Source organism: Poecilia reticulata, chromosome 12, assembly GCF_904066995.2.
Source record: "Poecilia reticulata chromosome 12, P_reticulata-male-v2, whole genome shotgun sequence".
Lineage (NCBI taxonomy): Eukaryota > Metazoa > Chordata > Actinopteri > Cyprinodontiformes > Poeciliidae > Poecilia > Poecilia reticulata.
Window position 1 is genome coordinate 27,951,041 of NC_088841.1, and position 104,811 is coordinate 28,055,851.

The 104,811-nt window shown below is 51.2% G+C and overlaps 11 protein-coding genes across 20 annotated transcripts; 9 read left to right on the top strand and 2 right to left on the bottom strand.

Annotated features, from left to right (window-relative positions):
- Window positions 1-485: 485 nt before the first annotated feature.
- On the top strand, window positions 486-3,365 carry slc25a46 (solute carrier family 25 member 46). Of its 2 annotated transcripts, none has more exons than XM_008402622.3 (8): window positions 486-830; window positions 1,002-1,044; window positions 1,628-1,685; window positions 1,751-1,828; window positions 1,900-2,000; window positions 2,077-2,133; window positions 2,387-2,444; window positions 2,545-3,365. In XM_008402622.3, exons 1-8 carry the CDS (start codon window positions 578-580, stop codon window positions 3,136-3,138), a joined length of 1,242 nt encoding a protein of 413 aa, XP_008400844.2. In that variant the 5' UTR covers window positions 486-577; the 3' UTR covers window positions 3,139-3,365. The 2 variants fall into 2 exon arrangements, with proteins under 2 accessions (XP_008400844.2, XP_081469545.1); XM_081613419.1 differs by having other exon boundaries at window positions 678-830; window positions 1,007-1,044.
- A 2,300-nt stretch (window positions 3,366-5,665) lies between these two features.
- On the top strand, window positions 5,666-16,134 carry wdr36 (WD repeat domain 36). The gene is made up of 22 exons (XM_008402605.3): window positions 5,666-6,351; window positions 6,527-6,554; window positions 6,636-6,736; window positions 6,813-6,930; window positions 7,003-7,135; window positions 7,214-7,268; window positions 7,469-7,601; window positions 8,004-8,179; window positions 8,248-8,368; window positions 8,435-8,500; window positions 8,590-8,679; window positions 13,741-13,883; window positions 13,961-14,078; window positions 14,146-14,311; window positions 14,384-14,492; window positions 14,577-14,656; window positions 14,732-14,839; window positions 14,914-15,145; window positions 15,216-15,335; window positions 15,421-15,502; window positions 15,642-15,829; window positions 15,912-16,134. The coding sequence occupies exons 1-22, from the start codon at window positions 6,205-6,207 to the stop codon at window positions 16,059-16,061; spliced, it is 2,664 nt and encodes an 887-aa protein (XP_008400827.2). The 5' UTR covers window positions 5,666-6,204; the 3' UTR covers window positions 16,062-16,134.
- A 2,915-nt stretch (window positions 16,135-19,049) lies between these two features.
- Window positions 19,050-35,222, top strand: man2a1 (mannosidase, alpha, class 2A, member 1). 3 transcript variants are annotated; one of them, XM_081613572.1, is made up of 25 exons: window positions 19,050-19,138; window positions 19,235-19,288; window positions 19,983-20,125; window positions 20,196-20,414; window positions 20,509-20,653; window positions 20,725-20,812; window positions 22,612-22,695; window positions 23,412-23,539; window positions 23,605-23,778; window positions 23,850-24,036; window positions 24,277-24,454; window positions 25,347-25,537; window positions 25,620-25,817; window positions 27,601-27,715; window positions 31,576-31,643; window positions 31,712-31,880; window positions 31,942-32,178; window positions 32,257-32,379; window positions 32,455-32,569; window positions 32,649-32,782; window positions 33,613-33,754; window positions 33,823-33,953; window positions 34,069-34,263; window positions 34,575-34,685; window positions 34,757-35,222. In XM_081613572.1, the coding sequence occupies exons 3-25, from the start codon at window positions 19,985-19,987 to the stop codon at window positions 34,910-34,912; spliced, it is 3,429 nt and encodes a 1,142-aa protein (XP_081469698.1). In that variant the 5' UTR covers window positions 19,050-19,138; window positions 19,235-19,288; window positions 19,983-19,984; the 3' UTR covers window positions 34,913-35,222. The 3 variants fall into 3 exon arrangements, with proteins under 3 accessions (XP_081469698.1, XP_081469699.1, XP_081469700.1); XM_081613573.1 differs by having other exon boundaries at window positions 19,088-19,288; window positions 19,983-20,116; XM_081613574.1 differs by lacking the exon at window positions 22,612-22,695 and having other exon boundaries at window positions 19,088-19,288.
- A 477-nt stretch (window positions 35,223-35,699) lies between these two features.
- LOC103460456 (single-strand DNA endonuclease ASTE1-like) lies at window positions 35,700-46,502 on the top strand. Its single transcript, XM_081613910.1, has 4 exons — window positions 35,700-37,415; window positions 43,094-43,292; window positions 45,659-45,902; window positions 45,965-46,502. The coding sequence occupies exons 1-4, from the start codon at window positions 36,171-36,173 to the stop codon at window positions 46,500-46,502; spliced, it is 2,226 nt and encodes a 741-aa protein (XP_081470036.1). The 5' UTR covers window positions 35,700-36,170.
- A 777-nt stretch (window positions 46,503-47,279) lies between these two features.
- On the top strand, window positions 47,280-49,026 carry mocs2 (molybdenum cofactor synthesis 2). Its single transcript, XM_008402612.3, has 3 exons — window positions 47,280-47,778; window positions 48,693-48,817; window positions 48,889-49,026. The coding sequence occupies exons 1-3, from the start codon at window positions 47,767-47,769 to the stop codon at window positions 49,013-49,015; spliced, it is 264 nt and encodes an 87-aa protein (XP_008400834.1). The 5' UTR covers window positions 47,280-47,766; the 3' UTR covers window positions 49,016-49,026.
- A 4-nt stretch (window positions 49,027-49,030) lies between these two features.
- Window positions 49,031-50,088, top strand: LOC103460443 (molybdopterin synthase catalytic subunit). The gene is made up of 4 exons (XM_008402611.3): window positions 49,031-49,164; window positions 49,316-49,472; window positions 49,541-49,664; window positions 49,746-50,088. The coding sequence occupies exons 1-4, from the start codon at window positions 49,053-49,055 to the stop codon at window positions 49,824-49,826; spliced, it is 474 nt and encodes a 157-aa protein (XP_008400833.1). The 5' UTR covers window positions 49,031-49,052; the 3' UTR covers window positions 49,827-50,088.
- A 1,199-nt stretch (window positions 50,089-51,287) lies between these two features.
- ugcg (UDP-glucose ceramide glucosyltransferase) lies at window positions 51,288-59,349 on the top strand. Its single transcript, XM_008402613.3, has 10 exons — window positions 51,288-51,710; window positions 53,052-53,196; window positions 53,427-53,529; window positions 56,140-56,241; window positions 56,409-56,521; window positions 56,597-56,775; window positions 57,851-57,937; window positions 58,007-58,114; window positions 58,189-58,267; window positions 58,333-59,349. The coding sequence occupies exons 1-10, from the start codon at window positions 51,613-51,615 to the stop codon at window positions 58,501-58,503; spliced, it is 1,185 nt and encodes a 394-aa protein (XP_008400835.1). The 5' UTR covers window positions 51,288-51,612; the 3' UTR covers window positions 58,504-59,349.
- Window positions 59,269-68,443, bottom strand: LOC103460447 (polypyrimidine tract-binding protein 3). 3 transcript variants are annotated; one of them, XM_081613240.1, is made up of 14 exons: window positions 68,268-68,443; window positions 67,455-67,518; window positions 67,201-67,367; window positions 64,028-64,171; window positions 63,788-63,940; window positions 63,598-63,708; window positions 63,351-63,519; window positions 63,187-63,246; window positions 62,954-63,057; window positions 62,843-62,876; window positions 62,680-62,772; window positions 62,366-62,588; window positions 60,386-60,463; window positions 59,269-60,317 (listed from the first exon to the last, which is right to left on the bottom strand). In XM_081613240.1, exons 1-14 carry the CDS (start codon window positions 68,403-68,405, stop codon window positions 60,185-60,187), a joined length of 1,671 nt encoding a protein of 556 aa, XP_081469366.1. In that variant the 5' UTR covers window positions 68,406-68,443; the 3' UTR covers window positions 59,269-60,184. The 3 variants fall into 3 exon arrangements, with proteins under 3 accessions (XP_081469366.1, XP_081469367.1, XP_081469365.1); XM_081613241.1 differs by having other exon boundaries at window positions 63,788-63,937; window positions 68,268-68,440; XM_081613239.1 differs by having other exon boundaries at window positions 63,788-64,171; window positions 68,268-68,442.
- Window positions 68,444-71,865: 3,422 nt separating this feature from the next.
- Window positions 71,866-79,281, top strand: hsdl2 (hydroxysteroid dehydrogenase like 2). The gene is made up of 12 exons (XM_081613242.1): window positions 71,866-72,562; window positions 73,481-73,644; window positions 73,715-73,813; window positions 73,888-74,002; window positions 75,990-76,093; window positions 76,194-76,292; window positions 76,368-76,562; window positions 76,636-76,707; window positions 78,415-78,558; window positions 78,637-78,765; window positions 78,842-79,018; window positions 79,079-79,281. Exons 1-11 carry the CDS (start codon window positions 72,546-72,548, stop codon window positions 78,955-78,957), a joined length of 1,254 nt encoding a protein of 417 aa, XP_081469368.1. The 5' UTR covers window positions 71,866-72,545; the 3' UTR covers window positions 78,958-79,018; window positions 79,079-79,281.
- Window positions 79,282-81,515: 2,234 nt separating this feature from the next.
- LOC103460457 (uncharacterized) lies at window positions 81,516-88,662 on the top strand. Its single transcript, XM_081613687.1, has 11 exons — window positions 81,516-82,079; window positions 82,476-82,677; window positions 82,743-82,944; window positions 83,014-83,182; window positions 84,978-85,071; window positions 85,156-85,194; window positions 85,287-85,340; window positions 86,487-86,614; window positions 86,746-86,881; window positions 86,955-87,025; window positions 88,128-88,662. Exons 1-11 carry the CDS (start codon window positions 81,885-81,887, stop codon window positions 88,356-88,358), a joined length of 1,521 nt encoding a protein of 506 aa, XP_081469813.1. The 5' UTR covers window positions 81,516-81,884; the 3' UTR covers window positions 88,359-88,662.
- A 5,285-nt stretch (window positions 88,663-93,947) lies between these two features.
- LOC103460448 (uncharacterized) lies at window positions 93,948-103,824 on the bottom strand. Of its 5 annotated transcripts, none has more exons than XM_081613470.1 (11): window positions 102,812-103,824; window positions 100,974-101,177; window positions 99,403-99,589; window positions 99,163-99,331; window positions 98,631-98,724; window positions 98,522-98,554; window positions 96,730-96,780; window positions 95,050-95,177; window positions 94,819-94,930; window positions 94,608-94,678; window positions 93,948-94,423 (listed from the first exon to the last, which is right to left on the bottom strand). In XM_081613470.1, the coding sequence occupies exons 2-11, from the start codon at window positions 101,170-101,172 to the stop codon at window positions 94,205-94,207; spliced, it is 1,263 nt and encodes a 420-aa protein (XP_081469596.1). In that variant the 5' UTR covers window positions 101,173-101,177; window positions 102,812-103,824; the 3' UTR covers window positions 93,948-94,204. The 5 variants fall into 5 exon arrangements, with proteins under 5 accessions (XP_081469596.1, XP_017158800.2, XP_017158798.2 ...); XM_017303311.2 differs by lacking the exon at window positions 102,812-103,824 and adding an exon at window positions 101,852-102,803; XM_017303309.2 differs by lacking the exon at window positions 102,812-103,824 and adding an exon at window positions 101,355-101,839.
- Window positions 103,825-104,811: the final 987 nt, after the last annotated feature.

Sequence of the window (104,811 nt, forward strand, 5' to 3'; positions counted from 1 at the left end):
CAGCTACAGGAGATCCTTCCTGCAGACAGCACTAACGCTGAAGAGTCGAATTAAAAACGTTTAATTTCCCTTTGGGATTAATAAAGTATTATTTATTTAAACTTAAATTCAGGTCGACTCCCAGGAGACACGACTGGAAGAAGATCAAGTTCTGGAAAATATTTACTTTTTAACATTAATTTTAATGTTAAAAACAAGTGTTTGAAAATAAACATAATATCAGATATTAATTATAAGCATCCAGATGCACTGCAGGCCGGATGTGATGTAGCATTATGTGCGCATGCGCATTCCCACAGGGTAGGACGGATCGACGGGCAGCAGCGCTGGACACCTCGGGTTAAATCCCTGTTCCGGACAGCAGGGGGCAGCAGCCGTCCCTCGGTCCTCCAGCTGCCGGAAGTGCAACGGCAGCGAGTGTTTCCGGTGGTAGGAGTGTGTTTTGCAGCGGGTCAGCTCGGTTCGGTCCATCAGGTCGTTCAGGTTCGAGTCCAGCCTCCCCCCCCCCGGCCCTCGGTCCCGGTCCATGCCCGCCTCTGCGCTCTGATCCGCGGTTCTCTCTCGGTCCTTGTTCCTCATGGCCTCCAGAAGGCCGGACAGTTTCGACGGGTACGGGTTCCGGAGCGACCAGCACGGAGCCGGATACCCGGCCCGGAGCTCCGGGACCACCACCGGGCTCTCCGGGGAGCTGCAGCACCACCAGTGGGTCACCAGCCCGCCGGACATCCCGGGCAGCCGGAACCTCCACCCCGGGGAGCGGACGCCGCTGTACGAGGAGGCCGAGCCGGGGTCCCGCTGGGAGGTCCCGCATGCCGCGGGCGTTCCTCCAGGTAGGTCGGTGTTCTGGCCGGAGGGTCCGTGAAGGCATCATCGCATGAATGTAGTGAGCCACAGTGAATCGGGTTGCCATGGCAACTGAAGGTTCCGAGAGGTTCCGCTTAGAAACGGTGTGATCTGTGATGTCATCGCGGTTACGTCATGTCGGGTCTCCTCTCTTTCAGAGCAGCTGAACCGGTTCGCTGGGTTCGGGATCGGATTGGTCAGGTCAGAGTTCATCTGCTTCCACTGGTCGCTGTTTTTAGTCCAGAGTGAGAGTCCTGTCCGTAGACCAGCTGCGGTGGCCCACAGGTTCTGGTTCTGATGGTTCTGTAGGTCCATCAGAACATTCAGTCTGTATTTACCCGGACCCCTCAGATCTGGTTCTGGACCAGAACCAGATTCTGGTTCTGAGAACCAGGGTCTGGTTCTGGACCAGACTCTGGTTCTGGACCAGAACCGGACCCAGACCCGAGGAGCTGGACCCCTGACCCGGTGTGTCTGTGTCTCAGCAGTCTGGTTCTGATCCAGAACCGGACTCTGGTTCTGGATCAGACCCAGACCCGAGGAGCTGGACCCCTGACCCGGTGTGTCTGTCTCAGCAGTCTGGTTCTGGATCAGAACCGGACCCTGGTTCTGGACCAGAACCGGACCCTCAGATCTGGACCCCTGACCCGGTGTGTCTGTGTCTCAGCAGTCTGGTTCTGATCCAGAACCGGACTCTGGTTCTGGATCAGAACCGGACTCTGGTTCTGGACCAGACCCAGACCCTCAGATCTGGACCCCTGACCCGGTGTGTCTGTCTCAGCAGTCTGTTCACGGAGAACGTCTTGGCCCACCCCTGCATCGTGTTCCGGCGCCAGTGCCAGGTACGTCAGCAGCACCTCAGGTCACATGGTGTCCGTGCTTAGCTCTGATTGGCTGTCTGCCTCAGGTCAACTACCACGGCCGCTGCTACCACCTGACCCCGTTCAGCGCCGTCGGCGTCATGTACGCCATCACCAAGGCCCAGGTGAGCTGATCTGCGTCCTGATTGGTGGCTGAGGGATCATGTGACCAATCAGAGGCCTGCTCTGTCTGCAGGGGCTGAAGGCTCTGTGGAAGGGCATGGGCAGCACCTTCATCGTCCACGGCATCGCCCTGGGCGCGGAGGGCGTCATCAGCGAGTTCACGCCGTTACCACGGTAACCACCCCGCCGCCACGCGCTGCTGAGGCTCTGCTGAGGTTCTGGTTCTGATTCTGCTGCTCTGTTCCTGCAGGGAGCTTCCTCACAGCTGGAGCTGGAAGCAGCTGGCCGGACACCTGCTGCTCAAAGGGTCGGTACTGCCGGGCCGGGTCGGGTCGGGAGGTTCTGCTGGGCCAGACTAAAAGTCCTGTAGCAGTCTGTGTTACTGCCACTTGGACTGGGCCTCTGACTGAAGGCGCAGAAGCTCGTCTTTCACTGTAACACGAATTGGTCAGCGTTCGGTTCAGATCTGGTCCCGGTTCTGACCCGGCCCGTTTCCCGGGTCCAGCCTGCTTCAGAAGTTTTCACCAGTTTCACTGAGCTAGCATGTCTGTGTCCTGCAGGCTAACCGCTGTGGTGGCGCTGCCGTTCTACTGCGCTAGCCTCATCGAGACCGTCCAGGTGAGTCCTCACCTGACCCCAACCTTCACTTCCTGTAGCAGGTGACGGGTGGTTCAGGGCCCGACCTGACCTCTGACCCCATCCTGACCTCTGTCCCCAGAGTGAGATCGTCCGGGACGAGTCGTCGTCCGGCCTGCTGGACTGCGTCCGCGAGGGTCTGACGCGGCTGCTGGGCGTCGGCGCCCCTCACAGCCGCCGCCTGCTTCCTCTCAGCTACCTGCTGCTTCCTGTGGCCGCCCACGCCGTCCTGCGCTACGCGGTGGCGGCCTCCGTCCAGCGGGCGGTGCTGTGGCTGCAGCAGCGCGGCGAGAAGCGGCGCCCGATCCCGTCCGACCCGCTGGACGCCTACTTCCCGGAGCTGGCGGCGGCGTGGGCGGGGTCTCTGGCGGCGGACGTGCTGCTGTTCCCCCTGGAGACGGTGCTGCACCGCCTCGGCCTGCAGGGGACGCGCACCATCATCGACGCCACGGACGGGGCGGCGGCGGCGAGCGGCGGCAGCCCGCTGGTGCTGCCGGTCAACACGCAGTACGACGGCCTGGCGGACTGCCTGCACGCCATCCGGAGGAAGGAAGGCGCCGCCGGCTTCTACCGCGGCTTCGGCGCGCTGCTGGCGCAGTACTCGCTGCACGGCGCGCTGCTGGCCGCCGCCAGGACGCTGCTCAGGGTGGTGCTGCTGGACGCCAAGGCCTGCTGAGGCGTCGCCATGGAGACCACAGGACTGGCTGGTAATTAATCTGCACACTGGAGGTTGATCATCCTCTCCTCTGATCACCATGGAAACCATTTGTTGTCTTCCTATTGGCTGCTGGGAAACACACCTGATGTATAAAAGTGTAAAAATGAGATGTTGTCTGTGAAAATGTGGATTCAGATTAAATTATTTGTGATTCGTTGATGAATAAATACAGAATTTAAAATAAATCGGTTGTCAGGTGTTGACCTGCGAAACAAACACATACGTACAGTGGAGCATTCTGGGTAATTACCCAGTCAGATTGCTTAGTAAGCTGACTGGATGGGGGAGGAGCCGTCAGGAGTCTGATCGACCAATCAGGAGAGTCCGCTCCTCCTCCAGGTGTTTCCTTGGTGCCGGTTTGTTCTCCGGAGCCCAGAGAGCCGCAGGTTGGCGGTCCGGCGGCGTGGGCGGGCCGTGAGGGTCGTGACCCGCCCACAGAGTCACCGCGGCCCCCCGACTGGAAGCTGTTGTTGTTTTTACCTCGGTGGAAAACGAACCGTTTAGCTTCCGCACTTCCCAGATCTTCCCAGATCTTCCCAGATCTCCGTCGTTCCAGCTGTTAAAACTGCTCAACACGTCGTAACCTGGTTTTCCGAGCCGCCTTCAAACGCAACGCGAACGCTGAGACGCTCGGAGAGCAGCTGCTGGGCGGAGCTGCTCAGGTGTGATCTGATCAAGCTGGTTCGGTTTCTGAGAGTTTCAGCCAATCACATTCAGACAGTCAGTAAGATTCACCCTAATTGGCTGAATCTTAAACTGAAAGCACCAAATCAGATTTAGTTTTGTATAATATGAGGGTGACATCGTGGTCCACACCGAGACCAGCTGGTGGCGGCGGCGTGACAGCGGTTTGGAGCAAAATGGGGGCGGCTGGTGACGTCATCGGCCAACATTATAACTTCTCATATCTCATAAGGGGAAGCTGCACTAACGGAGCAGAGGTCGGGGGACGCTGACCTCTGGATGACCTAAAGAATCATTTTTAATATCTCGGAAACAAACGGAGCTCTAACCATGGACCTGGGTGTGGAGTCACAGCTGTAGGAGCCGCTGATCCTTCCTGGTGTTTGTCGCCACCAGGGGGCGTGTTTAGTGTCCATCCATCCATTTTCTTACACCTGGTCCCTCAGTGGGTCAGGAGGGGTGCTGGTTCCTCTCCAGCTGGCGTGCCGGGTGAGAGGCGGGGTCACCCTGGACAGGTCACCCTGGACAGGTCACCTGGACGGGTCACCAGTCTGTCGCAGGGCAACACAGAGACACACAACCATGCACACACACACTCACACCTAGGGACAATTTAGACAGACCAGTTAACCTGACAGTCATGTTTTGGACTGTGGGAGGAAACCGGAGTACCTGGAGAAAACCCACCATGCAGGGAGAACATGGAGACTCCATGCAGAAAGACCGGGAATCGAACCCAGAACCTTCTTGCTGCAAGGCAGCAGCTCTACCACTTCACCACTGTGCAGCCCTGCGTGTTTAGTGTCTGACGGGTTATTTGGGGTCAACCTGTTCAGGTGTTGATAGGTCAGGTTTTCTACTGGGCTTGGTTTGGAATACTTTATGTGGATCTACATCAGGGGCCCCAAACCTTTTCCTGAGGGCCCCATAACGTTTCCCTTCTCAGCTGGGGGCCGAGTCAGTTTGTACCAGAACAACTGAGACGACTGCAGGAGAGCCTGGATGGAAAAATGTGTTGTTTTCCAGAAAACACAGCCAAATAATCCTCTCTGGGTTCTTCACAGAAAAAATCCAGGAAGGATTATAATCCATATTTTCTGGACTATAAGCCACAACAACAAAGTTTTTATTTAAAACCAGTAAACATATAAGCCTCAGATTTCTCTGCAGCTCCAGGTTTTCCACACGATGCAGCAGCAGCAGAGGGGAACGAACAGCAACATCTGAGTCACTACAGGTCGACTGAATATCACATTTATTACAGTGAAAAAGAAAAAGTTTCCAAGTTTAGATTTAACTGAACTGATTAGTTTCTGAACCGTAACAAAGTTCTGATCCTTCGTGTTGCTACTAGCTAAATGTGCTAAATGAAAATGGGCGCTTTCTTCTTCTTCTTCTTCTTTAGATTTCAACAGCAGCTTGCATCCATTATTGTTGCTCTACTGCCACCTACTGGATCCTAATATCTACACCTCAGATTCTCATAATGATCCCAGGATTATTTAAAAAGCTGTTAATGCTATTTAACTGATCTACAACATTCTCAAATTTCAATTCCCTATTAAAACCTAATTCCGTTTTAATGGCCGCTTTCTACTTTTATTTCCAATTCACTTCCTGGTAAAGCGAATCATTGGAAAAATCCACATATAGTCCAGAAAATACGGTAAATGAAAAAAACAATCTGTATTGTTCAGGGGGCCGGACCAAATGTGGAGGCGGGCCGGATCCGGCCCGCGGGCCGTAGTTTGGGGACCACTGATCTAAATGGAAACAGTGAGACAATGGACATTGTTCTGACAATAAATGACTTTATTTTATGTCAAACGGAAGATCGGCATCATGAATTCAGCCTTTCAAGAACAACCACCAGTAAAATACCGGATGTTAGCAGTAAAATACCGGATGTTAGCAGTAAAATACCGGATGTTAGCAGCTACAGCAGCAAAACGCAAAGGATTTTTCACAGTTTTTCCCCAAACTAACCGACTGAGGTGAGTTAAACTGTTGGCTGTCAGCTAATGTTGGCTAAAAGGTGCCTAGCTAATACCTGAAGCTTGTTAGCCATAGCTGTACCGCCGCCTCTCATTGTTTATAGTCATATAATTTACTGATTTTATTCATCACCGTGACAGACGCCATTTTTATCATCAAAAGGGACGGAAGCGTGTCTCACCGAAATGTTTCCCCCTCGGGGCGGAACCCGTGTTCTGTCCCGCTGTGTTTCCAGTCGGACAGAGTTCCTCGGCGCTCCTCCATGTGTGAGCTGGGCTCGCGCTCCGCTCTCGGTTCTTCCCGGTTCTGTTTGTTTGTTTGTTGTTTCTTAGCGGGACTGAGAACATGCCGCGCGCCGGAAGCGCCCTGTTCTCCGGGTTCCGGGTTCTGGGTCTCTACTCCAACCACGTGCCGCACGCGCTCCGGTACCACCAGAAGCACCGGGAGTTCTACGTGGTGACGTCAGTGGGGAAAAGCTTCCACACGTTTAACGTAAGATAAAAGTGATCGATGCTGATTATTGGAGTTTAATCTGATGGTGATCCGTAACTATTGGCAACCAAGCAGGGGAGAGGGGTGACGTCACAGTGGGAGGATGGATGGGGGTTGTATGTTTGTCAGATGGCTAGTGATGATGTCACAGCTCACCTGTCCTGGTTTCCTGCAGGTGAGCCGCCTGGGGATCGTTTGTGTCAGTGAGTATCGGAACTTTGCTCTGATGATGCGGCGGATCGATTCCCTCTGATTGGCTGTGGTGTAACACTGTGGTCGCCTAGGTAACAGCCTGCCCGATGACATCACGTGTCTGGCGGCTGACCGGATGCTGGTGTTCGCCGCCAGCGGAACGACGGTCTGCGCCTTCGCCAGGAGCAAAGAGGCAGGAGGAACTTCCTGTTGCTGCTGCCGCGTCACTTCGCGGCTGCGCATAAAGCTCTGTTTGAATCTCCGCCCAGGTGGTGATGCGTTACCATGGACACAAACAGGAAGTGCGGCTGCTGCTGCCGCTGGGCGACCACCTGGTCTCCGCCGACAGCAGTGGTGACGTCATCGTGTGGGACGTACAGGGAGGAGGTGAGCAAAGGGGGCGGGGCTTCAGCACTCACCTGAGCTAGCTTCCATCACGGTCTGCTTTGTGGCCCGCAGACATCTACCTGCAGCTGAACTTTGACCCGGCGACCTTCGACGTGTCGGCCATGATGCACCCGAGCACGTACCTGAACAAGGTGCTGCTGGGCAGCCGCCAGGGGGCGCTGCAGCTGTGGAACATCAGGACCAGGTGGGGGGGGGGGGCCGCCGTCACCACTCTGCTCTGTGTTGCCATGGCGATGCTCACCGGCCTCCTTTTCCTCCTCAGTAAGCTGCTGTTCACGTTTCCCGGCTGGTCGGCGGCGGTCACCGTCCTGCAGCAGGTCAGAGGTCGGCTGCTTGATCCTGATTGGTCGGTGGTCTGTGGGGGCGGGGCTTGCTTTGGTTCTACTGAATGTAATGAGTTACTGTGGCTAACGTGAAGCTCAGCGCTGTTCGCGTTCCTGACATTGAGTGAATTGAGTTTTCTGGAGAGGTAACCCTAGCAACCGTTGTCATGTCCATCTGCTCCCCCCCCCCCCAGAGTCCAGCAGTGGATGTGGTGGGCGTCGGCACGGCAACCGGACGCATCATCATCCACAACATCCGCCTGGATGAGACGCTGATGAGCTTCACCCAGGACTGGGGACCAATCAGCACGCTGGCTTTCAGGACAGGTAGGCTCACCTGAGCGGGTCCAGTAGCTGGTCCGTTAGCATCCGTTAGCGGGTCTGTTGGCTAACAGACACGGAACAGCTAACGCTAGCATCCGTTAGCGGGTCTGTTGGCTAACAGACACGGAACAGCTAACGCTAGCATCCGTTAGCGGGTCTGTTAGCTAACAGACACGGAACAGCTAACGCTAGCATCCGTTAGCGGGTCTGTTAGCTAACAGTCACGGAACAGCTAACGCTAGCATCCGTTAGCAGGTCTGTTAGCCTCCAACATTTAGTGTCTGTTAGCGGGTCGGTTAGCGTCTGTTAGCATTAGTGGGTCTGTTAGCACGTCCATTAGCACATGCTAGCGCGTCTGTTAGCGTTATCGGGTCCAGGCATTCCAGGTGTTCTGCTCTCCCCCAGACGGGCCTCCCATCATGGCGTCTGGCAGTCCGCAGGGACACATTGCATTGTGGGACTTGGAGCGTCAGCAGTTGGTCGCCCAGCAGAGACACGCCCACCGAACTGCTGTTGCCGCGGCGACGTTCCTTCATGGAGAGCCGCTGCTGGTCACCAACGGAGCCGACAACGCTATCAAGGTAAGCGACCTGAAGTGACCAGTCGCTCTGTTTTGGATGCTGTGACCTTTAACCTTTGTCTTCATCAGGTCTGGATATTTGACCAGGAGGGCGGCGGGGCCAGACTGCTCCGGTGCCGACAGGGCCACAGCGCTCCGCCCACCACCATCCATCACCACGGCAACGATGGGAAGAACATCCTGAGCGCAGGTAAGAGAACCAGCTGGTTCCCAGTCGGGTTCCCAGTCTCACCAGAGCCTCTGCTGCCCCCCGCAGGTCAGGACGGCTCCCTGCAGTCCTTCTCCACCGTCCACGAGCGTTTCAACAAGAACCTGGGTCACGGTCAGTCCAGCACCAGGAGCCGCTCCGGGGTCACCTGGTTGCCATGGCTACAGTCCGCTGGGTCTACAGCAAATGCTTTTCTGTTTCAGGATCCATCAGCAAGAAGAAAGAGAAGAAGAAGAAAAAAGGGTTGACTTACGAAGAGCTGCGGCTTCCTGCTGTCACAGCGCTGGCCTCAGGTGGGATTTACCTGGCAGCTAATGAGGCTAATGGTGGCTAATGGCAGCTATTTTTGGCTAATGGCGACTAATGATGGCTAATGATTGCTAGTGGCGGCTAATGGTGGCTAATAGCAGCTAATAGTGGCTAATGGCAGCTATTTTTGGCTAATGGCGACTAATGATGGCTAATGATTGCTAGTGGCGGCTAATGGTGGCCAATAGCAGCTAATAGTGGCTAATGGCAGCTATTTTTGGCTAGTGGCGGCTAATGGTGGCCAATAGCAGCTATTGGTGGCTAATGATGGCTAATGATTGCTAGTGGCGGCTAATGATGGCTATTAAGGGCTAATGGTGGCTAATAGAGCCTAACGGTGGCTAATGGTGGCTAATAGAGCCTAACGGTGGCTAATGGCGGCTAATAGATGTAGCACTATTTAAAGTGTAAAAGGACTGGATGGAAGAAATCAGAAGACTAGAATTCGTCTACTGGAGCTGTTGTCAGTAATCAATAAAACCAATGCAAAAGAACTGCTTTCAATACCATGTATTTTTAAAAGAAAATTAAAGTGAACAGCACAAGACAAACATACATAGAACCCCAAATTAAATATACACAGTACTGCAGTAGATCTTTCATTAAGTTGTGCACAACTGGTTTAAATTTCCCCACTGGTCAGCACAGTGTCTGACCTACACACATTCAAAAAGTCCATGGTTGAATTGTCCAGATATTTGAGATGACAATGTCCTAGCGCAAGTCGTTTCAGATGAAGAGATGAATAGTGGATTGTGTGTCCGAATGGTGAGATGGAGGGGGAAATGATACAGACCAGCCTCCTACCAGACCAGTATGGAGTGATTCTCAAGTTCTCCTGGCCCCAGCCAGTTTTCAGAAGCTCGCCATCCTTTTACCCTACAAAGGGATCACCTGGCCTGTATTAAAATAAACAGGAACAGTAAATTTCCAGCCTGCTAGTTAACTAGACTCTTTTCAGTTATACATAGAGATAAATGCAATAGATCTAATCTGTCAGACCAAATAACGTAATATTTATCTCATTTTCTTAAACATGTTAAATTTAAGACATTAGATCATACAACAATTAGCATTGGCTACCACCAACATGCTAAAACAACAAAACAACATTGTGTCCACTACTCACCAATTCCATTAACAGTAGAGAGCATGGCAGCTTCAGGGCTCCAAACTCACTGGATCTTTTCAGATCTACATGATTTTATATTGTAAGGTTAAAAAAAGTGCATAACAAACAAAGAGGTAACCGATTGTTTGGAAACACCAACCTGTAGCTCCTTTGTCTCCAGCTCCCCCCCCTCACACCTGACTGGGGAAAGCTGGAGCCTAATAATTACATCAGGTGTGTCAATTGGCTGCATGCACTGTGTGACTGACTGTCACTCTTAACCAATGGGGCAGCAAGGCGGGACTAAGGGCAGTTTTTTCACCCCGGGTTACATAGAGCCTAACGGTGGCTAATGGCGGCTAATAGAGCCTAACGGTGGCTAATGGCGGCTAATAGAGCCTAACGGTGGCTAATGGCGGCTAATAGAGCCTAACGGTGGCTAATGGCGGCTAATAGAGCCTAACGGTGGCTAATGGCGGCTAATAGAGCCTAACGGTGGCTAATGGCGGCTAATAGAGCCTAACGGTGGCTAATGGCGGCTAATAGAGCCTAACGGTGGCTAATGGCGGCTAGTGGCTGTTAACGGCGGCTAATGGCGGCTAATAGAGCCTAATGGCGGCTAATAGCGGCTAACGGTGGCTAATGGCGGCTAATAGAGCCTAACGGTGGCTAATGGCGGCTAATGGCTGTTAACGGTGGCTAATGGCGGCTAGTGGCTGTTAACGGTGGCTAATGGTGGCTAATAGAGCCTAACGGTGGCTAATGGTGGCTAGTGGCTGTTAACGGCGGCTAATGGCGGCTAATAGAGCCTAACGGTGGCTAATGGCGGCTAGTGGCTGTTAACGGCGGCTAATGGCGGCTAATAGAGCCTAACGGTGGCTAATGGTGGCTAATAGAGCCTAACGGTGGCTAATGGCGGCTAGTGGCGGTTAACGGTGGCTAATGGCGGCTAATAGAGCCTAACGGTGGCTAATGGCGGCTAATAGAGCCTAACGGTGGCTAATGGCGGCTAATAGAGCCTAACGGTGGCTAATGGCGGCTAATAGAGCCTAACGGTGGCTAGTGGCGGCTAATAGAGCCTAACGGTGGCTAATGGCGGCTAATAGAGCCTAACGGTGGCTAATGGCGGCTAATAGAGCCTAACGGTGGCTAGTGGCGGCTAATAGAGCCTAACGGTGGCTAGTGGCGGCTAATAGAGCCTAACGGTGGCTAATGGCGGCTAATAGAGCCTAACGGTGGCTAATGGCGGCTAATAGAGCCTAACGGTGGCTAATGGCGGCTAATAGAGCCTAACGGTGGCTAATGGCGGCTAATAGAGCCTAACGGTGGCTAATGGCGGCTAATAGAGCCTAACGGTGGCTAATGGCGGCTAATAGAGCCTAACGGTGGCTAATGGCGGCTAGTGGCTGTTAACGGTGGCTAATGGCGGCTAATAGAGCCTAACGGCGGCTAATAGAGCCTAACGGTGGCTAATGGCGGCTAATAGAGCCTAACGGTGGCTAATGGCGGCTAATAGAGCCTAACGGTGGCTAGTGGCGGCTAGTGGCTGTTAACGGCGGCTAATGGCGGCTAATAGAGCCTAACGGTGGCTAGTGGCGGCTAGTGGCTGTTAACGGCGGCTAATGGCGGCTAATAGAGCCTAACGGTGGCTAGTGGCGGCTAGTGGCTGTTAACGGCGGCTAATGGCGGCTAATAGAGCCTAACGGTGGCTAATGGCGGCTAATAGAGCCTAACGGTGGCTAATGGCGGCTAATAGAGCCTAACGGTGGCTAATGGCGGCTAGTGGCTGTTAACGGTGGCTAATGGCGGCTAATAGAGCCTAACGGTGGCTAATGGCGGCTAATAGAGCCTAACGGTGGCTAATGGCGGCTAATAGAGCCTAACGGTGGCTAAAGGCGGCTAATAGAGCCTAACGGTGGCTAATGGCGGCTAATAGAGCCTAACGGTGGCTAATGGCGGCTAATAGAGCCTAACGGTGGCTAATGGCGGCTAATAGAGCCTAACGGTGGCTAGTGGTGGCTAATAGAGCCTAACGGTGGCTAATGGCGGCTAATAGAGCCTAACGGTGGCTAATGGCGGCTAATAGAGCCTAACGGTGGCTAATGGCGGCTAATAGAGCCTAACGGTGGCTAATGGCGGCTAATAGAGCCTAACGGTGGCTAATGGCGGCTAATAGAGCCTAACGGTGGCTAATGGCGGCTAATAGAGCCTAACGGTGGCTAATGGCGGCTAATAGAGCCTAACGGTGGCTAATGGCGGCTAGTGGCTGTTAACGGTGGCTAATGGCGGCTAATAGAGCCTAACGGCGGCTAATAGAGCCTAACGGTGGCTAATGGCGGCTAATAGAGCCTAACGGTGGCTAATGGCGGCTAATAGAGCCTAACGGTGGCTAATGGCGGCTAGTGGCTGTTAACGGCGGCTAATGGCGGCTAATAGAGCCTAACGGTGGCTAATGGCGGCTAATAGAGCCTAACGGTGGCTAATGGCGGCTAATAGAGCCTAACGGTGGCTAATGGCGGCTAGTGGCTGTTAACGGCGGCTAATGGCGGCTAATAGAGCCTAACGGCGGCTAATAGAGCCTAACGGTGGCTAATGGCGGCTAATAGAGCCTAACGGTGGCTAATGGCGGCTAATAGAGCCTAACGGTGGCTAATGGCGGCTAGTGGCTGTTAACGGTGGCTAATGGCGGCTAATAGAGCCTAACGGTGGCTAATGGCGGCTAATAGAGCCTAACGGTGGCTAATGGCGGCTAATAGAGCCTAACGGTGGCTAATGGCGGCTAGTGGCTGTTAACGGCGGCTAATGGCGGCTAATAGAGCCTAACGGTGGCTAATGGCGGCTAATAGAGCCTAACGGTGGCTAATGGCGGCTAATAGAGCCTAACGGTGGCTAATGGCGGCTAATGGCTGTTAACGGTGGCTAATGGCGGCTAGTGGCTGTTAACGGTGGCTAATGGTGGCTAATAGAGCCTAACGGTGGCTAATGGCGGCTAATAGAGCCTAACGGTGGCTAATGGCGGCTAATAGAGCCTAACGGTGGCTAATGGCGGCTAATAGAGCCTAACGGTGGCTAATGGCGGCTAATAGAGCCTAATGGCGGCTAATAGAGCCTAACGGTGGCTAATGGCGGCTAATAGAGCCTAACGGTGGCTAATGGTGGCTAATAGAGCCTAACGGTGGCTAATGGCGGCTAATAGAGCCTAACGGTGGCTAATGGCGGCTAATAGAGCCTAACGGCGGCTAATGGCGGCTAATAGAGCCTAACGGTGGCTAATGGCGGCTAATAGAGCCTAACGGTGGCTAATGGTGGCTAATAGAGCCTAACGGTGGCTAATGGTGGCTAATAGAGCCTAACGGTGGCTAATGGTGGCTAATAGAGCCTAACGGTGGCTAATGGCGGCTAATAGAGCCTAACGGTGGCTAATGGTGGCTAATAGAGCCTAACGGTGGCTAATGGCGGCTAATAGAGCCTAACGGTGGCTAATGGCGGCTAATAGAGCCTAACGGTGGCTAATGGCGGCTAATAGAGCCTAACGGTGGCTAATGGCGGCTAATAGAGCCTAACGGTGGCTAATGGCGGCTAATAGAGCCTAACGGTGGCTAATGGCGGCTAATAGAGCCTAACGGTGGCTAATGGCGGCTAATAGAGCCTAACGGTGGCTAATGGCGGCTAATAGAGCCTAACGGTGGCTAATGGTGGCTAATGGCGGCTCGCTGTTGGGCTGCAGCAGCACAGAAATAGTCGCCAAATTTTTCACTAGTTGTTTCGATCTCTGAAAAGCAAAATGTTGACGGTGTGGATAAATTGAAACATGGCTTCTTTCCTCCTGATAACCCCGCCCCCCGTGACTCTTGGCCCCGCCCAGTTTTTTTTAGTTAGTTACAATAATTCCATTTATCCTCCCTCTCTCTCTCTCGCTCGCCCCCCTCTCCAGCCGTCGCTCGCCAGTCGGACTGGGACGGCATCGTGGCGCTCCACCGCGGCCGCCTCGCCGCTTCCACCTGGAGCTACCACAGGTGCACCATGGGAGCTCATCACCTGAAGCCTCCTGCTGTCAGGAAGAATGCTGTTGCCACGGTAACGGTGTGACATCGACGCTTGTGCGTTTAAGCCCCGCCCCTGTTGGTTTACCCAATGACTTCCTGTCTTTCCAGGCTGTTGACATCACTTCCTGCGGGAACTTCGCTGTGATTGGCTCGTCCTGTGGACGTGTGGACGTCTACAACCTGCAGTCTGGTCTGCACCGTGGTTGCTACGGTGACGAGGAGAAAGGTGAGCCTGGTCCGTCTGATTGGTCGGCAAAATGCCTGTCCCTTTAACCCCGCCCCCTGTCCTGCAGCGCACAGCGGCGTGGTGCGAGGCGTCGCCACGGATACGCTGAACCAGCTGACTGTCAGCTGCGGCTCTGATTGGCTGCTGAAGTTCTGGCGCTTTAAGACGAGGAAGCAGGAAGTGGTTCTGAGGCTGGGCGCCGCGCCGGCCGGCCTGAGGCTTCACAGAGACAGGTCAGACACGAACTGAGCATGCTCAGTGCGCGCCTCCGCGGCCGCTCACTCACCCGCCCCCTGCTTCCCCAGTGGGATGGTCGCCATGGCGATGGACGACTTCACGCTGGTGGTGGTGGACGTGGAGACCAGACGGATCGTCAGGAAGTTCGCAGGTCACCATGGCAACGTCACTGACATGGTGGGCAGCTGCTGATCACTGATTGGTTCTGGTTGGTTCTGACCCGTTCTGACTCGCTGTCCTCCATCTTGGTTTCCTCCTAAGACCTTCAGCCCAGATGGCCGCTGGCTAGTTACCACGGCGATGGACTGCACCGTCAGGACCTGGGACCTCCCCTCTGGCAGGTGAGCTGTGACATCATCGACTAGAAGCAGGAAGTCCCGCCCTCTCGTTAACTGATGGTCTTCCTCTCTCCTCAGTCTGGTCGACTGCTTCCTGGTTGCCATGGCGCCGGTCGGCGTTTCCATGTCGCCGACCGGAGACTTCCTGGCGACGGCGCATGTGGACAGTCTGGGCGTTTACCTCTGGTGTGGACCAATCACAGAGCAGCGTCTGGTTGGGTCTTGTTTCAGCCAATCACAGTCCAGCTCTTCTTCTCCAGGACCAATAGGAGCCTGTGTGGGCCGGTGGGGCTCCGCCCCCTCCCAGCTGACTACCAACCGGAGGAGGAGACGCTGCCCAGCGCCGCCGCCGCCCTGACTGAACAGGAAGTGACCTCAGAGGAGCCTGATGATGCGTTCCAGTCAGCTGAGCAGCTGGGGGCGGAGCTTGTGACGCTGTCACTGATGCCCGAGTCTCGGTGGAAAAGTCTGCTGCACCTGGATGCCATCAAGGTGAGCTGGGTGGCGACGGCTGCAGGTGAGACCAGCTGACCCCTCCCTCACCTGTTGCTGCTGCTTACAGAGGAGGAACAGACCGCTGGCGCCCCCTGCTGCTCCGCCCACCGCCCCCTTCTTCCTGCCAACACGTCCTGGTCTGACGCCTCAGTTCGCGTTGCCCTCGACAACCAAGGAGGACTCACAGGTAAGCCAATCAGAGGCCAGCCCCTCCCCAGCCTGTTTCTGTCACCTGAGCCGGGGTGTCTAAACATGGCCGTGTTTCCTGTCAGTCCAAGGTGCTGCCCTGGGGTTCGCTGGCGCAGAGGTCAGAGTTCGCAGCGGCTCTGGAGTCGGCTCTGGACACCGGATCATGTGAGTCTATCTTTACCCTTCAAAATAAAAGCATCATTCTAACTAACTCCAATTTGAGGTTTATTTGAATTAGAAAGATGTTTCAGTTAGACTTTTATTTTGATAATCTGTGGTGAACTTCCTGTATCCGTGGTTCTAGTCGATCGGCCGCTGAGGCTCCTGAAGGATTGTGGGCCGGCGGGCGTTTCCGTGGAGCTCACCTGTCTGACGTCAGCAGGGGGCGGAGCCAACAGCCTCCTGCTCGCCTTCATCCAGATGGTGGACGGCATGCTGGCCGGTGGGCGGGACTTCGACCTGGCTCACGCTTACCTGGCTCTGTTCCTGAAGGTGAGCCAGTCGGAGCACAGCTTTTATTGTGAAGGAGCCCCCCCAGCTTCCTGTTTACCGGCAGCCTTGTTTTTGTTTTCAGCTCCATCTGCGCACGTTGTCGCAGGACGCTGTTGCCATGGAGACGCTGCTCCGCCTTTCCTCCAGACTGGAGTCTGGGTGGGCGGAGCTTCAAGCATCGTTCGACCAATCACTGTGTCTGCTGTCGTACACAAAGAGCGCACTGCTGTGACACGCACACACACACACACACACACACACACACACACACACACAGTTTGTACCTGAATAAAGTGTTTCCTGTTTCTGCTGGTTGTTGCTCTGTGATCGATTGATCTGGGCTGATGAAGCTCGTCTGCAGAGGTCAGAGGTTATATAAGTGATGTCATGAAACAGAGACCATCATCATCATCATCATCATCATCAGCAGCTTCCTGCCTGGAAGGGAAGCAGAAACTGATTCCTTTCTTTTGTGGTTTGGGGATAAATGTAATGTTTTTCCTCTGGGTCAAAGGTCACCTCCTGGCGATCAGGGCTGGTTTCCATCTGAGGGAAGCCGCAGTATGAATGCAGCTTGTTCATGTTTATTTATCGGATAGAAATAAGTTAATCAGAGCCGTAAATACGACAGGAAACTGATCAGAAAGCCAATAATCGATCGTAACAGCTGGATTTCTAACATTTCTACCTGCTCTGAAAAGGTGTGACCTTTGACCTGTGAGCGCCCGTCTCAGGTCGAGTCAGGAGCCACAGGCCGGTTGCCCCTGGTAACAGGAAGCCCTGAGGTTATTGATCATCTGGTAGAAATGATTTCTGTAATCAGAACCAAATGATATAAATATTTTTATAAATTAACTCTTTATTCGCCTCATTGTTGAGTTTTCAGTCTTCATGTCGTGATTCTGCTGCGTTTTTACCTCTAAAACCTGACGGATTACATCATCTGCCCAGGTGGGAAGTTGGCTTTGAATGATTAACTGGTTAAAATCCTGGATTAAAAATTCTCAACTGTTTTGGTTGTTTTTAACACAACAGGTGGTTTAAAACTTGGAGCTGATTTCAGTGTGCATAAGATGCTGCATGTGCACAACGACTCCGTCATACGGAGCAACAGCATCGACACAAATCCTTCATTTACAAACACTGGATGGAGAAGAACATCTGGTCTGTTATTCACTTAACGTAGCGGTTCTCAACGTGGGCGGTACCGCCCCCCAGGGGCCGTTCAGAGGACGGCAGGGGGCGCTGGCGGACATTTTTACAAAGGGGGGCGCTGGGATGCCTCTGGGGGGCGTTTGGTCGAAGGTAAACTTTACACCTTAAATCCACAACAACACCAGTTTAGACTTTGAGCAACTTGGTAAAACTGTATTGTGAAACATAAAATCATGCTTGGCTGCAACTGTATCGATGGCAGCTCTTCTTCTATTCAGTGTCTGTTAGCTTCTGTTAGCTTCTTGGCGCAGCTCCGGCTAGTAGCTTCACCGCATCAGTTCAGCGTTTCACCGGCTGATGACGCTGCTGTGATTCACTTTGTCTGGTATTTATGTAGCTACATATGTTTTGGCAGTTCTGTGATCATGTCAAAGCAGCAACTTATATTAAAAAGTGTTTTATTTCCGTTTGAAAGCTGCCCGCTACCATGGAAGGACAGCAGAAAATCGCTCTTATAAACATGTAATTACTAAAATCACGATACCCTCACTTTGTATCCCTCTGAAAAATGAACCCATTTAAATAAAGAAATCCCTCCATGGGTGATACCTCGATAGAGAGCGTTCATTTTATAGCGTTAACACGGAGCTGTAAGTGGTCCGGTATGAAACGGGGTGATAGAACAACACAGCACTTTTAAATTTCAATAATCAGAATGCAGAAATTGTTTCCGTTGTTTTAAAAGGTTTATGTCAGTCTGCCTTTTCCCCATCGATACGCTTCCCCACCGCCCTGCACCTTAGGGGTTAAAAAAAGACGTTCACATTGCGCTAAACTCTGAAACAGGAGAAACGGGACATAAAACGGAGCGACGAACTAGATGTGAATTATGGCATAAAAACAGAGAATCTGATGCTGAACAGTGAAAAAATCAACACATGATGTGAAACACATGACGATTGGGCGGCGCAGCAGGTGATGAGTGAAGATTACTGATGGTCAATAAATGATAAAATAAATGTAGCAACAGGAAAGAAACTAAAGTGAACATAGCAATAAACCAAGAGAGGATAAAACTAATCAAAGGAAACTAAATGGAAATGAATGAAGAACAAAATGAAAGAATAAACTAAGAAACTAAAGTAAATACAGAGGAATAAACTGGTATGGCAAGACCTTTAGAGCAATAATTAATACAGAGACTGTATGGCAAGAATAAACAGACACTATTTCCAGATAAAAGGGGTGAAACTACACATTATTCAGGTGGATGCGAAAACATCCCCCCCCCCACGAATCGGTGCGCAGATTCAAAACATCTACAATAGTGATAATAACATTAATAATAAAATAAGTAGCCTGTAGATTCTTTGGTGGGGGGCGGGGGGGGACCTGGATAAAGGCTGGGGGGGCGCTGGGCCGAAACAGGTTGAGAAACACTGATCTAATGAATGTTAATGGTTGGATGTTAAACTACGAACAATTCTGTGCAAAATATCAATTCTTTCCCCCACAAGTTGAGTTTATGAAAGTATATAATGCCAAAACAATTTATTAATCAGTTTAAAGATATAATGACGTACAAACCCAATTTATTAATGAATGGAATATCACTCCATATTCAATAACCACACAATTAGAAACTGTTTAAATGACTTTATTCCCTGGGAAAACAAATCAAATAACATTCTTAGTTGATAAAATAACAATTGAAAGGTTGAGAACTCTTTATATTAAACTCCATTTTAAATTTATCCCTCAGAAGAAGAATTCGCTTCAACATGGATGACAATAGAAGCTCATTTTGTGAAAGTGATGCTGAAGCAATAGAGCATATATAGAGAATTCCTGTTTAGAAAAGTGGGTCAAACAGACGTGGTGACCTGTGACCTGTGACCTGTGGAGGAAAACCAAACAATGTAGAAACTTAATATTCATTCATGAACAAAGTGCTGAGATCATCTCCACTTTTTAAACCGTTTTATCTAAATTCCAGTTAAATCTCTGAAATTATTCATGGAAATATTTAAAAAAAAAAAGTTTCCGCCCAGGCAGTGACGTCAGCGCTGCGCTGAGTCAGCGCGTGCAAACCGGAAACAAAACAGAGCGCAGCGCGCAGCCGCAGTAGCAGGCTGGGCTCGTGACGTCCTGCGGGTGAAACTTCTCAAACTTTTGTTTTAATTTGGAAAAACTTTAGTTCCCCCCGTTTCCTGTCTTCATGATCAGTTAACCTATTCTGACGTCACACAGGTGAAGGAGCGCGAGGGCTGCTGCCGACTGGACCAAACCGGAAGTGAGCTGCAGGTAAAGTTTGGAAACCAAATTCCATCCCATAATTAAGGAGGAGCTGGCGGCGTTATTACTAACTTCACTATGAGCGGAAACACCTGGTACCTGCGGTACCACAGCCTGGACCCGCCAGAACCAGAACCAGAACCAGAACCGGCTTCCAGCTCCAGGAATCCTCACGTTTCCAGCCGCAGTGCAGATCTAGAAACCTAGATCTGCAGCTCAGGACTGACTGAGGCGCAGTGTGACGTCATAGCGTCACACTATACGTCATCACCCGCACGATGACATCACAGGCAGAAAACCAGACCAAATCCTCTGGAACACCGGAATGGAGAGTTCTGCATGGTTCTGGTTCTAACTGGTTCTGGTTCTGGTTCTAACTGGTTCTGGTTCTAACTGGTTCTGGTTCTGGTTCTAACTGGTTCTGGTTCTAACTGGTTCTGGTTCTAACTGGTTCTGGTTCTGGTTCTAACTGGTTCTGGTTCTAACTGGTTCTGGTTCTAACTGGTTCTGGTTCTGGTTCTAACTGGTTCTGGTTCTGGTTCTAACTGGTTCTGGTTCCTGAACCTGCAGTTCTAGTGTTTTACACATTCCAGCCCCTGAAGTTCTGATCAGAACCAGAACCGGTCCTCAGCTGTCGAGTTCTTCTCCTGCCTACGTTTCCCATCATGCACCTGCCCATTCTAACCTCTCTTGGTTGCCATAGCAATGAAGAGGGGCCGGGTGCTGCCGGTCCTAGTGGGCGGAGTCTTCTGCCTGGCTGTGATGTCACTGTACCGCATGCTGGAGCTGATGCAGGGGGCGGAGCCTGACCGCGGCGGGGGCTCACCTGTCCACCAGGTGGAGGAAGTAGGTTCTTGGTTCTGTGACGGTCTGGGCGGGTCACGACTCAGTCAGCCAATCAGGTGTCTGTGTGCAGGATTTGTCCCGCCTCCAGCTGAAAATCGACAGGTTGGAGCGCCTCCTGGTGGACAACAACCGGCTGGTCGCTCGGATGCGGGACTCGCTGCTGGTCAGAGAGTCACCTGAGGGAAGGGGCGGGGCCAACGTCAGCTCAAACTCCGCCCACAGCCGAGCCGCTGCGCCTCCAGGCTGCCGGAAGGCCGAAGAGCTGAAGGACGGCGCCGATGGAGTGCAGGTGATCTGAGCGTGCTCAGAGCTGTTTATGACCTGGATGTGTGATCTGATTGGCCGGTTGCTGATCCAATCAGATCTGTCTCTTTGCTCCTCAGCTGCTGGACGTCTACGACCTCCTGCCCTTCGACAACCCCGACGGCGGCGCCTGGAAGCAGGGCTTCGAGATCAGTTACCGTGGAGACGAGTGGGCGGAGCAGCCGCTGGAGCTCTTCCTGGTTCCCCACTCCCACAACGACCCAGGTGAGTGGGCGGAGCCTGACCTCCAGGTGGAGCCTGAGGTGTGTGAAGTGACCCACTGCTGTGGGTTTCAGGCTGGGTGAAGACGTTTGACGGCTACTACCAGGACCAGACCAGACACATACTGGACAACATGCTGGTCAAACTGGGAGAGGACAGCAGGTAGGCCACTGGGCCAGACTGGTCCAGAACTGACCGGCAATGGTCGCTAAGCTAGCGGCAATGGTCGCTAAGCTAGCGGTGTCAGCCTATCACTGATCAGATCAGTATTGTCTGAATGGAAGTAGCCTCTGCTGGGTGAGCGCTAACAGATGCCATGCTAACGACGCTAACAGCTGCCATGCTAACGATGCTAACAGCTGCCATGCTAACGATGCTAACAGCTGCCATGCTAACGATGCTAACAGCTGCCATGCTAACGATGCTAACAGCTGCCATGCTAACGACGCTAACAGCTGCCATGCTAACGATGCTAACAGCTGCCATGCTAACGATGCTAACAGCTGCCATGCTAACGACGCTAACAGCTGCCATGCTAACGACGCTAACAGCTGCCATGCTAACGACGCTAACAGCTGCCATGCTAACGGCGCTAACAGCTGCCATGCTAACGACGCTAACAGCTGCCATGCTAACGGCGGTAACAGCTGCCATGCTAACGGCGGTAACAGCTGCCATGCTAACGATGCTAACAGCTGCCATGCTAACGATGCTAACAGCTGCCATGCTAACGGCGCTAACAGCTGCCATGCTAACGACACTAACAGCTGCCTTGCTAACGATGCTAACAGCTGCCTTGCTAACGACGCTAACAGCTGCCATGCTAACGGCGCTAACAGCTGCCATGCTAACGACGCTAACAGCTGCCATGCTAACGATGCTAACAGCTGCCATGCTAACGATGCTAACAGCTGCCATGCTAACGACGCTAACAGCTGCCATGCTAACGACGCTAACAGCTGCCATGCTAACGACGCTAACAGCTGCCATGCTAACGACGCTAACAGCTGCCTTGCTAACGACGCTAACAGCTGCCATGCTAACGGCGCTAACAGCTGCCATGCTAACGGCGCTAACAGCTGCCATGCTAACGATGCTAACAGCTGCCATGCTAACGATGCTAACAGCTGCCATGCTAACGGCGGTAACAGCTGCCATGCTAACGACGCTAACAGCTGCCATGCTAACGACGCTAACAGCTGCCATGCTAACGACGCTAACAGCTGCCATGCTAACGACGCTAACAGCTGCCATGCTAACGACGCTAACAGCTGCCATGCTAACGGCGCTAACAGCTGCCATGCTAACGGCGCTAACAGCTGCCATGCTAACGACGCTAACAGCTGCCATGCTAACGATGCTAACAGCTGCCATGCTAACGACGCTAACAGCTGCCATGCTAACGATGCTAACAGCTGCCATGCTAACGACGCTAACAGCTGCCATGCTAACGATGCTAACAGCTGCCATGCTAACGGCGCTAACAGCTGCCATGCTAACGACGCTAACAGCTGCCATGCTAACGATGCTAACAGCTGCCATGCTAACGACGCTAACAGCTGCCATGCTAACGATGCTAACAGCTGCCATGCTAACGATGCTAACAGCTGCCATGCTAACGACGCTAACAGCTGCCATGCTAACGACGCTAACAGCTGCCATGCTAACGACGCTAACAGCTGCCATGCTAACGATGCTAACAGCTGCCATGCTAACGGCGCTAACAGCTGCCATGCTAACGATGCTAACAGCTGCCATGCTAACGATGCTAACAGCTGCCATGCTAACGATGCTAACAGCTGCCATGCTAACGACGCTAACAGCTGCCATGCTAACGACGCTAACAGCTGCCATGCTAACGGCGCTAACAGCTGCCATGCTAACGATGCTAACAGCTGCCATGCTAACGATGCTAACAGCTGCCATGCTAACGATGCGCTCTGCTGGTGTGTTGGTCCCAGGAGGAAGATGATCTGGGCTGAGATCAGCTATTTCTCCCAGTGGTGGAACGACATCGACGACCAGAAGAGGGCGCTGGTCAGACGGTAACCTATCAATGCTTTAGGCTGTGGTCACATGTTTCCTGTCTGCTCTGATTGGTCGGCCTGTGGTCACGTGTTTCATGTCTGCTCTGTGATTGGCCGACTGTGGTCACGTGTTTCCTGTCTGCTCTGATTGGTCGGACTGTGGTCACGTGTTTCATGTCTGCTCTGTGATTGGCCGACTGTGGTCACGTGTTTCCTGTCTGCTCTGTGATTGGCTGACTGTGGTCACGTGTTTCCTGTCTGCTCTGATTGGTCGACCTGTGGTCACATGTTTCCTGTCTGCTCTGTGATTGGCTGACTGTGGTCACGTGTTTCCTGTCTGCTCTGTGATTGGTCGACCTGTGGTCACATGTTTCCTGTCTGCTCTGTGATTGGCTGACTGTGGTCACGTGTTTCCTGTCTGCTGTTTCCTGTCTGCTCTGTGATTGGCTGACTGTGGTCACGTGTTTCCTGTCTGCTCTGTGATTGGCTGACTGTGGTCACGTGTTTCCTGTCTGCTCTGTGATTGGCCAGCCTGTGGTCACGTGTTTCCTGTCTGCTCTGTGATTGGCTGACTGTGGTCACGTGTTTCCTGTCTGCTCTGTGATTGGCTGACTGTGGTCACGTGTTTCCTGTCTGCTCTGTGATTGGCCAGCCTGTGGTCACGTGTTTCCTGTCTGCTCTGTGATTGGCCAGCCTGTGGTCACGTGTTTCCTGTCTGCTCTGTGATTGGCCAGCCTGGTGGGGGCGGGCCAGCTGGAGCTGGTGACCGGCGGTTGGGTCATGGCGGATGAAGCGAACTCTCACTACTTTGCGATGCTGGACCAGCTGATGGAGGGCCACCAGTGGCTGCAGACTCACCTGGGTAAGGCTCACCTGGCTGCCCGGCTGAGGCTCCGCCCCCCCGTCGCTGACGCTGTCTGTCTGTAGGCGTGAAGCCGAGCAGCGGCTGGGCCGTCGATCCCTTTGGCCACTCCCCCTCCATGACGTACCTGCTGAAGGGGGCGGGGCTTAGCAACATGCTGATCCAGAGGGTGCACTACTCCATCAAGAAGCACTTCTCCCAGCAACGGACGCTGGAGTTTCTATGGCGACAGAGCTGGGGTGAGAGAGGGCGAGGGACTCTGAGCGCGCTGATGTACAGGTTCTGACTCCGCCCACTTCTTGTGTTCCAGACTCCTCCCCCCGCAGTGACATCACATGTCACATGATGCCATTCTACAGCTACGACGTCCCACACACCTGCGGCCCGAACCCGGCCGTCTGCTGCCAGTTTGACTTCCACCGCCTGCCCGGGGGGCGGGTCTTCTGTCCCTGGAGGATCCCGCCGCAGCCAATCACAGAGCAGAACATCAAGGAGAGGTGAGCAGGGGGCGGGGCCTCAGCCACACACCTCATTACCTTACGTACCTCATGTTTAATACCTGGCAAGGTCAGGAGGAATGTTAATGGAACCAGGCTTTTATTTTGAAAGGCCAACATCCTCTCTAGTCACCTCAGAGTTGTTGGCCGTGCAGCCGTGGCTCTTACTGAGCATGCTCAGAAGGGTGATGCCCCGCCTCCAGGAAGGAGGCTGAACACCACACTTCCTCTTCCTCCCAGAGCTCTGCTCCTATTGGACCAGTACCGGCAGAAGTCCCGCCTCTTCCGCTCCTCGGTGCTGCTGGTTCCTCTGGGAGACGACTTCCGCTTCGTGGAGTCAGAGGAGTGGGACGCACAGTTCAGCAACTATCAGAAGCTGTTCGACTACTTCGACCAGCATCCCGAGCTACACATCAAGGTGAGGGCTCACCTGGCTGGGGGCGGGGCTTAGGGCTGAGTCCGGCTGGGGGCGGAGCTTAGGGCTGAGCCTGGCTGTGGGCGGAGCTTAGGGCTGAGCCTGGCTGTGGGCGGAGCTAAGGCTTGAGTCTGGCTGGGGGCGGAGCTTAGGGCTGAGCCTGGCTGTGGGCGGAGCTAAGGCCTGAGCCTGGCTGGGGGCGGAGCTTAGGGCTGAGCCTGGCTGTGGGCGGAGCTTAGGGCTGAGCCTGGCTGGGGGCGGAGCTAAGGCCTGAGCCTGGCTGTGGGCGGAGCTTAGGGCTGAGCCTGGCTGTGGGTGGAGCTAAGGCCTGAGATTGGCTGTGGGTGGAGCTAAGGCCTGAGCCTGTCGGTGGGTGGAGCTAAGGGCTGAGCCTGGCTGTGGGTGGAGCTTAGGGCTGAGCCTGTCGGTGGGTGGAGCTTAGGGCTGAGCCTGTCGGTGGGTGGAGCTAAGGCCTGAGCCTGGCTGTGGGTGGAGCTAAGGGCTGAGCCTGGCGGGGGGCGGAGCTAAGGCTTGAGTCTGGCTGGGGGCGGAGCTTAGGGCTGAGCCTGGCTGTGGGCGGAGCTAAGGGCTGAGCCTGGCTGTGGGCGGAGCTTAGGGCTGAGCCTGGCTGTGGGCGGAGCTTAGGGCTGAGCCTGGCTGGGGGCGGAGCTAAGGGCTGAGCCTGGCTGTGGGCGGAGCTTAGGGCTGAGCCTGGCTGTGGGCGGAGCTTAGGGCTGAGCCTGGCTGTGGGCGGAGCTTAGGGCTGAGCCTGGCTGTGGGCGGAGCTTAGGGCTGAGCCTGGCTGTGGGCGGAGCTTAGGGCTGAGCCTGGCTGTGGGCGGAGCTTAGGGCTGAGCCTGGCTGGGGGTGAATCTTATGGTTGAGTCTGGTACCAGGCCCGGTTTGGGACGCTGTCGGACTACTTTGCTGCGCTGCACCGGCGGCTGGCGGAGGCGAGAACAGCGTTGCCCACGCTGCGTGGAGACTTCTTCACCTACGCTGACCGGGACGACCACTACTGGAGCGGATACTTCACCTCGCGGCCGTTCTACAAGCGGCTGGACCGGACCCTGGAGTCCACGCTCAGGTGGGCGTGTCCTGATGGGTCGAGGGGCCACGGCGCCCTCTGCCGGTCAATCTCACCGCTTCTCACCTGCTTCCCTTCTCAGAGCCACAGAAATCTTTTACACTCTCACGCTGGCTGAAATGCGTCGTTTCCGTGACGACGGTCGTCTGGTCGAAGGGTTTCCGGCACGCGAACATTACCAGCGGCTGACAGAGGGGAGACAGAGCCTGGGGCTGTTCCAGCACCATGACGCCGTCGCGGGAACAGCACGGGAACATGTGGTGATCGACTACGGAACCAGGTGACCACTTCCTGTTTCAACATGGAGGCTCTTTGTTTAGATAATCACAGTAAAACTTTATCAGTGGGGTAAATGAAACCAGCTGCTAAGGTCAGGCTCAACAAATCCAATCCTCCATTTAATGAGATGTTCTTGAGCTACGCTAGCAGCTACACTAGCAGCTATGCTAGCAGCTACCGTAGCAGCTACGCTAGCAGCTATGCTAGTAGCTATGCTAGCAGCTACAGTAGCAGCTATGCTAGCAGCTACCGTAGCAGCTATGCTAGCAGCTACCGTAGCAGCTATGCTAGCAGCTACACTAGCAGCTATGCTAGCAGCTACCGTAGCAGCTATGCTAGCAGCTATGATAGCAGCTATGCTAGCAGCTACGCTAGCAGCTATGCTAGCAGCTACTCTAGCAGCTATGCTAGCAGCTACTCTAGCAGCTATGCTAGCAGCTACCGTAGCAGCTATGCTAGCAGCTACCGTAGCAGCTATGCTAGCAGCTACTCTAGCAGCTATGCTAGCAGCTACTCTAGCAGCTATGCTAGCAGCTACTCTAGCAGCTACGCTAGCAGCTACGCTAGCAGCTACGCTAGCAGCTACGCCTACTTCTGCCAGCATTTCACTCATGCAGCTGCTTAAACCAACGATTAGAACAAAACAACTTGTAATTTGTATGCGCTGCCACATTTTACGACAGAAATAATTTCTACGTTCTTTTCTACTTATGCAATTCAATCCAAATCGATTTAGAATAAAGTATTACTTCGTTGGTGTACTCTCACAGACTCTTTGTGGCTAACTCTTGCTTGTCAGTCATATTTTAAAGTTGAAATATTAAGTGAAGAATTAAAAACACTATTTACCAAAATAATAATTTTTATTTAAAATGTATTACTATTCTGTTCTAAATTAAAATGAAACATAGTCTATGAATAAGGCTGGTAACAGTCCTGTCTTAACATCATATATCTACATTTTTGATGTATTTATTCTCGTGATGAAAACCTTGTAGCTTATTTTCGCTTTAGCCTGTTTGTGTCTTATTTTTCCCTCCAAACTCTCTGTTGAAGATGCTGTCAACATGGAAAATGCTAAGAGGTAACTTCCTGTTCGACGTCAGCAGATAGCTTTTAGTATTAACATCACATCCCTTCAGTTAGCGTTAGCTTTCAGAATTAACTCCCATTATTATTAGCATTTTATCGAGCTTGTTCACTTGGTTCATGTTGTTTCCATGCAGATTATTTCACTGACATTAACATGCTAGTGGCCTTGTACTACTTTCACAGCCAGTTCTTAGCCCCGTTACCTTGTTAGGTTATTAGCATGTTTGCATGTTATCACTTTGTTAGCCTGTTGTTACATCTTAGTTTTTTTTATGGCTGCTGCTACTATTATCGTCTGGTTATTCTGTTGCTATAATGCCTGTTTTAATTTAATATTAGGAAGTTGTTAGCATATCATCACCTTAGTAGCCTGATTTTAACATCTAAGCCGTTTGTGACCTTGTTAGCCAGCTATTAGCATGTTGATACACTCTTAGTGTTATCTGGTTAGCCTTTTGTTGTTAGCATGTCACTCTGTTGTTGCTCCGCTGTCAACCTTTGTCAATGTGTTGCCAACCTGCTCTAAAGATGATGTAGCATGCTGAGTCTGTTGTTGGTCTGTGTGTGACCTGTTCTTATTATCCTGTGGTGACGTTGCTAGCTTGTTGTTTTTATCATGGGACCTGAATCGTTAGTCTGCCGTATTTATTCTGTGGAATGAAAGAAAAGATGACAGCAGGTTTGTTTTACAGGTTGTTTCAGGCCATCCTGAATCTGCGCCAGGTGCTGCTGAGCTCCGCCCACTGGCTAATCCTGTTGGACAAGAGCCAGTACCACGAAGACCAATCAAAACCCTTCTTACAAATGGTGACTGAACCGCTACCTCACCTGATTGATCTATAAGGACTGGATTAATAATGACAACACCTGAAACTTAATCATTATTTTGAAGTCTAATTTTTACATGACTGCTGCTCTGGTTGCACACCTGAACTCACCTGAACTCACCTGAATTCACCTGAATTCACCTGAACTCACCTGAACTCACCTGAACTCACCTGAACTCACCTGAACTCACCTGAACTCACCTGAACTCACCTGAACTCACCTGAACTCACCTGAACTCACCTGAACTCACCTGAACTCACCTGAACTCACCTGAACTCACCTGAACTCACCTGAACACACCTGAATTCACCTGAACTCACCTGAACTCACCTGAACTCACCTGAACTCACCTGAACTCACCTGAACTCACCTGAACTCACCTGAACTCACCTGAACTCAGCTGATCTCACCTGAACTCACCTAAACTCACCTGAACTCACCTGAACTCCCCTGAACTCACCTGAACTCACCTGAACTCACCTGATCTCACCTGAACTCACCTGAACTCACCTGAACTCACCTGAACTCACCTGAACTCACCTGAACTCACCTGAATTCACCTGAACTCACCTGAACACACCTGAACTCACCTGATCTCACCTGAACTCACCTGAACTCACCTGAACACACCTGAACACACCTGAACTCACCTGAACACACCTGAACTCACCTGAACACACCTGAACTCACCTGATCTCACCTGAACTCACCTGAACACACCTGAACTCACCTGAACTCACCTGAACTCACCTGAACTCACCTGAACTCACCTGAACTCACCTGAACTCACCTGAACTCACCTGAACTCACCTGAACTCACCTGAACTCACCTGAACTCACCTGAACACACCTGAACTCACCTGATCTCACCTGAACTCACCTGAACACACCTGAATTCACCTGAACTCACCTGAATTCACCTGAACTCACCTGAACACACCTGAACTCACCTGAACACACCTGAACTCACCTGATCTCACCTGAACTCACCTGAACACACCTGAACTCACCTGAACTCACCTGAACTCACCTGAACTCACCTGAACTCACCTGATCTCACCTGAACTCACCTGAACTCACCTGAACTCACCTGAACTCACCTGAACTCACCTGAACTCACCTGAACTCACCTGAACTCACCTGAACTCACCTGAACTCACCTGAACTCACCTGAACTCACCTGAACTCACCTGAACTCACCTGAATTCACCTGAACTCACCTGATCTCACCTGAACTCACCTGAACTCACCTGAACTCACCTGATCTCACCTGAACTCACCTGAACTCACCTGAACTCACCTGAACTCACCTGATCTCACCTGAACTCACCTGATCTCACCTGAACTCACCTGAACTCACCTGAACTCACCTGAACTCACCTGAACACACCTGAACTCACCTGAACTCACCTGAACTCACCTGAACTCACCTGAACTCACCTGAACTCACCTGAATTCACCTGAACTCACCTGAACTCACCTGAACTCACCTGAACTCACCTGAACTCACCTGAACACACCTGAACTCACCTGATCTCACCTGAACACACCTGAACACACCTGAACACACCTGAACTCACCTGATCTCACCTGAACTCACCTGAACACACCTGAACTCACCTGAACTCACCTGAACTCACCTGAACTCACCTGAACTCACCTGAACTCACCTGAACTCACCTGAACTCACCTGAACTCACCTGAACTCACCTGAACTCACCTGAACTCACCTGAACTCACCTGAACTCACCTGAACTCACCTGAACTCACCTGAATTCACCTGAACTCACCTGAACTCACCTGAACTCACCTGAACTCACCTGAACTCACCTGAACTCACCTGAACTCACCTGAACTCACCTGAACTCACCTGAATTCACCTGAACTCACCTGAACTCACCTGAACTCACCTGAACTCACCTGAACTCACCTGAACTCACCTGAATTCACCTGAACTCACCTGAACTCACCTGAACTCACCTGAACTCACCTGAACTCACCTGAACTCACCTGAACTCACCTGAACTCACCTGAACTCACCTGAACTCACCTGAACACACCTGAACTCACCTGATCTCACCTGAACACACCTGAACTCCCCTGAATTCACCTAAACTCACATGAACACACCTGAACTCACCTGAATTTACCTGAACTCACCTGAACTCACCTGAACTCACCTGAACTCACCTGAACACACCTGAACTCACCTGAACTCACCTGAATTCACCTGAACACACCTGATCTCACCTGAACACACCTGAACACACCTGAACACACCTGATCTCACCTGAACACACCTGAACACACCTGAACTCACCTGATCTCACCTGAACACACCTGAACACACCTGAACTCACCTGAACACACCTGAACACACCTGAACACACCTGAATTCACCTGAACTCACCTGAACTCACCTGAATTCACCTGAACTCACCTGAACACACCTGATCTCACCTGAACACACCTGAACACACCTGAACACACCTGAACTCACCTGAACTCACCTGAACACACCTGAACACACCTGAACTCACCTGAACTCACCTGAACTCACCTGAACACACCTGAACTCACCTGAACACACCTGAACTCACCTGAACTCACCTGAACTCACCTGAACTCACCTGAATTCACCTGAACTCACCTGAACTCACCTGAACTCACCTGAACTCACCTGAACTCACCTGAACTCACCTGAACTCACCTGAATTCACCTGAACTCACCTGAACTCACCTGAACTCACCTGAACTCACCTGAACTCACCTGAACTCACCTGAACTCACCTGAACTCACCTGAACTCACCTGAACTCACCTGAACTCACCTGAACTCACCTGAACTCACCTGAACTCACCTGAACTCACCTGAACACACCTGAACTCACCTGATCTCACCTGAACACACCTGAACACACCTGAACTCACCTGAACTCACCTGAACACACCTGAACACACCTGAACTCACCTGAACTCACCTGAACTCACCTGAACACACCTGAACACACCTGAACTCACCTGAACTCACCTGAACTCACCTGATCTCACCTGAACACACCTGAACACACCTGAACACACCTGAACTCACCTGAACACACCTGAACACACCTGAACTCACCTGAACACACCTGAATTCACCTGAACTCACCTGAACTCAGCTGAACTCACCTGAACTCACCTGAACACACCTGAACTCACCTGAATTCACCTGAACACACCTGAACTCACCTGAACTCACCTGAACACACCTGAACTCACCTGAACTCACCTGAACTCACCTGAACACACCTGAACTCACCTGAACTCACCTGAACTCACCTGAACTCACCTGAACACACCTGAATTCACCTGAACTCACCTGAACTCACCTGAACACACCTGAACTCACCTGAACTCACCTGAACTCACCTGAACTCAGCTGAACTCACCTGAACTCACCTGAACTCACCTGAACTCACCTGAATTCACCTGAACTCACCTGAACTCACCTGAACTCACCTGAACTCACCTGAACTCACCTGAACTCACCTGAACTCACCTGAACTCACCTGAACTCACCTGAACTCACCTGAACTCACCTGAACTCACCTGAATTCACCTGAACTCACCTGAACTCACCTGAACTCACCTGAACTCACCTGAACTCACCTGAACTCACCTGAATTCACCTGAACTCACCTGAACTCACCTGAACTCACCTGAACTCACCTGAACTCACCTGAACTCACCTGAACTCACCTGAACTCACCTGAACTCACCTGAACTCACCTGAATTCACCTGAACTCACCTGAACTCACCTGAACTCACCTGAACTCACCTGCAATGTGTTTTTTCAGGATGAGGTGATTTCGGCGCAGGACGCTTTGCCTCAGAAGACGACGTTGGCGCTTGGCGATGAGCCCAGGTGAGGATGTGTGCCGCTGTGTGAGGGTTCAGGTATATATAGATATTGATTATTGGTGATTGCTGCAGGTCGTTGATCGTGTTGAACCCGACGGAGCAGCTCCGTACGTCTGTCGTCACGCTGGCGGTGGATTCTCCAGACGCTCGCGTCGTCGATGCAGCAACTGGTCGACCAATGGCAGTGCAGGTCTCTGCTGTGTGGGCGGAGCCTAGTAAAGTGTCTGCAGAAACCTTCCAGGTGAGGGATTGATTGATTATTGATCACAGCAGCAGCAGCTCTCTGACCTCCTTTCCTCCAGCTCTCCTTCGCCGCTGAACTTCCTCCTCTGTCGCTCACCGTGTATCATGTGATCAAAGCTCCGGCTGGCTCCGCCCCCCGGGCGCGCTATGTCGTTCATCGCCATGGCGACCCACCAACCGTCCACTCTGAGCACTTCCAGGTGTCCCGGCTCCAAGGAGCTGAAGCCGACTTGCCTCTGTCGCTTAGCAACAAGCACCTTCGGATATGGAGCTCCCCGGAAACTGGCCTGCTGCAGGTCTGGCCCTTCAAAGTAAAAGCCCAATCAACGAGGAAAATGAAATAAAATGAAATGTTTGTTTTCATTCTGGAGCAGAAGGTGCAGCTGCAGTCCGGTCCGGTCCGACAGGTCCAGGTCCGCTTCCTGTGGTACGGAACCAGAACCTCAGGGGATCGCAGTGGAGCGTACCTGTTCCTGCCGGGAGGGGAGGGGCCTCAGGTGAGTCAGGACAACAGGTCTCTCTCCACCTTTCCCTCGCTCTCTCTCTCATGGTGTCTCTCTCGCCCCCTGCAGGCCTACTCGTCCTCTGAACCCCCCCTGATCCGGGTCACTAGGGGCCCCATCTTCTCTGACATCACTTCCTGTTTCCCACACTTCACACACACCGTGCGGCTCTACCACCTGGACGGTATTCGTGTTTCTGCCCAGACAGGAACTTCCTGTTCTGTTTCAGGATTTTCACAATAAGAGGTTCCTGTGTGCTGCAGGGCATGCTGGGAAATCCATGGAGATCTCCAACATGGTGGACATCAGGTCGGAGACCAACAAGGAGCTGGTCATGCGGCTCGTCACTGATGTCGCCAGCGGCAACCGTTTCTATACCGACCTCAATGGCTTCCAGGTTCTAGCTCTTCCTTTATTGATCACCTTTTATTTTGAAGGTTTAGTCAGGCAACCAATCAGGAGTTTCCTTACTGACAGCTGAGTAGTTGCTGGTTGGCTGTTGGATAGCTGGTTGGTTGCTGACAGGTTGCTGACGTGTTGCTGGTTGGTTCCTGTGTTGCTGGTTGCTTGCTGTGTTGCTGAATGGTTGCTGAGTTGCTGGTTGGTTGCTGTGTTGCTGAATGGTTGCTGTGTTGCTGGTTGGTTGCTGTGTTGCTGAATGGTTGCTGTGTTGCTGAATGGTTGCTGAGTTGCTGAATGGTTGCTGTGTTGCTGACTGGTTGCTGTGTTGCTGAATGGTTGCTGAGTTGCTGAATGGTTGCTGTGTTGCTGAATGGTTGCTGTGTTGCTGGTTGGTTGCTGTGTTGCTGAATGGTTGCTGTGTTGCTGAATGGTTGCTGAGTTGCTGGTTGGTTGCTGTGTTGCTGAATGGTTGCTGAGTTGCTGGTTGGTTGCTGTGTTGCTGAATGGTTGCTGTGTTGCTGAATGGTTGCTGTGTTGCTGGTTGGTTGCTGTGTTGCTGAATGGTTGCTGTGTTGCTGAATGGTTGCTGTGTTGCTGAATGGTTGCTGTGTTGCTGGTTGGTTGCTGTGTTGCTGAATGGTTGCTGTGTTGCTGGTTGGTTGCTGTGTTGCTGGTTGGTTGCTGTGTTGCTGAATGGTTGCTGTGTTGCTGGTTGGTTGCTGTGTTGCTGGTTGGTTGCTGACGTGTTGCTGAATGGTTGCTGTGTTGCTGACTGGTTGCTGTGTTGCTGAATGGTTGCTGAGTTGCTGACTGGTTGCCGTGCAGATGCAGCAACGCCGCTCGCTGGAGAAGCTCCCCCTGCAGGCCAACTTCTACCCGATGACGTCGGCGGCGTTCCTGCAGGACGCATCGAGTCGTCTGTCGCTGCTGTCGGCGCAGAGCCAGGCGGTGGCGTCGCTGCGACCCGGTGAGTGCCGCTCTGGAACCGGTGGGACGGTTCTGGCTGAGAACTGAGCTCCGCGTTTACCTGTGCAGGTGAGCTGGAGCTGGTGCTGGACCGGCGGCTGCAGCAGGACGATAACCGCGGTCTGGGTCAGGGAGTCACTGACAACAAGCCGACCGCCACGCTCTACCGTCTGCTGCTGGAGGACCGGGGCGGGGCCAAGGTGAGGGGTCGGGGCTCCACCAGGTTACCATGGTAACAACGAGGAACAGGTTCCGTCCAGGAAAGCCAGAACCACCAACACTGCCCTCATGGTTCTGCTCTGGTCTATCCAACAGGAGGTGGGCGGAGCCGCAGTGGAACACCTGTCTCTGCTCGCCCACTTGGCCTCTCTCTCCCTCTCCCATCCTCCCATCACCATGGTCGGCCCGGGCGACGGCCAGCTGCCGAAGCTCCGCCCTTTCCAGGCGCTACGCTCCTCGCTGCCGTGCGACCTTCACTTGTTGAACCTGAGGACGCTGGAGGACCCGAAGGTGAGAGCTGAGGTCACTTCCTGTAGACACTTCCTGTCTTTCCTCACAGTAACTTGATCACACCATGAGTGTGAGTCTGGGACTGAGAGCGCCCAGGGTTCACCAGTCCCAGCGGTCTTATCCAGTTAAGATCCTTTCTGACAGGTCAGAACCGATCTGAACCGGTGGGTCCAACCGGCTGGAGGAAAGAGGTCTCACTCTGGTGGAAGTTTCCTCCCAGCAGAGTGACACCTCTGCTGCTCATAGAAGATCTTCAGGCTTCTGCCGGTTCTAGATCAGATCCTGATCTACATTCTGTCTCTGACAAACAGGAAGCTGGGAGCCCGTCACAGGAAGTGGCGCTCCTCCTCCACAGGAAGGGGTTTGACTGTAGCTCCGCCCCCGCCCCGCCCCCGGCCTGCTCCTGGAATGGCCTGGATGAGGTTGGACTTCCACTGGACTCAGGTTTTCCGTCAGTTTTTTTAGTTTACACATGCGTCTGTGTCTCCTGCAGCTGGACCTGGACGATCTGTTCGCTCCGCTGCGGTTCCGCTCGCTGCGCCGCTCCGGCCTCACGCTGCTCCGGGACCACGACCAGCCTGACTCCGCCCACCAGGCGCAGGAGCTCCGCCCCATGGAGATCAGCGCATTCCGCGTGGAGATCGCCTGATGAAGCTGCAAGCAGGAAGTCTGGCTCTTTCACAATAAAAGCCATCTGAGGTCAATCACTGCAACTGTCTTGTTACTGCTGCATCGTATGTGTAGAGTGTGTGTGTTTCCATGGAGACGCTGTGTTGCTGTTCTACCTGTGAGTGTGAATCTGGGTGGTTGTTGTTTTTTGTGACCAAGGGAATTCTGGGAAATATATTTTTGTAAATTTCTTTGTTTTCTGTGAAACTGATTAAGAAAATGTGAAGGGTTCTGGTTCTGTTCTGGGCAAATCTGGGCCAATAAAAATTAAATTATTGTTGAAATGAAAACATCTGGAGTCATTTTGTGTTTAAAGAAAGTTGTACCTTGTTGATCCAATCCACAGGTTCTGTTGGGTTCCAAGCAGAAAACTGAATCTTTCTAAATGGAAAATGGAGGATTTTTTTAAATCTATATTTTATTTTCGTATCCTGACACATTGAGTCACAAACATTCAGCCAACTTTTCAGTGAGACGGACTCGGGCCGAGCCGAGCCGGGCCTGGTCGGTCCAATTGAACCGGGTTCAGTACAGAAGGACTTCAATAAGAAACTTCTTGTTGCTGACAATAAAAAACTTTTTCTGGCCAACCAAGTAAAAAAAATCACATTAGGAGTCGAGACGCCTTTTATCTAGACCTGCAATAATGATTTTCTCTCTAATTTAAATAAAGTTACAGGTTGAAAAAACAACAAATAACACAAAATTGTAGCATAGCAGGAAATGGGCCATTTTCACTCCAGTGGCCCATAACAGCATGACCTAGAAGCCTCATCACCCAGGTGGTTCTGGACATCATGACCGGGCCGAGTCAGAACAGCAGGAGCTGCTGCTGACTGTGAAATCTGATCATAGGTTTCAGTTTCTCAGGAATCATGTGACCAAACGCCTCCAACCCTACCCTCAGAGAATAAACGGCTGAACTCTGATTGGTCCATTTCAGTCTTACATATCAGAGAACAGAACCAAACGGTCTCAGGGCGTTAACCTGCAGGCAGATAATCTGGATGTCTCTGTCAGACTGGGGGAACCGTCACAAAGTCAAAGGCCAACTAAACAATTGAAACTACTGAATTTAGTTGGCCTAGCAGCTGGCGTTAATCCAACTCTCACTGGTGAAACAGGTTCTGGTTCTGTGGGTTCCAGCTGGGCAGCCTGCTTCCTTCCTGCTTCCTGGTAGAGAGAAGAGTCTGCAGACGCGTTCAGCAACGTTCACTTTTCTGCGACCTTCAGAGACCATGGGCGTTACGGGAATGAAGACTCTGGTTGCAGAGTCAGACATTTTAGAGGATGTTGGCTTCAAGGACAGCGCCGTCATCATTGACGGTCCAAGTCTCTACTATTCTCTGTATTTTAACTCCAAGCCAAAGCTGGACCAGCAACACGGAGGAGATTACTCTGCATTCAGAGATCTGGTCTGTCAGTTCTTCAGCAGCCTGAAGAGCTGCAACGTCAAGCCGCTGGTCCTTCTGGATGGAGGCGCAGAACCCGTGAAGAACAAAACTGTTGGAAATCGTCTGAAAGACAAACTTCAGAAAGCCAAGAAACTTTCAGAGTCCATGGCCGGCGAGAGGGACAACATCTTGCCTCCTCTGGTCAAAGACGTCTTCATCCAGGTCCTTCAGGAGCTGCAGGTGGAGATCCAGCAGTGTTTCGGAGAGGCAGACCTGACAGCTGCTCTGAGGGCCAACGAGAGGAAATGCCCCGTTCTGTCCAACGACTCAGATTTTTACATCTTTAATGTGCAGGAAGGGTTCCTTTCAATTGATGGGTTCCAGTGGGAAACTGTGACACAAGGAGCCATTCCTGCTCAGCGCTACAGAGTCTCACAGTTTTGTAGATGTTTTAATGTAGACGAGGATCACATGCCCGTCTTTGCTGCTTTATCAGGAAACGATTACTCATATTTAGGAAAAGAAGACGGCAAAAAGTTCATCGAAAAATATCCTGAAGCTCAGCAGCCAGGAGGATCCTTTACTCCCAGTAAGGGAGCCAGTAAGGATGGCTCCCTTACTGGTATACAGCGAGCCATCCTCCGGTTTTTAGGAGAGTTCAGGGGGAAGACGCCCGAGGAGGCTGTGACAGCAGCTCTGCAGCTGGTTGGCAGATCTACGCAGGAGGACATCAAACTTTTCCTGAATTCAGCTCAACAATATGTCTTAAAGGAGCCACCTCGTCCCAACCTGCCTCAGTGGGTCATCCAGGAAATTCAGAGAGCAAGTCTGACCTCCTTCGTCACATCTGTTGTGACCCAGAAGTCGATGACCTTGACTCCACTGGTGGAGGACTTCTCCCAGCCCAGCAGCTACAGTGCTTCCCTCCGGATCCGACAGTTTTTCTACGGACTGCTGCTTGGAACGGAGCCATGCACAGAATATGACCGGGAGGGCGCTGAAGATATGCGTCCTAAACAGGTCACCCCTGTCCTAGCAGGTGTGACACCAGAGGAGCTGCAGAAACTGGAGCTGGAACATCTGAATGAGGTAAAACTGCTTCCCTCAGTTCAAGCTTTTCACTGATAAGATGTGGCTCCAGGTTACAAAGAAAACCAATCAGTTAAAAATAGAGGAGAACCAACATAATCACAGCATCTCGAAACGCCAACAGAGCTTTAGCATGCATGAGGTGCAACGAGTTACGGCTGTAATAAGATGTCAAGAGATCTTACACCCATAGCAACACGCTAGGAAATGTTAAAGAAATAAGTCTTACCTAAGGTGAATCACTGAGTCAATCAAGAACGAATCAAAGTTCATTTTATGAAGAAATTAAGCAAAGAAAATGAGCTGTGACCCCCTGCCGACATCAGGGAAGTGGAAAAGATGAAGGTACATCACTTTTAATATCCTCCAGCCCTCTTACAGAGATGGAGAAAAACGGAGAATCCCAGCAGTTTCACAACTCTGGTTTTTGACCTGCAGACTGTGACCCTGGACGGTTCAAAGGTCAGGAATACCTTTATTATGTGTTTCCAGCGAGCTGCCTCCACCATGGAGGGTGCTCTGATTTGATTAGGTTGAAATAAAACACAGTTTTGACATAACAGGAATTTAACACACTAAGCATGGAACACGCTAAGGATGTAACATGTTAGGAATGGAACATGTTAGGAATGGAACATGTTAGGAATGGAACATGTTAGGAATGGAACATGTTAGGGATGGAACATGTTAGGAATGGAACATGTTAGGGATGGAACATGTTAGGAATGGAACATGTTAGGGATGGAACATGTTAGGAATGGAACATGTTAGGAATGGAACATGTTAGGGATGGAACATGTTAGGAATGGAACATGTTAGGGATGGAACATGTTAGGGATGGAACATGTTAGGGATGGAACATGTTAGGAATGGAACATGTTAGGGATGGAACATGCTAAGGATGGAACATGTTAGGGATGGAATATGCTAAGGATGGAACATGTTAGGGATGGAACACGTTAGGAATGGAAGATGTTAGGGATGGAACATGTTAGGGATGGAACATGCTAAGGATGTAACATGTTAGGGATGGAACATGTTAGGGATGGAACATGCTAAGGATGGAACATGTTAGGGATGGAATATGTTAGGAATGGAACACGTTAGGGATGGAACACGCCAGGAATGGAATTCGCCAGGGATGGAACATGCTAAGGATGGAACATGTTAGGGATGGAACATGCTAAGGATGGAACATGTTAGGGATGGAATATGTTAGGGATGGAATATGTTAAGGATGGAACATGTTAAGGATGGAACACGGTAAGGATGGAACACGCTAAGGATGGAACAAGTTAGGGATGGAACATGTTAGGGATGGAACATGCTAGGGATGGAACATGTTAGGGATGGAACATGTTAGGGATGGAACATGTTAGGAATGGAACATGTTAGGGATGGAACATGTTAGGGATGGAACATGTTAGGGATGGAACATGTTAGGGATGGAACATGTTAGGGATGGAACACGCTAAGGATGGAACACGTTAGGGATGGAACACGTTAGGGATGGAACATGCTAAGGATGGAACATGTTAGGGATGGAACATGCTAGGGATGGAACATGTTAGGGATGGAACATGCTAGGAATGGAACATGTTAGGAATGGAACATGTTAGGAATGGAACATGTTAGGAATGGAACATGTTAGGAATGGAACATGTTAGGGATGGAACATGCTAGGGATGGAACATGTTAGGGATGGAACATGCTAGGGATGGAACATGTTAAGGATGGAACATGTTAGGAATGCAACACGTTAGGAATGGAACATGTTAGGAATGGAACATGTTAGGGATGGAATATGTTAGGGATGGAATATGTTAAGGATGGAACATGTTAAGGATGGAACATGTTAAGGATGGAACATGTTAGGAATGCAACACGTTAGGAATGGAACATGCTAGGAATGGAACATGTTAGGGATGGAATATGTTAGGGATGGAACATGTTAGGAATGGAACATGTTAAGGATGGAACATGTTAAGGATGGAACATGTTAGGAATGGAACATGCTAGGGATGGAACATGTTAGGAATGGAACATGTTAGGAATGGAACATGTTAGGGATGGAACATGCTAGGGATGGAACATGTTAGGGATGGAACATGTTAGGAATGGAACATGTTAGGGATGGAACATGTTAGGAATGGAACATGTTAGGGATGGAACATGTTAGGGATGGAACATGTTAGGGATGGAACATGTTAGGAATGCAACACGTTAGGAATGGAACATGTTAGGAATGGAACATGTTAGGGATGGAATATGTTAGGGATGGAATATGTTAAGGATGGAACATGTTAAGGATGGAACATGCTAGGGATGGAACATGTTAGGAATGGAACATGTTAGGAATGGAACATGTTAGGAATGGAACATGTTAGGGATGGAACATGTTAGGGATGGAACATGTTAGGAATGGAACATGTTAGGGATGGAACATGTTAGGGATGGAACATGTTAGGAATGGAACATGTTAGGGATGGAACATGTTAGGAATGGAACATGTTAGGGATGGAACATGTTAGGGATGGAACATGTTAGGAATGGAACATGTTAGGAATGGAACATGTTAGGAATGGAACATGTTAGGGATGGAACATGTTAGGGATGGAACATGTTAGGAATGCAACACATAGGAATGGAACATGTAAGGAATGGAACATGTTAGGGATGGAACATGTTAGGGATGGAACATGCTAAGGATGGAACATGTTAGGAATGCAACACGTTAGGAATGGAACATGTTAGGAATGGAACATGTTAGGAATGGAACACGTTAGGGATGGAACACGCCAGGAATGGAATTCGCCAGGGATGGAACATGTTAGGGATGGAATATGTTAAGAATGGAACATGTTAAGGATGGAACATGTTAGGGATGGAACATGCTAAGGATGGAACATGTTAGGGATGGAAGATGTTAGGAATGGAACATGTTAGGGATGGAACATGTTAAGGATGGAACATGTTAGGAATGCAACACGTTAGGAATGGAACATGTTAGGAATGGAACATGTTAGGGATGGAATATGTTAGGGATGGAATATGTTAAGGATGGAACATGTTAAGGATGGAACATGTTAAGGATGGAAGATGTTAGGGATGGAACATGTTAGGAATGGAACATGTTAGGAATGGAACATGTTAGGGATGGAACATGTTAGGGATGGAACATGTTAGGGATGGAACATGTTAGGGATGGAACATGTTAGGGATGGAACATGTTAGGAATGGAACATGTTAGGGATGGAACATGTTAGGGATGGAACATGTTAGGGATGGAACATGTTAGGGATGGAACATGTTAGGGATGGAACATGTTAGGAATGGAACATGTTAGGAATGGAACATGTTAGGAATGGAACATGTTAGGGATGGAACATGTTAGGGATGGAACATGTTAGGAATGGAACATGTTAGGGATGGAACATGTTAGGAATGGAACATGTTAGGGATGGAACATGTTAGGGATGGAACATGCTAGGGATGGAACATGTTAGGAATGGAACATGTTAGGAATGGAACATGTTAGGAATGGAACATGTTAGGAATGGAACATGTTAGGGATGGAACATGTTAGGAATGGAACATGTTAGGGATGGAACATGTTAGGGATGGAACATGTTAGGGATGGAACATGTTAGGAATGGAACATGTTAGGGATGGAACATGTTAGGAATGGAACATGTTAGGAATGGAACATGTTAGGAATGGAACATGTTAGGGATGGAACATGTTAGGGATGGAACATGTTAGGAATGGAACATGTTAGGGATGGAACATGTTAGGAATGGAACATGTTAGGGATGGAACATGTTAGGGATGGAACATGTTAGGGATGGAACATGTTAGGGATGGAACATGTTAGGAATGGAACATGTTAGGGATGGAACATGTTAGGGATGGAACATGTTAGGGATGGAACATGTTAGGGATGGAACATGTTAGGAATGGAACATGTTAGGAATGGAACATGTTAGGGATGGAACATGTTAGGGATGGAACATGTTAGGAATGGAACATGTTAGGGATGGAACATGTTAGGAATGGAACATGTTAGGGATGGAACATGTTAGGGATGGAACATGTTAGGAATGGAACATGTTAGGGATGGAACATGTTAGGGATGGAACATGTTAGGGATGGAACATGTTAGGGATGGAACATGTTAGGGATGGAACATGTTAGGAATGGAACATGTTAGGGATGGAACATGTTAGGAATGGAACATGTTAGGGATGGAACATGCTAGGGATGGAACATGTTAGGAATGGAACATGTTAGGAATGGAACATGTTAGGAATGGAACATGTTAGGGATGGAACATGTTAGGAATGGAACATGTTAGGAATGGAACATGTTAGGAATGGAACATGTTAGGGATGGAACATGTTAGGAATGGAACATGTTAGGGATGGAACATGTTAGGGATGGAACATGTTAGGGATGGAACATGTTAGGGATGGAACATGCTAGGGATGGAACATGTTAGGAATGGAATATGTTAGGGATGGACCCTGTTAGGGATGGAACATGCTAGGGATGGAGCACTCCAGGAATGCAACACGTTAGGAATGGAACATGTTAGGAATTTAGGAATGGAACATGTTAGGAATGGAACATGTTAGGAATGGAACATGTTAGGGATGGAACATGTTAGGAATGGAACATGTTAGGAATGGAACATGTTAGGAATGGAACATGTTAGGAATGGAACATGTTAGGAATGGAACATGTTAGGGATGGAACATGTTAGGGATGGAACATGTTAGGGATGGAACATGTTAGGAATGGAACATGTTAGGTTAGTGATTCACTCTTTGAAGCTGCCGGCTCCCCACGAATTGTTCTCAGCCCCCTTAGGAACCTCAAAGTGTTTGCACCCTCACTCGAGATCAGGAACCACCGTGGGCAACAGGAACCATCTTTTATGGTTGGTGTACTTTGCTTGCGGTGCGCTCCGGGGCGCCACCTCTTGGTTTGTATGTGCTGCGTGGGTTGCGTAGAATATGGTTTGCATATTCTGGTGGGTGTATTTGCTTCTTCTTAGCTTGTAGTGAATTGTTATGTTGGTGTTCATGATCAAAAAGAAGAACTGGGAAGTGAAAGGAAAAAAGGGGGGAACAAAAGAATGTAGAGTGATGGTTGGGGGGAAGAGAAGGGGGGAGGAAGGGTTAGGTAAGAAGAAGGGTGAGGTAGGGTAAGTGCTAAGATTTGGGGATGTACCAACATGTCACAAGATCCTGTTAATGAACAAGAAGTGAAACAATCTAATGTCTCTAAAAGTCTAAGTCTATTTATTTGCATCATCTGCATCTTTGTAAACTGAACGTTCTCTTTGGACGATGCCCCCCTCCAGAGGCGCTGCTACCCTGTGCAGCTGGCAGAGCCCCACTGACCCTGGGGCTGCGTGTCCTTTGGCTTTTGTTGCTCCATCGTGTCAAACTGCTGAGCTCAATGATCTGAGTGTGGTACCGACTACCGAGCATTCAGAGGTTAGAGGAAGGGAGTGATGGACCCTCAGGGGCAGAATGAAGGATGCACTGAGGTCCTCCGTGTCGCTGCGTGGTCCAGTGGGGGGGTCGCCTTTGAGCTCCAGACTGGTCACCAAGGTCTCCTCTAAGGATCAACTAAAACCGTGTAAAGAGATCATGACTGTAGTTCCTCCACAGGCTCCTGAGGATCTGCGCCGCTCCGTCCTTTACGAAGCTCTGGGATGTTCAGGCTCGGACGTTGAACACATCCCGGACCAGCTGAAGCTGCCACTCTGTGTGACCCGGTTCTGGTACCAGCAGAACCCCTCGGACGGGTTCAACATGTCCTGCCTCCAGGCCCTGGTCCTCGGCTTCCTGCAAGGAAACACCGACGAAGGTGAGACTCGGCTGGATGCCGTATGATGGTTGGATGACGGTTGGATGACGGTTGGATGACGGTTGGATGACGGTGGGATGACGGTGGGATGACGGTTGGATGACGGTTGGATGACGGTTGGATGACGGTTGGATGACGGTTGGATGACGGTTGGATGATGGTTGGATGATGGTTGGATGACGGTTGGATGATGGTTGGATGACGGTTGGATGGATGGTTGGATGACGGATGGATGACGGTTGGATGACGGTTGGATGACGGTTGGATGGTGGTTGGATGACGGTTGGATGACGGTTGGATGACGGTTGGATGATGGTTGGATGATGGTTGGATGATGGTGGGATGATGGTGGGATGATGGTGGGATGACGGTGGGATGATGGTGGGATGATGGTTGGATGACGGTGGGATGACGGTTGGATGATGGTTGGATGATGGTTGGATGACGGTTGGATGACGGTTGGATGATGGTTGGATGATGGTTGGATGATGGTGGGATGATGGTGGGATGATGGTGGGATGATGGTGGGATGATGGTGGGATGATGGTTGGATGATGGTGGGATGATGGTTGGATGATGGTGGGATGATGGTTGGATGATGGTGGGATGATGGTGGGATGACGGTTGGATGATGGTTGGATGATGGTTGGATGATGGTGGGATGATGGTTGGATGACGGTTGGATGATGGTGGGATGATGGTTGGATGATGGTGGGATGACGGTTGGATGATGGTTGGATGATGGTTGGATGACGGTTGGATGACGGTTGGATGACGGTGGGATGATGGTTGGATGATGGTTGGATGACGGTTGGATGATGGTTGGATGATGGTGGGATGATGGTTGGATGATGGTGGGATGATGGTTGGATGATGGTGGGATGATGGTGGGATGATGGTGGGATGACGGTTGGATGATGGTGGGATGATGGTGGGATGACGGTGGGATGACGGTTGGATGATGGTGGGATGACGGTTGGATGATGGTGGGATGATGGTTGGATGATGGTGGGATGATGGTGGGATGATGGTGGGATGACGGTTGGATGACGGTGGGATGATGGTGGGATGACGGTGGGATGACGGTTGGATGATGGTGGGATGATGGTTGGATGATGGTGGGATGATGGTTGGATGATGGTGGGATGATGGTGGGATGACGGTTGGATGATGGTTGGATGATGGTTGGATGATGGTGGGATGATGGTTGGATGACGGTTGGATGATGGTGGGATGACGGTTGGATGATGGTTGGATGATGGTTGGATGATGGTTGGATGACGGTTGGATGACGGTTGGATGACGGTGGGATGACGGTTGGATGATGGTTGGATGACGGTTGGATGATGGTTGGATGATGGTGGGATGATGGTTGGATGACGGTTGGATGATGGTGGGATGATGGTTGGATGACGGTTGGATGATGGTGGGATGACGGTTGGATGATGGTGGGATGATGGTTGGATGATGGTGGGATGATGGTTGGATGATGGTGGGATGACGGTGGGATGACGGTTGGATGATGGTTGGATGATGGTGGGATGATGGTTGGATGATGGTGGGATGATGGTTGGATGATGGTGGGATGATGGTGGGATGATGGTGGGATGACGGTTGGATGATGGTGGGATGATGGTGGGATGACGGTGGGATGACGGTTGGATGATGGTGGGATGACGGTTGGATGATGGTGGGATGATGGTGGGATGATGGTGGGATGATGGTGGGATGACGGTGGGATGACGGTTGGATGATGGTGGGATGATGGTTGGATGACGGTGGGATGACGGTTGGATGATGGTGGGATGATGGTTGGATGATGGTGGGATGATGGTTGGATGATGGTGGGATGATGGTGGGATGACGGTTGGATGATGGTTGGATGATGGTTGGATGATGGTTGGATGATGGTTGGATGATGGTGGGATGATGGTTGGATGACGGTTGGATGATGGTTGGATGATGGTTGGATGACGGTTGGATGATGGTTGGATGATGGTTGGATGATGGTTGGATGATGGTGGGATGATGGTTGGATGATGGTGGGATGATGGTTGGATGATGGTGGGATGATGGTGGGATGACGGTTGGATGATGGTTGGATGATGGTTGGATGATGGTTGGATGATGGTTGGATGATGGTTGGATGACGGTTGGATGACGGTTGGATGATGGTTGGATGATGGTTGGATGATGGTTGGATGACGGTTGGATGACGGTTGGATGATGGTTGGATGACGGTTGGATGATGGTTGGATGACGGCTGGATGACGGTGGGATGACGGTTGGATGACGGTTGGATGACGGTGGGATATGACGGTGGGATGACGGTTGGATGACGGTTGGATGGTGTGTCCGTGTTCCAGGCGGAGCGGTCCGGTCCAGGCCCGGTGAGGTGGCTGCTCGGCGCCGCCTGCAGGCCGGTGCGGTGGCGGTCCGGTCCAGACCCGGTGCGGTGGCGGTCCGGTCCAGACCCGGTGCGGTGGCTGAGCAGCGCCCCCTGCAGGCCGGTGCTGCTCATGCGTTCAGCCGCTGGCTGACCTGCCTGAGGCAGAGCCTCCACCTGAACCAGCTGCTGCGCTTCCCTCTGCCAGAGCCGCCCTGCTACAGGTAAACACCAGCTGATCGCCAGCCAGTCCTAGCTGACCTCTGACCCCTGACCCTGCCTCCAGGCTGTACTGCGGTCCGTGGCTCCACCAGCTGCAGAACCAGCTGCTGTCCGACGCCAACGCTTTCAGAGAGAGGAGGGAGCAGCTGCAGGACGGCGAGAGAGAGCTGCTGGACAGAGCCCTGACGGTCACCCAGTCTGCTGGACAAGGGGCACCATCAGGTGGGCGGGGCCCATCAGGGGGACGGGGCCCATCTGGGGGACGGGGCCCATCAGGGGGACGGGGCCCATCAGGGGGACGGGGCCCATCAGGGGGACGGGGCTTATCTGGTGGACGGGGCCCATCAGGGGACGGGGCCCATCAGGGGGACGGGGCCCATCTGGGGGACGGGGCCCATCAGGGGGACGGGGCCCATCAGGGGGACGGGGCTCATCTGGTGGACGGGGCCCATCAGGGGACGGGGCCCATCAGGGGGGCGGGGCCCATCAGGGGGACGGGGCCCATCTGGGGGACTGGGCCCATCAGGGGGACGGGGCTCATCTGGTGGACGGGGCCCATCAGGGGGACGGGGCCCATCTGGGGGACTGGGCCCAGGCGATGACGGGACGTAAACGCAGACGGAGGAAATGAAGCTGAGCGCGGACAGGAAGCTGCTGCTTTCATGTGTTGAGGTGACGTCTTTTCTGTGGGTTTTAACTAGGACGTTCTCCTCTGACGGGTTTTAACTAGGACGCTCTGCTCTGACGGGTTTTAACTAGGACGTTCTGCTCTGACGGGTTTTAACTAGGACGCTCTGCTCTGACGGGTTTTAACTAGGACGCTCTGCTCTGACGGGTTTTAACTAGGACGCTCTGCTCTGACGGGTTTTAACTAGGACGCTCTGCTCTGACGGGTTTTAACTAGGACGCTCTGCTCTGACGGGTTTTAACTAGGACGCTCTGCTCTGACGGGTTTTAACTAGGACGCTCTGCTCTGACGGGTTTTAACTAGGACGCTCTGCTCTGACGGGTTTTAACTAGGACGCTCTGCTCTGACGGCTGCAGCAGGCTGTCCTTTGTTTCACTGCCCTGCATGTTGCAGGTGTTTCCAATTAGCAGTTCGTTGCTGAACTGCCATCAGCTGAATGAGGGAAGTTTGTGAGACGGGGCCCATCAGGGGGACGTCACTGATGGGCCCCGTCAGGACAGGGAGCCTGGAGGACCAGAGCTGGGAAACACTGTTTTTATTTGAGCTGTTTTAACGACACATTTAGCAGCAGCTTCTCTGAATGAACCTTAATATTCCAGGTAAAATTAGTCAGCAGGAAGATCTCAGTTCAAAAACACTTTCAGGTCTCAGGCAGATAATTTATTACGTGTTTATCGGTTTATCATCTGATTCTTATCAGATAATTAATTGTATAATATTATATATTTCCTGAATGTTTTATTGACCCTGTTCTTGTTTTTATCTTGTCCAGTAAAACTGGCTGATGGTTTCCAGTAACTATGACCTTAATAAAGTGTTGACTGTTTATTTTCGGTGTGTTTTGACCTTTGACCCCAGCTCTTGCTGTGCCTGTTGGTTTGGCTCCTGGATGAACTGGGAATGTGGTGGGATTTGATTTCCTGGTTTTGTTTCGGTTCAGGAACGTTCCGTGTTCAGATCAAACCGATTTAATCATCCAGCTTTACATCTACACCCGGAGGCCCACAGCCCTGTGCTGCCACCACCGTGCAGCCCAGGAGGCCGACAACAGACTGCAGTCCACCAGGTGGCGACACCTGCTCGGTGTGTTGAGCTTTAGGGAGCAGAAGAAGAAGCGGGAGGCGTGTAAAACAGTAACTGGCCTCGGTCGGTAAGTTCTGTCCGCTGCAGGAGGATTCATGTCTGCGCAGGTGAGTTTGTTGCAGCTGTTTTCATCTCCACCAGACTCCTCTGACTTTCTGTCTGATTCTAGCTGACGTTTAACGGCTTAGACAGTTGAACCCCCCGCAAATATCGGCATGAATGGAAGCGATAAAAGGCTTTTTAGTGCGGACACATCGCGCCGAACTGAAGTCGGACTCCATATTAGTCAGGTCAGATCCTCTGCTCGTGTGTTTGTTTCGGTCAGATGCAGAAATACGTAAATCCTCAGATTTCCTAACGGAGTTCTGGAGCGGAGCGCGGGAATGACCCGCAGGACGAGCACGAGACCTCAGAGTCCGCCGCGTGAGGAGCGAATCGGGTCATAGGTCACATGCTGCATGTGGGGCGGGGCTCTGTGAAGCCCCCTGAACACAGTCGGAACCTCCCGGTCCAAATTCAGTCAGAATTTTAGGGCTTTAATTCTTTTAAGAGGTTCTTCTGGACGCGGTGAAACCGGTTCCAGTGTCCCGGCAGCAGGACGGGGCGACCCGCATGTCCGGAGCCGGAACCGGAACCAGAACCAGAACCAGAACCAGAACCAGCAGCATTCAGCTTCTATTCACCACAGATCTGGAACAAACTAACAGAAAACTGGAAAACGGCTGAAACACTGAGCTCCTTTACACCCGGACTAAAATCTGATCAATAATCTGATCAATAATCTGATCAATAATCTGATCAATAATCTGATCAATAATCTGATCAATAATCTGATCAATAATCTGATCAATAATCTGATCAATAATCTGATGCATCGATCAGATTAAGTGTTGCTGAAATAAAGTTGATAAAAACCTTTACAGATGCTAAAGGTCGTCGCCATGGCAACTGGCTGCTCGGCGCCTGTTTACCAGCTGGTTGGTGGGAAGTTGAGTGGAAGGAAAAACTGTCTCTTCCTCAGGTGACCGTGCTGTACTTCGCTAGGAGTGCCGAGCTGACCGGACTGAGGGAGGAGGAGTTGGTTGCCGTGCCAACGCCAATCAGCAGCGGGGACCTGTGGGCTCTGTTGCTACGGAAACAGCCCAGGTAGGCGGCGATCAGGCGGCGGCGCGACGCGCCGGCGGCGACTCTGACGGCGGCTCGTCGTGTCTCTGCAGGCTGGTGGCGCTGCAGGGCCGCGTGGTGCTGGCCGTACGCCAGCAGTACGTCGCCATCGGCAACCAGCAGCTGAGCCTGCAGGACGGCGACGAGGTGGCCGTGGTGCCGCCGCTGAGCGGAGGGTAGAACAGAACCGGAACCGGAACCGGACCCGTCGCTGCACATGGCGGAGCCGCCCAGGGACATCTTCAGGCTGAGCCGTGATTGGCTGTCGGTACAGGAAGTGGTGGACTCGGTCAGCAGCAGCCGCTGCGGCGCCGTCTCTGTGTTTATAGGTACGACCTTCATCATCGTCCTCCTCCTCTTCCTCAGGGCGGGGCTTCAGGTCTGATCAGCCAATCGGATCAGTGCCAGCTGGTCTGGAGCCACACCGCCGCCCCCTGTGGGCGGCCGGCTGTCGGTGCCGCTGACCCGCTTCCTGTGCAGGTGCGACCCGGGAGGACCAGGCGGAGGGCAGGAAGGTGATTGGTCTGCAGTACGAGGCGTACGAGGCCATGGTCCAATCAGAGCTGAGCCGGCTGGCGGCGGCCCTGAGGGCCCGCTGGCCCTCGCTGCTGCACGTCTGCATCCACCACCGCCTGGGGTGAGGCTCCGCCCACCGCGCCGTGATGTCATCGCCGCCGAGCCTCACCCGTTCTCTTCCTGCCTCAGGTGGGTGAAGGTGGGCGAGGCCAGCGTCGTCATGGCGATCTCCTCTCCGCACCGCCGGGACGGCCAGGAGGCCATCCAGCACGCCGTCACCCAGCTGAAGGCCAGCGCCCCCATCTGGAAGAAGGTGGGAACCGGGCCGGAACCGGGCCCAATAGTTACCTGTCATCCTGACTTCTGATTGGTTCTGGTTGGTTCTGATCCACAGGAGGTCTACGACACCCAGGAGTCGTCCTGGAAGGAGAACTCAGAGTGCAGCTGGTCACAGAGGGGAGGAGCTTCTGACTGACCCCTGACCCCTGACAGAATGACCTGTGACCCCAGAGGAGCACCTGGTGGGCAGGTGTTCTATTCTAACTGTGTAGTTAAAGTAAAAGCGACTCCTGCAGCTCATTCCTGATCTGGGTTTCTGGATAGAGTGGCACTCTGTCCTCATAGAGGATCTTTGATACGCTAAGAGTTCTCACTCCTTCTGGTTTTTGTTGCTGCTCCATATTTGGTCGTGACTTCCTGATGTGTTCAAGTCCCACCAATAAAAACGCAGATTCTCATTTTTTCAGTTTTAGTTTTTAATGAGAAACAGAATCAACCGGACCTGAGCAGAACCCAGAGACTGAACCGGGTCCAAACGGGGTCGGGTCATGACGTTCGGACAGGAAGTTCTGCTGCAGGTCGGGTCATGGGACAGGAAGTGATGTCATCATGGTGACCGTCCCGAAGCTGGAATCTCAGCAGAACCTCGGATCGGAACCAGAACCAGCCGGTTCTGGTGGTAGAACCTCAGCCTGGTTCTGGTTCTGGTCAGAAAAACAGAACCAGGTTCCACTGAGATCCTCTCACTGATTTCTATCTGATCCGGTTGGTTCTGATCTGGTCCATCGGACCTGATGGGGCCCTGTTCTCTGCTCCAGACCAGCTGGTGGTTCTGTTGGGCACAGCTTCCTGGACAGAACCACACAGATCAAAACGGGTCGGACCAGAACCGCGGAAGCGGGTCGGACTCCCTCCAACAGGAAGTCCAGACTCGGCTGGTCCAGAAGGTTCTGGTTCTGAATCAACAGCTGGGCCCACAGGGACCACCCGGTCGTGACCTCTGACCTCTGATCAGAACCAGCACTGGGAACCGGATCACCATGACGACAGACCGACCCCAGGGTCACTTCCTGTTTGGTTTGCTGGATCAGAACCAGAACTCCTGATGAACCAGCCAGCACCGAGGTTCTGCTGCTGGTTCTGGTCCCACTGATCCTCTCTGGGTCGGGAGGTTCTGGCCCGGTTTCAGGTGTTGAAACGTTTGTTTCCGTCTGAGTCATTCAGTCGGACTCACCTGTGGATGGGATGTGTCCATGGTGCGTTCAGGGCCCTCAGGTAAACTCACCTGCTCCATGATGCGTTCAGGGCCCTCAGGTAAACTCACCTGCTCCGTGGTGCGTTCAGGGCCTCCAGATGTGTGACTGGGTCAGACAGTGTGAGCTTTAAGCTAATAATGTTGGTAACTGTAAATATAAAACTATTAATTTATTCAGTTATATTTTAGATAATTATTCATACTGATCGATTCTATATTTGTATTATTGATTCAGAATCAATGAGAACTAAAATAAATAAATCAGTAAACTGGTCGGGTCTGACGGCAGATAAAATAAAATAAAATAAAATAAACCGTTTAAACCCAAACCGACCGGCTGAGGATCAAAAAGACGCTTTTATTATGAAATGCGGCATTTTATTTTGAAAAACGGAAACGCCGTCACCCCCGACGGCTTCCGCCGCCTCAGCCCCAGTTGGTCAGCTGACCGTCGGTCGGTCTGCTGACTGTCAAACAACCGAAACCGACTGTGAGCTGGACTCGGAACCTCCAGGGCTTCCAGAACCGTTTGGACCCGCCTGGTGGAGCTCCGAACCCCGCACTGGTTCCGGTTCCCTGTGCCCGGCAGGAGGCCCGATCTCCGGCCTGAACACACCCGCCTCTCCCCGCCGTCGTTTCCGCCGGGAGGCCGGTCAGCTGGTCGCCGTCCGACCGGAGCCAGAGCGACCCGAGGCGGCCTGCCAGCCCCGCGTCGCCCCGGAGCAGCATGGCCCCGCTGGATGTGGCCCTGCAGGGCCTCTCGGTGTTCGGCCTGGTTCTGTTCGCGGTTCTGTGGCTCATGCACCTCATGTCCATCATCTATGTGTGAGTAACCGCTGGGCTAGCAGCTAACAGCTAGCAGCTAACAGCTAGCAGCTAGCTGCTAGCAACTAGCTGCGGATCAATGCAATGTCTGTGCTGGGTGTTCGTTACCGGACCCGGGCCAGAACCGCCCCAGCGGGCTCCCAGGGCTCCGCGGCTCCAGGGACCCAGTCGGGCTTGAGTCGGTTCTGTGAGGAGGTCAGATTGGGCTTTGAATCGGTTCGAGCTTCGGAACCGGCGACGCTCATTTTGAAAAGCTGATGTTTGTTTTGGTTCAGTTTGCGGTAAAGGCTTAGTTACTCATCTGTGACGTCATCATCCTGCGGTTCGGTACCGGCCTCCTCAACGGATTTGACGCTCATTGCGCAAACCTGCAGGGGCGGAGGTTCCGGTTTCGGAGGTTCCGGTGACGGTGGGTTGTCCTCTGGGCCGAACCCGGTGGTTCTGACTGGTTCTGGACGCCGAGCAGCCGGAAGGAGTTTTGTTCCGAGTTCCTACCTGCAGACGGTTGCTGTCATGTGTATCCATGGCAACAAGGTGTAGAGCATCTCCATGGATACAGAGAGTAGGGGCCTCAGCAGCGGCTGATGACGTCAGTGAGCCGTCAGCACGTCAGAGGCGCCTTGAGAGTCGTTGCGGTACTGACTGCTGCAGCAACATTTCAGCAGGTGGTCTGATCACCATGGCAACGTGTTTACCTGCAGGAAGCTGAGAGAGCGGCTTCCTGCATCACTTCCTGCTGCTTCGGTCTTCCCACATTCCTCCTGGACTTTAAGGAGGTCAGAGGTCACAGCGGCTCCAGCAGGTGGCGTTGTTCTCCCCCAGCCGCAGGAAGTGAAGCGTCCAGCTTCCTGTTGAAGGTCATCTGTAGGCTGAGACCCAGAGCGACCCAGCAGAGCCCAGTAGAACCTGTACTGGTGGTTCTGAACAGCTGGTGGTGGGATCGGCAAGTTCTGATTAGCGTTAGCTGGTTCATGTTAGCATTAAGATGCTTTTCCAGGCTAGCATAGCTTCACTGGTAGCTAGGCTAACTCCTGTTAGCACAACTTGAACACGGCAGTAGTGTTTTCCAGCGTCCAATCAGATCGATTAGAACACAAACTCACCGAGAGAAGCCGTTAGCAGCTGTTAGCGGCTGTTGCTGTTAGCAGCTGTTAGCGGCTGCTGCTGTTAGCGGCTGTAGCTGCGCGTCAGATTTACAGGCGTACCAGAAACACACGAGTACAAAGGTTCCTGCTCAGGAATGTGGAATATTTAGCAAAAAAAAAAAAAAAAAAAGTGTCTGGTGTTAGACTCTGGTGTTAATGTGTGACCTATTGTTGACCCCTGACCTCTGTGTTCCAGGCGTCTCCACCTCCACAGGAAGAGGTCGGAGGTCAAGCAGCCGTTTGCTCAGGTCCTGGGCGTTTCTCTGCTGAAGCCGCTGAAGGGCGTCGACCCCAACCTGATCTCCAACCTGGAGACCTTCTTCACCCTGGACTACCCCAAGGTCAGCGCCTGACCCCTGACCCCCACACTAACCTCACCCACCACCAGGTGGCTGCTGAGGTTCCTCCACACTGAACTAACAGGAAGTTAGCATTTGATGTTTCCTGTTGTCTTGCTGGTTCCTGAACCGGCGTCAGAACCAGCTGGACCTCTTAACGAGGAGCCTTAACGAGCTGGCTCTGGTCCTCAGGTGTGTGTGTGTGTGTGTGTGTGTGTGTGTGTGTGTTTCAGTACGAGATCCTGCTGTGTGTCCAGGACCAGGACGACCCAGCTGTGGACGTCTGCAAGAAGCTGCTGGGAAAGTATCCCAACGTCGACGCCGGACTGTTCATCGGTGAGTCCAGAGGCGCTGCCTGGACGTCCCACACGGTCACCATATCCCATGATTCATTGCGGGTCCGTGGTATTCCAGTATGGCCGTGACGTTTCGGGGCGTCTGCTGGGAGTGGAAGCTAAACACCAACGTCATTCAGACGGATGAAATGTTTGATTTATTCCTGATCAAATCGGTTTGATTGGGTGAAGTTGAGTTTTATTTATAATAATAAATCTGGAGAAATCATGAATAGTCATGTCACGGTTGCTAGGCAACAACATGAGTTACGCTGAGGTGGGCGGGGACCAGTGAGGTGAGGCAGGTGAGGCAGGTGAGGCAGAGCCCAGCAATAATATATAATAATTAGGTTATTTATATGTTGCTGTATCCACCCTGTGGTTTGGACTATAAACTTTATTTAAGATCATCGTTTCTTCTAAATCTGCGTTTTGAATGTCCAGCAGCTCAGCAGGTGAGGTGGGCGGAGCCTCACCTGGACCGGCTGCCACTCGATGCTCCTCCTGTCTGCATGTCGATGTGAAAAGGATGAAAACATTTCATGTCTGAACCGTTTCCATCACGTAGCTCATGTATTGAATGAACTGAGTTTCTATCGTCACCAACTGTGTGACATCAGAAACTAGCTAGGAGAAACAGGAGCTAGCTAGCCAGGCAGAACAGACTGGAGGGGAGGCAGGCAGTTCTCTGGCCTCATGGCAGGGGGCGCTCATGATGCAGGCATTGGGCTCCACAGCTGCAGAGGGAGACGCAGCGAGCTAGCCGTGGGGCTAGCCATGGAGCTAACTAGCCATGGAGCTAGCTAGCCATGGAGCTAGCCATGGAGCTAGCTAGCCATGGAGCTAACTAGCCATGGAGCTAGCCATGGAGCTAGCTAGCCATGGAGCTAGCCATGGAGCTAACTAGCCATGGAGCTAGCCATGGAGCTAGCTAGCCATGGAGCTAGCCATGGAGCGAGCCATGGAGCTAGCTAGCCATGGAGCTAGCCATGGAGCTAGCCATGGAGCTAGCCATGGAGCTAGCGAGCCATGGAGCTAGCCATGGAGCTAGCCATGGAGCTAGCCATGGAGCGAGCTAGCCATGGAGCTAGCCATGGAGCGAGCTAGCCATGTAGCTAACTAGCCATGGAGCTAACTAGCCATGGAGCTAGCCATGGAGCTAGCCATGGAGCTAACGAGCCATGGGGCTGACTAGCCATGGAGCTAACGAGCCATGGGGCTAGCTAGCCATGGAGCTAGCCATGTAGCTAGCGAGCCATGGAGCTAACTAGCCATGGAGCTAACTAGCCATGGAGCTAGCTAGCCATGGAGCTAACGAGCCATGGAGCTAGCCATGGAGCTAACTAGCCATGGAGCTAGCTAGCCATGGAGCTAGCCATGGAGCTAGCTAGCCATGGAGCTAGCTAGCCATGGAGCTAGCCATGGAGCTAGCTAGCCATGGAGCTAGCCATGGAGCTAGCTAGCCATGGAGCTAGCCATGGAGCTAACTAGCCATGGAGCTAGCTAGCCATGGAGCTAGCCATGGAGCTAGCTAGCCATGGAGCTAGCCATGGAGCTAGCCATGGAGCTAGCTAGCCATGGAGCTAGCCATGGAGCGAGCTAGCCATGGAGCTAGCCATGGAGCTAACTAGCCATGGAGCTAGCCATGGAGCGAGCTAGCCATGGGGCTAACTAGCTATGGAGCTAGATAGCCATGGGACTAGCTAGCCATGGAGCTAGCCATGGAGCTAACGAGCCATGGGGCTAACTAGCCATGGAGCTAACTAGCCATGGAGCTAGCCAGCCATGGAGCTAGCCATGGAGCTAGCCATGGAGCTAGCTAGCCATGGAGCTAACTAGCCATGGAGCTAGCCAGCCATGGAGCTAGCGAGCCATGGAGCTAACTAGCCATGGAGCTAACTAGCCATGGAGCTAGCCATGGAACTAGCCATGGAGCTAACGAGCCATGGAGCTAGCCATGGAGCTAGCTAGCCATGGAGCTATCTAGCTAGCCATGGAGCTAGCCATGGAGCTAACGAGCCATGGAGCTAGCCATGGAGCTAACTAGCCATGGAGCTAGCCAAGTGCAGCAATCACTTATTAATGATGACAAATAAACATTGAGCCTCAAACCACAGCATCAGACTGAATGTTCTGCTCTCTGTGTGGGAAATACTTCTGTGTTTTTTTGTGGCGTTGTTGTCGGTTGCTATGGCAACGAGTCTGTGTGTAGCTGCGCTGAAAGACGTGGTTGTGAGTTGTTCTTCTCTCCCTTTGCTCAGCACGACATTAATAATATCTACATGTCCAAGTTTGACCGAGTCATCAGATTTATTGTACGGCGGCGGCTCAGGGTGGCATGAGGAAGAATCGACTGTTTGCCCTCCAGCGATGGCCGCCAGGCGCGAAATGTCCTCATGGACACGGTAACATGCAGGTGTCTATATAGTCTGATGGTCACTCAGTCAGGGCCTCACCAGGGTGAAGGTGGACATGTCCAGATTCACAGCTTTTCTCTTCCTGCCGTCTTTTATTCGTGAAGGACGCAGACACAGCTGAGGACTTCCTGCTTCCTGCTTCCTGTTGCTTGTTTCCTGGTATCTCTGCCCTCATCGCTCTTCCTCTTCCTCAGGTGGGAAGAAGGTCGGGATCAACCCCAAGATCAACAACCTGATGCCTGGATACGAAGCAGCCAAGTACGGACTGGTGTGGATCTGTGACAGCGGCATCCGAGGTCAGAACCGGAACCAGAACCAGAACCAGAGAGAGACTCTGTGTGGAGTCAGAGGAACCTTCTGATGAAGTTCTGTCGGAGACATGGTGGTCGGACCCGGCTGGGTCCAGGTGTGGGTCAGGCTCCGCCTCCAGCAGCTTGTGACTCCGCCCCCTTGTGTCCCACAGTGAAACCTGACACTCTGACCGACCTAACCAATCAGATGACGGAGAAGGTGGGTCTGGTCCACGGGCTGCCGTACGTCGCCGACCGTCAAGGCTTCGCCGCCACACTGGAGCAGGTGAGGTCACAGGGTCAGAGGTCAGCGGGCCTAGCAGCGGGGCCCGACGCTGACCGCCGCCGCCGTCCTGTGCAGGTATACTTCGGGACGTCTCACCCCCGCTCCTACATCTCGGCCAACGTGACGGGGATCAAGTGCGTGACGGGAATGTCGTGTCTGATGCGGAAGGACGTTCTGGACCAGGCGGGGGGTCTGGTGGCCTTCGCCCAGTACATCGCCGAGGATTACTTCATGGCCAAGGCCATCGCCGACAGGTTAGCACTGGGGCTAGCAGTAGCATGTTAGCAGTGGCATGTTACCATTGGCATGTCAGCTTTAACACCTCAGCATTAGGATATTAGCATTAGCACGTGGGTGTTGGCATGTTAGCATTAGAATGTTGATATTAGCATGTTTGCATTAGAGCGTTAATATTAGTGTTGATATTAGCATGCTATTACCACATTTGAATGATCATGTTGGCATTAGCAGATTGGCAATAGCATGTTAGCATTAGCATATTGGCATTAGCATGTTGGCATTAGACTATTGATATTAGCATGTTGGCATTAGAATGTTGATATTGGCATGTTTGCATTAGGGTGTTGATATTAGCATGCTATTACCACATTTGAATTAGCATGTTAGCATTAGCATATTGGCAATAGCATGTTAACATTAGCATATTGGCATTAGCATGTTGCCATTAGACCATTGATATTAGCATGTTGGCATTAGAACGTTATTAGCATGTTGTCATTAGCATGTTAATATCAGCATATTGGCATTAGCATGTTGGCATTTGAACGTTATTGGCATGTTATTAGCATGTTAGCATTAGCATGTTGGTATTAAAACTTTATTAGCATATTGGCATTAGCATGTTGCCATTAGACCATTGATATTAGCATGTTGGCATTAGAACATTATTAGCATGTTGGCATTTGAACGTTATTAGCATGTTATCGTTAACATGTTGGCATTAGAACTTTATTAGCATGTTGGCATTTGAACGTTATTGGCATGTTATTAGCATGTTAGCATTAGCATGTTGGTATTAAAACTTTATTAGCATATTGGCATTAGCATGTTGCCATTAGACCATTGATATTAGCCTGTTGGCATTAGAACTTTATTAGCATGTTGGCATTGGAACGTTGATATTAGCATGTTGGCATTAGAACTTTATTAGCATGTTGGCATTGGAACGTTGATATTAGCATGTTGGCACTGTAACGTTGATATTAGCATGTTGGCATTAGCATGTTGGCATTAGAACGTTGATATTAGCATGTTGGCACTGTAACGTTGATATTAGCACGCGCTTCAGCCCTCTTGCTTCGTCCTCAGAGGATGGAAGTTCTCCATGGCGACGCAGGTGGCGCTGCAGAACTCCGGCTCCTACTCCATTGGACTGTTCCAGTCCCGTATGATCAGGTGAGCGGCAGGCCGGCGCCTGATTGGCCGCGTGTCCGTGGCGGCATGCTAATACATGTTCTGAACCAGGTGGACCAAGCTGCGCATCAACATGGTTCCCGCCACCGTCCTGGAGCCCATCTCTGAGTGCTTCCTGTCCAGCCTCATCATCGGCTGGGCCGCACACCACGTCTTCAGGTACGGCCAATCTCGGGGCGGGGGCGGGGCTTGGAGCTGGAGGCTCTCTTTTCTGATTGGTCCGTGTGCTGCAGGTGGGACATGATGGTCTTCTTCATGTGCCACTGCCTCGCCTGGTTCATCGCCGACTACATACAGCTGACGGGAGTCCAGGTGGGTCAAAGGTCAAAGAGTGTTGGCGTTGTGACGGGCTGGTTGACTGATGACCTTCCCCGCAGGGCGGCGCCCTGAGCTTCTCCAAGCTGGACTTCGCCGTGGCGTGGTTCATCAGGGAGTCCATGTCGGTGCAGATCTTCCTGTCGGCGCTGTGGGACCCCACCATCAGCTGGAGAACGGGTCGGTACCGGCTCCGCTGCGGCGGCACGGCCGAGGAGATCCTGGATGTGTAGTTACCATGGTTACCAGAGACTGACGGTTTTACATGAGGCGCAGTGTGTGTGTGTGTGTCTGTGTGTGTGTTTTTTAACTATTTATGTTTCTGTCGGTGCTAAAAATAAAACGAGTCGATCACAGCGCAGCACCGAAGAACGACACACCTGAGCTCTGATCAGCCAATCAGGACAGAGTACCAGCCACTCTGGCTTCTCATTGGTCCTCACTGCTTTTTAACTTCCAGGAAATCAAGAGCAGCAACAAGACTTTTACTTTGAAATCCACGGGGAGTCTGACGCACTTCTAATCAGCTGATGTGGTTTACAGCGCCCCCTGGCGGCCAATCAGAGGCCAGCAGCGCTGTTGATTAAGTGATGCCTTTATTCTGAAGGTCCAAACATTTCAACAGAACCGGACCAAGACGAGGCGACACATTTCTCTGCAGCCCGTCATGCTGTGTGTGTGTGTGTGTGTGTGTGTGTGTGTGTGTGTGTGTGTGTGTGTGTGTGTGTGTGTGTGTGTGTGTGTGTGTGTGTGTGTGTGTGTGTGTGTGTGTGCGCGCGCGCTCAGCCTCGGGCGTTTGGTGATGACATCATCAGCTGTCGGATGAACCCCGTCTGAATGTTTGAGTGTTTTTGTACGTTTTGTTTCTCATTGTTACAAAACACCTGCTGTAAACGGACCAATCACGGACCAGGACAATAATCCGTTTCCAGCGATCGCGCTGTGATTGGCCCACGGGAGGGGCTGTGGGCGGGACTTTGACAGACGCACGGCAGCCATTGGTTGTAAGATGTATTTATTTATTCATGCTCCAACTTCCTGTCACACCTTCAGAATAAATAAAGATTTAACAAACTTTGTGTTGGAGTCCAGACTGACCCCCCCCCCCTCCTCACCCCCCTCATGCAACAAGGCCCCGCCCACAATGATGTCACATCCATCAGACGCATTCACCAAGTTTCAAAATAAAAGCCCAGCAGGCTGAGACATTGAACGGTAGTGAAATAAAATCGTTTTCACGTAAATATTTGACAGTTTTTATTAAAACTAAAAGCTTTTAGTGTTTAATAAGAAATAATTCTGCCGTCCGGTTCTGGTCCCACCGGGCCTGACCAGAACCTGACGGGAAGTGATGTCATAATGGGAACAGGTCGCCAGAATTTAAAGGCACAGAAACGTTGGCTTGGTTTTTAACCCCTCCAGACAGGGAAGTGGTGCTGACCTTTGACCCCTGAGCCGGCCAGATGGATCGTTGGCTCAGGTTTCAACATGTGAACTCACACACACACACACACACACACAAGTGGGCGGGGCTTCCACAGCGTCACGTTACACAGTATAAATAGAGCCGACGTTAAAAACCTCCCCGAACAGCAGAAACACACAAAGCGCCCCCTACAGGCCGTAAGAAAATCTGAAAAATAAGGCACAACAGACGGAGAGCCCGGACATCCACAGCAGGAATAATGATGACGACGATGAAGAGTTCAAACAAAACGGTTCCAGCAGGAACCGGAACATCCGGTTCTCCCGGTCCTGACTCCATTACCCACAATGCTCCGCTGCCGCCGCTCGAGAATGTGCTCAGGAACGTCCGTAGCCATGGCGACGAGGCCCGGCCAGGCCGCCCCCCTCAGCGCGGGCCGCAGGGAGGCCCTGCCGTCCGATTGGCCGCCGGGCGGCGGGGGGGCGGGGTCAGATGGTGGACTTGGAGAAGGAGACGCGGAGGTGCTGGTTGTGGTCCAGCTGCTGGTCGTGGAGGGCGATCAGCGCCTCCACCGCCTCCTCCACCGACGCCAGCTGCAGCAGCGCCATCTTCCTGTCCTTCCTGGGGATCACAGGAAGTGACATCACCTCTCATGAACAAGACACAGCAAGACTGGAAGCTGTACGTACTGGAAGAACTTGAAGGCCTTGACAGCGAAACCTCTGGAGGAGAACAGGTCCTTCAGGGCGTCTTCGCCCACCGACGACCTGGACACACACGGGAAGACGGTCCTCACAATGCACCAAAAACACACACAAAGACGGTCCTCACAATGCACCAAAAACACACACACAGGAAGACGGTCCTCACAATGCACCAAAAACACACACACAGGAAGACGGTCCTCACAATGCACCAAAAACACACACACAGGAAGACGGTCCTCACAATGCACCAAAAACACACACACGGGAAGACGGTCCTCAGAATGCACCAAAAACACACACACAGGAAGACGGTCCTCACAATGCACCAAAAACACACACAGGAAGACGGTCCTCACAACGCACCAAAAACACACACAGGAAGACGGTCCTCACAATGCACCAAAAACACACACACAGGAAGACGGTCCTCACAATGCACCAAAAACACACACACACAGGAAGACGGTCCTCACAATGCACCAAAAACACACACACACAGGAAGACGGTCCCCACAATGCACCAAAAACACACACACACAGGAAGACGGTCCTCACAATGCACCAAAAACACACACACACAGGAAGACGGTCCTCACAATGCACCAAAAACACACACACACAGGAAGACGGTCCCCACAATGCACCAAAAACACACACACAGGAAGACGGTCCTCACAATGCACCAAAAACACACACACAGGAAGACGGTCCCCACAATGCACCAAAAACACACACACAGGAAGACGGTCCCCACAATGCACCAAAAACACACACACAGGAAGACGGTCCTCACAATGCACCAAAAACACACACACAGGAAGACGGTCCCCACAATGCACCAAAAACACACACACAGGAAGACGGTCCTCACAATGCACCAAAAACACACACACAGGAAGACGGTCCTCACAATGCACCAAAAACACACACACAGGAAGACGGTCCTCACAATGCACCAAAAACACACACACAGGAAGACGGTCCTCACAATGCACCAAAAACACACACACTGTGAGGACGAGACAACAGACAGGAAGTGGGCGGGGCCAGCAGACAGGAAGTGGGCGGGGCCCAGTAAGTGGGTGGGGCCCAGCAGACAGGAAGTGGGCGGGACCAGCAGGCAGGAAGTGGGCGGGACCAGCAGGCAGGAAGTGGGCGGGGCCAGCAGAAGGAAGTGGGCGGGGCCCAGCAGAAGGAAGTGGGCGGGGCCCAGTAAGTGGGCGGGCCCAGCAGACTGGAAGTGGGTGGGGCCAGCAGACATTAAGTGTGCGGGGCCAACAGGCAGGAAGTGGGCGGGGCCCAGTAAGTGACTGGAAGTGGGTGGGGCCCAGCAGGCAGGAAGTGGGTGGGGCCCAGTAAGTGGGCGGGACCAGCAGACAGGAAGTGGGCGGGCCCAGCAGACAGGAAGTGGGCGGGGCCAGCAGACAGGAAGTGGGCGGGGCCCAGTAAGTGACAGGAAGTGGGCGGGGCCAGCAGACAGGAAGTGGGCGGGGCCAGCAGACAGGAAGTGGGCGGGGCCAGCAGACTGGAAGTGGGCGGGGCCAGCAGACAGGAAGTGGGCGGGGCCCAGTAAGTGACAGGAAGTGGGCGGGCCCAGCAGACTGGAAGTGGGCGGGGCCAGCAGACAGGAAGTGGGCGGGGCCCAGTAAGTGACAGGAAGTGGGCGTGCCCAGCAAACAGGAAGTGGGCGGGGCCAGCAGAAGTAAGTGGGCGGGCCCAGCAGACAGGAAGTGGGCGGGCCCAGCAGAAGGAAGTGGGCGGGCCCAGCAGACAGGAAGTGGGCGGGCCCAGCAGACAGGAAGTGGGCGGGCCCAGCAGACAGGAAGTGGGCGGGTCCAACTGACAGGAAGTGGGCGGGGCCAACTGGCAGGAAGTGGGCGGGCCCAGCAGACAGGAAGTGGGCGGGCCCAGCAGACAGGAAGTGGGCGGGGGCCAGCAGACAGGAAGTGGGCGGGGCCTTACGGGATGTTGGACAGGTGCAGCGTCGCTGACGGAGGGAAGATGTTGTTGAAGTTCTTGGAGCCGGGCTTCTTGAAGCGGTGGAGGGCGGAGCCTGAGAAGTCCTGCGTCAGCGTCTGCTCCTCTGGCCCCGCCCCCCCGCGCGGCAGCTGCACCACCGGGTGCTTGGACAGCGTCACCCGGATCACGTTTCCATGGAGACGCTGGCCGTTCAGGTGGCTCATCGCTGCAGGGGACAAATAAATAAATATTATTACATGTTGAAAGAATTCAAACATATTTACAAAACTATAAACATATTCTGAGCCGGTTCTGACCCAGCTGCGCCTGCGTGGCGTCGCTCATCTGGACCAGCGCGTTCTCCTTCTTGTTGAACAGGATCTTGACCCGCTGGACGTCGCCGTAAACCCCTGAAACACACAGATCGCAGGTCAGGCTCCCCCTGCTGGCCGCAGCCGGGACGGCGGCCGCCAGACTCACCGAACAGGACGAAGAGGCAGTGGGGGGAAACTCTCTGTGGACACAAACACACGCAGGTCAGAGCGCCGCGCCGCCATTGGTCAGCCGCTGCGGCGCCGCGTGACCTCTCACCTCCGGGTCCAGGTTGGACACCAGCAGCACCGAGTGGCCCGCAGGGGGCGCCACCTGCAGCGCCATGCGAGGAGGGGACATCAGCGAGCCGGGGACGGGGAGACCTGGGGACGCAGCACAGTGACACCTGGTGGCTCGGACGACAAACTGCAGCTAACTGCTAAACCAGTGGCGTCATGGCGTCTGATTGCAGGTGATCGAAGCCCCGCCCACCTGCAGGTCATGCGACTCACCCGCGTGCTGGTGGAAGGAGGGCGGGAACGCCGCGGCTCCGTATGGCGGCAGAGCTACACCTGAAACACACACAGGTGGAGCAGAAGCCCCGCCCACAGACAGTCAGAACAGAGCGGGACGCCTGCTGGCCGGGCAGGGAAGTGCGGCGGCGGGCTCCACCCACCGAAGGCGGCGGCGCCGGCGCCGGCCGGGTCCAGCTCTCCGCTGGGCAGGTCGGCTCTGGTGAAGTCGCGGCTCTTGTCGTTGTTGTACTTGACGTTGAGCGCGCTCAGTTTGGAGAAGTCGATGCGCAGCGTGCAGCAGCCGTTGTAGATGTTCTGGCCGTCCAGGGACTGAAACACAGCAGGCGGTTGGTGGGCGGCGCCCCCTGCAGGCCGGACGCCCGCTCTACGTGCGTCGGTGTGACTCACCGCCTTGGCGTGCTGAGCGCTGGCGGCGTCGCTGAACTGCAGCAGAGCCTGGAACTGGTTGTTCCTGGTGAAGGTGATGATCTTCAGGACGGAGCCGAACTTACTGAAGATCTGAGCAGGTAAACGAGCAAATAAAGACGTAAACAAACAAACAACCTGTCCGGCTGCGGCGGCGCAGCGGCCTGCCGACCTGCTGCAGGACCTCCAGGGTCACCGGGTAGAACAGGTTCTCCACGATGATCCTCAGAACCGCGCTGGGCGCCGGGATTAAGCCCCGCCCCTCTGGCGACACCAGGCTCCCAGAATGCACTGCTGCCGTGCTGATGGCCTGCAGCGCCCTCTGCTGGTACGGAGACAGATTACTAGCTGAGGCTCCGCCCACTCTGTCGCTCACAATGCAGTGGGCGGGGCCTGAGAGGCTCCTCTTCACCTGATTGGTCAGATTGTCAGTCTTCAGCTCTCTGTGGGTGGAGTACTGAATGAAGACTGGCTGGTTCCTGATGGTGGGCGGGGCTGAGGCGTAGTAGTTCACCATGGTAACGGCTGCTTCCTCTGACGCCATCTCAACAAACGCCTGAAAAAAAAAAGATTCATCAATGGAAACCAGATCAATTATTATTATTATTATTATTATTATTATTACAATCCTTCAGTAAAAACAGGACGGGTCCACTGGGACCAGTTACCTGGTTTTGGTCCACTGGGACCAGTTACCTAGTTTTGGGTCCACTGGGACCAGTTACCTGGTTTTGGTCCACTGGGTCCACTAGGACCAGTTACCTGGTTTTGGTCCACTGGGACCAGTTACCTGGTTTTGGGTCCACTGGGACCAGTTACCTGGTTTTGGGTCCAATGGGACCAGTTACCTGGTTTTGGGTCCAGTGGGACCAGTTACCTGGTTTTGGGTCCAGTGGGACCAGTTACCTGGTTTTGGGTCCAGTGGGACCAGTTACCTGGTTTTGGGTCCAGTGGGACCAGTTACCTGGTTTTGGGTCCAGTGGGACCAGTTACCTGGTTTTGGGTCCAGTGGGACCAGTTACCTGGTTTTGGCTCTAATGGGACCAGTTACCTGGTTTTGGGTCCAGTGGGACCAGTTACCTGGTTTTGGGTCCAGTGGGACCAGTTACCTGGTTTTGGGTCCAGTGGGACCAGTTACCTGGTTTTGGCTCTAATGGGACCAGTTACCTGGTTTTGGGTCCAGTGGGACCAGTTACCTGGTTTTGGGTCCAGTGGGACCAGTTACCTGGTTTTGGGTCCAGTGGGACCAGTTACCTGGTTTTGGGTCCACTGGGACCAGTTACCTGGTTTTGGGTCCACTGGGACCAGTTACCTGGTTTTGGGTCCACTGGGACCAGTTACCTGGTTTTGGGTCCACTGGGACCAGTTACCTGGTTTTGGGTCCACTGGGACCAGTTACCTGGTTTTGGGTCCACTGGGACCAGTTACCTGGTTTTGGGTCCACTGGGACCAGTTACCTGGTTTTGGGTCCACTGGGACCAGTTACCTGGTTTTGGGTCCACTGGGACCAGTTACCTGGTTTTGGGTCCAGTGGGACCAGTTACCTGGTTTTGGGTCCAATGGGACCAGTTACCTGGTTTTGGGTCCAGTGGGACCAGTTACCTGGTTTTGGGTCCAGTGGGACCAGTTACCTGGTTTTGGGTCCAGTGGGACCAGTTACCTGGTTTTGGGTCCAGTGGGACCAGTTACCTGGTTTTGGGTCCAGTGGGACCAGTTACCTGGTTTTGGGTCCAGTGGGACCAGTTACCTGGTTTTGGCTCTAATGGGACCAGTTACCTGGTTTTGGGTCCAGTGGGACCAGTTACCTGGTTTTGGGTCCAGTGGGACCAGTTACCTGGTTTTGGGTCCAGTGGGACCAGTTACCTGGTTTTGGCTCTAATGGGACCAGTTACCTGGTTTTGGGTCCAGTGGGACCAGTTACCTGGTTTTGGGTCTAATGGGACCAGTTACCTGGTTTTGGGTCCAATGGGACCAGTTACCTGGTTTTGGGTCCACTGGGACCAGTTACCTGGTTTTGGGTCTAATGGGACCAGTTACCTGGTTTTGGGTCCAGGGGGACCAGTTACCTGGTTTTGGGTCCAGGGGGACCAGTTACCTGGTTTTGGGTCTAATGGGACCAGTTACCTGGTTTTGGGTCTAATGGGACCAGTTACCTGGTTTTGGGTCCAGTGGGACCAGTTACCTGGTTTTGGCTCTAATGGGACCAGTTACCTGGTTTTGGGTCCAGTGGGACCAGTTACCTGGTTTTGGGTCTAATGGGACCAGTTACCTGGTTTTGGGTCTAATGGGACCAGTTACCTGGTTTTGGGTCCAGTGGGACCAGTTACCTGGTTTTGGGTCCAGTGGGACCAGTTACCTGGTTTTGGGTCCAGTGGGACCAGTTACCTGGTTTTGGGTCCAGTGGGACCAGTTACCTGGTTTTGGGTCTAATGGGACCAGTTACCTGGTTTTGGGTCTAATGGGACCAGTTACCTGGTTTTGGGTCTAATGGGACCAGTTACCTGGTTTTGGGTCTAATGGGACCAGTTACCTGGTTTTGGGTCCAGTGGGACCAGTTACCTGGTTTTGGGTCCAGTGGGACCAGTTACCTGGTTTTGGGTCTAATGGGACCAGTTACCTGGTTTTGGGTCCAGTGGGACCAGTTACCTGGTTTTGGGTCCAGTGGGACCAGTTACCTGGTTTTGGGTCTAATGGGACCAGTTACCTGGTTTTGGGTCCAGTGGGACCAGTTACCTGGTTTTGGGTCTAATGGGACCAGTTACCTGGTTTTGGGTCCAGTGGGACCAGTTACCTGGTTTTGGGTCCAGTGGGACCAGTTACCTGGTTTTGGGTCCAGTGGGACCAGTTACCTGGTTTTGGGTCCAATGGGACCAGTTACCTGGTTTTGGGTCTAATGGGACCAGTTACCTGGTTTTGGGTCTAATGGGACCAGTTACCTGGTTTTGGGTCTAATGGGACCAGTTACCTGGTTTTGGGTCCAGTGGGACCAGTTACCTGGTTTTGGGTCCAGTGGGACCAGTTACCTGGTTTTGGGTCTAATGGGACCAGTTACCTGGTTTTGGGTCCAGTGGGACCAGTTACCTGGTTTTGGCTCTAATGGGACCAGTTACCTGGTTTTGGGTCCAGTGGGACCAGTTACCTGGTTTTGGGTCCAGTGGGACCAGTTACCTGGTTTTGGGTCCAGTTACCTGGTTTTGGGTCCAGTGGGACCAGTTACCTGGTTTTGGGTCCAGTGGGACCAGTTACCTGGTTTTGGGTCCACTGGGACCAGTTACCTGGTTTTGGGTCCAGTGGGACCAGTTACCTGGTTTTGGGTCCAGTGGGACCAGTTACCTGGTTTTGGGTCCAGTGGGACCAGTTACCTGGTTTTGGGTCCAGTGGGACCAGTTACCTGGTTTTGGGTCCAGTGGGACCAGTTACCTGGTTTTGGGTCCAGTGGGACCAGTTACCTGGTTTTGGCTCTAATGGGACCAGTTACCTGGTTTTGGGTCTAATGGGACCAGTTACCTGGTTTTGGGTCCAGTGGGACCAGTTACCTGGTTTTGGGTCTAATGGGTCCAGTTACCTGGTTTTGGGTCCAGTTACCTGGTTTTTGGTCCTCAGTGTGATCAGTTTGGAGACTCTGCCGAAGGGAAGTGCCAGGTCGACCACTTCCTGTTCAGAGGTGTCAGCAGGAAGCTGCCGCAGGTGCAGCACTGGAGACGGGACGCACTGAGCGCGCTCAGAAACACACAGCCTATCAGTGCCATCCACTGGAAACAAAGTAACAGGTGAGGAGACACCTGACGGTGAGGACAGCGTCCCAGAGGACAGGAGGAGGCTGGAGATGGACGACTCACCTGTGGACAGGTGGGCGGAGCTCATGTTCTCACAGAAACCAACAGGTGATCTGAGCCTTGACTCCTGCAGGTAAACAGACATACAGGTGAGTCATCGACTGGATCAGCAGGAGAACTTCAGTCGGGTTCTGATCGGGTTCTGATCAGGCAGGTAATCCTGCTTCCTGGACCAGACTTGTCTGGGTCGATGGGGATCCGGTTCGGCTCATCAGAACCGGCAGAAGTGGGTTTGGACCCACCAGGTGACCAGGTGACTGAGACCTAACAGAACCTCCAGAACCAGAACCGGCCCCGCTCCCTGCAGCAGCTCACCTGGTCGAGGCGGAGACTCCGCCCACACGGGTCGGAACCACTTTATCCACCTGCTACCTGTTAATGAGCCGACCCACAGAGAGGTTCCGGTTCAGTTCTGTGGTCCTGGAGAACGTTCTTTAACAATCAGGTCCGAACCGGAACCGGAACCAGGTAGAGGTTATGAACCCAGTCAGGTCAGAAACCTCCAGAACCCGGATGGTTTCTGTCCAACTGGGTCAAACTGGTTTGACTGGAACCCAGTTACATCTATAGTCTCATCTTAGGGCGAAGCATCGCGAGATTTCAAGCCAGTCAACCCAACACTGTTCTCCGAACTCCGAACCGAGAAAGGAGCGCGAGCGCCAGCAGGGCCAGGTAAACAACAGCAGGTAAACAACAGCGGAACCAGGAGGGGGAGGGGGGGCTGCAGGTGGGGCTCATCCAGCGGGAAGCACGAGACGCGGGGTTCGGAAAGGTTCGGGAAGGTTCGGAAAGGTTCGGGACGGGCCCTGATCTCACCGGTCCATGGTCCGAGAGGAGGAGGAGGATGAGGATGATGATGAGGAGGAAGAAGAGCTGATTTGGTCCGCGAGCCTCAGCCGCTGCCACAGAGACCCGCGAGCTCACTTCCTGGTTGGTGACGTCACTGGACAACATGGCGGCGGGTGGACACGCCTCAGTATCAAAAATAAAGAATCAGAAAAATGCAAAATATCTATTGAAATAAAGAAGCTAATTAAATGTTAATGAAAAGAAAACATTGAGTTTAACATATAAAACAAAAACAATAAATTAAATGTAAATAAAATAAATTATAATTCTATGAAATATTTTAACAAAATTACATTTTATTGAAATGTACTGTATAGAAAACAAAAATAAATAATGAAAAAAATGGAGCATTTTTTTCATAAACGATGAATTTCACATTAAAATATGTACAAATATTTCACATAAATATTAAAAAGAAAAAAACAGAAGCAGCTAAAGTATATTAAAGATAAATTTGAAGCTAAACACGAAAATCATTTTGAGAGAAAAAGATCAAATTCAACACAAGCAGTTAAAAAACTAATTAAATAATTTACAGGCAAAAACAGATAAGAAATAAAATGGATAAAATTATAAGTTTTGAAATTAAATTGACTAAAAAACAAGAAATAAGCAAAATAAATACAAATACATGAAGCCAGAGCAAGAATTAAGTAATACAGTAAATAAATACTAAATGTACAGAAATGCTGTTTGTGTCACTTTAGTTTCACGTCATTTTTTATATTTCTATGTGTTTGTAAAAGTGCTTCTGCTTGAAATGTATAATTTAGTAATTATCTACATTCATAATTTTCTTTTAGTCCTTAAAATTCCAGATTTTGCTGATAATTTTCTATGTTTCTTCGTCAGATTAAAACCAGCTGCTGTTTTTATTCAGCTCATTTCTCGGATTTTATATTAAAACTTAAAAACGAGGAAGAACAGGATAAAATCAGCCCGTTGTGGTGTCAAGAGAATTTTTTTTTTGACCTTTTGACCTTTTGGTAACATGGAACAAAAGATTAAGACTTTAAATGTGGATAATATTTGCAAAAGATCTGCTGGAGAAAATAAAAAATGAGTGATTTATGGGACCCTCTAGACCAGTGGTGTCAAACTCATTTTTATTTTGGGCCGAATCAAAAATCTGAACGTTCTTAAAGGGCCGGTTGCACCAGAATCTATTGATAAAACCAATAAAACTGTTAAAATATCAATAAATAGCTGTTCCTCTGGGATTTGTGATTATTTTAGTGTTTATTTTTGCAATCAAAATGACAGATTTTGTGGTGAATATTAAGAAATATTTGTAATCGTTATTCTTTTACAATATTTACACTAATGTATGATGTCAAATGTGACTATCACTCGTCATATCGGTTACGGATTCAACGTTTTTGACCAATTTTGAGAAAATTAGCAGTAAAATCAGGAAAAAATTTGGAAATTTGTTGATTTTGTGTGATTTTTGCAGATTTGTGAAAAACTGGACGGACTTATTGATGTAATTTGGAGTCCAGAGGGCCACATAAAAAGCTGCGGCGGGCCAGATTTGGCCCCCGGGCCTTGTGTTTGACACCTGTGCTCTAGATGAAGATCTGGATAAAATGAAGAGAAGCGCTGCAGGTCGGAGCTGATGTACCTCCACCGCTTCGGTGTGTCAGAGGTCAAAGGTCACACAGCAGCAGTTTGTAAAGGGTAGCAGAGTCACGTCTGGAGGATGTGAAGGAAGCAAGAGGGAAAAGAAACGATCCAGATTAAAACGACTAAAAATAAAAGCAGCAGTTAAAAATGTGAAGGAACAGAAAACGAACGGAGCCAAAATACACAGTAGAGCGAAGAACAGGAGGAAATATCAGAATATCAATAGAGAAACTAATATTATTCTGTTATCAAACTGAAGATTAAAATAATGGTGAGGAGCTGAAAGGTTTGGGGCGAAATCAGGTCATATTACAATGGACGCTGGAAGTTTAATCTCTAACTGACAGGAACTTAAAGTTTTTATTGAACAACAACCAGAAACTATTTGTGTTCAGGAAACCTGGATAAAAACAAGATTAGATTCTGAGATTAAAGGAGGAAATATTTATAAAGTGAAGGAGAAAATATCAGGTTTCAGGGAAAGAAGTGAATATAAAGTAACTGAAATATGGGAAGAATTTAAAATACGTTTTTATAATCCATGTAAAACTGATGATAATGAGAGATGAAGGTCAAATGTCAATATTGGCAACAACATTTAGTAAAAGTCAGATAATATTAGTGAAGAAAAGATAAAAACAAATTAATTTATTACAGCGTTGAAGAAACTAATAATTTGTTGAATGTTGATTTGACAAAAACCAAATGAATTAAAATACAGCAGCAGGTATAATTTTACAATTATATCATAAAATATGATAAAATTATAACTGAACTGGAATCAACAGCTAAAATACAAACAAACCCAGAAAATCTATGAAAATAGTGGAAACATGATTAATAATCGGCTAATATATCATTTAAATGATAAAAGATAAATATGGAGGAGTAAAAATGATCCAACATCTGAAAATAAAAGTATTATTTATTAAAATAGATAAATCATAAGATCTGATGAGAGTCGAGCCGATTTAATTATACAAGTTTCACATTAAAGGGAAAATATTTAAATGGTTAAAGATTTTTTAACAGACTGGAAAATATAAAGTAGGAAATGGGAGGAGAATAATTATGATTATTGTTCTAAATTATGATAAATGACGAATTTAAGGACATGAGATGTTCAGTGTTAGATGTTTGGACGGAAAATGTTGATTTTACTGTAATTACAAGAAGTTATTATTGAAATGGGCGTTAAATCTGGATTAAAGTTCTCAGTTATGATATTTAAAAATCAACAAAGAGTTGGAGCAGGTAAAGTGTATAACATTTTTATGGCTATGGTTGAAAAGTTACAATGGAAAATATTTAAAAAGTTGTTGATAAATGTCAGAAAATGTTGAATATTTTGAGATGCTGGCAGATAAAAAGTCAGTAAAACAGATTTATAATAAGCAGCTAAAATCTGGTAAATTAGACATTAAATCAGGCACTAAGATTATAAACTGCAGCTTTTAAAAGAATAGAAATGATGTTAGATTAAAGAAAAACTACATTAGAAACTAATTATTGGTTAAATTGATCATTTTAAATCCATGTTGGGAAAAAGAAAAGAAAGAAATGAGGAGTTTTGGATGGAAAACTGAAAATAAAAACATTTAAAATGAGTCAAACACCAATATCGATTATTAAACCCTGGATTTTACCAGAAGCAACAATAAATATGTCAATAATGGAAATAAACCAGATCAATCTGACAGTTCAGTGCAATTATATTTACATAATTATCATCAATATGTTCACATTTATACTGATGCATCAGAAATAACTGGAAAATATGAATAATGTTAGTAGAACCAGAATTCAGTATAAAAATAGGAAAATGAATCACAGATGGAAATATTAATATTATTATTAGCTTTACAGTGATAGAAGACATAAAACGATAAAATGTTCAGATTCAAGCTCTGCATTAAGTTTAACACATAAACAGATGGTAGGACGGACATTTTATTAGAGATATTTCATTATATTTCATTACTCAGAATCCAAAACATGGTTTAATATTTATGTTTGTGTTTCATATTGGAAACGAGAAGGCAGATAAAATGGCAAATCAGAATAAAATTACAGTTAAATCTGAAGGAAAGAATGTTGTTGAAGAGAAACTGATGAAAGTTTGGCAAAAAGGAGGATGAAGATAAAACAGGAAGAGGTCAAAGGTCACAGACAGAACATTCAGAAGATTGAAGGAGAAGAAACAGAAACGAGGAAAGAGAGAAAACAAGGTGAAGATTTGGACATTCAGGACTTAATTATACACTTTAAAATACAAAAACATGAAAATGTGATGATTGTGGAAAAATATGAAACGATAAAACATGTTAGAATGTCATAAATATGAAATAGAGAGAAGATATACGAGGAGAAAGTTAATTTATTAGATATTTATTTGTGTTTATGATATAAATGGGTAATTACGGTTATGTATAAGTATGTAAATCTGTATATTTATATGAGTAAAATCAAGGAGAAGCAGCATCTTGTTCAGAGAAGATCTTTGTTGAACAACCCGGATGTTAATAAGACGTAACATCCGGTGTGACGGGTCCGTGAAGTGGGTGAAAGGTGAATAAAAGTCGCTGCTGGTGTTTGCTGGTTCTCTGCTCTGGGATCGTCATGTTGCAGAACTCGGGGTGAGTTTGAGCTCCGGGTCGGAACCGAGTCAGAACCGAGGCAGAAACCAGCAGGCCGCTGGGCTCCGTACTGGTTTTGCTCTGGTGTCACTGGGAAATGACCAGTAACTGGTTTTCCCGAGCCGAACTGACACAGGAGCAGTTCTGATCGTAATACCGGGTTTGACTCGGTTCCGCTCCTTCTGCCCGCTGACCTTTGAGCAAGGCAGTTTAACGTGGTTCTTTGAATGAGCAGTTAGCTTCTGTTAGCTTCGTGGCTAACGGCGCTTCCGGTGTCTTTTACCGGATTCCCGGTTGTTACATGAATATTTGACATTAAAATGATTAATTTTAGTTCGGATGTTTTTAAAATAATGTGAATATAGAAAAAAATAAAAAGCTGACGGGCAGGAAAAGCTCCTTCAAAATAAACGCTGGCAGTATTGTTGCTCTGCCGAGGCTTTTATTTTGAAAGATCAAAAATGTTGAACCAACAAAATTAGATTGAATAGTAAATCAGACCTAGTTATTTCTGTAGGTGAACTAACTAAGAGTAAATAATGAAATGCATAATAATGGTGAAGTTATTTTAATAATTGAGTTTGTTTCCTGCTGAAGTTGCAGCATTTCTCCAGTGACATTAATGCCTCCACCCAGCAGGGGGCAGCACTGTGTGACCCTCTCTCCTTCACCCCTTCTCTCTGAGTGGTTCTGGTCCGGTTGGGCCTGTTAGCTTAGCACCAGACTGTATTCAGGTTGTTTAGCCACTAGAGGGAGCTGCAGCGCAGCCAGAGGATCTTTGGCAGAGAGAGAGAGAGAGAGTCAGTTGGTTTACATTGGGCTGACCTCTGTCCTGGCTGACCTCTGACCCCCCAGCTTCTCCAAACGGAGGTCAGTTATTAGTAGTGATGATGTCACGGCGCTGCCGTCGCCCCACAGGAAGCTCGCCGGCTGCACGCTCTTCATCACGGGAGCGAGCCGCGGCATCGGGAAGGCCATCGCCCTCAAAGCCGCTCGGGACGGCGCCAACGTGGTGATCGCCGCCAAGACGGCGGAGCCGCACCCGAAGCTTCCTGGGACCATCTTCACGGCGGCAGACGAAGGTGAGGCGAGCTGCTGGGTCGGGTCCGGTTCAGCCCGGTTCTGACCAGTTGCTGCTGCTGTGTGTCCCAGTGGAGGCGGCCGGAGGGAAGGCGCTGCCCTGCGTCGTCGACATCCGGGACGAGCAGCAGATCGGGGCGGCCGTGCAGAAAGCCGTGGAAACGTTTGGGGGTAAAACGCCCGATTGGTTGGTTCGCCGTGATGTCAGCGGTGACGTCATCACTGATGTCGTTTGTGGTTGGCAGGCATCGACATCCTGGTGAACAACGCCAGCGCCATCAACCTGACGGGAACGCTGGAGACGCCCATGAAGAAGGTGGACCTGATGCTGGGGATCAACCTGAGAGGGACATACCTGACGTAGGAGCACTGGGAGCACTGGGAACACTGGGAACACTGGGAACACTGGGAACACTGGGAACACTGGGAACACTGGGAACGCTGGGAACACTGGGAACACTGGGAACACTGGGAACGCTGGGAACACTGGGAACACTGGGAACGCTGGGAACACTGGGAACACTGGGAACGCTGGGAACACTGGGAACGCTGGGAACACTGGGAACGCTGGGAACGCTGGGAACGCTGGGAACACTGGGAACGCTGGGAACGCTGGGAACACTGGGAACGCTGGGAACGCTGGGAACACTGGGAACGCTGGGAACACTGGGAACACTGGGAACGCTGGGAACACTGGGAACGCTGGGAACACTGGGAACAAAATGCAATCTTCCTGCTAATGTTCAAAGTGCCACAGTCTTCAGTCCTGCATCAGGTTCTGATGTTTGAGGCTGGAGACCAGCTGGTCCATTAGCATTAGCATGCTACCCTTATGAGCTAACGGAGCAAAATGGCCCCTGACAAGAGCTAAGTTCCCTTTGTCAGCCTCCATCTTAACTGCTAATGTTCCCTAACGTGGGAACGCCCACATTAGGCTTAGCTTTACACGTGTGTGTGTGTGTGTGTGTGTGTGTGTGTGTGTGTGTGTGTGTGTGTGTGTACACACATGAGTATGCAGCTAAAAGAGAAAGGAAAACACAATTATTTATTCAACATTACCATGCAGTTTGTGTGCTAAGGAGCCGCCGCTAACGAGTAGCCCTTAACTAGCTGCACTTAACAAGCCACTGCTAACGACCTGCACTTAACGAGCCACTGCTAACGAGCTGTACTTAACGAGCCACTGCTAACGAGCTGTACTTAACGAGCCACTGCTAACGAGCGGACCTTAACGAGCTAAACTTAGCGAGCCACTGCTAACAAGCGGACCTTAACGAGCTAAACTTAACGAGCCACTGCTAACGAGCTGTACTTAACGAGCCACTGCTAACGAGCGGACCTTAACGAGCTAAACTTAGCGAGCCACTGCTAACAAGCGGACCTTAACGAGCTAAACTTAACGAGCCACTGCTAACGAGCTGTACTTAACGAGCCACTGCTAACGAGCGGACCTTAACGAGCTAAACTTAGCGAGCCACTGCTAACAAGCGGACCTTAACGAGCTAAACTTAACGAGCCACTGCTAACGAGCGGCCCTTAACGACCTGCACTTAACGAGCCACTGCTAACGAGCGGACCTTAACGAGCTGCACTTAACGAGCCACTGCTAACGAGCGGCCCTTAACGAGCTGCACTTAACGAGCCACTGCTAACGAGCTGCACTTAACGAGCCACTGCTAACGAGCTGCACTTAACGAGCCACTGCTAACGAGCTGTACTTAACGAGCCACTGCTAACGAGCGGACCTTAACGAGCTAAACTTAACGAGCCACTGCTAACAAGCGGACCTTAACGAGCTAAACTTAACGAGCCACTGCTAACGAGCTGTACTTAACGAGCCACTGCTAACGAGCGGACCTTAACGAGCTAAACTTAGCGAGCCACTGCTAACAAGCGGACCTTAACGAGCTAAACTTAACGAGCCACTGCTAACGAGCTGTACTTAACGAGCCACTGCTAACGAGCGGACCTTAACGAGCTAAACTTAGCGAGCCACTGCTAACAAGCGGACCTTAACGAGCTAAACTTAACGAGCCACTGCTAACGAGCGGCCCTTAACGACCTGCACTTAACGAGCCACTGCTAACGAGCGGACCTTAACGAGCTAAACTTAACGAGCCACTGCTAACGAGCGGCCCTTAACGAGCTGTACTTAACGAGCCACTGCTAACGAGCGGCCCTTAACGAGCTGTACTTAACGAGCCACTGCTAACGAGCGGCCCTTAACGAGCTGTACTTAACGAGCCTCTGCTAACGAGCGGCCCTTAACGAGCTGTACTTAACGAGCCACTGCTAACGAGCGGCCCTTAACGAGTTGCCCTTAACGAGGCGTGTTTGTGCCTCTCAGGTCGAAGCTGGTCATCCCCCACCTGCTGAAGAGTCGCCGTCCTCACATCTTGAACCTGTCGCCGCCCCTCAACCTGAACCCCGTCTGGTTCAAGAACCACACCGGTAGCCATAGAAACCAGATGACTCCTCCCCCTCCATGTAGCCGTGGAAACCAGCTGGAGGCCCCACCGCCTCATCAGTAATTTATGTTGTCGTTTGGCAGCGTATACGATGGCGAAGTACGGCATGTCCATGTGCGTCCTGGGAATGGCCGAAGAGTTCAGAGGTCAAATCGCCGTCAACGCCCTGTGGCCCAGAACCGGTCAGAGCCTTAGCAACTCCTGGGAGCGGCGCATGCTAGCAGGCTTCGCTCTAACCCCGCCTTCTGTTGCCATAGCGATCCAGACGGCGGCCATGGACATGCTGGGAGGCGACGGCATCGGGAAGCAGTGCCGTACGGCAGACATCATGGCGGACGCCGCCTACGCCGTTCTGTCCAAGCCCAAGGACTACACGGGTCACTTCCTGGTGGACGAGGACGTCCTCAAGGAGCACGGCGTCAAAGACTTCGACCAGTACGCCGTCCAGCCAGGTGAGTCCCACCTCTCACCTGGGCGACTCACCGGCACCATGTGACGCTGACGGGGCCTCTGATTGGTCCACAGGCCACCCACTGCTGCCGGACTTCTTCCTGGACGAAGCGCCGGAGACTCTGGTCCAACAGATGGAGCAGCACGGTGAGTACTACGGGGTACTACGGGGTACTACAGGGTACTACGGGGTACTACAGGGTACTACAGGGTACTGCTGGGTACTACAGGGTACTGCAGCGTACTGCGGGGTACTAGAGTACTATGGGGTACTACAGGGTACTACAGGGTACTACGGGGTACTACAGGGTACTACAGAGCACTACAGGGTACTACAGGGTACTACGGGGTACTACAGAGTACTACAGAGTACTACAGGGTACTACGGGGTACTACAGGGTACTACAGGGTACTACGGGGTACTACGGGGTACTACGGGGTACTACGGGGTACTACGGGGTACTGCAGCGTACTACAGGGTACTACAGGGTACTACGGGGTACTACGGGGTACTACAGGGTACTACGGAGTACTACAGGGTACTACAGGGTACTACAGGGTACTACGGGGTACTACAGGGTACTGCAGCGTACTGCAGCGTACTACAGGGTACTACGGGGTACTACGGGGTACTACAGGGTACTACGGAGTACTACAGGGTACTACGGGGTACTACAGGGTACTGCAGCGTACTGCAGCGTACTACAGGGTACTACGGGGTACTACGGGGTACTACAGGGTACTACGGAGTACTACAAGGTACTACAGGGTACTACGGGGTACTACAGGGTACTGCTGGGTACTACAGGGTACTGCTGGGTACTACAGGGTACTGCTGGGTACTACAGGGTACTATGGGGTACTACAGGGTACTACAGGGTACTGCTGGGTACTACAGGGTACTGCTGGGTACTACAGGGTACTATGGGGTACTACAGGGTACTACAGGGTACTGCTGGGTACTACAGGGTACTGCTGGGTACTACAGGGTACTATGGGGTACTACAGGGTACTACAGGGTACTGCTGGGTACTACAGGGTACTGCTGGGTACTACAGGGTACTACGGGGTACTACAGGGTACTACAGGGTACTGCAGCGTACTACGGAGTACTACAAGGTACTACAGGGTACTACGGGGTACTACAGGGTACTGCTGGGTACTACAGGGTACTGCTGGGTACTACAGGGTACTATGGGGTACTACAGGGTACTACAGGGTACTGCTGGGTACTACAGGGTACTGCTGGGTACTACAGGGTACTACAGGGTACTACGGGGTACTACAGGGTACTGCTGGGTACTGCTGGGTACTACAGGGTACTACAGGGTACTGCTGGGTACTACAGGGTACTACGGGGTACTGCTGGGTACTACAGGGTACTGCTGGGTACTACAGGGTACTGCTGGGTACTGCTGGGTACTACAGGGTACTGCTGGGTACTACAGGGTACTGCTGGGTACTGCTGGGTACTACAGGGTACTACAGGGTACTGCAGGGTACTACAGGGTACTGCTGGGTACTATGGGGTACTGCGGGGTACTACAGGGTACTGCTGGGTACTACAGGGTACTGCTGGGTACTACAGGGTACTGCGGGGTACTATGGGGTACTACAGGGTACTGCGGGGTACTACAGGGTACTACAGGGTACTACGGGGTACTACAGGGTACTGCGGGGTACTATGGGGTACTACAGGGTACTACAGGGTACTACGGGGTACTACAGGGTACTACAGGGTACTACAGGGTACTACAGGGTACTACAGGGTACTACAGGGTACTACGGGGTACTACAGGGTACTACAGGGTACTACAGTGTACCCAATGCTAATGTGTAGCTCCTTGTTGCCAGGGGCAACGCCGGCCTTCAAAGCGCCCCCCTCGGACACGCCCCTTTCCGGCGGACCAATAGGAAACACCTTTGACATCATCAGAGGCGTCATCAATGAGGACGTCGTCAAGGCGACTCAGGGCGTGTACCGCTTCGACCTGTCAGGTAACAGGAAGTGCCCGTCCACATGCGGCCGGCCGGTCGGCGCCGGGCGCCTCCTGTAACGTCTTCCTGCCGTGTCAGGCGACCACAGCGGCGTCTGGTTCCTGGACCTGAAGAGCGGCTCCGGCAGCGCGGGTCAGGGGGAGCCGCCCGCCAAGGCCGACGTCGTCATGGCGATGGACTCCGGCGACTTCGCCAAGATGTTTGCGGGTGAGTTGAAGCGACGGGAGGCCCGGCGCCTGCCCGGTGCCGTCTCCATGGTAACGGCCGCCCGCTGTGCCTGCAGGGCAGCTGAAGCCGACCATGGCCTTCATGACGGGGAAGCTGCGCATCAAAGGCGACATGACGCTCGCCATCAAGCTGGAGAAGCTGATGGGCCGCATGAGCAAGGCCAAGCTGTGAGGCCCCGCCCACCGGGCCGAGGCCCCGCCCACCGGGCAGAGGCCCCGCCCACCGGGCAGAGGCCCCGCCCACCGGGCAGAGGCCCCGCCCACCGGGCAGAGGCCCCGCCCACCGGGCCGAGGCCCCGCCTCCTCGCCGTTTCCAGCTGTACGTGTTGCCTTAACGACAAACTCGCATCCCGTTGTGTAACGCACCGCCGTTGCCATGACGACGAACAGGATCCCACGGTAACGGCGCCGTCTGGATGTTTCTGAACTGATTTTCTTACCCGACTAACAGCTGATTGTGTTGCCACGGTAACAGAAAATAAAGGAATCAAACTGACATCGTCTCAGGTTCGGTTTTTACACAGATGTTTTATTCTGAGCAGATGCTCAACACTGACGGTGATTTATGACGTCATAAAGGGCCGCTGCTGTCCATGTTACCATGGAAACATAAAGCCGTCATCAGCACGGCGGCGGCGGCCACCGAGCTTTGACTGGATCTGGAGCAGGAGGAGCTGCAGGATGTTTCCAGGTCGTCTGGAGGGAAGGAAGCAAAATGGCGGCCGAGTTTCCTGCCAGCCGCTAAAGTAAAACCAGGGTTTAGGTTCCTGGAACCGTCTGCAGTAGGACAGACGTTGATCCGAGTGCTGAGGGTTTTCACTACAACAGGCTGCTGGACGGTAGAGCTGCTCTGACCTCTGACCTCAGTAAATCTGATGGCTGCTGCAGGGATGGACGTCTTGGAGCAGGAGGACAGTTAGATTTTACTCCTTCATTGATGCCATGAGGCAACGCAGGAGGATGTAAAACGTCCGTCTGTCCTTCTGTCTTCACTTCAACAGTGAAACAGCACTGTTTCACCTTGGAGCTAGGTCCCTGTTTCCAAGGACCTAGCTCCAAGGGCTAGGTCCTTGGAGCTAGGTCCTTGGAGCTAGGTCCATGGAGCTAACCAAGGACCTAGCCATGGAGCTAACCATGGAGCTAACCATGGAGCTAGCCATGGAGCTAGCCAAGGAGCTAGCCATGGAGCTAGCCATGGAGCTAGCCATGGAGCTAGCCATGGAGCTAGCCATGGAGCTAGCCAAGGACCTAGCCATGGAGCTAGCCATAGAGTCAGCAGAACTCCTGCGGTTCCCTGGAAGCGGTTTGGACCCGAGCCAGCGTCTGTCCTCTTCTGTGGAAGGAAACCAGACAAACAACAACAAGAGGCCGGATCCGGGCCAACATTCCTGAACAGCTGAGCTCAGGTGGAAGGAACCGGAACCGACTGCTGGCACCACGCCGGGCCGCAGAACCAACAGAACCAACCCAAACCAGACTTTGTGTCTCCAGAAAACATTTTTAGCTTTTGCTCAGATTCAGTTGCAAAAACATAAAACTGTGTCAGATTTTTGGTTCAGGTGAAACTAAACTTTGCCATAAACATGTCGGTGATGTGGGCAGGTGAGGTGGGCGGAGCCTCACCTGTCAGAGTGGAAAAACATAATAAAAAGGTCATTTATGTGTTGCTATATCTACCCTGTGGTTTGGACTATAAACTTTATTTAACCAAATTTGATCATCGTTTCTTCTAAATCTGCGTTTTGAATGTCCAGCAGCTCAGCAGGTGAGGCAGCAGAGAGCTGAGCTAGCTAGTCAAGGAGCTAGCCATGGAGCTAGCTAGCTATGGAGCTAACAAGCCATGGGGCTGCCCATGGAGCTAGCCAAGGACCTAGCCATGGAGCTAACCATGGAGCTAGCCATGGAGCTAGCCATGGAGCTAGCTAGCCATGGAGCTAACTAGCCATGGAGCTAACCATGGAGCTAGCCATGGAGCTAGCCATGGAGCTAGCTATGGAGCTAGCTAGCCATGGAGCTAGCCATGGAGCTAGCCATGGAGCTAGCCATGGAGCTAGCTAGCCATGGAGCTAACTATCCATGGAGCTAACCATGGAGCTAGCCATGGAGCTAGCTAGCCATGGAGCTAGCCATGGAGCTAACTAGCCATGGAGCTAGCCATGGAGCTAACTAGCCATGGAGCTAGCCATGGAGCTAACTAGCCATGGAGCTAGCCAATGTCCAGTTGGTTCTCCATCACCATCCTGTCTGTCTGGATCTGGAAGCTCCACAGGATCTATATATATGAACTGCTTCTTTGTGTGCTTTGGAGTTTCTCCATCCATTGGGGTCAGGAGGAGCTGCTGCCTCTCCAGCTTATGTTTCAGGTGAGAGGCGGGGTCACCTGGACGGGTCACCTGGACGGGTCGTCAGTCTGTCACAGGGCAACACAGAGACACACAACCATCCACACACACACTCACACCTAGGGACAATCTGGAGAGACCAATCAATCTGACATGTTTCTGGACTGTGGGAGGAAACCGGAGTACCTGGAGAAAACCCACCATGCACAGGGAGAACATGGAGACTCCATGCAGAAAGACCGGGAATCGAACCCAGAACCTTCTTGCTGCAAGGCAACAGCTCTACCCACTGCACCACTGTGTATTGTAAACTGTCAGGACTTTATGGTTTATTTTGGTTTATTCTTATAACATCCACATAAAGTACGTCCACCACCACATCATGACACCAACCAGGTGAAACAGCCCATCTTTACTGTGTAATGAAACAATCACACTTTAATACATATTTGTGGTATTTAACATGTTCCAGGTAAGTGAACATTTCAGGTGATGATCTCAGGTGATACATTTTGGTTTTTTAACGTTTTATTGGCTCTAGTTTCATTTATTTGACAGTTAATGGACATGAAGGTGGGAAATGAGAGACGGGAGGACACGGGGCAAAGGTCACCAGGCCGGGAATCGAACCTGCGACGGCCCTGTTGAGGACCAAGGCCTCCATATGTGGGTTGTGCTGAACCCCTGAGGTTCTGCGGCCCGGCGTGGTGCCAGCAGTCGGTTCCGGTTCCTTCCACCTGAGCTCAGCTGTTCAGGAATGTTGTCCCGGATCCGGCCTCTTGTTGTTGTTTGTCTGGTTTCCTTCCACAGAAGAGGACAGACGCTGGCTCGGGTCCAAACCGCTTCCAGGGAACCGCAGGAGTTCTGCTGCTGGTTCACTTCAACGAGGGACGAGAGCAGCAGCTGGAGGACAGAGAGACGGAGACAGAGGGACAGAAGGACAGAGATAGAGGTAGGACTGGACCTGTACTGGACCTGGACCTGGACCTGGACCTGGACCTGGACTGGACTGGACTGGACCTGGACTGGACCTGGACCTGGACTGGACTGGACTGGACCTGGACTGGACTGGACCTGGACTGGTCCTGTACCTGGACTGGACCTGGATTGGACCTGAACCTGGACCTGGACTGGACCTGGACCTGGACCTGAACCTGGTCCTGGTCCTGGACCTGGACCTGGACTGGACCTGAACCTCAGGGGGACGTTCTCGGCTCTGGGTCACCAGAGCTGGGATGCAGATCCAGGGTTCTGCTCCTCGGCAGGATTGGACAGACGGACGGACGCAGAGTTGGACCAAACTGGATCCGCCCAGGTCTTTACTGGTTTCCCCGTTTCATCCCAACAGAAGATGTTTGCAGACGAAACCAGCGCTGTGGTGAGGAGCGTGGGGGCGGATGAGGAGCTGATCTCCAACTCCAACCTGAACCACAAGGTGGAGCTGCTGACTCTGGTCCGGGTCAGCCAGGGCCGGTTCTTCAGCTACCCCAAGTACACGCCGCTGGACTGCACCCTACCGGAGCTGCTGGAGGACGACGGCTTCTCTCCAGGTGGGTTTCCTGACCGACGGCGGCGGCACCTGGAGCCTTTCTGTGACCTTTAACCTTCCTGCCAGAGGTTGAAGAAGAGCTGCTGGTGAAGGACTTCAAGACGTCGGTGGAGAGCAGCGGCGGCGGAGAGCTGGGCGGAGGACACCCAACGGTTGGCGAGGCGGCGGTCGCTGCAAAGTCCGACTCCGTGGACGGCCTGGTGGAGCCGGTCAGCATCAAGAAGAAGAAAGCCAACCTGAAAGGCGTGAGGAAGACCTTCAGCGGCAGGTAGGGCGCCATCCGGTGCCGACCCGGCGGTCCGGACCGGTTCTGACGGGTCCCTCTGCTCGTCGCCAGGAAGCCAGAAAAGGGAAAGATGAAGCTGCTGATGCTGAAGGAAAAGGACAAGCTGGCCTTTGTTCACGAGACGCTTTACAACACCGGACCGGTGAGGATGATCCGGAAGTCGGCTCAGGACCGGTCCGTTTCAGGAAACTGCCAGAGGCTCCTGAAGCTGCTGGTCCAGGTGAGCCGAGTCCGGCACATCACACACCTTCCACACAGGAAGTAGAACCTGACTTCCTGTTGGAGCCTCAGCTCAGGAGAACTTCAGCTGACAGGTTTCTGTTCTGAGGAACCGGATCAGAACCAGGCTGAAGGAACCCCATGATGGGCCCTGTAGGAGAGAACGATGGGCATCATGATGGGCCCTGTAGGAGAGAACGATGGGCCCCATGGAGGGCCCTGTAGGAGAGAACAATGGGCATCATGATGGGCCCTGTAGGAGAGAACGATGGGCCCCATGATGGGCCCCGTAGGAGAGAACGATGGGCATCATGATTGGCCCTGTAGGAGAGAACGATGGGCCCCATGATGGGCCCTGTGGGAGAGAACGATGTGCATCATGATGGGCCCTGTGGGAGAGAACAACGGGCCCCATGATGGGCCCCGTAGGAGAGAACGATGGGCCCCATGATGGGCCCTGTGGGAGAGAACGATGGGCATCATGATGGGCCCTGTAGGAGAGAACGATGGGCCCCATGATGGGCCCCGTAGGAGAGAACGATGGGCCCCATGATGGGCCTTGTAGGAGAGAATGATGGGCATCATGATGGGCCCTGTGGGAGAGAATGATGGGCATCATGATGGGCCCTGTGGGAGAGAACGATGGGCCCCATGATGGGCCCCGTAGGAGAGAACGATGGGCCCCATGATGGGCCCTGTAGGAGAGAACGATGGGCCCCATGATGGGCCCCGTAGGAGAGAACGATGGGCCCCATGATGGGCCCTGTAGGAGAGAACGATGGGCATCATGATGGGCCCTGTAGGAGAGAACGATGGGCCCCATGATGGGCCTTGTAGGAGAGAACGATGGGCATCATGATGGGCCCTGTGGGAGAGAACGATGGGCCCCATGATGGGCCCCATAGGAGAGAACGATGGACCCCATGATGGGCCCTGTGGGAGAGAATGATGGGCATCATGATGGGCCCTGTAGGAGAGAACGATGGGCATCATGATGGGCCTTGTAGGAGAGAACGATGGGCATCATGATGGGCCCTGTAGGAGAGAACGATGGGCCCCATGATGGGCCCTGTGGGAGAGAACGATGGGCCCCATGATGGGCCTTGTAGTAGAGAACGATTGGCATCATGATGGGCCCTGTAGGAAATAACGATGGGCCCCACTTCGGGCCCCTAGGAGAGAAGGATGGGCCCCATGATGGGCCCTGTGGGAGAGAACGATGGGCATCATGATGGGCCCTGTAGGAGAGAATGATGGGCCCCATGATGGGCCCTGTGGGAGAGAACGATGGGCATCATGATGGGCCCTGTGGGAGAGAACGATGGGCATCATGATGGGCCCTGTAGGAGAGAATGATGGGCATCATGATGGGCCCTGTAGGAGAGAATGATGGGCCCCATGATGGGCCCTGTGGGAGAGAACGATGGGCATCATGATGGGCCCTGTAGGAGAGAATGATGGGCCCCATGATGGGCCTTGTAGGAGAGAACGATGGGGCCCTGTAGGAGAGAACGATGGGCCCCATGATGGGCTTGTAGGAGAGAACGATGGACCTCATGATGGGCCCTGTGGGAGAGAACAATGGGCCCCATAATGGGGCCCTGTAGGAGAGAGCGATGGGCCCCATGATGGGCTTGTAGGAGAGAACGATGGACCTCATGATGGGCCCTGTGGGAGAGAACAATGGGCCCCATAATGGGGCCCTGAAGGAGAGAACGATGGACCCCATGATGGGCCCTGAAGGAGAGAACGATGGGCCCCATGAGTTTATTTTCCCTCCTCTGTCTCCTCATCAGGGCAGCAGGACGGAGGAGACGACCTTCACCGTCCTAGAGAAGTCCACCTTTGCGTTTGGACTTCAGGAGATCCTGTGGGACGACGAGACGATCGGTGAGGACGAAGAACGGAAACGACTTCCTGACGTTTGCTGTGTTGGTTTGTAGTTTCATCATCGTTTCTGCTTGTTTTAACCAGAAATACCTTTTGGACCGTGGGCTCACAGGAAGAACCTGGGTAAGTTCCTCCCTTCAGCTGTTCTTTAGCCAATCAGGGCTGGTGGACCAATCAGGGCTGGTGTGTTCTAACGGTGTGACTCCTGTTTCCAGGCCTGTTCACACATGACGGCGTTGATCCAGATCAGCTGCAGGAGGCCAGAGAAGGTACCAGGAGCAACATGGGAACTTTCATCAGATTAAATCCCGCTGCTCCTTCTGTTCATATACTGTAAAATATGGTCCGATCAGTCCGGTCCGATCCGGTCTGTAGGAGTAACTGATATCAGGTTTTCTGTCCGGTCCGGTCCGGTGACCAGTGGCTCCAGTACTGGTCTTACTGGGACGGCTCCAGCAGAACCAGCCCAGGTTCCTGCAGACGTTCAGCCAGAGGTGGATTTTACTTTAATAGGCCGTTTTCTGTCAGGATGAAGCTGCATGGATCGTTATCGGGTTTCAGAGTCTGCTCCAATAGATCATCAATAATATGATCTATTTTATTGATCATTGTTTAATTATTAATATTCTAAATCAGCAGCTAAAGTTTTAACTTTAGTTTGTTTCCTTCACATGACGAGACAAATCAATAATTCATCCTCAGCAATAGAAACGCTTTGAAATCAGATTTCTGATCAGTTGATTGACGACGTTCAACATCCTGATGGACCCGAAAGGACAGCAACCCCTGACCTTTACCTCCTGACCTGACCCCTGACCTTTACCTCCTGACCTGACCCCTGACCTTTACCTCCTGACCTGACCCCTGACCTGACCTGACCCCTGACCTTTACCTCCTGACCTGACCTTTACCTCCTGACCTTTACCTCCTGACCTTTACCTCCTGACCTGACCCCTGACCTTTACCTCCTGACCTGACCTTTACCTCCTGACCTTTACCTCCTGACCTTTACCTCCTGACCTGACCCCTGACCTGACCCCTGACCTTTACCTCCTGACCTTTACCTCCTGACCTTTACCTCCTGACCTGACCCCTGACCTGACCCCTGACCTTTACCTCCTGACCTGACCCCTGACCTTTACCTCCTGACCTGACCTTTACCTCCTGACCTTTACCTCCTGACCCCTGACCTGACCCCTGACCTTTACCTCCTGACCTGACCTTTACCTCCTGACCTGACCCCTGACCTTTACCTCCTGACCTGACCCCTGACCTTTACCTCCTGACCTGACCCCTGACCTTTACCTCCTGACCTGACCCCTGACCTGACCCCTGACCTTTACCTCCTGACCTGACCCCTGACCTTTGCCTCCTGACCTGACCCCTGACCCTGGCCCTGCTGTTTCGTCCTGCAGGGATCCAGAACAAGGCGTTCCTCCTCAAGCCGCTCACTCGTCTCCCTCAGGCGACCCGGCAGAACCTGCTGAAGACGCTGAGGGAGGTTCTGGAGGAGGACGGCGCTCTCAGCCAGCTGGAGGAAACGGTACGGCTGACCTCCAGCTGACCTCTGACACAGACATGACCTTCACTCTGACCTCACTTCCTGTCAGCTGCTTAGCCTCCAGACGTTAGCGTCTGATCAGACGGTGATTCTTCTTCTCCTCTTCCTGTCAGCTGGACCAGAGCAGCAGAGGACAACCAGAGCGTCCCCCGTCCAAGGTCGTTTCGTCCTTCATGGACGTCTTGAATGAGTCCAAAGTGTCCTCCAAGGTGAGGGACGCTGTCCATCTTCTGGTCTGCGCCATGGACGGTGAGTCTGATGCTGCTGCCCCCTAGTGGTCAATCGTCTGAGCTGCAGCCTTCAGTCCTTCTGTTTTCTGCAGGTCTGCCAGAGGTCGAGGTGCGACCTTTGACCTCCTGTGCTCCTGAAACTCTGACAGTCCTCGTCCAGCTGGTTCGTGCTTCTCACACTCTATGTCTGTCTGTCTGTCTGTGAAAAAATGAGTCCAAATGAGACACTGAGGACGTTTCCCTCCTGATGGTCCAGTCGACCCGGTTCTACTGGAACCAGAACTCCATCCTCTGCTCCTCCAGCTGCTGTGGTTCTGAGTCAAACCAGCCTGTCCCCTCCTGTCTCCATGTCCCTCATCCTGTCCTCATCCTGTCCCCTCCTGCTGCTAGCGCTAGGCTAACATGTTAGTTTTGGTTGTATTTACCCAGAATGCCCTGCGCTGTAGTCCACTTCCTGCTTTTGGAGCTTGGTGTTCACATTCAAGCCGAACCAGACAGAGGTCAGAGGTTAATAGGAGGTCACACCCCACCAACCGGACCGGACTTTGACTAGGCAGAGAGACTGGAGTTGGATAGAAGTAGCTGAACAGAACTGGTGGGAATGAATCCGTAATGGACAAATTAGGGTCAGAGTGGGACAGGACTGTCCACCCTGGCCTCTGTCTCCATGTCCCTCATCCTGTTTCCTTCTGTCTCCATGTCCCTCATCCTGTCCTCATCCTGTCTCCATGTCCCTCATCCTGTCCCCTCCTGTCTCCTTGTCCCTCATCCTGTCTCCTCCTGTCTCCATGTCCCTCATCCTGTCTCTTTGTGTCTCCATGTCCCTCATCCTGTTTCCTTCTGTCTCCTTGTCCCTCATCCTCTCCATGTCCCTCATCCTGTTTCCTTCTGTCTCCATGTCCCTCATCCTGTCCTCATCCTGTCTCCATGTCCCTCATCCTGTCCCCTCCTGTCTCCTTGTCCCTCATCCTGTCTCCTCCTGTCTCCATGTCCCTCATCCTGTCTCTTTGTGTCTCCATGTCCCTCATCCTGTTTCCTTCTGTCTCCTTGTCCCTCATCCTCTCCATGTCCCTCATCCTGTCTCCATGTCCCTAATCCTGTCCCCTCCTGTCTCCTTGTCCCTCCTCCTGTCTCCATGTCCCTCATCCTGTCTCCTTGTCCCTCATCCTCTCCATGTCCCTCATCCTGTCTCCTTGTGTCTCCATGTCCCTCATTCTGTCTCCTCCTGTCTCCTTGTCCCTCATCCTGTCTCCTGCTGTCTCCAGGTGGACACTCTGAAGGACGGAGATGAGCCCAGTCTCCCAGCGTGTCCCCCTGTCCCCCTGCAGCAGGACGGGGAGCTGCGCTGGGCGGCGGATGTCCTCTGTGGGTCCAGCGAGACGCTGGTGGAGCTGAGCGCGGCGTGGGACCGGCGGCCCGAGGTTCTGCTGGAGGTTCTGGCTCTGGCCGTGTTGGGAGTCCACAGGCTGCAGGAGGGAAACGGTCCGGATGATTAAGACGATTTAATTTCATCTCTGACGTTAATCTACATGCTGAGGTTTATTCATGGAACGTTGATTTTATTTTAATAATCTTTCTGATCAACGTATTGATTTGGGTTAAACTGATTGGAAACGTTCTGCTCTGTGTTGAATGTCTAATCAATCGTTGATGCTGTTAAACATATTTCTGGTTTTAATGAGTTTATACTTTTTATGTGGTTTTGATATTGAGCTCAATGCTAGAAATATGATCATTTACCCTTTTCTGGATCTGATTTATTGATTTTAGTTTCATCAACAAATTAAATTTGATTGATTACTTTTCTGTTCTTTATTCTTCCTCTGATTAGTTCGACCGTGTTTCTGTTTTTCTTTAGTTCAGGCTTTTCTTAGTGATTCTAGTTTATTATGTCTAGTTCTTTAGTGTTATTCATTTCCTGGGACCCGGTGTGCTCTCGCTCGCTCCCACCCTGTGTCACTTCCTCTCTCTCCTCTCACCTGAAACCCATCAGCCAATCAGCTCGGGTCTTTTGTTCATCGTTCTCCATCCAGGTATTTAATTGCCTCATCTTCTGCTGCTTTACCCTGAGGCCTGTTTTCCTGTTTTTGCTCTGCTCTGGCTCCCCGTATTCCTCCTGTTTTTGCTCTGCTCTGGCTCCCTGTATTCCTCCTGTTTTTGCTCTGCTCTGGCTCCCTGTATTCCTCCTGTTTTCCTGTTTTTGCTCTGCTCTGGCTCCCCGTATTCCTCCTGTTTTTGCTCTGCTCTGGCTCCCCGTATTCCTTCTGTTTTTGCTCTGCTCTGGCTCCCTGTATTCCTCCTGTTTTCCTGTTTCTGTTCAGTAGTTTTAATTTGACTTTCGTTAACTTGCTGTTTCTGCCTCCGTACCTTTGGGTCCATTCCACCACCAGTCATGACACTGACGTCTATTTTGACATTGAAATGCTGAAACGGACATGGAAATATGTTTATTTCATGTATAAACAGTCATCTGGGAATATTTTGGGATTTCATTCAGATTGGATGAAGTTTGAAACCATAGTTTAGCAGGGATTCCCAAACTTTTTCTCCTGCCCCAGAGTTCAGCGATAGTCAACCTGTATTGTGATGGCATCACCAGGAGACCCTTCACTCAGTCGAAGTGTAAAAACCCGATAAGCTAACGGGTCACGTTATCCTATAAAAAGCTGTTTGTTATATTCAAGTACATGCAGAACTGACTGTTCCAGACATCGTCAGCATAAAGTGATGTCTTGTGGTTTATTCGTCCAACAGTTACGGGTTCAATCAGAGCTTCTTCTTCTTGCTAATGGCTGGAGCAGGTAGTGATGGGGAGAAACTGGGTTTCATGAAGCTCAGTCCACTTTGAATCAGTCAGGAGAGCAGCAGACATATTTCTATGACTCCTCTGCATGAGCTGTTCCCTCTGTGTGACCTTCAATGTGACCTTCAATGTGACCTGCCCAGCTGCCTCCATATTGGTAAAATACCACTACTTGACGCTAGAGGCTGTGTCCACGTGCTTCGTAATTACAGAGTTCGTCGTGTTGAGGAACTTGCTTTTCCTGTGTTGACTAATGTAGAAATGGAAAAGTACAACCACAGCCTGGAGCAAAAGCTTCACTGCCTGCAGTGATTCCCATCATGAAAAGGATTCATGAGAACCACCTGTAAGTCGCTGAGGCAGTGAAGGAGCTGCAGCAACAGCAGATTGTGGCTTTCAGTAAAGTGGTTTAAATAACAACAAGGCTGAGTTTCTCTGCAGTTTAAAGGTTAGTAGTTGTGATGCTACACCTCAGCATTATACCTTTGCAGACTTTAGAGTTGGGATGCAGGGTCTCCACCAGGTTCTGGGTTCTGGGCCTGGTCTGCACATGCCAGCAGAGTTGGGTCGTTTTGCCTTGGTGTGCGAAGGAAACCAGCTTCTTCATCTGGTAAAACAAAAGGGAGACACTGGAAATCGCTCCTGGTGTTCAAAAGGTTTGAACATCTGCTCCTATTTTCTGGGTTTAATGTGATTCAAGTTTATTTTATAAAGTTTGTGAAGGGGTAAACTATAGTAAAACTGCCCCGTCCCAGACTCTGCCTGGCAGTGAGTGACATTCTTTGCTTCCTGAATAAATGGCCCAAATTTCATGACCTTTGCTTGTCAAACCCTGGAGGTTTGGTCAGACAGAGAGTTGGTTCTGATGCGGGTGGAGAAACGAGGCAAAGGTTGGATTGTCCTCAACGTGGTTGATGACTTCCTCCACCACGTCGACTGGGTCGTTGAAATGCTGAGCCAAAGTACTTATAAACCGACACATGACTCCTCTTTCCCAAGAGGCATCATAAATATGAAATCAATATTAAGTTATAGATTAACTTAATGGTTTGAGCGGTCACTTGAATCATTGGTGAACTGATGTGGGACGCGTCTACAGTGGAAGGATCTGAGGCTTCTTGAGTTTGAAGTTAAGGTGGGATGAGAGATGGGGCAAGGTGAGAATCTGAACATTCACAGGTAATTTAGTAATAGGGTTAGGTTAGGACACATGTTCTGGACAAGCTACTACCTTGTAGCCACAGCTGCCCCATGCAGTCTGACAGAAGCCACTGGGGCCACCAACCCCTCTGACCAGCCAGGCAGGTGAAACGTCTCCCCAACGACACAACGAGGGGGCAGAGGTTCAAACCGGCAAGCGACCGATTCCAGGATGAGCTCCTACCACCTCCAGTCAGACAGCGAGGCGATGGAAACTCAGAGGGAATCATGGATACAGAAGACAAAACAACGAAGACGATCCGTCGTAAAGGTTGGTTCTTTCTCTGTTAAATCCAAACCATTTCCTTCTTCTTCATAGTCGGCCATGTTTCTTTACTCCAGGGGGTCCTGAGGCATCCTGCAGGTTTTATTCTCTCCCTGCTGGTAGAAACAACCTGTTCAGCAGGTCAACATTCCTCTCAGGCCTCTAATGAGCTTCGTTTGATCCAGGTGCGTTAAACCAGAGAGAACTAAAACATGCAGGATGCCGGGCCTCCAGGACCCCCTTTGGGCCTCCAGGACCCACTTTGGGCCTCCAGGACCCCCTTTGGGCCTCCAGGACCCCCTTTGGGCCTCCAGGACCCCCTTTGGGCCTCCAGGACCCCCTTTGGGCCTCCAGGACCCACTTTGGACCTCCAGGACCCACTTTGGGCCTCCAGGACCCCCTTTGGGCCTCCAGGACCCCCTTTGGGCTTACAGGACCCCCTTTGGGCCTCCAGGACCCACTTTGGACCTCCAGGACCCACTTTGGGCCTCCAGGACCCCCTTTGGGCCTCCAGGACCCCCTTTGGGCTTACAGGACCCCCTTTGGGCCTCCAGGACCCACTTTGGACCTCCAGGACCCACTTTGGGCCTCCAGGACCCCCTTTGGGCCTCCAGGACCCACTCTGGGCCTCCAGGACCCCCTTTGGGCTTACATGACCCCCTTTGGGCCTCCAGGACCCCCTTTGGACCCCCTGATTTACTCTGATCTCATGTTTGATCTAGAAAAGTTTTAGTGAGATTTCCATGTCTGATCATTTCCCCCTAATTGTGAACATATATTTTTTCTTATATATTTTTAATATATTTTTTAATATGTTTATTTTGCGTAGTTTTATCATAGGAAACTGCTTAGAGGTTTTTAAAAAGCCCTAGGATTAACTTTTATATGAAGCTTTTCATATAGTTTATATTGAGCTTAAATGAAGCTCAATATATATTTTATATTATATCCAAAGAACAACAAACTCAAGGTTTAAATACTTTTATTGAACTTTGATACATTCTTGTTACAAAAAGCTCAGCAGCTCTGTAATCTAGAACATGGCGGCAGAAAAACAGTATATTAAATTTTAACATACTTTACTTTGATTGATGCACTTAAACTGTACTTTTTTGGAACAACTTCAAGTTGTACTTAGTGTACTTAAAGTATACTTTTCTTATGTACTATTCAAGAGCTTGATTAGTATATTTTGAGTGTATATCATTATAATTATATTAAAAATATATACTTTTAATATATTTAAAATATACTATTAATATATTAGTAATGTATTGAAATTACACTTAATTTTTATTTTTGATTTCCTGCTATTGCTAATAAACTACAATTTTAATTACTCATAAGTCTTTTGTAAATGAAATGCATAACTACACTACAGTACTTACATTGTTTTAGGCTAAAATTACATGGAAAGATTAATTACACAAGATGTTCAAGGTAATTAAAATATTTTGTTTTATTACCGACATTTTAAAATTGTCTAATTTTACTCAACTTTAGCATCGTCCTGCATTAGGAGGAACCCAGGGCCAACCGCACCAGCATATGGTCTCACAAGGGGTCTGAGGATCTCATCTCGGTACCTAATGCCAGTCAGGCTACCTCTGGTGAGCACATGGAGGGCTGTGCGGCCCTCCAAAGAAATGCCACCCCACACCATTACTGACCCACTGCCAAACCGGTCATGCTGAAGGATGTTGCAGGCAGCAGACCGCTCTCCACGGCGTCTCCAGACTGTCACGTCTGTCACATGTGCTCAGTGTGAACCTGCTTTCATCTGTGAAGAGCACAAGGCGCCAGTGGCGAATTTGCCAATCCTGGTGCTCTCTGGCAAATGCCAAGCGTCCTGCACGGTGTTGGGCTGTGAGCACAACCCCCATCTGTGGACGTCGGGCCCTCATACCATCCTCATGGAGTTGGCTTCTATGCACATTTGTGGCCTGCTGGAGGTCATTCTGCAGGGCTCTGGCAGTGCTCCTCCTGTTCCTTCTTGCACTAAGGCGGAGGTAGCCGTCCTGCTGCTGGGTTGTTGCCCTCCTACGGCCTCCTCCACGTCTCCTGGTGTACTGGCCTGTCTCCTGGTAGCCCCTCCAGCCTCTGGACACTACGCTGACAGACACAGCAAACCTTCTTGCCACAGCTCTCATTGATGTGCCATCCTGGATGAGCTGCACTACCTGAGCCACTTGTGTGGGTTGTAGAGTCCGTCTCATGCTACCACGAGTGTGAAAGCAGCACCAACATTCAAAACTGACCAAAACATCAGCCAGACAGCATAGGTACTGAGAAGTGGTCTGTGGTCCCCACCTGCAGAACCACTCCTTTATTGAGAGTGTCTTGCTAATTGCCAATAATTTCCATCTGTTGTTTATTCGATTTGCACAACAGCAGGAGAAACTGATTGTCAATCAGTGTTGCTTCCTAAGTGGACAGTTTGATTTCACAGAAGTTATATTGTGTTGTTTAAGTGTTTGAGCAGTGTTTATATTTTAGTTCATTTAAAGTATACTTTTATTTAATATGTTTATTAAAAGTGTATTTTGGTAGAATTATGTTGAAGTGTGTTTAAAGTTCTAATTCCGAAATTGATACAAGTGTAGTTTTTGTATACTTCAGATATATTTAGTACTCTTAATACTTAGTATACTTAAAGTGTACTTTCACAAATGTAAGTATGTTTGAAATATGCTAAAGTATAAACAGAGTTAACATGGAGGACATGAGGTTCTGTGCAGGGCTGGGAAACGGTTCAGGTTATCGATTGTGACGTGGAGGGAACCGTCATTTTGAACACGAACAGATTCAGTGAAGCCGTTTCATGTTTGGATGCCTTTAATGATCATTGAGAGGAGAAAGACAATAGATTGGTTTTCATTTTTAAAGTCAGAGTTTCATTCAGAACATGGAAAAACACCAAACCAGGCCGTTGGACGCAAGTTGATTTGAGCGTTTTTGAACCTGACAGACGGTGGCGCTGTGACGGGAAACCCAACAGGAAGTGGCCCAGAATTAAAAAGATTTTTCTCTCATTGAAGGTCCCCAGTGTGAGACGTCCACCAGCAGGACCGGCTTCACTCTCCGCCCTGCAGCTTGTGGATTCCCATCACGGCCAGAGCCAGAACCTCCAGCAGAACCTCTGGTGGCACATCGAAGAGATCGGTCAGCGACTTCAGAACCTCGTCAGAGGAGCAGAGCAGGTCAGCGGCCCAACGCAGATCTCCATCTGGCTGCAGGGCGGCGGGGACAGAACCGGGCAGACTGGGTTCATCGCTGTCCTTCAGACTGTCCACCTGGAGGGACAGATGGAGGGACAGATGGGGACAGACTTGACGTGTCTCAGTGTTTCATCGGTTTTTATCCCTGTGGGTTAAATTGTGTTTTCATCTCATGAGTTTCTGTCTTGAGTTTTGAAAAGTGTGTGCAGGTTGAGGAAGTGATGTAAAAAGTGACAGTGAGGACGTGATGTGGACGAACCAGCTGGTGGAGGACGGTGATGGTCTCAGGACTTCCTGAGGTCAGAGGTCGCTGCAGTGGCAGAGGCAGAGCTACAGAAAGCAGAAGAAGAAGAAGTTCAGGAGTCCATCTGTCTCATCTTGATGTTCTCCAAAAAGCATCACAGGTTCTCTGCAGATTCAGACCTGAGAGCAACTGAAAGTTCCTGAGCTTCTGCTCAGACGAGACTCACCATCCAAGGCGGCAACCAGAACACGAAGACCGTCCTTCGCCTTGGACTGGCCCAGGATGTCCAGGAAAGAAGAGACAGCCTTAGACACCGGAGGCCCACTGCCATCGTCCAGCTGAGAGGAAGACAGTGATGCACTGATGTAGATCTGTGAAAACTCTATAGATCTGTGCATCTCCTGACCAGGGAGCAGAAACCCTCTGATCCTCAGACGAGTTTCAACCAAACACTTACTATGTCCTCCAGCTCACTCAGAGCATCCTCTTCCTCCAGAACCTCTCTCAGCTGCTTCAGCACATCTCCACGAATCGACTCTGGAAGTCTGTCAATCAGGTTCAGGATATTTTCCTTTGTTTCAATCCCTGCAGGAAAAACAGTCAAAACCAGCAGGAATCTGTTATGGATCCAGAACCACAGTGACTCTGTGATAAACCTGGAATCTTAAGAGCCAAACATTAATCGCGATAATGAGAATTTGGACATTAATGTTCCTCCAGTTTTACATAAAACCAAACAGCTGTTAGAAAAATTCATGCCTGATAAGTTTTAAAGTGGCTCTAGATCAGTGTTTCTCAACCTGTTTCAGCCCAGCGCCCCCCCAGCCTTTATCCAGCCCCCCCAGCCTTTATCCAGCCCCCCCAGCCTTTATCCAGCCCCCCCAGCCTTTATCCATCCCCCCCTGCCCCCCACCAAAGAATTTACAGGCTGCTTTGCACTGACTATTATTTTATCATTAATATAACTATCACTATTGTGGATGTTTTGATTTTTATGCTTGTTTCTGTATTTATCATCAAAATAATTTCCCAGAGAACAAAAAAGTCATGAGAATATAAATTATTTTCACAGGCGTCTAACAGCAGCCAATCAGAGTGGATCAATATTCTTATTCTTTTCCATTTTCTAGTGTTAAATATTCCACTAAATGACCAGATTAAAGATGTTCAACATGCCAGTTTAAACTCTGATCTATTAGCAACCGACTGAGCTGCAGCATTAAAACATGGATAGAATGTAACTACATTAATCAAAGCTCTTCTTCTCTTCAGGGTTTCTGGTGGTGCAGCTCTGTGCTGCCTTCAGGAGAATGGGACATCAGAGCTTCATCCATAAAACTTCATGTGGCATTTATTGTTCAAACCAGAGCTTTCAGTGGAAAAACTAAAGTTCCTTTTAATACAAATATGAGACAGAAACATGGATTATATCTTTATATAGACCTGACTATTGATTATAGATTAATAGTTTAACTGGACAGAAATGACAAAGAACAAATCTGGTTCTTAATCAAATCCTAATGAGTCAAAGTGTCATGGAGTCATCAGCCTCATGACATTAACACTGACATGAACAATAATATTGAAGAAATAAATATATCAAATCTAATTAAACATAAATAAGTGATCAGTTCTTTACTGTTATGGTCTGTAAGATATATTTATTCTCAGTACTAGATGTGGTCTCAACAAACCCATGAGCTTTGTTATTTTGGGAATAAAGGGCCCAGTCATTAGCCCGCCCCCCGGGCCCAACATAAAGGGCCCGATCATTAGCCCCGCCCCCTGGCCCAACATAAAGGGCCCGATCATTAGCCCCGCCCCCTGGCCCAACATAAAGGGCCCGATCATTAGCCCCGCCCCCTGGCCCAACATAAAGGGCCCGATCATTAGCCCCGCCCCCCGGGCCCAACATAAAGGGCCCGATCATTAGCCCCGCCCCCTGGCCCGACGCCAACTTGCTCCACCACTGCAGCCTCTGCATATTGAGCGCCTCCTCCACCATTAACCCATGTGGCAACACAAGCCGGTCAGGCTTTAACTGCTTTGTCTTACCAGGAAAATGTCTCTGAAACTGAAACTTCTCAGGGTTTGATGATTTGGAAAACTGTGCTAACAGGTAAAGTATACTTCTCACCCTCTCTAGCTTTTTCCAGAATGTCACTGTCTATGGCATCAGATTCCCAACCTGTAAACAGAAAGGATACGGGTCAGTTCAAATGAAGAACACCACATGGAGAAGACCTCAGGTCATAGAGCCTGCAGGAGTTCAGGTTCAACAGACAGTTCTCAGAGTTCTGTCTTAGGGTAAACCTCCAAATTCTCAGAAACAGCTTTGTTTGCTGTAGAAGTTCCTTATTGGACAGAGTGACGTTTGGGTGACCCCCAGAGACTCTTCATTGGCTTGTTGGAGTGACCTTTACCCCCAGAGACTCTTCATTGGCTCGTTGGAGTGACCTTTACCCCCAGAGACTCTTCATTGGCTCGTTGGAGTGACCTTTACCCCCAGAGACTCTTCATTGGCTCGTTGGAGTGACCTTTACCCCCAGAGACTCTTCATTGGCTCGTTGGAGTGACCTTTACCCCCAGAGACTCTTCATTGGCTCGTTGGAGTGACCTTTACCCCCAGAGACTCTTCATTGGCTCGTTGGAGTGACCTTTACCCCCAGAGACTCTATTGGCTCGTTGGAGTGACCTTTACCCCCAGAGACTCTATTGGCTCCTTGAAGTGACCTTTACCCCCAGAGACTCTATTGGCTCGTTGGAGTGACCTTTACCCCCAGAGACTCTATTGGCTCCTTGAAGTGACCTTTACCCCCAGAGACTCTTCATTGGCTCGTTGGAGTGACCTTTACCCCCAGAGACTCTATTGGCTCGTTGGAGTGACCTTTACCCCCAGAGACTCTATTGGCTCGTTGGAGTGACCTTTACCCCCAGAGACTCTATTGGCTCCTTGAAGTGACCTTTACCCCCAGAGACTCTTCATTGGCTCGTTGGAGTGACCTTTACCCCCAGAGACTCTATTGGCTCCTTGGAGTGACCTTTACCCCCAGAGACTCTTCATTGGCTCGTTGGAGTGACCTTTACCCCCAGAGACTCTTCATTGGCTCGTTGGAGTGACCTTTACCCCCAGAGACTCTATTGGCTCGTTGGAGTGACCTTTACCCCCAGAGACTCTTCATTGGCTCCTTGGAGTGACCTTTACCCCCAGAGACTCTACATTGGCTCGTTGGAGTGACCTTTACCCCCCAGAGACTCTTCATTGGCTCGTTGGAGTGACCTTTACCCCCAGAGACTCTTCATTGGCTCGTTGGAGTGACCTTTACCCCCAGAGACTCTTCATTGGCTCGTTGGAGTGACCTTTACCCCCCAGAGACTCTTCATTGGCTCCTTGGAGTGACCTTTACCCCCCAGAGACTCTTCATTGGCTCGTTGGAGTGACCTTTACCCCCCAGAGACTCTACATTTGCTCCTTGGAGTGACCTTTACCCCCCAGAGACTCTTCATTGGCTCGTTGGAGTGACCTTTACCCCCAGAGACTCTTCATTGGCTCCTTTACCCCCTGTCAGACCTCTGGTCGTCTTCTGGTCTGACATCCTTCAGTTTCTGACCCTCCTTCCATCAACCCATCTGCTCACACAGCTTCTGGTCACTTCTAGTCTTCTTCTCGACCCCTGAGGGGTTTTTTCCTCCCAATCTTCTCAGTTACTTGTCAGATCCATCAGATCTTTTGCCTCCATGTTGTTTTTCCTTTTCCATCAACTACAGTTCTGGAGGTTCATCATGAAAACTTCCTGCATGATGATCTGTCCCGTCTCCTGCCTGCATTTCGTTCTTAAAAACACCAATTCAAGGACTGAGGGGTTCTAATATATATTGTATTTTAAACTACAGTAATATTAAATTGTTTTCATAAAACTCCGGCCTGCCTCGTTTGTGACTCCAGGTGTCAAAAGGTATTTCTGCAAAAGGCAAGAAGAAACGATTAGTCACCAACATCTACATCTACAGCTCTGTACAGACGGCGAATGCTCCTACCGATCATCCCGTCCTCCAATTCGATCTCCACCAGGCTGTAAGCAAAGGTGCTATTTTCTGGTACCTTGTAATTGGTGCCCGTCTCCATCCTCACCTGGCAGAACAAACCAAACAAAAGAAGGTTTATTTATTACAGAGTCAGAGAGAAACTGATGATCTCTGAGCTGTCAGTGATTGTCATCCCATCTAAAACATCCAGATTAGCTTCCAACTGACAGATTGGACCAAATATACTAATGAGTGTGCCGCTCTCAGCACTGACCCATATAAACAGGCACCAAGATGTCTACCAATCGAGATCAGATTGGTAGACATCTTGGTAGACCGATCATGGCCCACTGCAGATGAAACGGTGTCAGGAACTCCCAGGCCTGTCAGAAAATATCTCCAGGTTGATAAACTGTGAAGGCAAAGCTCTACTGCAGGGGGGGCAGATGCCTCCCATTTACCCCGATCTCAGAACCCAATCTAGCTCATCGTCCTCCATTAGCTTCAGTCAGCAGATATTCAGACTCATTGAAGGTCCACTCACCCCAACACCCACATTCACCAGGCTCTGGTACAAAGCTGAGGCTTTTCCCTTGCAGCTTCCCAAATTGGTCAACGTCACAGGTTGAGTGTTGTACGCCCTCGCATAGACAAACGCCAGTTTGTTGTTTTTGTTCAGTTTCAGCTGCTTCAGGTCGTTTTTCTTAATCACTCTGACAAAGAAGAAGATCAGCATCAGAAAACAGAAGCTGTTCCAACCTGCAGGGGCAGAAACAAGACCTACCTGCCCCTGAACGTCTCCCTCACACAATCAAGATTGACTTTCCTTTTCTTGATGGTGGTAGAACTCATAGCATCCACAGTGTCGACGCTCATCCCAGCATCAACAACGTCTCCTGCCTTCACTTGGACGTCCCCACCGATCGTTCTGTAGGTCTTGAAATCCACCGCCATCTCTTTCTCCTCATCATCTGCAAGGAAGCAAGTGCAGCAGGGTGATGTTATTAGACTAGGCTGTGAAAAGGGCAGTTTACTGTTATAGGAAATTATATGTTATATAATTTCCTATAACAGTACGGATTATAGGAAACAGACGGATTATATATATATCCGTCTGTTTGAGCCTCTGTTTTCAGTTTCACCAGCAGGAACAACCCGCCCATTAGTGGATTAAAGGCGCCCCCTAGAGGCCTGCAAGGTACTGCATGTGAACAACCATTTATCAGCAGTAGTGAGGTCAAAGTGCGATGCTACCGCTAGCTAGGGGGCAGCATCGCTAGCTGGGGGGTAGCATCGCTAGCTGGGGGGTAGCATCGCTAGCTGGGGGGTAGCATCGCTAGCTAGGGGGTAGCATCGCTTGCTGGGGGGTAGCATCGCTTGCTGGGGGGTAGCATCGCTAGCTAGGGGGTAGTATCGCTTGTTGTGGGGTAGCATCGCTAGCTAGGGGGTAGCATCGCTTGCTGGGGGGTAGCATCGCTAGCTAGGGGGTAGCATCGCTTGCTGGGGGGTAGCATCGCTTGCTGGGGGGTAGCATCGCTAGCTAGGGGGTAGCATCGCTTGCGGGGGGGTAGCATCGCTTGCTGGGGGGTAGCATCGCTAGCTAGGGGGTAGCATCGCTAGCTGGGGGGTAGCATCGCTTGTTGGGGGGTAGCATCGCTTGCTGGGGGGTAGCATCGCTTGCTGGGGGGTAGCATCGCTAGCTAGGGGGTAGTATCGCTAGCTGGGGGGTAGCATCGCTAGCTAGGGGGTAGCATCGCTAGCTAGGGGGTAGCATCGCTAGCTGGGGGGTAGCATCGCTAGCTAGGGGGCAGCATCGCTTGCTGGGGGGTAGCATCGCTAGCTGGGGGGTAGCATCGCTAGCTGGGGGGTAGCATCGCTTGCTGGGGGGTAGCATCGCTAGCTAGGGGGTAGCATCGCTAGCTAGGGGGTAGCATCGCTAGCTAGGGGGTAGCATCGCTAGCTAGGGGGTAGCATCGCTAGCTAGGGGGTAGCATCGCTAGCTGGGGGGTAGCATCGCTAGCTAGGGGGTAGCATCGCTTGCTGGGGGGTAGCATCGCTAGCTGGGGGGTAGCATCGCTAGCTAGGGGGTTCGGATATGGACACCGGCTGCTTTTAAAATACGTAATTCTGAATTATTGTCTTTACTGTTGAGTTTATTAATCTTGTAGACTAATTAGAGTGTTTAAAGTTTAAAGGTTATGGAGGATGCATTGGATTTTGTGGGATAAGGTATGAAGGGTTTCTTCTGTACTTAATGATTATATTTCAGCTACTGTTGTTGTCTAGCTGCTATTCCCACAATGCAGAATCAACTACGCTACTCAAGAATCTGAATAAAAGCTTCACATTACTCACCTGGTGAAAACTGCTTCTCCCCCACCAGCTTAGGTAAGGTGTACGGGAGCACTTTGTAACTGGGATGAGTCCAGAAACTCCCCTTCTTGATTCTGACTAAAGTCAGAAGTTCTACGTCTGTATTTTGATCTTCATTGGGAACGAGATGCTTGTCAGCATTCAGGCTTTTGACGAACGCTGTGGCTGCAGCTTTGAACATCGTGTCTGGACACAGAAGACGAAGCAGACAGGAGGCGGCAGAACCATGAAAATCAGTCACATCTGATGGTAAGGCAGTTTCTACAGGATCCAGTTCTGATCCGGTTCTGAACCCAGTCAGCTGGCCTCCACTGAGTCTGACCGGATTCGGTCATTTCTTCATCCAAGCATTACGGATCGTACCGTTTCTGCTACCTGCTCTCATCTGAAGCCAGACTCGCTCCTCAGGCTCAAACTAAACGTTGTTTCCAGAATCGCCTCGGCATGAAGACCGGCTCCACGTCTGGATCAGCACCACCTGCAGCGCTACAGTTGTCATGATTTGTGGGTGGCTGAGGTGAGGATGGACGCAGAGACCCGGGTTGTGATGAAGATGACGATGAATGTCCAGATCAGGCGGCACGGCAGAGAGTTAGCAATCGGCTAATTACCAGTAGCAACTGATGACTGGAAAACAAGAGCTAAGCAAACCAGGACATGACCGTTCTACTGGAGAGCAGAAACGTAACGACTGACGATGGACGTGCGACGCTAGACGAGGATCCGACAAGAGGCAACGACCCGGGGAGGGAGATCAGGGAACGAGACACAGCTGGGATCCATCAACAGGGAAACAGGACTAAACACAGAGAAACACAGACAACCACAACAACAACACCTCAAACATCCAGGGTACTGACCTTTGAACCCTGAGCTCAAAAACTGCTGCTTTGTGTTGATCCTGAAATGTTGCAGGAACTAAAGACTTTAGATCTAAACATCTCCATCTACCAGGCTAAGACGGTTTACTAAACCTGGTCAGTCTGATGGTTCCCCACTGCATTGATTATGGATTTGATCGTCTTCTGTCGGGTTTATCTGGTATCGGTCCTGATCATTGACCAGAACATTGACATTTTATACCGTCTTCCTTCGTGAGGAAGACGGTAATTATGCTGCACAGCAAACGTTCACATGCAGGGAACCTGAAGGATCCGACCTCAGGCTCTTTCTGTGGAACCACCGGATCCAGATGGACCGGTTCCCCTGCTTTCCTGACTCTGTTTGCTGATGACCCGTTTCAAAGCTTCAGAGATTAGATCAGCCTGAGGGTTTCTAGTCCCAACAGGAAGCAGAGAAACTGCAGCAGCAGGTCGTCGTTGTCGGTTCACTGATAACGGAGCGGCCCCGGCTGCCGGCGGACGTCCAGGGGGGCATGGCTGACTGTGGGCGGCCAACCCCTGCCCATGCCGCCGGGCCTGGTTCTGGTCCTCCATCAACGCCGTGAAAACCTGGGAAACTTCAGGACGGAAACCTTTCCTGCTCGCTGCACTCTGTGTTGTAATGTTTATAAACATCTTCTGGTTTATGGGAGACGGAACCCTGATGTTCAGGCTAATGTTGGGCAAAAGGTTTGATTTGGGGTCATCACAGCGTCTACAACATGAGGACATATGAAATATGCACCAACAGTCCAGATGTAAAAATAACATTTTCATTAAAGAAAATCTGAAAACATGATTTCATCTCCAACAAAACCGTCTGCCAGCCTGAACGTTTTCAAATGTTTCTGGTTCTGCAGAGCTTGATAACTTTTAAAGCCTCTTGATTCATTTAGTGAAATAACCAGTTTATGTGTAAAATAAAAGAGGAGGCCTTACCTGGACACCTGGTTTCACCTGGACACCTGGTTTCACCTGGACACCTGGTTTCACCTGGACACCTGGTTTCACCTGGACACCTGGTGCTGCAGCAGTCAGGCTGCAGCTCCTCTCCGCTCCAGCTGTTTATATGTGAACCGAGTCACTTCCTGGATTTGCGTGTCACATTCCACAGCATGTAATCTCACGCTACTGTTCTGGTTGTTAAGCACTCAGGAAACCAGTTCAGCTCCCGTTTCCAACCTCCCACCAGCGGGACTCGTTTCCTTCAGCTGTCCTCCTCAGAGGTTCCTTCCTGTCCAGGACTCGTTTCAGAGGCTCGTTTACAGGAACGTCTTAAAGCTGGAGGCGCAGAATCAGAGCCAACGAGTCCCAACGCGTCCTAATCAGACCAGCTGCCATCAGCCTCACTGCTGGGCCCAGTCAGATGGGCCCATCTGACTGGGAACCATATGACTCAGTCTGACTGGGCCTGACTTGGTCATATGTCCTCAGGTTGTAGATGGCTCCACCCGTATGGACCCCATATGTGGGGCCCATACGGGCTCCACCCGTCGGCTGGCAGCTAAACGACTCAAACCGCAGCAGATAAAGTTTCATTACATCCACAGGGAGGATCAGGGCGGGCCTTCCCTCCATCCAGGACTGGTAAAGGTCAGGGGTCACTGCAGACACTAATTCAGCTGAATCTCCTCTAGAAACATTACAGGTTTAAACATTTTATCACGTTGGCAGCAGATGGAACCAAAGTCAAACTTCTTGTTGGTCACAAGCTGATTCTGGTTTCTGCTCTTATTGAAAACGTTTCTGTGTGAATTAAAATCATATAAAGTCATTTTTAGTCCGTCTGTTTGAGACGTTTTCAGTTTCACCAGCAGGAACAACCCGCCCATTAGTGGATTAAAGGCGCCCCCTAGAGGCCTGCAAGGTACTGCATGTGAACAACCATTTATCAGCAGTAGTGAGGTCAAAGTGCGATGCTACCGCTAGCTAGGGGGTAGCATCGCTAGCTAGGGGGCAGCATCGCTAGCTAGGGGGCAGCATCGCTAGCTAGGGGGCAGCATCGCTAGCTAGGGGGTAGCATCGCTAGCTAGGGGGTAGCATCGCTAGCTAGGGGGCAGCATCGCTAGCTAGGGGGCAGCATCGCTAGCTAGGGGGCAGCATCGCTAGCTAGGGGGTAGCATCGCTAGCTAGGGGGCAGCATCGCTAGCTAGGGGGTAGCATCGCTAGCTAGGGGGCAGCATCGCTAGCTAGGGGGTAGCATCGCTAGCTAGGGGGTAGCATCGCTAGCTAGGGGGTAGCATCGCTAGCTAGGGGGTAGCATCGCTAGCTAGGGGGCAGCATCGCTAGCTAGGGGGTAGCATCGCTAGCTAGGGGGTAGCATCGCTAGCTAGGGGGTAGCATCGCTAGCTAGGGGGCAGCATCGCTAGCTAGGGGGTAGCATCGCTAGCTAGGGGGCAGCATCGCTAGCTAGGGGGCAGCATCGCTAGCTAGGGGGTAGCATCGCTAGCTAGGGGGCAGCATCGCTAGCTAGGGGGCAGCATCGCTAGCTAGGGGGTAGCATCGCTAGCTAGGGGCACTCGCACCTGATTTGGTGTTTGCCACACCTGTCAATCGATAAAAACAGTCATTATGCTTCCATTGATTTGTATTTCATGTCCTTCTGGTTTGTTTCGTTGTTTTTTTAAATCATTTTTTAACCCTCGTCTTCTTATTGGCACTTTGTCGTTTTTATTCTTGCTGTAAAACCAGCTGCCCACTTGGGATACAGATAAATCTGAACTGAACTGACCAAAGAATTGTTTAAAAATAATAAAGGATAAGGGGCTTAAAACCAGTCAGAACACAAACCAGGCCAGGATTATTGATACGATCAGAGGAAACCAGGTGGTTCAGTAACGGCTGTGTGTGAACGGAACGACTCAGTTCATGAGAACTGTTCTTTTTGACTTCCAGTTTCTGGGTTTCAGTAAACTTCTCGCCGTGTTTCTTCTTCTGCA

Bases quoted from the DNA above. Each gene is read 5' to 3' on its own strand.
- slc25a46 (XM_008402622.3), top strand. From the start codon at position 578: ATGGCCTCCAGAAGGCCGGACAGTTTCGACGGGTACGGGTTCCGGAGC. The intron at 1,686-1,750 runs GTACGTCAGCAG...TGTCTGCCTCAG, and splicing joins TGTTCCGGCGCCAGTGCCAG to GTCAACTACCACGGCCGCTG. The intron at 2,001-2,076 runs GTAACCACCCCG...CTGTTCCTGCAG, and splicing joins GAGTTCACGCCGTTACCACG to GGAGCTTCCTCACAGCTGGA.
- wdr36 (XM_008402605.3), top strand. From the start codon at position 6,205: ATGCCGCGCGCCGGAAGCGCCCTGTTCTCCGGGTTCCGGGTTCTGGGT. The intron at 14,079-14,145 runs GTGAGCCTGGTC...CCTGTCCTGCAG, and splicing joins CTACGGTGACGAGGAGAAAG to CGCACAGCGGCGTGGTGCGA. The intron at 15,830-15,911 runs GTGAGCCAGTCG...TTTTGTTTTCAG, and splicing joins ACCTGGCTCTGTTCCTGAAG to CTCCATCTGCGCACGTTGTC.
- man2a1 (XM_081613572.1), top strand. From the start codon at position 19,985: ATGAAGAGGGGCCGGGTGCTGCCGGTCCTAGTGGGCGGAGTCTTCTGC. The intron at 24,037-24,276 runs GTGAGCAGGGGG...TCTTCCTCCCAG, and splicing joins GAGCAGAACATCAAGGAGAG to AGCTCTGCTCCTATTGGACC. The intron at 31,644-31,711 runs GTGAGGATGTGT...TGATTGCTGCAG, and splicing joins GCGCTTGGCGATGAGCCCAG to GTCGTTGATCGTGTTGAACC.
- LOC103460456 (XM_081613910.1), top strand. From the start codon at position 36,171: ATGGGCGTTACGGGAATGAAGACTCTGGTTGCAGAGTCAGACATTTTA. The intron at 43,293-45,658 runs GTGAGACTCGGC...TCCGTGTTCCAG, and splicing joins GCAAGGAAACACCGACGAAG to GCGGAGCGGTCCGGTCCAGG. The intron at 45,903-45,964 runs GTAAACACCAGC...CCCTGCCTCCAG, and splicing joins CCAGAGCCGCCCTGCTACAG to GCTGTACTGCGGTCCGTGGC.
- mocs2 (XM_008402612.3), top strand. The intron at 48,818-48,888 runs GTAGGCGGCGAT...GTGTCTCTGCAG, and splicing joins TTGCTACGGAAACAGCCCAG to GCTGGTGGCGCTGCAGGGCC.
- LOC103460443 (XM_008402611.3), top strand. From the start codon at position 49,053: ATGGCGGAGCCGCCCAGGGACATCTTCAGGCTGAGCCGTGATTGGCTG. The intron at 49,473-49,540 runs GTGAGGCTCCGC...TTCCTGCCTCAG, and splicing joins TGCATCCACCACCGCCTGGG to GTGGGTGAAGGTGGGCGAGG. The intron at 49,665-49,745 runs GTGGGAACCGGG...TCTGATCCACAG, and splicing joins GCGCCCCCATCTGGAAGAAG to GAGGTCTACGACACCCAGGA.
- ugcg (XM_008402613.3), top strand. From the start codon at position 51,613: ATGGCCCCGCTGGATGTGGCCCTGCAGGGCCTCTCGGTGTTCGGCCTG. The intron at 51,711-53,051 runs GTGAGTAACCGC...TCTGTGTTCCAG, and splicing joins CTCATGTCCATCATCTATGT to GCGTCTCCACCTCCACAGGA. The intron at 57,938-58,006 runs GTGAGCGGCAGG...GTTCTGAACCAG, and splicing joins TTCCAGTCCCGTATGATCAG to GTGGACCAAGCTGCGCATCA.
- LOC103460447 (XM_081613239.1), bottom strand. From the start codon at position 68,405: ATGTTGTCCAGTGACGTCACCAACCAGGAAGTGAGCTCGCGGGTCTCT. The intron at 67,368-67,454 runs GTGAGTCGTCCA...CTTTGTTTCCAG, and splicing joins CTCCGCCCACCTGTCCACAG to TGGATGGCACTGATAGGCTG. The intron at 64,172-67,200 runs GTAACTGGACCC...TTTTTTTTTCAG, and splicing joins CACTGAGGACCAAAAACCAG to GCGTTTGTTGAGATGGCGTC.
- hsdl2 (XM_081613242.1), top strand. The intron at 76,708-78,414 runs GTGAGTACTACG...CCTTGTTGCCAG, and splicing joins CCAACAGATGGAGCAGCACG to GGGCAACGCCGGCCTTCAAA. The intron at 78,766-78,841 runs GTGAGTTGAAGC...CTGTGCCTGCAG, and splicing joins CTTCGCCAAGATGTTTGCGG to GGCAGCTGAAGCCGACCATG.
- LOC103460457 (XM_081613687.1), top strand. From the start codon at position 81,885: ATGTTGTCCCGGATCCGGCCTCTTGTTGTTGTTTGTCTGGTTTCCTTC. The intron at 85,341-86,486 runs GTACCAGGAGCA...TTCGTCCTGCAG, and splicing joins GCTGCAGGAGGCCAGAGAAG to GGATCCAGAACAAGGCGTTC. The intron at 86,882-86,954 runs GTGAGTCTGATG...TGTTTTCTGCAG, and splicing joins TCTGGTCTGCGCCATGGACG to GTCTGCCAGAGGTCGAGGTG.
- LOC103460448 (XM_017303309.2), bottom strand. From the start codon at position 101,376: ATGAGAGCAGGTAGCAGAAACG. The intron at 99,332-99,402 runs GTAGGTCTTGTT...CTTCTTTGTCAG, and splicing joins AGGGAGACGTTCAGGGGCAG to AGTGATTAAGAAAAACGACC. The intron at 94,931-95,049 runs GTAAGTGTTTGG...TCTTCCTCTCAG, and splicing joins TGAGTGAGCTGGAGGACATA to CTGGACGATGGCAGTGGGCC.